This window comes from Oncorhynchus masou, chromosome 25, assembly GCF_036934945.1.
Source record: "Oncorhynchus masou masou isolate Uvic2021 chromosome 25, UVic_Omas_1.1, whole genome shotgun sequence".
NCBI lineage: Eukaryota > Metazoa > Chordata > Actinopteri > Salmoniformes > Salmonidae > Oncorhynchus > Oncorhynchus masou.
In genome coordinates, this window is record NC_088236.1 from 27,863,429 (window position 1) to 27,985,324 (window position 121,896).

The 121,896-nt window shown below is 44.6% G+C and overlaps 2 protein-coding genes across 6 annotated transcripts; one reads left to right on the forward strand and one right to left on the reverse strand.

The window, feature by feature from the left end:
• The first annotated feature begins 14,441 nt into the window (after positions 1–14,441).
• On the forward strand, positions 14,442–112,427 carry LOC135514034 (EMI domain-containing protein 1-like). 5 transcript variants are annotated; one of them, XM_064937171.1, is made up of 18 exons: positions 14,442–14,933; positions 15,105–15,301; positions 34,267–34,380; positions 34,534–34,637; positions 83,106–83,171; positions 84,519–84,629; positions 84,869–84,930; positions 85,214–85,346; positions 91,016–91,060; positions 91,170–91,259; positions 97,112–97,228; positions 102,058–102,147; positions 103,421–103,473; positions 103,620–103,682; positions 103,794–103,838; positions 104,151–104,195; positions 107,352–107,442; positions 110,825–112,427. In XM_064937171.1, the coding sequence occupies exons 2-18, from the start codon at positions 15,114–15,116 to the stop codon at positions 110,962–110,964; spliced, it is 1,557 nt and encodes a 518-aa protein (XP_064793243.1). In that variant the 5' UTR covers positions 14,442–14,933; positions 15,105–15,113; the 3' UTR covers positions 110,965–112,427. The 5 variants fall into 5 exon arrangements, with proteins under 5 accessions (XP_064793243.1, XP_064793242.1, XP_064793245.1 ...); XM_064937170.1 differs by having other exon boundaries at positions 14,445–15,301; XM_064937172.1 differs by lacking the exon at positions 107,352–107,442 and adding an exon at positions 107,087–107,171 and having other exon boundaries at positions 14,473–15,301.
• Positions 111,749–116,791, reverse strand: rhbdd3 (rhomboid domain containing 3). Its single transcript, XM_064937176.1, has 5 exons — positions 116,181–116,791; positions 115,699–116,082; positions 115,461–115,587; positions 115,040–115,285; positions 111,749–112,783 (listed from the first exon to the last, which is right to left on the reverse strand). The coding sequence occupies exons 1-5, from the start codon at positions 116,341–116,343 to the stop codon at positions 112,615–112,617; spliced, it is 1,089 nt and encodes a 362-aa protein (XP_064793248.1). The 5' UTR covers positions 116,344–116,791; the 3' UTR covers positions 111,749–112,614.
• Positions 116,792–121,896: the final 5,105 nt, after the last annotated feature.

Here is a 121,896-nt window from a genome sequence, read left to right on the forward strand (position 1 = left end):
GAAATAAAAGATCCCAGAAATGTGCCTTCTGCAAATAAAGCTTATTTCTGTAACATGTTGTGTTGGTTTACATCTCTGTTAGTGAGCTTTTCTCCTTTGCCAAGATAATCCATCCACCTGACAGGTGTGGCATATCAAAAAGCTGATTAAACAGCGTGATCATTGCACAAGTGCACCTTGTGCTGAGGGTCACTCTAATGTGCAGTTTTGTCACACAACACAATGCCACAGATGTCTTAAGTTTTGAGGGAGCGTGCAATAACATGCTGACTGCAGGAATGTCCACCAGAGTTGTTGCCAGAGAATTTAATGTTCTGTTCTCTACTATTTGTCTCCTTCAACGTTTTAGCGAATTTGGAAGTACTGGGCTCACAACCACAGACCACGTGTATGGCGTTGTGTGGGCGAGTGGTTTGCTTATGTCAACGTTGTGAACAGAGTAACCCCATGGTGGCGGTGGGGTTATGGTATGGGCAGGAATAAGCTACAGATAACAAACACAATTGCATTTTAGCGATGGCAATTTTAATGCACAGAAATACTGTAAGGAGATCCTGAGGCCCATTTTTTTATTGTATCTGTGACCAACAGATGCATATCTGTATTCCCAGTCAAGTGAAATTCATTGATTGATTAGGGCCTAATGAATTTATTTCAATTGACTTATTTCCTCATATGAACTGTAACTTAGTAAAATCTTTGAAATTGTTGCATGTTGTGTTTTATATTTTTGTTCAGTATATACAGTGCATTTGGAAAGTATTCAGACTCCTTGACTTTTTCCACATTTTGTTACGTTACAGCCTTATTCTAAACTTGATTAAATTAATATTTTCCTTGTCAATCTACACACAATACACCATAATGACAAAGTGAAAACAGATTTTGGGAAGTTTTTGCAAAATTATTTTTAAAAATCAAAAAACAGAAATACCTTATTTACATACACTACCGTTCAAAAGTTTGGGGTCACTTAGAAATGTCCTTGTTTTTGAAAGAAAAGCACATTTTTTGTACATTAAAATAACATCAAATTGATCAGAAATACAGTGTAGACATTGTTAATGTTGTAAATGACTGTTGTAGCTGGAAACGGCTGATCAAAATATCTACGGAATATCTACATAGGCGTACAGAGGCCCATTATCAGCAAACATCACTCCTGTGTTCCAATGGCACTTTGTGTTATCTAATCCAAATGTGTAATTTTAAAAGGCTAATTGATCATTAGAAAACCCTTTTGCAATTATTTTAGCTCAGCTGAAAACTGTTGTTCTGATTAAAGAAGCAATAAAACTGGCCTTCTTTAGACAATTTGAGTATCTGGAGCATCAGTATTTGTAGGTTTGATTAGAGGCTCAAAATGGCCAGAAACAAATAACTTTCTTCTGAAACTCGTCAGTCTATTCTTGTTCTGACAAATCAAGGCTATTCCATGCGAGAAATTGCCAAGAAACTGAAGATCTCGTACAATGATTTGTACTACTCCCTTCACAGAACAGCGCAAACGGTCTCTAACCAGAATAGAAAGAGGAGTGGGAGGCCCCGGTGCACAAGTGAGCAAGAGGACAAGTACATTAGAGTGTCTAGTTTGAGAAACAGATGCCTCACAAGTCCTCAACTGGCAGCTTCTTTAAATAGTACAATCAAAACACCAGTCTCAACGTCAACAGTGAAGAGGCGACTCCGGGATGCTGGCCTTCTAAGCAGAGTTCCTCTGTCCAGTATCTGTGTTCTTTTGCCCATCTTAATCTTTTCTTTTTATTGGCCAGTCTGAGATATGGCTTTTTCTTTGCAATTCTGCCAATTCACCAATCAGACCTCTATGGTAGAGTGGCCAGACGGAAGCCACTTCTCAGTAAAAGGCACATGACAGGCCACTTGGAGTTTGCCAAAAGGCACCTAAAGAACTCTCAGATCATGAGAAACAAGATTCTCTGGTCTGATGAAACCAAGATTGAACTCTTTGGCCTGAATGCCAAGCGTCAAATCTGGAGGAAACCTGACACTATCCCTACAGTGAAGCATGGTGGTGGCAGCATCAAATCAAATCAAAATGTATTTGTCACATACACATGGTTAGCAGATGTTAATGCGAGTGTAGCGAAATGCTTGTGCTTCTAGTTCCGACCATGCAGTAATATCTAACAAGTAATCTAACAATTTCACAACAAGCACCTTATACCCACAAGTCTAAAGGAATGAATAAGTATATGTACATAAAAATATATATGGATGAGCGATGCCGAATGTCATAGGAAAGATGCAGTAGATGGTATAGAGTACAGGATATACATATGAGTGTAGGGTATGTAAGCATCATATAAAGTGGCATAGTTTTATGTGACTAGTAATACATCCAATTTTTATTACATCCTTATTACATCAAATTTTTCATTATTAAAGTGGCTAGAGATTGAGTCAGTATGTTGGCAGCACCCACTCAATGTTAGTGATGGCTGTTTAATAGTCTGATGGTCTTGAGATAGAAGCTGTTTTTCAGTTTCTCGGTCCCAGCTTTGATGCACCTGTACTGCCCTCGCCTTCTGGGTGATAGCAGGGTAAACAGGCAGTGGCTCGGGTGGTTGTTGTCCTTGATGATCTTTTTGGCCTTCCTGTGACATCGGGTGGTGTAGGTGTCCTGGAGAGCAGGTAGTTTGCCCCCGGTGATGCGTTGTGCAGACCTCACTGTCCTCTGGAGAGCCTTACGGTTGTGGGTGGAGCAGTTGCTGTACCAGGCGGGGATACAGTCCGACAGGATGCTCTCGTTTGTGCATCTGTAAAGGTTTGTGAGTGCTTTTGGCGACAAGCCAAATTTCTTCAGCCTCCTGAGGTTGAAGAGGCACTGTTGCGCCTTCTTCATCACGCTGTCTGTGTGGGTGGACCATTTCAGTTTGTCTATGATGTGTACGCCGAGGAACTTAAAACTTTCCACCTTCTCCATTACTGTCCCCTTGATGTGGATAGGGGGGTGCTCCCTCTGCTGTTTCCTAAAGTCCACGAGCATCTCCTTTGTTTTGTTAACGTTGAGTGTGAGGCTATTTTTCTGACACCACACTCCGAGAGCCCTCACCTCCTCGCTGTAGGCCGTCTCATCGTTGTTGGTAATCAAGCCTACCACTGTAGTGTCGTCTACACGCAGTCATGGGTGAACAGCGAGTACAGGAGAGGGCTGAGAACGCACCCTTGTGGGACCCCAGTGTTAAGGATCAGCGGGGTGGAGATGTTGTTTCCTACCCTCACCACCTGGGGGCGTCCGTCAGGAAGTCCAGGACCCAGTTGCACAGTGCGGGGTCGAGACCCAGGGTCCCAAGCATAATGAAGAGTTTGGAGGGTACTATGGTGTTGAATGCTGAGCTGTAGTCGATGAACAGCATTCTCACATAGGTATTCCTCTTGTCCAGATGGGTTTGGGCAGTGTGCAGTGTGATTGTGATTGCGTCGTCTGTGGACCTATTGGGGCGGTAAGCAAATTGGAGTGGGTGTCAAGTAGGGTGGAGGTGATATGATCCTTGACTAGTCTCTCAAAGCACTTCAAGATGACGGAGGTGAGTGCTATGTGGCGATAGTCATTCAGCTCAGTTACCTTAGCTTTCTTGGGAACTGGAACAATGGTGGCCATCTTGAAGCATGTGGGAACAGCAGACTGGGATAAGGATAGATTGAATATGTCCGTAAACACACCAGCCAGCTGGTCTGTGCATGCTCTGGGGACACGGCTGGGGATGCTGTCTGGGCTGGCAGCCTTGCGAGGGTTAAGACGTTTAAATGCTTTACTCACGTTGGCTGCGGTGAAAGAGAGCCCGCAGGTTTTGGTAGCGGGCTGTGTCGTTGTCACTATATTGTCCTCAAAGCGAGCAAAGAAGTTGTTTAGTTTGCCTGGGAGCAGGACATTGTGGTCCGCGACAGGGCTGGTTTTCTTTTTGTAGTCCTTGATTGACTGTAGACCCTGCCACATACCTCTCGTGTCTGAGCCGTTGAATTGAGAATCTACTTTGTCTCTATACTGATGCTTAGCTTGTTTGATTGCCTTGCGGAGTGAATAGCTACACTGTTTGTATTCGGTCATGTTTCCAGTCACCTTGCCCTGATTAAAAGCAGTGGTTCTCACTTTCAGTTGCACTAATAAACTCGCTCACCGAATCAGCGTATTCATCAATGTTATTGAACGAAGACTATGCGGAACATATCCCAGTCCACGTGATCGAAGCAATCTTGAAGCGTGGAATCAGATTTGTCGGACCAGCGTTGACCAGCGTTGACAGTCGTCTCAAATAAAACTTTGAAGGACCTCGGCGTTACTCTGGACCCTGTTCTCTCTTTTGACGAACATATCAAGACTGTTTCAAGGACAGCTTTTTTCCATCTACGTAACATTACAAAAATCAGAATCTTTCTGTCCAAAAATGATGCAGAAAAATGTATCCATGCTTTTGTTACTTCTAAGTTAGACTACTGCAATGCTCTACTTTCCGGCTACCTGGATAAAGCACTAAATAAACTTCAGTTAGTGCTAAATACGGCTGCTAGAATCCTGACTAGAACCAAAAAATGTGATCATATTACTCCAGTGCTAGCCTCCCGACACTGGCTTCCTGTCAAGGCAAGGGCTGATTTCAAGGTTTTACTGCTAACCTACAAAGCATTACATGGGCTTGCTCCTACCTATCTCTCTGATTTGGTCCTGCCGCACATACCTACATGTACGCTACGGACACAAGACACAGGCCTCCTAATTGTCCCTAGAATTTCTAAGCAAACAGCTGGAGGCAGGGCTTTCTCCTATAGAACTCCATTTTTATGGAATGGTCTGCCTGTGAGAGACGCAAACTCGGTCTCAACCTTTAAGTCTTTACTGAAGACTCATCTCTTCAGTGGGTCATGTGTGAAGGTGAACGGAAAGGCTCTGGAGCAACGAACCCGCCCTTGCTGTCTCTGCCTGGCCGGTCCCCCTCTTTCCACTGTGATTCTCTGCCTCTAACCCTATTACAGGGGCTGAGTCACTGGCTTACTGGTGTTCTTTCATGCTGTCCCTAGGAGGGGTGCGTCACTTGAGTGGGTTGACTCACTGATGTGAACTTCCTGTCTGGGTTGGCGCCCCCCCTTGGGTTGTGCCATGGAGGAGATCTTTGTGGGCTATACTCGGCCTTGTCTCTCGATGGTAAGTTGGTGGTTGAAGATATCCCTCTAGTGGTGTGGGGGCTGTGCTTTGGCAAAGTGGGTGGGGTTATATCCTTCCTGTTTGGCCCTGTCCGGGGGTATCATCGGATGGGGCCACAGTGTCTCCTGACCCCTCCTGTCTCAGCCTCCAGTATTTATGCTGCAGTAGTTTATGTGTCGGGGGGCTAAGGTCAGTTTGTTATATCTGGAGTACTTCTCCTGTCTTATCCGGTGTCCTGTGTGAATTTAAGTATGTTCTCTAATTCTCTTTTTCTCTCTTTCTTTCTCTCTCTCGGAGGACCTGAGCCCTAGGACCATGCCTCGGGACTACCTGGCATGATGACTCCTTGCTGTCCCCAGTCCACCTGGCCATGCTGCTGCTCCAGTTTCAACTTTTCTGCCTGCGGCTATGGAATCCTGACCTGTTCACCGGACGTGCTACCTGTCCCGGACCTATTATTTGACCATGCTGGTCATTTATGAACATTTGAACATCTTGGCCATGTTCTGTTATAATCTCCATCCGGCACAGCCAGAAGAGGACTGGCCACCCCTCATAGCCTGGTTCCTCTCTAGGTTTCTTCCTAGGTTTTGGCCTTTCTAGGGAGTTTTTCCTAGCCACCGTGCTTCAACACCTGCATTGCTTGCTGTTTGGGGTTTTAGGCTGGGTTTCTGTACAGCACTTTGAGATATCAGCTGATGTAAGAAGGGCTATATAAATACATTTGATTTGATTTGAGTCTGAATACTTTCCAAATGCACTGTATGCTGTAGGTAGAGAACATTGAACCGCACAAGGCTATGACAATAAATACATTTTGACAAAATAGATAGAACCTTATAGTCCCCAGCTCTCGAATTGTCCCCCATCTGGACTTGGCATAATTAAACAGCACCGTCAGATGTCAGAACTTCATTGTGTGTCCAGTCTGGATCCTTGTCTTTGTGTCAGTGCTGACCTGCCCCTGTCACTGCTCTGTAGGAGATCCTTGAGGAGTACATTGAGAACAAGTCCAGAATGAACCTGGTTCTGTTTGATGACGCCGTGGAGCACCTGACCATGTGGAGGACAAAGCCAAGGATATCGAGGAGCAGAACAAGGTGATTGCTGTGGGGAAGAAGGATGCTGACTTGCTGAGAGCTCATTGGCTGAGGCCCTGGCTGCCTGCCCTGGGCCGCCTGTGCCACCCCCCGCTCCCTAGTTCTGTGTTCCACAAGTTCAACACAGGCTGAATTCCAAATGGCACCCTGTTCCCTATGGTGCACTACTTTAGACTGTACACTATACAGGGAATAGAGTGTCATTTGGGAGGCACCCATAATGTACTGGTGACCCTCATATCAGATAGCCGGGCCCGGAGTCTGCAGTCTCGTCCTGATGAAGTGTTACGTTGTCATCTGGCCTGTTCCCCGGCTCTTCGTCCTCAGGAAAATAGGAAAATTGTGTCATAGGAAAATTACAGATGATTTGGGGAAATGTCTGATGTTGATTAATGGAATAAGTTGCTCAGTGGCTTTAACTTACACAAAGCATAGTAGACCTCCAGGAGCAGGACTAAACTGAACTAAACACACATGGTACAGACCCCTAACTTCCTAGATAGAGGAGGCAGCTGTGGTTAGACACAAATGAATAAAAACATATTATAATTAAACACAAATCAAATGCATGTCACTCCCACACTTTAAAAACATTAACTGGAGATCTGTTTTGTTTTTATGCCATCTGTTGAAGGAGGATGTAAGTACGAACCTAGTGTGACCTATGCTTTTTTCCGTTATCCTTATCCTAATTAGTTAAAAACTCCATTTCAACAGTGCTCCAAAGAACATAAATCCTGTTTTACAGAACCTGCATTGTTGTGTTCCTTGGGGGGTGTAGGATTTGCAAATCCTATTCATTGTACACTTAAATGATGGATAAAAACAAAACAAATATTTTCTGGTTTAGATCGTTTTCCTGCTTGACTCCTTTAAAGCTGGAATCCATGCTTGGTGAAACTGCCACGTCCGTTTGGGATATTATAACAACCTATTATAACAACAAAGAAGTTACTCCCAAGTGGTGCAGAGGTCTAAGTCACTGCATCTCGGTGCAAGAGGTGTCACTACAGTCCCTGGTTCGAATCCAGGCTGTATCACATCCGGCCATGATTGGGATTCTCATAGGGTGTCGTCCAGGTTTGGCCAGGGTAGGCTGTCATTGTAAATAAGAATTTGTTCTTAACTGACTTGCCAGGTTAAATATTATTATTATTTTTTAATTCTTCAAACAATGAACAGTGTTTTTCCCCTCAGACATCATTGCTTACGCAATAGAACAGCAGAGTATGTACTGTGATTTTTTTTTACCATGATGCCGTACTTTCCTCTCCTCCATTTCATCAGCAAAACAAAATACTAACAAATGTGCTGTGGCGAAACAGTGGCACTGTTTTACCTTATCCAAATTGCCTTAGAGCTCTATTCATGTCCATTGATTGTTGTTTTTCTGTCTCTCTAGTTGTGCTTCTGTTTACTCGTCTGGCACGCCACCGCTGTGCAAATCGTTTGGCAAGCCACCCAAGTAAGTCCAGGTGGTGTGTGAGTGCATCCTGGTTATGCGAGGCCAGGAGATCAGCTGGAAGTCAGCCAAGAGCATGATGGAAATGTACTGGGATGCCATCAACACCAGCCAGGTCAAGACTGTCAGAGGTAGGTCACTTCTGTTCTGTGCTGTTCACACCAAACAGGACAACAATAGGTCTAACAAAATCCACATTGCAACTTTATCATGAGCCATAAAATAGCAAATATATCATTTTACATTAGTCTGACATATGTTCACTCTATTCGCCATGTGTTTCCCTTGGCCAAGCTTCTTGGAGAACCTCAACACCAGCTTTGAAGAAATGCAGACTATCAGTAAGGCTGGTTCTGGGATGTTCAAGTTTGTGGAGGCTGTCATGAGCTACTGTGACGTCGCCAGGGAGATCAAGCCCAAGAGAGAGAAGGTAACATGACCCAGGCAATATGATCGAGATAGTATAAACAGTGTACATTACTTTGACCGGCATTGGGGACCTTCCATAGTTATGAATCTCTTCTGTTTACGTAGGCATAACACTAGCTTGCACATGGCCCATGGCAGTTATATGGCACCAGCCAATGAGAATTAGCAGTGTTGTGTTAGTTAGTGGTTTTTCACTCCCCCTGGCTGTCTGTTGCAGGTGAGGTGCCCAGAGAAGAACGTCTTCCAGAGCAAGCGTGAGCTGGAGCGTATTCAGAACCATCCATAGGGAGCTGGGGGCGCTAGGGGACAAGTACAATACTGCCATGGGGAGATGCAGTTGCTGCACAAAGAGGCTGAGGTCATGTAGAGGAGGCTGATTCGCTGCTGACAAACTCATCTCAGGCCTAGGCTCAGAGAACAAGTGGAGTGGATATATTCACACACAGAGAAGACAGCATGGCTTACAGACAGTTGAAAGGCTGAGGACCATGTTGATATGTTCCATTTTCTGACTACCTTTTCTGTATCTTCCAGCCCTTCCACTTCTTCCACAACAAGGAGATGGACTACAAGGTCCCTCCTGACGGGCCCAAGGAAAATGATGTTGGTCAGTGGATTAAGTTCATCACTGATCTGATATGCAGACGTCAAATGTAGCTTTTTACACACGAGCTCTGCTGCACGACCATTGTTGTTATTAACTTGTCATCATCTTCCATGTTCTCTGATTGACTTGTTATGTGTCACTGGGGAGACTGAGACCCTGCCACTGGCCAACACTACAGAGGCTCATGATCTCATACGTTCTTTCTAACACACATCTCATAGAATATGCAATGAGGGTACAAAGCATTAGCAACACCTCTTTCCATGACACAGACTGACCAGGTGAATCCAGGTGAATCCCTTATTGATGTCACTTGTTAAATCCACTTCAATCAATGTAGATGAAAGGGAGGAGGCATATTAAAGAAAGATTTTAAACCTTTAGATAATTGAGACATGGATTGTGTATGTGTGCCATTTAGAGGGTAAATGGCCAAGACAAAATATTGTGCCTTTGAACAGGGTATAGTAGTAGGTGCCAGGCACACTGGTTTGAGTGTGTCAATAACTACAACGCTGCTGGGTTTTTCACGCTCAACAGTTTCCTGTGTGTATCAAGAATGGTCCATCACCTAAAGAGCATCCAGCCAACTTTGCACAACTGTGAGAAGTATTGGAGTCAACATGGGCCACCATCCCTTGTAGAGTCCATGCCCCAACGAATTAAGGCTGTTCTAAGAGCGAAAATGGGTGCAACTCAATATTAGGAAGGTGTTTGGTAGAGTCAATGTATATTTTTAAAAGTTGCACTGTCTCAGTATCAAAGCAGCCATGAATATGCACGTCTCGTCATAAACAGATACAAACACTGTGTATACAGTATGTGCATGCATGTTGTGTATGTACTGTGTGTGTAGTTATGTTGTACTGAATGGTTCTTCCTTCCAGGTGGATGAAGTGGAGGCCCAATGGGATGTGGTTATCTGGATTGCAGGTCCCAGAGTCCTACCTGACTGCTCTGGTTCAGGCCACCTGCAGGAGGAACAGCTAGACTGCTCCACACTCTACACACAGGTCACCCAGTACAGCACTGAGGAGGAGGTCAACGTGAGAATCCTTTAACAGACACACACACACACACACACTGTCACGCCCTGGCCATAGAGAGGCTTTTATTCTCTATTTTCGTTAGGCCAGGGTGTGACTAGGGTGGGCATTCTATGTTCATTTTTTATGTTTTGTATTTCTTTGTTGTTTGGCCGGGTGTGGTTCTGATTAGAGAATTTTGTTCTCCAGGTACATAACCCAATTTAATTATATTACTCAGTCTGCAAACCAGAATTTGTAAGATCCTGGTCGAATGAAACAGACGGAGGCCCAGCTACAATAGATAGTCAAAAAGGTTTATTCACGGGAACGTCCTAAAGTCAGGAATACAAAACAATTCATTTTATACTGACTTCCCACACATTCACACAACCACACACACATACACACACACACACACACACACGCACACACACACACACACACACTACCCAGCCGCCAGAGATTAGTGACCTTGTCCTTGAGACATACTCCCTTGTTCTTCTCCCAAATCTCTAGTCAGGTCAGCACCAAACTCAGACAGTCTGTGTTTATAATACCATAAAGACATATTGTCTTTACCCTAATTCTGACTGGACTACACATTTATTGATTATGATGTTATACATTCTAATCACTTCCATACAATTATATGTTTCAGGGCAGAATATTCTAATCATTTAATTAACCGATAATTCTCACCTAACAGGTTCTCAATCAGAGGCAGCTGTCTATCGTTGTCTCTGATTGAGAACCCACATGGGTTTTGTGGATAGTTGCACCAGACAGAACTGTTTCGGTTTCATTTAGTCTCTTGCGAGTTGGTCCTGAAGTGTTGGGCTGGAGAAGACACCACATCACACTGAGTGAGGAATGGCGGCACTCAGTGGGCTCCCCAGAGTAACACGGCGGGTTGTTGATCTTGGAAGTGGGCGGCGAGGTGGAGTTGGTGAACCTGTCTTGTGAGGGTTGGACGGCCAGGGTCTCAACGGCATGTCGAGCAGCAGACAATTCAAATCTCGACGGCGGAGTGAAAAGGGTCCGGTTTTAACAGAAAACAGAGTTCTTGTTTTTGTTAATCAGTGTTCAAGTAATAAAGATGAACACGTACCACGCTGCGCTTTGGTCCACTCCTTCCAACAGCCGTTACACACACAGTGATGCTTTGATACTGAGGGTGCTGTTTGTGTTCCCCCAGGCTGCTTTGTGTCAGGCCTGTATCTGGAGGGAGCAGACTGGGACAGAGAGAGGGGTTGTCTGGTCAGGAGTAAACCCATCCTCAAGGTCATCCCCATAGAGGCACATCACCTCAAACTACAGTTAGGGGGCAGCACCACCTTATCTGTTTAGAATCTGAATATCTGGGATATCTGGCTGAGCTACTGTCCTCTCAAGCTACTGTCCTCCCGAGCTACTGTCCTCTCGAGCTACTGTCCTCTCGAGCTACTGTCCTCTCGAGCTACTGTCCTCTCGAGCTACTGTCCTCTCTAGCTGCTGTCCTCTCTAGCTGCTGTCCTCTCTAGCTGCTGTCCTCTCTAGCTGCTGTCCTCTCTAGCGAATGTCTCTTTTGACATTTTCTAACTGTGTCCATGATGTCAGTGTATATGTCTCTTCGAACACTCGGAGGACTCCAGTGTACACCACGTTCATGAGGAAGAATGTTTTGGGTCTGAGGCTTGTGTTTGAGGCAGATCTCTTCACCACCAAGCACATCCTCCACTGGGTGCTGCTGGGAGTCTGTCTGTGCATCAACGTCGACTGTTTCTGTTTTTGTTTTATATTTATATGTAGATCATTTAAAGACACATTTTAAAGGCTGATTTTATTATATCACTACAACACAAATAAATGTTTTGGAAACTATCACATATCACATTCGATGACATGCTTATAAACATACTATTACATAAATAGAAATCTTTCAGAAAATGGATTACTCCACAGGTGTTCTTATTATCGCTCTAACACTAGGTGGCAGCCCACCCCAGTCCCTGGTCCTCTCAGGGTAGTGTAGTAGAGCCCCACTGCAGAACTCCTGTCTCCAGTCAGTCCTCTGGAGAGGTGCCAGTGGATCTCAGAGCCTCTAACCCGAACCCCTGCTATTTTTAATCTCTGAAGACAGATTTCTCTGTCTGCTTTATTCCTTGTGACATTTCTAACGCCCAGCATCTGTGCTCAGGTCACCCTGACCAACTGACGGGGGAGATAAATCCACAAGGAGAAGAAAGTCTGCTTTGTATTCGTTTTAATTAAAATCTTAACATTATTTCTCCAGGTTATATTTCATTCTCCCTCCTCCTTTTCCCTGACTACATAGATCTGGCGTATTGGGGGAGGAGGCCCTCAATTCTGATTCAGACTGAAGGGAGACGTTTTAAAATAGATATCCCCACAGATTAAATGTAGATTTAGGTCTGAATCTGATCGTACAGGTCAGATGTGTACGTGCTGTCTCCATATGTTTGTACTTGAGTTCTTAGAAACATTTAATTTTTTCATACATAATCCAAAATGTCTCAAAAGGAATTCAGTCAATGTTTAAAGATTAATGGATTATAGCTGTCGCATTGGGAAAACCAGGAGTCTGGAAAATGTGTATCTGAGTGAAACATTGACCAAAGTGCGCACTGTGAAACTTTTCCACAAACTTATCCTAGACCTCCTATATTCTTATCCTTTTTCATTATTTGACTAAGCTCTGGCTATAATCTTTGCCTTTGTTCTCTCCCTTAAAGCTATTCAGAGTGAGCAAATAGACTTTATGATATTGACTAATCTCAGGTAGTGAGGTGAGACAGCAGTCTGGGTCACAGAGGGGCTCCAGGGTGACCATGACATCAACATACAGCACATGTACAGGCAGTTCTGTCTGGAATTAATTGGCTAATTCACCCAGCGCAAGCTCTGTACTGTATAATCCCACGGCAGTGAACAGTGAGCAATGTGACTTTAGTCCTCCTGACAGTGTGGGGCAAAGGTAAGAGAGTGGGAGCCAGGCCAGAGAGCACTCACTGGTTTCACTGGTACGCTGTCATAAAGCAGACAGCAGAGGAGAGGAGCGGAGCAAGAAACACGTTTATTAGCCTACTCAGGAAGGGGGGAGGGCAGTAAAAAGTCTGTGTTGTCACTCCATAGAATAGGGAGTGGGAAAAGTCTACCTTTTAGTATATGTGCACAGCAAATTAGTCAAATGAACTTCAGTAATTCAGCCTTAGAGAGACAATAGGTAAAGGAACTCTTTATGTTTAATTGCACAGTGGAGAGAAGAAAAAAGGGTAGGAAAAAAACCTCAATGAAAACGACTCCCACCTCCCCCTTCAGAGGCCAAGATTATTTTCAGCTGCGAGGGACTGGAGGGATTTACATTAACCCTAAACTCTTCCAGTTCCTTCTTGGCACCGCTCTGCACCGGTCTGCTGCCTTATAATATGCCACCAGTGCCCTGAATCAAAAAATACTGACACTTCACTAGCCCCCCGCTCCCGGGGTGATTGGGAGCAGGTGAGCCTAGGAGAGAGTAGACCAGAGCTCCCACTGCGCTGCGAGGAGAGCCCTGTGCCAGTCCTAAACCATGCCCATCTGTGCCAGGGTGTCTCTGAGTCTGCACCCACCCTGTTACAGCCACAACTACAGACACTACATTAGGGAAGCTTGGCCAGCGGCCACCTAATGTGTGTAAGTGCTAACTAATCGCATCATCACCAATGCAGGAGTGAACCACCACACAGCATAATGTGTGCCCTCAGGAGGACAGGATGCCAAGATGTCTGTCCTGTGTTGTGGTGTAACTGTGTGCTGGTATGAATCATGCTCTTAGATGGCCTCTCTTCCTATTTGGCGTCATGCCTGCCTGCAGTGGTGAACGCTACTGTGCTGCCCATTGGGAGACCTGAGAAGTGTAGTCACTCTGACCACAGATATAGATTACTGGTTTCCAGGCTGCCAGGTGTTTAGCTTGGAGCCGTCCCACAGCCCTGTGGTTAGTGGCTGTTTGGACAGAAACCCTCCAAGTTCTACCTCCACTGGATACGGGAAAGAGGTTACAGAGAGCTAACCTCCCCTGCTGTCTGGCTCTGTCTGCCTGGACCATGCCCAAACATTGGTGTTTGCCCGCACGGGCTGCTGAGTTATGATGCCAATGGCAACCACATAGCTCAAGGCTGGACAAAGGCCAAGATTAGGTGGGAGGAAGAAGGATACAGAGAAAAGCGAGAACAAATAGCATGTCTCTAAAAGGGTTGGGGTCAATTTAATTTCAATTCCAGTCAATTCAGGAAGTACGCTGACATTCCAATTCCAGTTAAAGTCAATGCTTTTCAATTAGGAAAATGTGTAATTGGAATTTGGTTTACTTTCTGAATTGACTGGAATTTAAATGGAATTGACCCCAACCCCGGTCAATATAAACCAGATGACACAATGCAAAAGTGTGTCTGGCATGTGGGTCTTTTGTCCTATGGTAAAGGATGCACATTTATATGCCACTCAATGACAATCAATAGCAAAGACTTTAATTTAAGGTCATCAACACCACCATAATATTAAACTACAGTATGTGTATGTATTCATGTTTATTATCATCAGTTTATTATCATCAGAATGCATGATCCTACTCACTTCTTTATTTCACAATCATGTGCACATGAATCCCACGTGTACCATAGTAGATGTTCTAAACTAAATGATTACTTAGGAATATCAGTCACTCCGGGGTAGTTCAGTGTTTCGTGTAATGACGTGATGACAGATGCGTAAAGCGAACCCGTGTTGTTGTAGGCATGCCTTGTCCGCGGTGAAAGGTTGAAACGGGGAATGGGCAGGGTAAAAGACTGCAGGCTCTGCTTTTAAAAGACTCGCGTAGAGTATAAAACTATAGTTTCTTGCTCATTGTGAGACGCTCGACACGAGACAGGCTACATTACGCAAAGACGGGGGGAGGGAGAGTTGATATTGAAAAGAGACTGACCAGTCACAATTCCAAGTTTACTTCGTCTGGTTGCTTCGGAATACTGCTGGTAGATTTGGGCATGTGGGGAACTTTCGGCTAAGTCCGTGATTTTGGTTTTTGTGCGACATCACGGGGTGTCATTGTCACCTTTCTTTTCGTGGCATTTAAAAGGAATCCACTTTATTTTTTGCTATTATAACGGTACGTGTAATTTATATATTTACATTTTATGTATTTGGTTGATGATGGAATGCGCTTCCTCTCGGTGACGCAAAAACCTGGACTTTAAGGCATATAAATATTTCAATCACTAGCTCTGCTTTCCAGTCAGCCTGAGCTTTTTAGGAACTTTTCTGCCTGTGCTTTTTTGAGGCCGCGGAAATGGGAGCGTGTCAACGGGACGTTGTGTCCGCGCTTTGCCGAAAAAGTTTCCGTTGGATTGTGCTGCTGCTGTGGCTGACCTCTGCAGCTCATGCCACCTGGAGGACGGGGCTTTACAAATATTCAGCTGGGACCCAACTCAACAGAGAGTCGTCCGCAGCGTCTCAAACCTCTATTTATCAAAAAAGGTATGGATACATGCATGATCATTTATTGTTGTTTATCTTCTAATTTCGTGTATGAGAGGCTAATTATAACATTTCAGGGGAATGTTGATGATACTGTAAGTAGGCTAGATCATCATAAGGCATAATAAAACAAACGTGTCAAAGTCTCACTCAAAGGTTCTGTGTCCTTGAAGCATCCGTTCAGATGAACTACCTGCTTTAGTTTGCGTACCATTCATAATGCATATTCACAATGTGACACATTCATAGACTGTGCTACATTTAATATCCCTAAATAAATACTCTATCCACAACTCATTTTAGTTGACTAAAATGCTATTATTTATTTTCCGATATACTTATAATTAACCTCCTATTGTTATCAATTCCATCCATCTCCTCAAAGTCCCCTTTTCTGCCTGTTTATACAACCAACAATGCCAGCTTCCCCAGCTCTATCCTATCCATCTAGCAGGTCTCATTGTCTTCTTCACACTGGGTTTTCCTTTTTCCTGTCCAAGCAGCACCCTGTACCATCCTCATTGTCTCTGCGTTCCTGCCTGGCCTGTCCACTGTCGCTCTGGGTGGCCTATTGGCTCCTGTCCTGTGAGAGAAGCGCTGTCTCTAAACTGTGCTCTAGTCTGTCCAGCAGCACTTCTCTCTTCTCTCCAACATCTGCTGCCGCTCAGCTGTCAGGAACCTCCTCACATCTGACCAGGCTCAGTCCTCAGTCCTTTGAGGCTCTTCCACTAAGCCCCATACACATCCTTAACGACAGACACAAACCACAAACTCAACACTCTCATCTGGGGAGTTCTACAATGGGAATGGGTAGTGAATGGACAACACTGGTCTGTTTTATTTTATAATAAAGTGGATCTGCTGAATGAAGGTACTATTTATCATTCTTTGCACAAATATACAAATATTTTGTGTGAACTCATAAGATCTCTGTTTAGTACTCTCTCTGTCAGTGTTTTGTATTTCACCCTTTGTGTGTTCCTCCCCTGTGATCCTCAGAGGTGAGTGTTCCACATGACAGCATGGTTGTTGATGAGGGTGGTTCTGTGAGCAAAGCCGTCAGACTAAACACAGAGGGGGAAAACAACAGCTTCCCTTTAGAACTAGTTTTTCACAGAGACCAGACAGCCAATGTGGATGTGATTAAGTTCCCCATCACACTAATATTTACGCTCTCAGGTTCTGAGTGGTGGGGGGCAGTGGGTGGAGGATCCTCCTGATGGGTGAAGTGTCCCTGGGAAGTGTCCAGATGGTGCAGAGAGATCCTGGTTTTGGTCCGCTGGTGCTGTGTTCACTACCCCACCCTGAGCCTCTCTCTGTCATTCATGTGCCGTGGTTGGTGGACATGTTTACTAAGCACATGCAGCTGCAGCCCTAATGCATCTGGACTTGGAAGAGGTGAAGTTTACAGTTTACTCGGCTGCTGTTTGAAGGTTACTTAGGCTAGTGGGGAAGGGAGGGAGGGCGCATGGAGGGAGGAGAGGGGGTATTCTAGTGAGTCAGCCCTGGTCTGAGGATGGGATCAGTGGGTTTGACATGACATTAGAGGAGCTGCATAACTAATCTCCCTCCACCTGCTGTCTGTCTAGGCTGCTTTATGTAGTCAGGCATGTTTATGGTGTGTGTCAACAAGACCAGTTGGGGGCATTACCATTAGCTCTGTGTAGGACAGAGGGCTGTCCTCTCCGCTCACATGGCCATAGTAGGAGCACTGTAACATTCCTAAAGGCCCAAGTCCTTTGTCCACATACAAGGCATTGAACAATGTATTGACAACAGAGGTACTGAGAGAGATAAAAGTTGATTTCAACAAGGGAAGGGTGGTCAAGAGATAACGAGTATTGGTCAAGAGATAACAATGACTGAAAGAAGTCATACCTACCTAGTGCTAGATTCAGACCAGCAACCAGAACGGCATAAAAAGGAATACAAATAAAGAGAGACCTGGACCAAGACCGTATCATGAACACGTCAGCAGTTGTGTAAAGCACATAAGTAAAAAACTTTAAAGTACTGCTTAAGTCGTTTTTTGGGTTGCTGTACTTTACTTTACTATTTATATTTTTTACAACTTTTACTTCACTACATTCCTAAAGAAAATGATGTACTTTTTACTCCATACATTTTCCCTAACAGCCAAAAGTACTTGTTACATTTTGAATGCTTAACAGGACAGTAAAATAGTCCATTTCACACACTTATCAAGATAACATCCCTGGTCATCTACTGCCTCTGATCTGGCAGATTCACTAAACACAAATGCTTTGTTTATAAATTATATCTGAGTGTTGGAGTGTGCCCCTGGCTATCCATAAATGTAAAAAATTCTTAATATAAGGATTTTTAAATTATTTGTACTGTTTCTTTTACTTTTGATACATAAGTATATTTAAAACAAAATACTTGTTGACCTTTACTCAAGTAGTATTTTACTAGGTGACTTTCACATTTACATGAATCCTTTTCTATTAAGGTATCTCTACTAGTACTCAAGTAGGTCTATTGGGTCCTTTTTCCACCACTGCACATCAGTATCACACAAACAGGTACATGACATACAATCAGACAAAAATGACGTCAATGCAATAAGCAGCACGTCAGTAACGAACATGTACACGACACAAGCCAAAGAATATCAGAGTGCAATACGTCAAGCATCAGAGCTGGCAGAAAATCACATGGCTATTACATTTTTCCAAAATATTTTTAAGTAAACCACTATGCATTCTTATAATAGAGGCATGCTGACTAGTGACAGCCAGTGGCAAGTAGAAACACTAAAGTATTAAAGTAATTACAGTATCAAAAATAATCGTACTAAACAACTATGCTTTCTTACAATAAGGCAATGCAACTAATTACATTGGATAATAACTAGAAACAACTGCATGCCCCAACAACCTGTTCAATAGAAATAGTACCACCTATGCAAATGGAAGGGGTTAACTGTACTTGAGTGAGCTCTTGACTTGTACCATCCCTCTGTTGAGTAGCCAGCCCAATGCAGCAGTTTTTTCAACCATGGCCTTAATGAGGGCTATTGGAGCCAAGCAGAGGGAAGGGTTAAGACAGCAGCTATTTCCTGTGCTGCGTGAGGAGGGGAAGTCATGGTCTGACTGCCAGACAGCCTACTCCCTGTGGGACCTTTAGAACCTGACCCATCACCACCTCCACTCAGCCTCACCACGCATTCTCCTGAACTACCCCCAACAGAGGAGCTGACAGTCACACACACACACACACACACACACACACACACACACACACACACACACACACACACACACACACACACACACACACACACACACACACATCACAGGTGAACTCCAACCTGTTGTCTTGGCCGCAGCTGGGCTGGATGAGAATGGGTCCATTCAGGCTCACTGTGTCAGACTGCTGTGTGATACCCACTTGTCTTCCAAAACCACTTCAAGGCCTCGCTCAGGTACTTTGATGGTGTCTAGGTGTTTTCATTGGGCGTTCACTGACCCAGGACAGGGACGTTTATCCACTATGGAAAGCCCTTTTGCCGGCTCTGCTTGGCCCCCTCCTCTCATTCACCTTGGCCTGACTGGCCCCTGACATGTCCTTTGAACCTGATTGTGCTGCTGGTTCAATAGGTCACCCCTAATGTCCCCAATTAAACTCTCTCATTCAACACCTCCTCTACACCACTGCAGTATTTCAATCCACAGAGCAGTGCCGTGAAGACCATGAAACTCTCTATATTAGTATTACTTATATCATCTTTACTTTTCTTTGGCGTTATCTTTTTCTATTGATCTCTTTTGCGTTTCTCTCTCTCTATTAGTGTGGTTTTCTAAAAGAAAATACCCTTATTATCTAACTCTGTGTTGTATTCTCTGATATCCTTGATAAAAAAAAATCTGTCCTTCTAACTTTCCCTCTAGCTTTGTGCAGAATAATGTATTTACTTTGTCGACAAGATAGTCTAGAAGCTCACTCTCACTCTTTCCAGCTCGTTCTCTCCAGTATCAAAAGTATCAAAAGCTAAAATATACTTAAGTATCTAAAATAAAAGTGAAAATAATTTCAAATTCCTTATATTAAGCAAACCAGACAGCATCATTTTCTTGTTTTTTTATTTATTTACGGATAGCCAGGTGCACGCTCCAACACTCAGACATAATTTACAAATGTGTTTAGTGAGTCCATCAGATAAGAGGCTGCAGGGTTGACCAGGTATGTTCTTTTGATAAGTGTATGAATTAGACCATTATCAATGTCCTGCTAAGTATTTGTGCGTACTTTTGGGTGTAAGGGAAAATGTATGGAATAAATATACATTCATTTATTTAGGAAAGTGTCACGCCCTGGTCTTAGTATTTTTGTGTTTTCTTTATCTATTTGGTCAGGCCAGGGTGTGACATGGGTTTTTGTATGTGGTGTGTTCTGTCTTGGGGTTTTTTCATAGGTATTGGGATTGTAGCTTAGGGGGGTGTTCTAGATGAGTCTATGGCTGTCTGAAGTGGTTCGCAATCAGAGGCAGGTGTTTATCGTTGTCTCTGATTGGGAACCATATTTAGGCAGCCATATTCTTTGAGTGTTTGGTGGGTGATTGTCCTTTTGTTCCTTTTCCTGTCCTTATGTCTGTCGTGTACTAGTTTGCACCAGTATTAGGCTGTTTCAGTTTTCGTTACGTTTATTGTTTTGTAGTGTTTGTGTTTAGTGTGTTTTTTCATTAAACATGAATCTCAATAACCACACCGCATTTTGGTCCGACTCTCCTTCACCTAGAGAAAACCGTTACAGAAAGTAGTAAAAGTAAAAGTTGTCAGAAATATAAATAGAAAGTACAGATACCCCAAAAATCAACTTAAGTAGTACTTTCAAGTATTTTTACTAAAGTATTTTACACCACTGTTAATAAGGCTAGGGGTTCCTCGACAACATCCGCTGAAAAGGCAGAGCGCGAAATTCAAAAATATTGAAGTAAATATTGGTTAATGCAACCGCTGTGTCAGATTTCAAAAAAGCTTTACGAAAAAAGTACACCATGCAATAATCTGAGTACGGTGCTCAGACACAAAAACAAGCCATACAGATACCCGACATGTTGTGGAGTCAACAGAAGTCAGAAATAGCATTATAAATATTCACTTACTTTTGATGATCATCAGAATGCACTCCCAGGAATCCCAGTTCCACAATAAATGTTTGTTTTGTTCGATAAAGTCCATAATTTATGTCCAAATACCTCATGTTAGCGCGTTTAGTTCACAAATCCAAACTCACAAGGCGCGGGCAAGTCCAGGCGAAAGTTCAGACGAAAAGTCCAAAAAGTTACATTACAGGTCGTAGAAACATGTCAAACGATATAATCAATCTTTAGGATGTTTTTAACATAAATCTTCAATAATGTTTCAACCGGAGAATTCCTTTGTCTTTAGAAAGGAAAAGGAACGCACCTACCTCTCACGGGCGCACGCGAGACTGAGCTCATGGCACTCTGCCAGACCTCTTACTCAATCAGCTCTTATTCTCTCCTCCTTCACAGTAGATGCCTGAAACAAGGTTCTAAAGACTGTTGACATCTAGTGGAAGCCTTAGGAAGTGCAATATGACCCCATTTACACTGTATATTTGATAGGCAATGAGTTGAAAACCTACAAACCTCAGATTTCCCACTTACCTGTGCCTTTGGACCCACAGTGCATCCTAATTGGTCCATCCTCTAACACCTTGTCTGTCCTACTGGGGGCTTCCTTTGTGAACTCTATGGTAAAATGACCTCTGCCTCCTTCTCTCCTCCTCCTCTCCTCTCCTCTCGTCTGGCTGTCTGCCAAATCTGTCTATTGTCATTTGTTCTCCACAAGCACTTTTCCCACAGCCAGAAATCTAGAGAAATTCTGTGAGATTTTTTATCATACTAAATTTCATATTTTTTTGCATTCTACCCTCCTCACACAGCATAGGGGTGGAGAAAGAGGGGAAGAAGGGGGGCTGGGATTCTTCAACTCTGTCCCAAATGCAGAGTTATTGAGAGGGAGAGGGACTGAAACAGGAAGCTCAGTGGGGAACGCACCTGGACGTTATTCACCCTAACCTGGCCTTCTTCTGTACTCTGTGAGCCTGCCTACCTCAACTACTTTTTCTTTCTCTTTGCATCTGAGGGCTTGGCTCTGGGGTTGTTCCCCTCTTTATCTCTCTCACTCTCTCTGTTGTTGTTCATCTCTTTCCAATGTCTCTCTTAAAGCTTAAAGTGTTATTACCTAACTGTATATGGTCTTGAAGGAGCCTCCTTGTGTTAACAGTCCCCAGCCACACTGCAGTGAGGGGACAACAGCAGCAAATCTCTTTTTGAAGAGTAGAATATTGTCATCAGCATCACACTCCCCCCTCTATTTTACTGTCTTGGCGAGATCCATCTCCCTTATGGATTTCTATTTTCTTTCTCCTTCTAAACATTGGCTGTGATCTGTTTGAGTGCGCATGGTGCTTTGTGATTTACATGGTTTTGGCCCGGCATCAGGAGTAAAGGAGGGAGGCAGGGAGGGAAGCTGGCAGGAAGGGAGGGAGTGTGGGGTGTTTGCAGAGAGACCTGATACCCACTGTGGGCCTGCCTGCCTGCCTGGTGCCAGTGCCAGTTAAACACAGCCGTGCTGTTGGGTTTCACACCTTGTACCCTTGGGAACAGCTCAACGCTGTAGAAGGTTTGCACTAGAGGTCTTCACGGGTCCAAAAGGTTAGACCTGTTTCGAAATAGATCTGTAGCTTTCCCACCCGACCTAATGTGCATGAATATACTGTATATATTTTTAAACATAGACCCGTTCCAAAAAGGCCCATTGGAAAAACAGACCCAAACAGACACGTGCCGGTTTGGATCCAAGAGAGCAGTATCCACATTGGATGTAGTGATCCTAATATAATAGCCATGTCTAGAAAAAAGTTCCCGAAAACTGGACCTAAAATTGTGTATAAACAATCAAACAAGAGATTTTGCAATGATTCCTATATCGAAGGAATCACTTGAAGCATTTATTAAACTGCTTCTTCCGGTTACTGATAGACATGCATCCATCAGGAAACGGACTTTTAGAACTGCCAAATCCCCATGGATAGATGATGTATTGAAAAACTGTATGGCTGTCACGTGACTAGGGTGACTAGGGTGGGCATTCTAGTTTCTTTATTTCTATGTTGGTGTGGTTCCCAATCAGAGGCAGCTGTCTATCGTTGTCTCTGATTGGGGACATATATAAGTTGTCCTTTTTCGTTTGGGTTTTGTGGGTAGTTATTTTCTGTTAAGAGTCTGCACCTGACAGGACTGTTTCGGTTTTCCCCTCTTTGTTATTTTGTTCGAGTGTTTTTAGTATTACATTTATCATGAACACTTACCACGCTGCGTTTTGGTCCACTCCTTCATACGACGATCGTTACAATGGCTGAGAGGGATGAGGCAAAATAACAAATAAGTCTGTCAGCAGACTGGCAAACACACAGTAAATTGAGAAATCACCTAACTAAACTAAACAAAAATTGAAGAAACTATACTATGGAACAAAAACAAATGATATAAAGAATGATAGTAAAAATCTATGGAGTACTTTAAATGAAATTCTAGGCAAAAAGAGAGCTTGGCTCCATCCTTCATTATATTGATGTATTTTATAAAAAAGTCTTTGATATTACCAAACTAGTAACATTTTTGATGACAAGATTAGTGAACTTAGGTATGACATGTAAACAACAAATGCTATTGTTCATATTTATATAAAGGACCCAATAATGAAAGACAAGCGCTGTAGTTTTAAGTTCCACAAAGTGGGTGTTGAAGAGGTGAAAACGTTGCTGCTGTCTATAAACAAGTACAAACCACCTGGTACCGACACCTGGATGGTAAATTGATATATTTTATAAATATAACGTGACTTAGGTGTATGTACATATGTAGGCTATGTTTGATGTATATTGATATATTTTATAAATGTGTCATGTTTCATGTGGACCCCAGGAAGAGTAGCTGATGCTTTTGCAGTGGCTGATGGGAATCCTTATAAATACCAAATACCCATTAATTATTGATATATTTTGATAAATAAATATCCACAGTTTCTTGTCCTTAAAACCTGCCTAAAACAAATTACAAAAAAATATTTGTTGGGTTTCTATTCAAAACATAGTATATTCATTTTTACTTTCCTAAAACAATAATTGTCCACCTACGGTTCATTCAGAGATTTGATAAATATAGGGCACTACATACAGATAGGCCTATAGGCTTAGGGTTCTCCACTCTACAGTATATTGATATATTTTATAAATATAACGCTTAGGGTTCTCCACTCTACAGTATATTGATATATTTTATAAATATAACGCTTAGGGTTCTCCACTCTACAGTATATTGATATATTTTATAAATATAACGCTTAGGGTTCTCCACTCTACAGTATATTGATATATTTTATAAATATAACGCTTAGGGTTCTCCACTCTACAGTATATTGATATATTTTATAAATATAATGCTTAGGATCTCCACTCTACAGTATATTGATATATTTTATAAATATAATGGGTTCTCCACTCTACAGTATATTGATATATTTTATAAATATAATGCTTAGGATCTCCACTCTACAGTATATTGATATATTTTATAAATATAACGCTTAGGGTTCTCCACTCTACAGTATATTGATATATTTTATAAATATAATGCTTAGGATCTCCACTCTACTCTACAGTATATTGATATATTTTATAAATATAATGCTTAGGGTTCTCCACTCTACAGTATATTGATATATTTTATAAATATAATGCTTAGGGTTCTCCACTCTACAGTATATTGATATATTTTATAAATATAACGCTTAGGGTTCTCCACTCTACAGTATATTGATATATTTTATAAATATAATGCTTAGGGTTCTCCACTCTACAGTATATTGATATATTTTATAAATATAACGCTTAGGCGGCTCTACTCTACAGTATATTGATATATTTTATAAATATAATGCTTAGGGCCACTCTACAGTATATTGATATATTTTATAAATATAACGCTTAGGCGGCTCTACTCTACAGTATATTGATATATTTTATAAATATAATGCTTAGGGTTCTCCACTCTACAGTATATTGATATATTTTATAAATATAACGCTTTAGGGTTCTCCACTCTACAGTATATTGATATATTTTATAAATATAACGCTTAGGTTCTCCATTCTACAGTATATTGATATATTTTATAAATATAACGCTTAGGCCTCTCCACAGATATTGATATATTTTATAAATATAACGCTAGGGCGGCTCTACTCTACAGTATATTGATATATTTTATAAATATAATGCTTAGGCCTCTCCACTCTACAGTATATTGATATATTTTATAAATATAACGCTTAGGGTTCTCCACTCTACAGTATATTGATATATTTTATAAATATAATGCCTAGGCCTCTCCACTCTACAGTATATTTATATATTTTATAAATATAATGCTTAGGCATCTCCACTCTACAGTATATTTATATATATTATAAATATAATGCTTAGGTATCTCCACTCTACAGTGTATTTATATATATTATAAATATAATGCTTAGGCATCTCCACTCTACAGTATATTTATATATTTTATAAATATAATGCTTAGGCCTCTCCACTCTACAGTATATTGATATATTTTATGAATATAATGCTTAGGCCCCTCCACTCTACAGTATATTGATATATTTTATGAATATAATGCTTAGGCCCCTCCACTCTACAGTATATTGATATATTTTATGAATATAATGCTTAGGCCCCTCCACTCTACAGTATATTGATATATTTTATGAATATAATGCTTAGGCCCCTCCACTCTACAGTATATTGATATATTTTATGAATATAATGCTTAGGCCTCTCCACTCTACAGTATATTGATATATTTTATGAATATAATGCTTAGGCCCCTCCACTCTACAGTATATTGATATATTTTATGAATATAATGCTTAGGCCTCTCCACTCTACAGTATATTGATATATTTTATAAATATAATGCTTAGGCCTCTCCACTCTACAGTGTATTGATATATTTTATGAATATAATGCATAGGCCTAGCCCTAGAGAGACCGAGAGAAATATAGACATATGCTGGAGCCATGTTCCTGACACCGACATGCATTTATACTTTTCAGAGAGGCTTCTATTGCTATAGAGATATAGGCGTACAGAAGGATAAGGATAAGCATTATTATTAGAATAAAGTCACAATAACAGCACTTACAGTTGACCGGGGTAGCTCTAGCATGGCAGAAATAATGGGGATCAAGGGAAAAACATAGGGACAAAAAGCACAATGGGGACATCTACTGACCAAAACCCGGAACAACCCTGGCCAAATCCTGACAGAATCCCCCTAGGAACGGCTCCTGACGTTCCTACCAGCTCTCTCAGGGTGGAGGACCCTGAACTGACGAATGAGGTCAGGGTCCAGGATGTCTTTGGCAGGAACCCAGGAGCGCTCCTCAGGACCGTAGCCTTCCCAGTCCACCAGATACTGCCAGGACCGCTGCACCCGGCGGGAATCCAGTATCCGGTGGACGGTATAAGCCGGCTGGCCTCCAATAACACGAGGCGGAGGGGAGGTCTGTCTGCCGGGACAAGGGGAGAAAAAACAACAGGTTTTAACAATGACACATGAAATGTGGGATTAATCTTAAGGGATCTGGGTAAGTGTAGGCGATAAGAAACTGGGTTAACTCTCCTGGCAACCTTGAAGGGACCGATGTATTTTTGGGACAGCTTGCGAGACTCCACCCGTAGAGGTAAGTCTCTTGTGGAAAGCCAGACTCTCTGGCCGGGCAAGGCCCGGGACGGCGACGTCTGTTGGCTTGTTGTTGATACCTCTGTGAGGAACGCATCAGATTAAGACGGGTCTTCCTCCACATAAGCCGACAGCGTCTGACGAACCTCAAGGCTGAAGGCACTCTGACTTCTGCCTCCTGGTCCGGGAACAATGGAGGAGCATAGCCAAACTGACACTGTGCGGGGACATACCAGTGGAGGAGGAGCGCAAGGTGTTGTCAGAGGAAACAATAAAGGATGACCATGTGGACGGGTTGTCACGAGTCATACATCGGAGGGTGGTTTCCAGCTCTTGATTCATCCTCTCTGTTTGGCCGTTGGACTCCGGATGGTACCCTGAAGATAGACTGGCAGAAGCCCCCATGAGTTGGCAGAAGGCCTTCCAAAACCTTGAAACTGGGGACCTCTGTCAGAAACCACATCTTGAGGAATGCCGAAGACTCGGAACACATGATTAATTACCAACTCAGCCGTTTCCTTGGCAGAAGGTAACTTAGTCAGAGGGACACCTGGCCGCCTTTGAAAACCTGTCGATTATGACTAGGATAGTAGTATTGCCATGGGATGGAGGAAGTCCAGTAATAAAGTCCAATGAGATATGGGACCAGGGTCTGTGGGGAACAGGTAAAGGGTGAAGGAGTCCTTGAGGGCGGAGGTGAGAAGATTTGCCCTGGCAGCACACGGGGCAGGCATTGTAAAGTGGCAACGTCTTCTCTTATGGTAGGCCACCAGAACTTACGCTGGATGAACTCCAAGGTGCGACCTACGCCCGGATGACAGGTGAGGCGAGAGGAGTGCCCCCACAGAAGGACCTGAGTCCTCACTGCCTTGGGGACAAACAACCGATTGGCAGGGCCTCCTTTAGGGTCCGGTTCGCTAGCTTGAGCACGTCTCACGCTATCCTCAACTTGCCACGAGATCGGAGCCACAATCTTAGCAGCAGGAAGGACAGGCATGTCCGTGTCATCTCGAATGGCAGGAGCGTAGACTCGGGACAGGGCATCCGGTTTGAGATTCTTCGACCCGGGCACGTGTAACCATATTGATAGGTGAGGATAAACTGGAATCGATTGAAGAAAAGAGACCATCTAGCTTGTCTAGAGTTCAATCGCTTCGCCTGCTGGATATACTCCAGATTTTTGTGGTCCGTAAGCACTTGAAACGGGTGAGAAGCCCCTCGAGCCAGTGTCTCCATTCCTTCAATGCCATCTTAACCGCTAGGAGTTCACGATCCCCCACATCGTAGTTCCTCTCAGTCGGGGTAAGCCGGTGTGAGAAGAAAGCGCACGGATGAAGCTTCTTGTCTTCACCCCTCTGAGACAGGACAGCTCCAACACCAACCTCTGATGCGTCTACCTCCACCACAAATGGTTCATCCGTGAGTCGGTAGTATCAGGATGGGAGCAGAGAGGACGCGCTGCTTGAGTCCTTGGAAGGCCGTCTCAGCTTCTCTTCCCCACAAAAACCTTGCATTGCCACCTTTGGTTAAAGCTGAGAGAGGAGCTGCCACCAAACTGAAGTTCTTGATGAACTTGCGGTAAAAGTTTGTGAAGCCCAGGAAACGCTGAACATCCTTAACGGATTTGGGGGTGGGCCAATCCGCTGCCCCTACCTTCCTAGGGTCCATTTGGACTCGACCGGGTTCCACTACAAATCCCAGGAATTGTACTCGGGATGAATGGAATTCACATTTTTCCGGCTTAACGTACAGATGGCTGTCCAGGAGGCGTTTGAGTACTTGTCTGACATGCTTAGTGTGTTCTTGAAGGAGCTCGAAAAGATGAGGATGTCATCCAAGTAAACGAACACAAATATGTTAAGCATATCCCTAAGCACATCGTTTATGAGCGCTTGGAACACCGCTGGGGCGTTGGTCAGGCCGAAGGGCATCACCAAGTATTCATAGTGACCAGTAGGCGTGTTGAAAGCGGTCTTCCACTCGTCACCAGGTCTGATCCGCACAAGATGGTATGCGTTCCGCAGGTCAAGCTTAGTGAAAACAACTGCTTCCTGGAGCAGCTCGAAGGCTGTGGCCATAAGGGGTAGCGGGTAACGGTTACGGACGGTTATGTCATTGAGTCCCCGGTAGTCGATGCAAGGACGTAATCCACCATCTTTCTTGGCCACAAAGAAAAACCCTGCTCCCGCCGGGAGGTTGATGGACGCATGAGGCCTGCTTCCAGAGAGTCCTTGATGTAGGTATCCATGCAGCTGTTCGGGTGGAGATAGGGAAAAGATCCGACCCCTGGGGGGCAAGTGCCCGGAAACAGGTCGATGGGGCAATCGTAAGATCTATGGGGTGGTATGGTGGCCCTCTGTTTGCTAAACACCAGTTTGAGGTCATGGTAACACTCGGGAACTCGGGTCAGGTCGATGGATTCTAAAGACTCGGGAGTAGAACTCGGGAATTCTGGAAAATACAAGTAGCTTGGCACGTAGGACCCCACTGCTTGATAGTGCCCACAGACCAGTCGATGTGAGGGTTATGGCTGTGAAGCCAGGGGTAAGTCGATCAGATATTTGCTTAATGGAAGTCAGCATCTCCGACAGAAGATGAGAATGTCTAGCCATTAAGGCCTCTTGCTGAACCAGGGCGGCTTCGTGGCGTTGGACAGTCTCCTGGTGGTGGGACAGCGTGGCAAAAAGGTCCTGGGAACTGGCTGCCTTGGGTTCATTTTTGGCTCTGTGTTTCTGTCCCGGTTTCAAACCTGGGTCTCCGGAGTGAGAAACAGTCACTTAACCAACAGCCATTGACAGCAGAACCCAGACGATGAGGCAGACACAGCAGTACTTAAGACGGTGTATTTAATAAAGAAAAAATCCTAAAATACAAAAAATGGCAAATCCAAAAGGTGGTAGGAAAAACATTTCAAAAGAAACTCACCAAAAATAAACTAAAACAAAAACAGAATACCACAAGAACTTCACACAAGAGCACACAGAACACTAGGGCAGGGTGCTAACATACAAACACAGAGCACAGAACTGAGGGAAACAAAGGGTTTAAATACAATCAGGGGAAACAGACACAGGTGCAAATAATAATGGGGATCAAGGGAAAAACATAGGGACAAAAAGCACAATGGGGACATCTACTGACCAAAACCCGGAACAACCCTGGCCAAATCCTGACAGAACTGACTTGTTGGACAGGTGGCATCCTAAGACGGTGCCATGTTGAAAGTCCCTGTGCTCTTCAGTACGGGCCATTCTACTGCCAATGTTTGTCTATGGAGATTGCATGGCTGTGTGCTCGGTTTTATACACCTGTCAGCAACGGGTGTGGCTGAAATAGCCGAATCCACTAATTTGAAGGGATGTCCACATACTTGCTGCACGAAATCTAAGGAAGTCTCTAGATTTACTCGCCTGAAGTAGAATATCTTATGATAAACTGTAGACCACACTATTTGCCAAGAGAGTTTTCATCTATACTTTTCGTGGCTGTCTATTTACCACCACAGATGGATGCTGGCACTAAGACCGCACTCAGTCAGCTGTATAAGGAAATAAGCAAACAGGAAACCACTCACCCAGAGGCGGCGTTCCCAGTGGCCGGAGGCTTTAATACAGGGAAACTTAAATCAGTTTTACCTAATCTCTATCAACATGTTACATGTGCAAAAAGAGGGGGAAAAATTCTAGATTACCTGTACTCCACACACAGAGACACGACCAAAGCTCTCCCTCGGACTCCATTTGGTAAATCTGACCACAATTCTATCCTCCTGATTCCTGCTTACCAGCAAAAATTAAAGCAGAAAGCACCACAGTCTATAAAAAAATGGTCAGATGAAGCAGATGCTAGACTACAGGACTGTTTTGCTATCACAGATTTGAATATGTTCTGGGATTCTTCCGATTGCATTGAGGAGTACACCACATCAGTCACTGGCTTTATCAATAAGTGCATCGAGGACATCATCCTCACAGTGACTGTACGTACCTACCCCAACCAGATGTCATGGATTACAGGCAACATTCACACTGAGCTAAAGGGTAGAGCTGCCGCTTTCAAGATGCTGGACTCTAACCCAGAAGCTTATAAGAAATCCGGCTATGCCCTCCGACGAACCATTAAACAGGCAAAGCACCAATACAGGGCTAAGACTGAATCGTACAACACCGGCTCCGATGCTTGTCTTATGTGGCAGGACTTGCAAACTATTACACACTACAAATGGGAAGCACAGTCGCGAGCTGCCCAGTGACACGAGCCTACCAGACGAGCTAAATCACTTCTATGCTTGCTTCGAGGCAAGCAACACAGAAGCATGCATGAAAGCATCAGCTGTTCAGGACGACTGTGTGATCACGCTCTCCGTAGCCGAAGCCGACGTGAGTAAGACCTTTAAACAGGTCAACATTCACACGGCCGCGAGGTCAGATGGATTACCAGGACGTGTGCTCCGGGCATGTGCTGACCAACTGGCAGGTGTCTTCACTGACATTTTCAACATGACGCAATCTCTGTTGCACTCCACACTGCCCTTTCCCACCTGGACATAAGGAACACCTATGTGAGAGTGCTATTCATTGACTTCAGCTCAGTGTTCAACACCATAGTACCATCAAAGCTCATCACTAAGCTAAGGAACCTAGGACTAAACACCTCCCTCTGCAACTGGATCCTAGACTTCCTGACGGGCCGCCGCCAGGTGGTGAGGGTAGGTAGCAACACATCTGTCACGTTGATCCTAAACACTGGTGCCCCTCAGGGGTGCATGCTTAGTCCCCTCCTGTACTCCCTGTTCACCCATGACTGCACGGCCAGGCACGGCTCCAACACCATCATTAAGTTTGCAGACGACACAACAGTGGTAGGCCTGATCACTGACAACGATGAGACAACCTATAGAGAGGAGGTCAGAGACCTGGCCGGGTGGTGCCAGAATAACAACCTATCCCTCAACGTAATCAAGACGAAGGAGATGATTTTGGACTACAGGAAAAGGAGGGCCGAGCATCGCCCCCATTCTCATCGACGGGGCTGTAGTGGAGCAGGTTTAGAGCTTCAAGTTCCTTGGTGTCCACATCAACAACAAACTAGAATGGTCCAAACACACCAAGACAGTCGTGAAGAGGGCACGACAAAGCCTATTCCCCCTCAGGAAACAAAAAATATTTGGCATGGGTCCTCAGATCCTCAAAAGGTTTTACAGCTGCAACATCGAGAGCATCCTGACTGGTTGCATCACTGCCTGGTACGGCAACTGCTCGGCCTCTGACCGCAAGGCACTACAGAGGGTAGTGCGTATGGCCCAGTACATCATTAGGGATAAGCTACCTGCCATCCAGGACCTCTACACCAGGCGGTGTCAGAGGAAGGCCCTAAACATCGTCAAAGACCCCAGCCACCCCAGTCATAGACTGTTCTCTCTACTACCGGATAGCAAGCGGTACCGGAGCGCCAAGTCTAGAACCAAAGGCTTCTCAACAGCTCAACCCCCAAGCCATACGACTCCTGAACAGGTAATCAAATGATTACCCAGACTATTTGCATTGGGTGTGTCCCCAACCCCTCTTTTACGTTGTTGCTACTCTCTGTTTATCATATATGCATAGTCACTTTAACTATACATTCATGTACATACTACCTCAATTAACCCGACTAGACACATTGGCTACCCGGACTATCTGCATTGTGTCCCGCCACCCACCACCCGCCAACCCCTCTTTTACGCTACTGCTACTCTCTCTTTATCATATATGCATTGTCACTTTAACCATACCTACATGTACATACTACCTCAATTGGCCTGACTCTCCAGTGCCCGTATAGAGCCTCGCTACTGTTATATCTTTTTACTGTGGTTTTTTATTTCTTTACTTGTCTATTGTTCACCTAATACCTATTTTAAGTAAGCAAGCATTTCACTGTTTTACCTGCTGTATTCGGCGCACGTGACAAATAAACTTTGATTTGATTTGCATTGGACCTTTAACCCTACCTGACCACAGCTCTGTCGAGACTGAATGGTACTACTGTGTGACTTCACCTGGCTTCGGGAAGGTGGAGGCTCTTACAGTGTTAAATAGGGAAAAGTGACAGCTGTTGTCATGGTCTGTGTCAGGTGGATCAGTGTTTCCCCTAAGATTTTTTTCAGCAGCGGTGGCAGAGTTAGCAGGGGTGGGCGTTTTCCTGGGGCGTATACGTCTCTATAGCTACACAGTAGATGGTGTGCCACTGACTCTGCTTAAAGCATATTGGGACACCTCTGGGTGGATGAATAAGAAGCAAGAGTTTAGCACTGGCATCCAGAAGTATGTTAGTTAGATGAAAAACATGTAAAGAAAGACTTCATTGTTCTGCTTGTGCTAATTCACCATGAAAGAGATCATTGTGTTTGCACAATTACGCATATTAAGTGTGTAGGTGGGAGGAAGACCTGTGCTCACGCATGGCCACTAGTTGCTGCCAACAGTGTCCTGCTGCATCCCACCTCCCCTCGTCTGTCTTCTAACGCCAATAAGGGAGTTGCATTTAGGATTTTATGCCCTTGGAAATTGCTCAAATAGTTCAAACTGGTTCCCTCTATCATTCAGCCCTATTAGGGGCTTGTGTACGGACACCACAGCATGTGTGGATTGTTACTGTGAGCTGTTTTAGGGCTGCTCAGCATCTTATGCCCTTGGCATTGTCCAGCAGTGTACACACACACACAGTCTCACACACATTCAGTACAATCGTTGGTTGAAACATTGTGACTCCAGTGTTACTGCATCACATCTATTCAGCCCAAGCCATATGAGGGTAATCAGGGTATTTGTGCACTTCATTGTTAATAAAAAACTGCTAACACATGTTTCGTGGAATAGCCTCCGTATGTTCCTCATACATTACATTTCTCTAAGTGCCGCTCCATGTTTCCTTGATTTATGGTTGTCGGGATGGGGGATGAGGAAAAAATATGATTTAATCCATTTTAGATTAAGGCTGTAACGTAACAAAATGTGGAAAAAGTGAAGGGTTCTGAATCCTTTCCGAATGCGCTGTAGGACATGTTTAACGACTACCATGGAGAGGTTTTCCCCTTTACTTCTGAGTATTGTTTCCCTTGTTAGCATTTTCTTCCGACCAATAATGCAGTGATTGAAACCATCCCATAGCTCCTCTCCTAATCCGACTCAGATATCTATTCTACACGGCACAGCCCAGGGAAACAGATCTAGTCCTGGTTGACTAACATGGACAAGAGCTGGTCCAGGCTAACTGATACACTACTGCACTGACTCCCTGTTCTTTGTCCTTGGCTGCATATGGTTCAAAAGCGGTCCGAAAACCAAGAGTGGTGAGAGCTTCATAAGTAGTGAGAGTAAGTATACAAAGCCTTTATAGAGACTATATAAAAACTTGAGGTAAATGTGTATAACTTATTCTTAAAAGACAAGCTTTGACTAATGAGGGCTTCAGCATCTGATGTTGACCTGTGACCTCTGGGTAAGCTGTTTTCCTGGCAGGTCATCCCACTCCCAGCCTTTCCAGCTGTGCAAAGCAATTCCTGATAACGTATTACGAAAGGAGTCGTCTTGGAAAAGGAGTGGGCCTATGACCTACTATTAGCCTGTGTTTGAAAACTCACTCTATTCTCTGTGTGAGACCCTGCCCCCTCTGGTCCCCCTCAGTGACTCTGCCTCTTCTGAGACCCAGGTGGGAAAAAGCCAGCGGATGTGTATTGATAGGGGAAAGACCGCAATATAAACACAGCCTACAATGCACTCCCTCAAGTGTCATGGCTGATTGAACTCATGTAAACACCATAAGGACTTTGAAAAGAAAGAGGGCCGAGAATGAGAAAAGAGATTCAAATCCCAGAGTAGACGGCTTACGGAGTGCGAGGGCAAGGCTAATTTCCCTTTATGTGTCTGTGTGTGTCTGTGTGTGTGTGTTTGAGAGAGAGAGAGATTGCAGGGTGTGTGTGTTTTTATCAGATAATGATATGACCACCTGTGGCTTGTATTTTTTTTTTGTACAGGTGTGGAGCCAATAGTGTGTTTCTCTTACCCTTTGTCTTGTTGAATTTGAGTATGCATGCTAAACCTGCTCTGTGTCCTACTTTATCCCTCCCTCTCTCTCCCTCTCTTTCTTTCTTTCTCTCTCTTCCTCTTTCCTCTCTTTCAGGAACTGGTGTCCCCATACGGTCACTAAGACGGTGACTTGCCAGGTGCAGAATGGGACAACCCTGCAGCGTGTCTACCAGACATGTCGCTGGCCACAGGGATGCACAGGGGGCAGGTGAGTCTGGGACCTCTTATCCAAAACACTGCATGTCAAAACCTCACCAAACACACCCGACATCTACACCTTGATGAATGAGCCACAAGATCAGAGGAACTGTTTTCTCCTTACACTGTTTGTGATGTTGGCCTGTGTGTGTGTGTTCCCCAGCTACCGGACAGTGGTCAGACCCTCCTATAAGGTGGTGTACCGTACCATCAACTCTCTGGAGTGGAAGTGCTGTCCAGGCTACAGCGGCACGGCCTGTGAAGAAGGTAAGAGGGCAACAGAGGTCAGCATCTTCTGGAATTTATGCACTTACATATTTCTCTGTTCTTCTCCAGCTGAGCACATCTCTGTACTTCTCTGTACATCTCTGTACTTCTCTGTACATCTCTGTACTTCTCTGTACTTCTCGGTACAACTCTGTACTTCTCTGTACATCTCTGTACATATCTGTACTTCTCTGTACATCTCTGTACTTCTCTGTACATCTCTGTACTTCTCTGTACACCTCTGTACTTCTCTGTACTTCTCTGTACATCTCTGTACTTCTCTGTACTTCTCTGTACATCTCTGTACTTCTCTGTGCATCTCTGTACATCTCTGTATTTCTCTGTATTTCTCTGTACTTCTCTGTACATCTCTGTATTTCTCTGTACATCTCTGTACTTCTCTGTAAATCTCTGTACTTCTCTAGTTTCTGGTCCCTGTAGTGCCTTTCTCTCCTCTCTCTGCATCCCCCCTCAATGCTCACAACTGAAAACACATGAATGTGAACAGAACAATGAGGACATGAGATTTTGGTGCGAGGAGAGAGAGAGACCAGAGGAGGTGAGGGTGATTAAGGGCTGAGGTAGTGAATCCTATGCATGTGATATGTAGTCCTGGAGCCTGGTTCTGACGCAGCTCTGCGCGGGGGCCAGCCCCTCAGCCATGTTGTGGTCGGAGAAACCATGAAGACCAGACGGCTGCCAGGACTGCCTTAGCTCTCCCCCACTTCCTCCTTCTTTCCACACTCTCACTTCGCCTTCTCACTCTCTCTCGTTTGGTTCACTTTCTCACTCTCAAGTTTGATATCTCTCTCATTTCTTTCTTTTTTTGTCATCCCTTTCTTCATGTCTGTAAGTTATCTTTTCTCACTTATCTCAAGTTCAATAATGTATCTTTGTCTTCGTTCCATTCCCCATTTCAACATATCTCTCTATCTCTATTTTCCTCTGTGTTATCCAGTATCCCCAGTTCCTCACTGTTAGCCTCTTAGGGGTTCCTCAAAACGAATAAATGAGTAACATGGATAAACACTAGGATATCCCTCTGTTTGCCTGCATATCAATACACTCACTCGCCAATGGTCTAGAGAAACCTCACATCAGCATTTTAGGGCAGAGCCAACAGCTTCCAGTTTATTAATCTTTTAGGTTTTTTTAAGTGTCCAACTTGACTGCTATTGAATTGCATAAGGTCAATTATTTTGTATGGTTTTGCATTTTATGGTCCATCTGCAAGTATGGTTTCATCCCCTTAAAATACCAACACTCTGTTATTGCTATTCTGATCCTTTCAACTCCAGTAACTCCCACACATACACTTCTCCTCACACCACTCACCCAGAACAGAGCCTAATAATTTCCCTTGGCGCTGGCTGGCCCCCTGTCTGGTGTAGAGGGTGGAGTGACTGTTTGCCCCAGGACCCAGGGCTGATTACAATAACCCTTTACTGTGATAAAACGTTGAGTTCTCAGTGGTGTTGACATGGGACTACTGTTTCCCTCACCAGCCAGCCCACTCCTCCCAGGTGAGCTAACAGTCTCTCTAGGGGGCTCACAGGGGCCCACTACCTGCTGAAGGGTGCTTTAATAGGGCCTCATTTGGGAGAAATTACCCCACTTTTCCCACCAGCAACCCCTTTACACATGTGCCTAGGGCTGTGGTGGTCACGAAATATAGTCAGCTGGTGATTGTCAAGCAAATAACTGTCGGTCTCACAGTAATTGACCGTTAATTAACATAAACACATTTAGCATCTCCTGGCTTCCACACAGTGGCCTACAAGCCACTGATGAAGACCTTTGGAACATCTACATTTTGAAAAGTCTAATAAATCCATATAATATAGCGGCTTTCTTCCTGGGAAAGTGAGGCGGACCAAAACGCAGCGTGGTTATAGTTCATGGTTCTTTAATAAGAGACACTTAACATGAACTACAAAATGTGAAAACCCGAAACAGTCCCGTGTGACACAACCAATGACACAGGAAACAATCCCCCACAAAATATCCAAAGAACATGGCTGCCTAAATATGGCTCCCAATCAGAGACAACGATAAACACCTGCCTCTGATTGAGAACCAATCCAGGCAACCATAGACTTACCTTGACACCTAAAAGAACACAACCCCATAAATCTGCAAAAAACCCTAGACAAGACAAAACACATAAATCACCCATGTCACACCCTGGCCTAACCAAAATAATAAAGAAAACAAAGATAACTAAGGCCAGGGTGTGACAATAGCCTACACCTTCACAATAAATCCATTCTTTATTTTAGACAGGTCAAAAGAAGCATGATATGAAGAAAATGTAGTCTATTTCAGAAGAACAAAATAGCATACTCTGAGATGTCCTTATGTTAGGTCCTGATCTGGCTAAGCCAAATGGCTTTGGGCTATACTAGTTAATTTAGCAGACAAGATTTGCTTAGAATCTCGTGGCATTATTTGATATTATTTTATAGTTAGAAGAATACAATTGAACAAAGCTGAATAAGATATCAAGGATATTTTCTCCAAAAGATTTGAGGGAGTGCGCACATGCAGCTATTCTGGGTTGAGCAGTTAACGAAGATATACGTACTCCTATATGCTTCATTTTGAGTTATTAATGTAATTTTAGTTGTTTTACATACGTTGGGCTATATGTTTTGATTTTCAATACACTGTAATGCTGCGTGATGCGACTCTAATGATTATTTGAAAAAAGTTGCTTGAAGGGCATGTGCTCTGCTTTGTTTTTTTTGCGCAGGCTGTACACACTCAGTCTCTCATTCACAATTTGGCAAGCACTTGATAATGCCTCGGATTTCACAGCGGCATTCCCTATGTGTGGATGTAATGCACCCTACAAAAATCCATGCTTTTTTAAGGCCAATGGCTGTGGTTCCCTTGGCCCGGAGTGCTGCATTGTGCCCTTCTCCCTGAACCTTATCAAAAATATAGCCCTACACTCTACATGAGGTGTGCCACTATGATTAGAAAAAGTTGCAAAAAAAGGCATTGTTTCTTTTGCTGGGCATCATTCATTCTAGATTCAATCTTGTCTTTACACTAAATAATATATGTGTGAAATTTGTTTTGATTTAGAATGGACCATTATCATGCACCTGTCTTGAATGCCCTCTATGCACTTAAATAGCGAATGGAGGATGCTTTTCCCATGGTTTATTTTCTTGCCAGCCAGGTAGCCTGTATTCCTGTTGTAAAGATATGCAATGTGCTTAATATTAGGAAAGTTGAGAAATAAAAATAGTAGGCCTAGCCTATAGAAAGCTGATGGGAGCCTCCTCTTTTTAGTAGAGGCCATCCCTCTGTTTTCTTGTACAATTGCATAACCTACAGAAATGTTGCACAACATGAGGTCATGGGCTCTCATGAAGTGTTTGAATCGATTACATTTGCATTGATGACAGAGTTATTAGAAGGACAATATAGTGCTGAGCACCAGGCAGTTAGCAAGATTGGTAGGCTATTAATAACCATCAGCAGCATCAGAGCTTGGAGAAGCCTAATTACCGTGACTGCCTTCATGAGTCGTGACAGCCGGTGTGGCGGTAACATGGTCACCGCAACTGCCCTACATGTGCCTACACATGTTGACACAAGGTGTACCGGTGGAGGCTCCTCAGAGGACGAAGGAGAGGACCATCTTCAGTGAATTTCATAAAAACACAATTTTTAAAACATTGAAAAAGTTATACTTTTTAGATAAAACTATACTAAATAGAATCACGTCACCAAATAATTGATTAAAACACACTATTTGGCAATGAACGTCTACAGTAGCCTCAACAGCACCATGGTGTAGCCGGAGGACAACTAGCTTCCGTCCTGCTCTGGGTACATTGCCTCAATACAAAACCTAGAAGGCTCATGGTTCTCACCCCATTCCATAGACTTACACAGTAATTATGACAACTTCCAGAGGTGGTCTTGCATCATGAATATGTTGTCCACCCAATCAAAGGATCAGAGAATTAATATAGTACTGAAAGCATAAGCTACAGCTAGCTAGCACTGCAGTGCAGTGCATACAATGTGGTAAGTAGTTGATTCAAAGAGAGAGAAAGACAAAAGTTGAACAGTTTTGAACAAATCCATTTCTTCCAAAATGAAGGAGAAGCAAGTGAAAGACAGATACATCATTTATTTTTTTACTTTCAGTTTCACTTACTTAGCTAGCAAATGGAGCTAGCTTGTTTAACCTACTCAAACACCCTGCTCAAAAATAAGGATGCTATATTAGCTAGCTGGCGATGACTATCCAACAAAACACGAGAACTCTTCAAAATCAAGGTAAGCTTTTGGTTTTACTAATTTATTGCTACCGGGGCCTGCCTGTGTAAGAGCTAAACTGCTTACTGCCTGTAGACTGCAACGTTACTGTAATGTCTATTAGCTATGTTGACTATGACGTTACTTTAGGTAATATGGTGACAACGATGTAGGCTGTGTGTAGTGGTTATGATATGGTTTGGCTTGGAAAGTTTTTTTCGCCTGGTCACATACAGCTGATGTGTTGTGCATTGAAGTCTACAAGTGAAGGGACAAGGTGATAGGAGGAGAGAAGGAATACAACTCTGCTATGAAAGTGAACTGTGAAATGTGATCAGAGGTGTTTTCATTCTGCCGATTCTGTTGAAAAGAGTTTCTTAAACGGAAGCAAACGGAACAAAACAGGGATAAACGTACCGACATTTGTCGAATAGAAACTCTCGTTTGCAACTGTTGGACTACACCTTATATCAGCTAGATGCAGGCAAGACTGTGCAAGGCTGTGTTTAATGTGTCACTGTCTGTTCATGTGTCACTGTCTTTTACCTTAAATGTATCTCTCGACCTGTGTGCACCTACTTTGTAAACTTTCATTCATAGGCTAGGTTGTAGCAACCTCGTGATGACTATAGGGACATTTTTAGTATCATGTAGTAGCCTACACCTCTCGCTGTTACATTGAACTAGGTGAATGGGATATGAATGACAGTCATCCAATATGCTATAAATATAGGCCATTCTCATGAAAAAATACATCTTAAATGTCACTGACCACCACTGAATTGTACATATGTCAGAAGCCCTCTGATACAGCGTATGAGACACTCAAAAACTCCCACACACGCATGGACAGACTACCGAGATACACACACACAGACAACACACACACACACACACACACACACACACACACACACACACACACACACACACACACACACACACACACACACACACACACACACACACACACACACACACACACACACACACACTGTCAAAAGACCTAGAATTATCCAGTTAAGTAGTACTAGAGGGCCATGGAGGGGGGTTGTCTGGGGGGGTTGAGACAGGGACAGGGATGCTGAGATTAGACACTTATGAGAGCGCCGTTCCGGGTGTCTCAGATCACAAGCAGCGCTGAGTGGAAGTGTCAGCTCCTATTCAGAGAGCCCTACTATGCAGCGGGTGGATAGCATCCAGGACCGCCGCCGGGACTGTGTAGGAGAGGCCCCTGCACCCAACCTGATACCCCTCCTCTCAGCCCCCTCTTCAACTACCGTAAGGACAAATAAAAACCAGCGACACTGGATGACTGGAGATGGGACAGCACATGCACAAATTGTTGCCCTAGTGTTGCCAAGGGAAGTTAGTGCAGCATTCTCAGTTGATGCAGCATTCGAGTGCGAGGTCAAAGATGAGCTGTGTGTGACGTTGTTGTGATTGTTAGGCTCTAGCTTTGCGGATACATGGCCTAGAGAATGTATTTGTGTGTTTTTGACACATAACATAGATGTATGTTATTAATTATTCGTTGAAGTGGACATACGGGATATATCTTTGGTCTGAAGTTGAACTAATGTGATGTCCTGTTCTCTTGATCTATGACCCATTCAAAGTTCCAGTGAAGAGTAGTCTTAGGTTTTCCCCCCTTCCTTCCATCTACACACTCCCTCTGCTGCCTGTCTGCTGTCTGCCTCTCACAGACTGTGGAAAATGTGCATGATCCTTTGATTTACATTACCTCCCCTAACTTCTCTGTACTGTACCACTACCCTGACTGACCCCACTCCCAGGGCTGGTCTGCATTACTGCAGCCATCACCACAGCAGACAGGCCAGCTGCAAACTGGGACTGGGACTGGGATTCTCACTGGGAGGGTGAGAGTTAAGGTGAGACTGAATGATGACAATCCTCCTCACTCAGGAAAGCCAGAGTGGTGAGGGCGCTGTAATCGTAGCGTTGATTGTTGAGGGTTGTTTTCACTTTTGTTCCTTCACTCACTTAACTGAGTTCTTTCCCTTAAATGCGTGTACTCTCTGACCTTGTTAGGTGCTTTGGAGTTTGGTCCCCTGCCTATTGTCAGAGTGGCTGACTAGGGTCCAGTCTGTCTGGTGTGTCTGACCTAGAGATAACACGTCTCTGTTTTAGTTTAGAACCTCTTGAATTGTCTCCCCCAGTCCCAATGGCCCGGGTGCAGAGTGCCCAGACCCAGGATGAGTGAGTGAATACTATTGGATGGGTTCAAGTCACTCAAGTCACTCCAATCAGAGGATCCCGTGGGATCTGTGGCCCGTTGGCTCCACCACATCCAGCCCATGGGCTCCAAAAACAAAACATTACATCACACACAGGCTGATAACAGACAAACCCACTGAGTCAGAGAGAGTCTATGTGGAGTAAGATAACACTGTATTAAGACAGCCACCCCTCATATTTCTCTCTGTTTCTCAGGCCCCCAACCAAATCTCAAGCTTTGGCTGAAATTCCAAACCAGTGGTGTAATTACCTCATCGTAATTGTTTTCTATGAGGTTGGGGAGATATTGTCTTACTGCTGGACCTGCAACACAATGGTCTTTATCTCTGATTGAGCTTGAAAAAACATCTAAGTATTTGCAGATGGAGGCACTTTTATAAACTGCCAGAGAACATGGATATAATGTATGCCTGGATCGCATCACCCTTCCAAGCAACACAACTCTTGTTTTCACTTGGGATATCCCAAGTTACAATACATCAAATAACGCTATCAAAATTATACCCCATTTTATTACAACAGAATATCAAACATATTCTGTATTCCTTATATTTGATTATGACATTGGAGTTCATGGTTGACTTCAGGAAGTATAGAAGGGAACATACCCCGATCCACATCAATGGGACTATAGTAGAGAGAGTCACGAGTTTTAAATTGTTCGCCGTCCACATCACCGAGGACTTTCATGGACCAACATCACCACCTCCCCTGTCAAGGCGCAACAGCGTCTCTACTTCCTATGGCGGCTGAAGAAATATGGCATTCTGCCCCGGGTCCTCTCAAAATACTATGGCTGCATCATCGAGAGCGTCCTGACCGGTTGCATCACAGCCTGGTACGGGACTTGCTCTGTCCACGAAAACAAGACCCTCCAGCGGGTGGTGAAGACGGATCTGGTCTCGTGGTGAAGACGGCCTAGTACACCCCTGGGATCGTGCTTCCACCCATCCAGGAAACGGTGCCCGAAGAAGGCCGCAGCATCATCAGGGACCCCACACCCCAGCCACAAGCTGTTCACTTCTTTACCATTGGGCAGAAAGTATTGGAGGTCTGATACCAACAGGCTCAGAGACAGTTTCTATCTACAAGCCATCAGACTGCTGAACACTTGAACTGGACTGACCACCTGCTCTGATTCTCCGCATCTTAGCACACATCACAGCTGCTGCTACCAGACTCTTATTTTACTGCTCAATTTATACTCTTGCCCCCCATCCCCTCTTCTCCAATACACCTGTAAATATTGGACTTTAAATTGTGCCTTCCTGTATTATACTGATGCTAAAATGTTTATTCTATACTACTGCCATTTACTTTATGTTAGTATTCTTATGTTTTACTATTTCGTATTGTTGAGAAGGAACCTGCAAGTAAGCATTTTGTTGGACGATGTACACCATGCGTATCCCGTACATACAACTAATAAACCTTGGAACTTGTAATGGAGGTCATAGTCTCCCTGGCATATACCCTGTGATAGTATTCCTGTCTCCCTGGCATATACCCTGTGATAGTATTCCTGTCTCCCTGGCATATACCCTGTGATAGTATTCCTGTCTCCCTGGCATATACCCTGTGATAGTATTCCTGTCTCCCTGGCATATACGCTGTGATAGTATTCCTGTCTCCCTGGCATATACCCTGTGATAGTATTCCTGTCTCCCTGGCATATACCCTGTGATAGTATTCCTGTCTCCCTGGCATATACCCTGTGATAGTATTCCTGTCTCCCTGGCATATACGCTGTGATAGTATTCCTGTCTCCCTGGCATATACCCTGTGATAGTATTCCTGTCTCCCTGGCATATACCCTGTGATAGTATTCCTGTCTCCCTGGCATATACCCTGTGATAGTATTCCTGTCTCCCTGGCATATACGCTGTGATAGTATTCCTGTCTCCCTGGCATATACCCTGTGATAGTATTCCTGTCTCCCTGGCATATACCCTGTGATAGTATTCCTGTCTCCCTGGCATATACCCTGTGATAGTATTCCTGTCTCCCTGGCATATACGCTGTGATAGTATTCCTGTCTCCCTGGCATATACCCTGTGATAGTATTCCTGTCTCCCTCAGGTCAGGTGTGTTAGTTGGCCTCCTGCCCGTTTCCCCTGCTGTGACTGAGTTATGTGAGGATAGAGTGTGAGAAAGAGAGGATGACAATGGGAGGTTCCAGTTGATATCACAGACTGAACATGATTTATAAAGACAGACACGTGAAACAACACAACACCGGGCAGCTTACCTCAGGAGGGGGCCGCAGGCAGCACATTGAGACATTAGGGAGGCAGTGGAGGCTGCTGAGACACATACTAATGTCTGGAAATGAGTTAATGGAATAGCATCAAACACATGGAACCCATGTGTTTGACATATTTGATACCAGGAGCTCCAGCCATTACCAGGAGCTCCAGCCATAACCAACCTCCTGTAAAGGGAGGAGGTTTTGCTGAATTAGTGCGGCTGAAAAAGCCCCATCAAGCCATGTTTCTCAGCCAAGCGGAGGCTGCGGTTTCTGGGCTGCAATTACGGCGTGGCCGAGAGGCAGAGGCTCGGCATATTTAATAAGCCGCAAAAATGTAATCTGTGTTTTCACAGCTCAGCTCGGCTTATCAGAGGCCTACACTCTAAGCCCCTCACTTTAAACATCGCTGGGCTGCAGCTTGCCATTAGCAAGGGGAGTGTGAGAGTACGTGGGGGCTGGTGTGTTCAGGGTGTGTGTGTGTGTGTGAGCGTGCGTGCGTGCGTGTGTGCCTGCGTGCGTGTGTGCGTATGTATACATAAGTGTATATGTGTGGGTGGGAGAGCGAGGTGTTGAGCATTTGTATGATGAAGGATGCAGCTGTTAAGCGTGATTAGCCATTTTAATGACTGTAGTTTTTAGTAGCTGTAAGTGGAAAGACCCCAGTGTGAGGTCACGGGTGTGGGAGCCGCACAAGACCAGTTCCTCTCTCTCTGAGTGCTGACCACTCCCACTCCTCTTGGATCACACAAAGGAACACTGTCAAAAACAACATATTATGACCCAACATAAAGCCACCACTTTCCAGAGCTGTCTCTGAAGTGGCCCTTCTCTCTCCTCTCAACCACCCCCCTGGTCCCACAGTCGCCTTGTTTGCATTAAACACCCAAACACACTCACACATACACATACACATACACCCAAACACACATACGCATACACATACACATACACATACACCCAAACACACTCACACATACACATACACATACACCCAAACACACTCACACATACACCCAAACACACTCACACTCACACATACACATACACCCAAACACACTAACACCTACACATACACCCAAACACACTCACACATTCACCCAAACACACTCACACTCACACATACACATACACCCAAACACACTCACACTCACACATACACATACACCCAAACACACTCACACATACACATACACATACACCCAAACACACTCACACATACACATACACCCAAACACACTCACACATACACATACACATACACCCAAACACACTCACACATACACATACACCCAAACACACTCACACATACACATACACCCAAACACACTCACACATACACATACACCCAAACACACTAACACATACACATACACCCAAACACACTCACACATTCACCCAAACACACTCACACTCACACATACACATACACCCAAACACATTAACACATACACATACACCCAAACACACTCACACTCACACATACACATACACCCAAACACACTCACACATACACATACACATACACCCAAACACACTCACACATACACATACACCCAAACACACTCACACATACACATACACATACACATACACATACACCCAAACACACTCACACATACACATACACCCAAACACACTCACACATACACATACACCCAAACACACTCACACATACACATACACCCAAACACACTCACACATACACATACACCCAAACACACTCACACATACACATACACCCAAACACACTCACACATACACCCAAACACACTCACACATACACATACACCCAAACACACTCACACATACACATACACGCAAACACACTCACACATACACATATACCCAAACACACTCACACATACACACTGATTTATTTAGAAGGAAACGTAGACACACACGTCACGAATTACACACATATGCACTTTCAGATGCACACACATACTCCTGCACGTACACGAACACACACTCACCGTCAGCCACAAAACACTATTAGCACAGACACACATAGCCATGAAGGAATCCTATACATCCACACAGACAGGCATGCTCCCAGTCATATGCAGACAGGCCTGTGCTGCGGAGATTCATGGCTGTGTAAATGGCAAGCGACAGCAGCACAAGTGCTGAGCCCAAATTGGAAGCAGCTGAAGCCAGGCAAGGCAAGGGGAGGAGAGCAAAGGGTCCCAGATGAGATTAGAGACGAGAGAGTCCAGCCCCTGGCACCTCGCTTCTCCACTCAGAGGGGATTAGTCATCCATTACCATACGACACCAGCCGAATTATTAGTGGGACCAGCCATCAATTAACTAAAGCAAACAGGGGAAAGGAAGCTATTTTTCTCTCTCTGTCTGTTTTCCACGCTACTCTGTTGTTGTGTGTTTGTGCTCATTTTTTTAAGATGGAAATGGTAAAGAGTTGTTTTAGATTATTTCAAAGTATATCTTAGAGGAAACCAACTATTGCCACAGATCAGATGAAGGTTGAGGTTCCCTGTGCTGCAGGTCAGTTTATTTATGGTTTCCCTGGAGTCCCTGGAGTCCCAAGGCATCATGGATTATTGAAAATCATGCTTCTTCTTCTGGGGAAATGGACCCAGCAGGCAGAGATAGAACTGTGTGCATGCCTGCCCTCTCCACCACTCATTCACACACACACACACACACACACACACACACACACACACACACACACACACACACACACACACACACACACACACACACACACACACACACACACACACACACACACACACACACACACACACTCCTGCCCTAGCCCAATGGCAGCCACTATGCGCTCCTCTGTACCCAATAAATGAGAGGCATTACCTCTTACCCTGCAGTTTAACATGACCTGTGTGCTGCTGTATGAGTGACCCACAAGCAAAGGACTATCAATGAAAATGCGCAGAAAGGAGGAGAGGCGGGAGGAGAGTGGGGGAACAAACATAAATTGGGTTTAAACATCTAAAAGCCGTCAGATATCCTATTCTTTTTGTTTTGGGTCAGTGCTGCTAATGACCTCACCCTGATCTCCCTGTGTTAGCCACAGTTCTCAGGAGAAGCTTGTGGTGTAAAGAAGGTCAGCCATGGTGTGGAATTGTGCTGCAGCCCTCGACTGTCTCTGCTCTACTGAGTGATGTCATCAGAGGTGCACTAGGTCTGTCTGATGTCCCGCACCCCCTCATAGTCTAAACCTATTACCTTTACTGTAGCTTTGATGGATTATGACAAGGCCGTGAGGTATATTTCTAAATGTTTTGACATCGTTGAGGCTGAGACAATGGCAGCATTAATGGGACTGGCCTGTGCTCTCAGGGTGCTGGTGGTAATGTGCTGTACATCCCTGATGAGTTCACCTAGCCCAGCGCTGGCTCCCAATGGGATTGCCCTCTCTTCGTCTGTGGATCTCTTTCACGGAAGGACCTCCACTCATTCCCTCAAGTTGGGGTGGCGCACAATTGGCACAGCATCGTCCGGGTTAGGGTTTTGCCAGGGTAGGCCGTCATTGTAAATACGAATATGTTCTTAACTGACTTGCCTAGTTAAATAAATTAAACCTAAACTATCTTTTCTCTTTTCTCAATCTATCTTCTACCTCTCTCCTTACCTTACCCTGTCAGTCTCTCCACTCACTTCATCTCTCCTGTCTTCTTGCATCCTCATTCCTCGCCTCTCCTCTTTCCTCTTATCCTTTCGTCTGTTCCTCTCTTATCTCTACTTCTCTCTTCCCTCTCGCTGTGCAGTGCGTCAGTCCTGGCTGCCTCTCAATCCTCCACACTGCCAACTCTCTCTCTCTGACTGATCCCTTTATTATTTTATTACAGCCCTGGACAGCTGCAGATATTAATCCAAATTAAATCGAATTATGCCCATCCCTCCTCCTCTCCTCTTTCCTCCCTCCCTCCTGCAGTTGTCCAGATGCTGCAAAGCAAAATATTTAGTATGAAACCAGCATGGAAATTATGCTAGCAGTTGCTATGCTGGTGCTGTGTATCATAGTGTATATGCAGTATCTGTTTGAGGTTTTGCATACTCCCAGAAGCCTTAATTGTCTGATTGCACATTCGTCATCTTTACATGAGTTCATAAACATATACGACGCCACATGAAAGGGACTCAAAGAATTGTGGTCCAATTGGTGTGGGTTGAGAAAGCAGCTATCTAAACCAAACCATGCCTCCCACTACACTCCCCTATCCCAAACCACAGACAGACAGACAACCACAACAAAGCATTGGGCTGCGGTGGATGGATGGGTGGTGTTGTCATTTATGACCCCTCATTTCAAGGATAATTTCAGGGACCTCCCAAAACCCATCGTCTTGCTGTTCCTCTAAAACCCAGTCCTTCAAACCAAACTGGATAAATAGGTAGACTCAGGTTGCAGTCACATTGCTATCCCCACTCTGCCCTTTGTGAACACTATTTACTGTTCCTCTCCTCTCGCCTGCGTATGTGGTGGAGTGAGGTGGTGCTGAGTCAAAAAGAGAGAGGTTTGGTGATGTTAGTGATTCATTATGGGTTGGAGCTGGAGAAGGGGTTTTGGATGAGCTGCACTTGCACACAGGCTAATTAGAGACAAGCCTGGTTCTGTGAGCAGCAACCAGAGACTACAAAGGACAATAATTCCCTCTGGCCTCTGTGGAACCAATCGCCTTGACTGGGGGAAAATGACTTCACCTCATAGGCTGGAACAGGGAACAGTGGAAGGTATAGGAGTGTCTCTAACGATCCGATTACTGGAATACAGTATGAGGCCAAATTAGGGGTGTGAACGTTTAAACGTTTAAATGAAGTTGGGATCCTTAAAGCTGCAATATGTAACTTTCTGGGCGACCTGACCAAATTCACATAGAAATCAGTGGAGGCTGGTCAGGGAAGAACGACATATTAATGGCTGGTATGGAGTAAATGGAATGGTATCAAAAACATTGTTTTCATTTGTTTGATACCATTCCATTTACTCTATTCCATCCAGTAAACTCCATTCCATCCATTATTATGAGCCGTCCTCCCAAGTCTAAGAAGTGGTAGATATGCTCTAATGGCGATATTTCTATGCTTCTTGTGCTTAAGTTTTGTTTTTTGCATCTTTTACTTTCGGTTTTGTTCACCAGCTTCAAACAGCTGAAAATATAATGCTTTTTTTAATGGAAACTCTATTTCACAGAGGTTTAGATGGTACAATGATTCTCTACACTATACTTGCTTGTTTTGTCACATAAACTGAAATTAGGTGAACTATTCACATTTTTGAAACCAGGAAATGGCGATTTCTGCATAGGGCATCTTTAACGTTAAGAAAACTCCCTAGCCGACAATATGCTGTAAAGGCCTGGGTAAAGTTGTGTAATTTCAATAAAACAGAGAGGAAGAGCTAAACTAAGCTACTTTGGTGACTCACTCTCCCTCGCGCTGGCTCGCCTGCTTTGGCTCGCCTGCTTTTGCTCTTCGCCAATGATTGCAAGTGTGTATTCAGTCTTCAGTCTGTTGCGTGTAAAATATATTCTCATATTAATTGATGTTAGGCCCTGCTTTACTGAAATGGCAAGATACAGCATTCCATTGTGAGATACAGCTTATGATTGCCGATAGATAGCCCTAATGCACGTTTCTGACTGTCTGCCTTGTGGCCGACCTGCTTATACTGTGCCCCTCACCTCTCTTTCCATCCCTCGCAAGCTCGCTATGAAAATATGTGGGTTCTCGGAAATATGGCAACTAATCAGTGTTAGGGTTAGAATTAATCTTAGGGTTAGGGTTCGTACGTAGAGTTAGTTTTAGAGTTAATGTTAGGGTTAGGGGATAGGGAAAATAGGATTTTGAATGTGACTGAATTGTGTGTCCCCACAAGGTTAGTTATACAAGACTGTGTGTGTGTGTGTTGTCAGGCCCTGGCTGTGAGCTCAGTGTGAATGAGTGAGAGGATCATAAACACCTGAGGAGGCAGGAACACACAGCTCTCTCATTAGGCTGTATTATGTTCCTGACCAGAGTGGAGCGGGGGAGTCCACTGTTGGCTCTGCATGGCCGTGGAAGGCAGGCGGGGGTCCAACCATAACACAGGGCCATTAACCCATTCTGGATGAGTCCCAGAGGGTGGCAGGGCAGGGCAGGCGGAATGCAGGCCTGGGATTGGAGGTTCGGGGGTACGACCTCTTGTTAATGATCTCACCCTGCAGAGACTCTCTGGCCAATAAGTTCTCACAGTTTCACTTCAGAATTAGACGTTCATCCATGTTTCTCAAACGTCAAATTTCTAAGTTGTCCCAAACGTCGAAATTCAAAGTGTTTTTAAGGTTAAGTTTAGGCATTAACTCGGTAATCTTAAGGTAAGGGTCAAAAACAACTGTCACACTCTGACCATAGAGAGCCCTCGTTTCTCTATGGTGTTTAGGTCAGACTAGGGGGGTGTTCTAGTCATTTATTTTCTATGTGGCTGGTTTGTATGGTTCCCAATTAGAGGCAGCTGGTAATCGTTGCCTCTAATTGGGGATCATATTTAGGAAGCCCTTTCTCCCACCTGCTTTGTGGGATATTGTTTTGAGAGAGTGCATGTAGCACTTCAGTACGGCATGGTCGTTGTTTGTTTCTTGGTTTGTTTAAGTTTCACAAAAATAAAGATGTGGAACTCCAATCCCGCTGCGCCTTGGTCCGTCTCTCCACACAACCGTGTCAACAACTTTCTATGGCTGGATTCAAACTTGCAACCTTTTGCACCAGAGGCAGATTCTATGCTTACACCCATCCACAACACCCTAGCAAAACTGAAACCTACTTGAAGGTAACAGCGCTCACTGTTGCCCCTAGTGGCTGGTTTCCATGTCAACTCCTGACGTCGTCAGACACGGATGGGTGTCGAATACTGACTTGTATCACGGGTGACCTGGCTGTTCTGACGTATCACGGGTGACCTGGCTGCTCTGACGTATCATGGGCACACTGCTCTGACGTATCACGGGTGACCTGGCTGCTCTGACGTATCACGGGTGACCTAGCTGCTATGACGTATCACGGGTGACCTGGCTGCTCTGACGTATCACGGGCACACTGCTCTGACGTATCACGGGTGACCTGGCTGCTCTGACGTATCACGGGTGACCAGGCTGCTCTGACGTATCACGGGTGACCTGGCTGCTCTGACGTATCACGGGTGACCTGGCTGCTCTGACGTATCACGGGTGACCTGGCTGCTCTGACGTATCACGGGCACACTGCTCTGACGTATCACGGGTGACCTGGCTGCTCTGACGTATCACGGGCACACTGCTCTGACGTATCACGGGTGACCTGGCTGCTCTGACGTATCACGAGCACACTGCTCTGACGTATCACGGGCACACTGCTCTGACGTATCACGGGTGACCAGGCTGCTCTGACGTATCACGGGTGACCTGGCTGCTCTGACGTATCACGGGTGACCAGGCTGCTCTGACGTATCACGGGTGACCTGGCTGCTCTGACGTATCACGGGCACACTGCTCTGACGTATCACGGGTGACCTGGCTGCTCTGACGTATCACGGGCACACTGCTCTGACGTATCACGGGCACACTGCTCTGACGTATCACGGGTGACCTGGCTGCTCTGACGTATCACGGGTGACCAGGCTGCTCTGACGTATCACGGGCGACCAGGCTGCTCTGACGTATCACGGGTGACCTGGCTGCTCTGACGTATCACGGGCACACTGCTCTGACGTATCACGGGCACACTGCTCTGACGTATCACGGGTACACTGCTCTGACGTATCACGGGTGACTTGGCTGCTCTGACGTATCACGGGTGACCAGGCTGCTCTGACGTATCACGGGTGACCTGGCTGCTCTGACGTATCACGGGTGACCTGGCTGCTCTGACATATCACGGGCACACTGCTCTGACGTATCACGGGTACACTGCTCTGACGTATCACGGGCACACTGCTCTGACGTATCACGGGTGACTTGGCTGCTCTGACGTATCACGGGTGACCAGGCTGCTCTGACGTATCACGGGTGACCTGGCTGCTCTGACGTATCACGGGTGACCTGGCTGCTCTGACGTATCACGGGTGACCAGGCTGCTCTGACGTATCACGGGTGACCTGGCTGCTCTGACGTATCACGGGTGACCTGGCTGCTCTGACGTATCACGGGTGACCATGCTGCTCTCACGGGTGACCATGCTGCTCCCTCCATTCTGGGCTTGAAGGAGAGAATATATGTGCGTGTGTGTGTGTGTGTGGATACATGAGTGTGTGGTTTGTGTATGTGTGTGTGGGTGTGTGTGTGTGCATATGTGGATGCGCGTGTGCATGTGTAAGGACAGTATGATGGAGTCCAGAGGACTCTGAGGTGTGACAGTGAAGGAGTCAGGACAGAGGAGATATGAGCTCTTTCTTAAATGATGCATGTCTTACACGCTCTATTAACGCAGGGTAAACCCTGCAGAGGGAAACGCTCCTCTGTCTGGTGTGTGTGTGTGTGTGTGTGTGTGTGTGTGTGTGTGTGTGTGTGTGTGTGTGTGTGTGTGTGTGTGTGTGTGTGTGTGTGTGTGTGTGTGTGTGTGTGAGAGAGAGAGAGAGACAGAGAGGGAGAGAGAGAGATAGATAGAGGCAGATAGAGAGAGAGGCAGAGAGATAGGGAGAGGCAGAGAAGCAGAGAGAGAGATAGAGAGAGATAGATTAAGTCTAGACATAGTATAGTCTCAGTGCTACTGGGTGGGAGCAGAGCAGGGCCTCCCATCACAGCCCTGTCTAGCTGCTGCTGTCGTTGTAGTGAGGCAGGGAGAAGGGTGGCTGTATTATTTATGTTGGCTCACCTCCATGTTGTCTGTCTGAAGGGTTCACCTGACAGGGACTGCACTATCTGGGTCTGAGAGACAATGGGACGGTCAGTCAAATAACTGCTTATTCTGGAGATAGATACCTGCCTCTCACCTAATGAATTAAATGATATAATGCCCTGGTTCTCAATCATGCATTCATGCAAAACTAAGTATCTGAGTATCATCAGACTGTACACAAATCTCTCTCTGTCTTAGTCTCCTTAAAGATTATTATTCCTTCCTGGAAATAAATCCTTCATTACATCCTATTTAGAAATTAACTGAAACCTTATTCCCAGCTAATGCGTTTTGTATGAAACCTCCACTTTGGCAGTGTAAATCTAGCTGCTGGTGTAAACAGAGACACATTCAGACTGTGTTACTGAAGCTGTAGCCAGATGGGTTCAGAGACTGTTGAGAAGTGCTGAAAGTCCAAGCTCAGTTTAGATCCTCCTCTCATCTCTCTCCTCTTCTCTTTCTCCCTCTCTCTCAGAAAGGTAAGAATCTATTCACCCCAGTTGTAGATGGAGAGAGAGAGGAGCTATTTTGGCAAACTGTAATTCCTTTCTCCTGACTGTACCTGACAGAACAGAAACCTGACCCACTCCTAACAGTACAGCAGGTTTCATAGAGCTGCGGTGTTCCGTAGTGTTCCATAGAGCTCCATAGTGTTCCATTGTGTTCAATATAGCTCCATAGTGTTCCATAAAGCTCTATAGTGTTCCTTTGTGTTCAATATAGATCTATAGTGTGCCATAGTGTTCCATAGTGTTCCATAGAGCTCTATAGTGGTCCTTTGTGTTCAATATAGATCTATAGTGTTCCATGGTGCTCTATAGTGTTCCTTTGTGTTCAATATAGATCTATAGTGTTCCATAGAGCTACATAGTGTTCCATAGTGTTCCTTAGAGCTGCATATTGTTCCATTGTGTTCAATATAGATCTATAGTGTTCCATAGAGCTCCATAGTGTTCCTTAGAGGTGCATAGTGTTCCATTGTGTTCAATATAGATCTATAGTGTTCCATAGAGCTCATTAGAGTTCCATAGTGTTCCATAGAGCTCTATAGTGGTCCTTTGTGTTCAATATAGATCTATAGTGTTCCATAGAGCTCATTAGTGTTCCATAGTGTTCCATAGAGCTCTATAGTGTTCATTTGTATTCAATATAGATCTATAATGTTCCATAGTGTTCCATAGAGCTCTATAGTGGTCCTTTGTGTTCAATATAGATCTATAGCATTCCATAGTGTTCCATAGAGCTCTATAGGGTTCCTTAGTGTTCAATATAGATCTATAGTGTGCCATAGTGTCCCATAGTGTTCCTTAGAGCTCCACAGTGTTTCATTGTGTTCAATATAGATCTATAGTGTTCCATAGAGCTCCATAGTGTTCCTTAGAGGTGCATAGTGTTCCATTGTGTTCAATATAGATCTATAGTGTTCCATAGAGCTCTATAGTGTTCATTTGTGTTCAATATAGATCTATAGTGTTCCATAGTGTTCCATAGAGTTCTATAGTGTTCCTTTGTGTTCAATATATATCTATAGTGTGCCATAGTGTTCCATAGTGTTCCTTAGAGCTCCCCAGTGTTCCATTGTGTTCTATATAGATCTATAGTGTTCCATAGAGCTCATTAGAGTTCCATAGAGCTCTTAAATGTTCATTTGTGTTCAAGATAGAGCTCCATAGTGTTCCATAGTGTTCCTTAGAGCTCCATAGTGTTCCATTGTGTTCAATATAGATCTATAGTGTTCCATAGAACTCCATAGTGTTCCATAGAGCTTCATAGTGTTCCATAGTGTTCCTTAGAGCTCCATGGTGTTCCTTTGTGTTCAAAATAGATCTATAGTGTTGCTATGGAAGCAGCCAAGGAGCCTGAGGGTTCTATCACAACATGCACCCTCGCCCCCCTTTCCACCCTCATCCACCCACAGAAATATGGTAAAATGCTTTAGTGCTGAAATTGCTGTAAATTACTTTAGCATCTCATCTCACCACCATGTGATGTCATTTATAATTACAAATATTTTATAAAGATTTTAAATTAAATACTTTTTACGACGGCTTTGTGTAAAGACCATTTTAATATAGATGGGAGTATAATGACTTTAAAATACTTATTTTAACATGATTGTCCTAAAATGTCACTTGTGATTTTTACAGATTTCATGAGTAGTTTAACAGGCTGCTGATAAAACATAGATAGTCTGCTAAGTCAAGGACCTTGTTCTTATTAAACTCTACCAAATATATCAAAACATTTTATACTCTCTGAAAAAGGACTTAGGAACTTCAGTTCAATTATACCTTCATAAACCCATTAAGTCCCAACAAAGAGTTGAAGATGGAGAAGGAGAAAGGGAAAGACAGGATGAGTGTGTGGACTCTTCACTAGTCTTCTTCCTCTTCCCACTGTTGTATCGTTTAGATTAGAGTTACTGTCCAACGGTTTGTATGACAGCTGGATCCACTATCACCCCATCACTCAAAGCTACGCTCACCATGTAGACACATACTCACACACTCTCACTTATCCACATCCACACACCCTGTCCTGCTTACAGTACCAAACATACGCTGTCACATTCTCTCACTCAGAGACACATGAACACACACACACACTCTCTCTGTCTGTACCTGGATGCCACTATGTTTGATTGATGTTTCTTGTCTCACCAGTTCCTGGGCCAGGAGTCAGTGTGAGAGACAGTATACTATATATCCATTCTGCTTTACTACATTACACTGCCATACGCCTAAGGACCTAGGTCTCTCCCAGCCAAGACCTCTGGGCCTCCTCCAGAACACAACACACACTGCCAGACACATCAGGAGGACACACACACACACAGAGGAGAGATACAGTGGAGCAGACAGAGAACGTTATGGCTGGATGTTTTATAAAGTCTCTGTACGTGTGTCAAAGCACTGCGTCTGGCTGAGTGAAGAGTGCTAGTCTCTGGAGCGTGGAGCTGAGCTGGGCAGGTTTCCATTGTGACAGCTTAGAGGGACTGGGACCACTCCAATAAATCACACCGACCCCAGTAACCATGGGGGGTCCTGCCTGCACATGATTTAGACCTTATAAACAGTTACAGTTAGCAGCCAGAAAACACTACTTTAACTGCAAGTCTCTAATAACTCGTAAATGCAGGAGATTTTCTCTGGTGACCATGTTTGCGTCCAATAAAACCAGGTAATGAAATTATACCCAGTCCCCTACTCTTATACCCAGTCCCCTACTCTTATACCCAGTCCCCTACTCTTATACCCAGTCCCCTACTCTTATACCCAGTCCCCTACTCTTATACCCAGTCCCCTACTCTTATACCCAGTCCCCTACTCTTATACCCAGTCCCCTACTCTTATACCCAGTCCCCTACTCTACTAGATATCAATGATTTGATAATATTACACCATGTTCCAATTTGTTAGTGTTTCTTTATTATGTCCCCCCCCCCTGCTACATGAAAGCATATGGCTAACATCAATAGGTCATTCACATTGGTTCACCCTTCCACCAAGGCTGATGTGTGTGGGAGGGAATGTGGTACTTAGTGGTTAAGGGCTTAGAGTGGGGGAGCATGTGTTCTTTTGAACCAGTGTGCTGAGATAAGGGCCCCGTCCCACACGTATTCCCCTGCTGGGCCCCTGAGGGTGAGCTGACCCATGTTGACCCTGAGTTGTGATCAAACAGACCCTGTTTTATTAGCTGACGAGAGAACAGCTTTCCACAGATGGATGGCTCTGGATAGATATATTCATTATTTCCCTTCGTTGTCGTTTTCTCTACAGTAAAGCCAGTGATAGTGCTATTTTTTGTTCATTTTCCGTTTAGATCTGCCTCCTCTATTGTCCCTCTCTCCTGATCTTCTAATCCTCTTCCACAATCCTGCATAGGAACCTCCGCTCTGTGCGTGCGTGTGTGCGTTCATGGCGCACGCGTTTGAGTGTGTGTCCTTTATCCCTGCATGTCTTCACATACACAGCTCTGTCTGACGCCATGTTGTGTTAATGTGCTTTTCAGAGATAAGATAAGACCCTCATCATTCTGCCTGCTGGGAAAAGGAGGGAACAAGAATGGGGCAAAGACACCATGAATAGAATCCTCCCGCATTCTCTCTCTTACTCCTGTGCTTCTTTCACTCTCATTCAGTTTCCCTGCCTCAATTTCTCTCTGTCTCTTCCTGTGGTTGACGTGTAGTGTTGAGGTGGTCCAGTGTATTGAGAGAGCAGGCATGTGTCTCCGTCATGCTGTTATTGAACCCCAGCCTCAGCTGTATTGTTGCCTGGCGCTTGGGCTGAGAATGAATGTCAGAGGAAGGCTAGATCACTTTATCACTGCAGCAGGTCAGGCTGATAGATGGAAGGGAGTTGGAAGAAGAGAGAGAGAGGAGAGAGCAGAGAGAGAGAGAGAGAGAGAGAGAGAGAGAGACAGCAAGAGGGAAAGGGAGAGAGAGGGAGAGAGAGAGAGAAGGGGAGAGAGCAGCCGTCTCTATGGGCCTCTCTCGGTGTCCTCTACTGGCCTTGGTGTATTTCAGCCAAGACGCTGAGAAAGCCCAAACCCCCACGTCTGCTATAAGACTCTGAGAGCACTCATCACACGCTTAATAAATTCGACCTTTAAAATAAACAACTCCCCCTTTTAGCCACAGTAAAACAATAATGACAGGGAGGGGTGCATGCGACGAGGGCATTTTGTGTGTGTGTGTGTGTGTGTGTGTGTGTGTGTGTGTGTGTGTGTGTGTGTGTGTGTGTGTGTGTGTGTGTGTGTGTGTGTGTGTGTGTGTGTGTGTGTGTGTGTGTGTGTGTGTGTGTGTGTTGGTGTGACTGGTGAAATTTTACTGGTGGCTACACCTTGTTTTATTCACATTTACATTTTAGTCATTTAGCAGACGCTCTTGTGCAGAGTGACTTACAGTCCGTAGGCAACCACCGTGATCTTGTAGTGGATGCGAGCTTCGACTGGAAGCCAGTGCAGTGTGCGGAGGAGTGGGGTGACATGGGAGAACTTGGGAAGGTTGAAAACCTATGCTTCTAGGATGCAGAGCAGCTTAGTTAGGCATCTAGACACACACACACACACACACGCATGCACACACACTGCTCTGGCACTTTTATCTCCAGTTACTTAAGTGTCTACATTGCAGTCTGCCACTGAGTAAACACTAATTTGGACACTTAACTCTGAGAAAGGCCCCATGTTGAACCAAGTAGCCATCCCCAGTCCTCTCTCCTGATCCACTGGCCCCTGCTGACCCCTTCTCCCCCAGCACTTCTCTCCCTCCCCAGCCCTGCTCTCTCCTCAGCCCTGATATCTCCCCAGCCCTGCTCTCTCCTCAGCCCTGATATCTCCCCAGCCCTGCTCTCTCCCCAGCCTTGCTCTCTCCCCCAGCACTTCTCTCCCTCCCCAGCCCTGCTCTCTCCTCAGCCCTGATATCTCCCCAGCCCTGCTCTCACCCCCAGCCCTGCTCTCACCCCCAGCTCTGCTCTCTCCCCAGCCTTGCTCTCTTCCCAGCCTTGCTCTCTTCCCAGCCTTGCTCTCTCCCCAGCCCTGCTCTCTCCCCCAGCCCTGCTCTCTCCCCAGCCCTGCTCTCTCCCCAGCCTTGCTCTCTTCCCAGCCTTGCTCTCTCCCCAGCCTTGCTCTCTCCCCAGCCCTGCTCTCTCCCCCAGCCCTGCTCTCTCCCCAGCCCTGCTCTCTCCCCAGCCCTGCTCTCTCCCCCAGCCCTGCTCTCTCCCCAGCCTTGCTCTCTCCCCAGCCCTGCTCCATCCCCAGCCCTACTCTCTCCCCAGCCCTACTCTCTCTCCAGCCCTGCTCTCTCCCCAGCCCTGTTCTATCCCCAGCCCTGCTCTCTCCCCAGCCCTGCTCTCTCCCCAGCCCTGCTCCATCCCCAGCCCTACTCTCTCCCCAGCCCTGCTCTCTCCCCAGCCCTGCTCTCTCCCCAGCCCTGCTCTCTCCCCAGCCCTGTTCTATCCCCAGCCCTGCTCTCTCCCCAGCCCTGCTCCATCCCTTCCTCTGTCATGTTTTGGATGCCTGTCCTCCCCTTATCATCCCTTTGTGCTCTACACAGAGCATGCACACTTATCTCCAATGGTGCAAAACACAAACAGCTTGCGGGCCAGAGGGCTCTCTCTATTTCTGTCTGTCATGGAAATCAGATGAGAGACAGACCCATGTGCCTCTCTAACACTGTTCAGGAGAGGGGGGCTGGGGTGGCTGGTTCAGATCGGGATGAGATAAAAGGTGTAGATGCATAGATCTGTAGCACAAAGGACCAGTGTGGAGATTAAATGAGATGAGAGGGCTTCCATCTGGGCTGATATCAGTGAGACAACAGCAGCACACACAGAGAAATAAGATAACACTATACAACCATCCACACACACACATTCTCAGTATTTGTCTTGGCTTACCCATTCATTAAATGCCAGGGAGGGGGAGTTGTGCCAGCTCCTGCCTGCCCGCCTGCCTGCCCGTCTGCCTGGTCGCGCTCACCTGGAGCTGAATGCTCAGGTCCTTTAAAGGTAAATTAACTGCTATTAATTCTTCTCACAAAGCCATTGGATTTAGTTCAACTAGCAGAGTTACACTTATGAAATAACATATGTATTTATCTTATTACAATAGTCTTGTTACATTTATTCAGTGCCCACATGTTACCCACCAAAACAGCAGAATGTGTTGTGATTATTATCAAAGTGTGTTCTGCACAGACCTCCCAGTCTATTGTATGGTTCATTTGTGTCCATATGCCAATGTGCCAACTATTTGAATGACTCCTATTATCTCTCCAATCTGTTTGTTGTCTTAGAGCAAGTGGGTGTGTGGGTGTGTTCGTGCACTCATGCGTGGGCGTGTGTGTGTGTTGAAGTCTGTCACATTGTTGTGCTATATTTAGGTTGAGGTAGAGATGCACCGAATATCTAAGGCTATACGTGGATAATCCATTGAAATTCCTGCACACAAAGAACAAGGTTGTGAATGTGTGTGTGTGCTTGTGTGTGGGTGTTTTCCCTCTGTGTGTGTGTGTGTGCGCGCATGTGGATACACTGAACTGCCATGTATCATGTGTTGGTGAAGGGGGCCTGTAGGCGCAGTAGAAGCAGGTTTATTTCCAGAGTGTGCCCAGGGGGGCCTCATAAAGCTATGCTAATCTTCCTCTTGTTTATCTCCATGTGTTCCTGGCCAGAGGGAAGAGAGACAGACAGAGTGCTAGGATCTCTGCCAACTCCACCTCTAGTTGAGCTGCTTCACTTCCTGACTTTTACACTGTCTATTTTGATGATAAAGACTTGTCATTGCAGAACAGAGGAAAACCCTTAGACATACTATTGAGAAATCTGCTCTTTCTCTCTCTGTGTCCCTCTGAGAGTACCTGAGTAAAGGTCTAAAGAACATGTCAAACTCATTTTTATTTATTTATTTAACCTTTTTCAACTAGGCAAGTCAGTTAAGAACAAATTCTTATTTACAATGACGGCTTACCCCAGCCAAACCTGGGCAACGCTGGGCCAATTGTGCGCTGCCCTAGGGGACTCCCAATCATGGCCGGATGTGATTCAGCCTGGATTCGAACCAGGAACTGTAGTGATACCTGAGATGAGATGCAGTGCCTTAGACCGCTGTGCCACCAGGGAACAATTCCACGGAGTGTCTGCTGGTTTTTGCTCCAACTTTGTACTTGATTGATGAATTAAGGTCATTAATGAGTAAGGAACTCCCCACACCTGGTTGTCTAGGTCTCAATTGAAAGGAAAAAACAAAAACCAGCAGACACTTGGCCCTCCGTGGAATGAGTTTGACACCCCTGGTCTAAAGTAATGCCCTTCTATGACAGTGGTTCACAACTGTTTTTTCCTCGGGACCCAAATTGAACCAGGTTGTCTCAGTGGCGATCCAATATTTATGTGCCAAAATGCAATCTGGAAAACTATGTTTAATGCTATATTGATAGTACATGTACCAATTATATGACAAGGGAACAACACCTTTTTCATTGTCAATCATTCCATTTTGCCCATATTCTTGATGAAGAATTTTAAGCTCACTGGTTTGAGACCACAAAATCAATAAAATCTGCTAAATTGCGCTGCTAATAACTCTATATTGAAAATACATTGATTGAAGAAAAATAGTTGAGATTATATAAAAAATATACAGATCTGGAAAACATTGAGACCACTGCAAAATGATCCGTTTCTCTGGTTTTAACATTTTTGTTTTATTCTATAAACTTTTGACAACATTTCTCCCAAATTCCAAATAAAAATATTGTCATTAAGAGCATTTATTTGCAGAAAATGACAACTGATCAAAATAACAAAAAAGATGCAGTGTTGTCAGACCTAGAATAATGCAAAGAAAATAAACACAATACTAATGTTTTAACTTAGGAAGAGTTCAGAAATCAATATTTAGTGGAATAACCCTGATTTTTAATCACAGCTTTCATTCATGAAATTTGGTGGCGGATCGGTGATGATTTGGTGATGCTTCAGCAAGCCTGGTATCGGGCAGATTTGTCTTTGTGAAGGCCGCATGAATCAAGCCACGTAGAAAACTCGCTGTTGACGTTGAGACAGGTGTTTTACGGGTACTATTTAATTAAGCTGCCAGTTGAGGACTTGTGAGCCGTCTATTTTGCGAACTAGACACTCTAATGTACTTGTCCTCTTGCTCAGTTGTGCACCGGGGCCTCCCAATCCTCTTTCTACTCTGGTTAGAGTCAGCTTGCTCTTATAATCTCTACCCGGCACAACCAGAAGAGGACTGGCCACCCCTCAGAGCCTGGTTCCTCTCTAGGTTTCTTCCTAGATTCCTGTCTTTCTAGGGACTTTTTCCCTAGCCAACATGCTTCTACATCTACATTGCTTGCTGTTTGGGTTTTAAGGTAGGTTTCTGTCTAAGTTGAAAATAAAAGAGAGACGCACACTCTAGGAGCTCAGATGCAATAATTTAATTACCAACGTTTAATTTATTTACCAAATCTAAATGATTTCTTTATTCAGAAGAACGGTATGGGATCCCCCATGGCTCCTAACTATGCTAATTTGTATGTGGGTTACATGGAGAAACAGTCTATTTTCAATCCTCTCAAAAATGCTTTCTTGCCTCACATCATTATTTGGAAACGGTATGTTGATGATATTTGTGTTCTGTGGAGGGGTGATGCAAAACAGCTCCAGGCGTTTCATGCTTTTCTTAACTCCTGTTCTGAGCATCTGAGATTTACTATGCAATCTGATACACGTCAAATCAGTTTTCTTGATCTTCTGATCTTGTGTGAAGATAATGTTCTATACACTGATCTTTACAGGAAGCCTACTGATCGTAACAGTTTGTTGAGGGCTGATAGTTGTCACCCACTTCCCTTGAAAAATAGTTTGCCCTACAGCCAATTCTGTCGAATCAAAAGAATTTGCAAAAAACAATCAGATTTCGACAGAAATATGGCTGAGACGCAGACAGTTCAAGGAGAGGGGCTACAAGAATGATCAGATGAATATTACCATTGAAAAAATTCAAAACAAAACGAGACATGACCTTTTTCAAGGTCAGTCTCGCAGAAAGACGCATTCTTGCGCTCTAACTACCCGCTATTCAAAGTGCTCTGAACAAATTAAGGGAATTGTTCACAAACATTGGCACATCCTAAAATCCGATGATAGTCTCGGTAATATGTTTTCGGACCTTCCCTTGGTCGTATTCTCGCGGGGCAGAAATCTCAGAGACCAATTGGTAAACTCTGATTTACCACCCCAAGATATTCCTAAACAACGTCTATTTGTGCCCCTACTGGATGGAAATTACAAATGTAATGGCTGTGCTCAATGCAATGACACTTAGAAATGTAGATCCTTCAAACACCCACAAACAGGGAAATCGATCCCAATCAAAGGCGTTATTACGTGCTCCACTAAGGCAGTTATTTATCTTATAACTTGTCCTTGTGGTAAAAAAAATATGTGGGTAAAACAAAGCGTGAATTAAAAGTACGTATCTCAGAGCATCGTAGCACCATTAGGTGTAAAAACTTGACTTATCCGGTTGTGGCCCACTTCTTGGAGGCAGGCCACTCGATCTCGTCTCTGCGTTATATTGGCATCGAACATGTCACCCTCCCTTGGAGAGGGGGTGACCTTGATAATTTATTGTTAAAACGAGAGGCTGCCTGGATCTTTAATTTAAAGACCCTTGCTCCCTTCGGTCTCAACGTAGACTTTGATCTGAACTCATTCTTGTGATTATTGTGACTTTGCCATTGTAATTGTTTGTAAGCTTGTGTAGTCAAATTAATCTATGATTGTATGTTATCCATTTGTTTGTATGCTGTTCTTTGTGTGACATTTTAATGTTTGATTATTAACCAATGATATTAGGCGACTCTTGGCCATGATTACAGACACCTGTGTATTTTGACACTATATAAACGAGTCATCCCACAGTGTTTGTGATTATACCCTGATGAAGACAGCTTGGCTGGTAATTAAATTATTGCATCTGAGCTCCTAGAGTGTGCGGCTCTCTTTTATTTTCAAGTTTTCTACTCCGCTAGCCAGCACCTCGTCTTAATAGGTGTGCGTTACTTTTTCTTCTAGGTTTCTGCATAAGCACATTGTGACATCTGTTGATGTAAAAAAAAGCTATAAAAATAAATGTAATTGATTGATTGATCGATTTAAAGAATTCTAGATCAAAATCAAAATAATTTCTCATTTGTGTTCCTTGTTTGTGTAACCTCCAGTAACGGAGGTCTAGAATAATTTATTGTGTAAACCCAGACCCAGGGCCAATCTGTCAGTCATCACAGCTGAGGTTAGCAGTGACACGAATTAGGTCAGATTTGACCCCCACCGGGTGCGTGTGACCTGTGTTAGTGTCTCAGGTTTTTGCCGTGGTGTCAGGTTTCCTTGTCCCCCTGTCAGTCTCAGGTGAGTATTGGCTCAGTGTTCCTCACACCACCACCCTGGAGGCCACAGCCCAATCCGCTTTGATCCCGCCCCACTGCCTCTGGAAGTAAATGGGTTCTAATCCCCAGAGAGCCCTATAAAACGCAGAGGAATGCCTGGCACACAGGAGACCATTCAAGCAGGGATTTCACAGAAAGCAGCTCAGTCTCATGCGACAATTACCCCGCTGTGTGTGCGTGTCCGTGTGTACGTGCATGCGTGTGTCCGTGCATACATGTATATACTGAAGAAAAATATAAATGCAACATTTTTAAATATTTTACTGAGTTACCATTCACATGACCGGAACTCCAGTCTGAGGCACTGTATCTCAATGCTAGAGGCGTCACTACAGACCCTTCTTCGATTCCTGTAACAATTGTCTTCCTCTTCTGATGAGGAATAGGATGGATCAGACCAAAGTGCAGCGTGGTACGTATTCATAATAATTTTAATAAAGATGAATACTGAACAAAAACAACAACCCGACAAACGAACAGTTCTGTAAGGTGCAACAAAAACACTAAACAGAAAATAACTACCCACAACCCATAGTGGGAGAACAGGCTGCCTAAGTATGGTTCTCAATCAGAGACAACGATTGCCAGCTGCCTCTGATTGGGAACCATACCAGGCCAAACACATAGAAATAGAAAACATAGAACACAAAACATAGAATGCCAACCCCAACTCACGCCCTGACCAAACTAAAATAGAGACATAAAAAAGGAACGAAGGTCACGACGTGACAATTCCAGGCTGTATCACAACCAGCATTGATTGGGAGTCCCATAAGGCGGCGCATAATTGGCCCAGCGTGGTCGGGGTTTGGTCGGGGTAGGCCGTCATTTTAAATAAGAATTTGTTCTTAACTGACTTGCCTAGTTATATAAAGGTTAAATTAATTCATAAAAAAATATAGAAGGAAATCAGTCAATTGAAATAAATTCATTAGGCTCTAATCTATGGATTTCACATGACTGGGAATACAGATCTTTTGGTCACAGATACCTTTAAAGAAGGTAGGGGCGTGGATCACAAAACCAGTCAGTATCTGGTGTGACCACCTCATGAAGTGCGACACATCTCTTTCGCATACAGTTGATCAGGCTGTTGATTGTGGCCTGTGGAATGTTATTCTTCTCCTCTTCAATGGCTGTGTGAAGATGCTGGATATTGGCGGGAAATGGAACACGCTGTAGTACACGTCGATCCAGAACATGATGAGTATGCAGGCCATGGAAGAACTGGGACATGTGTACAGATCGTTGTGAAATGGGGCTGTGCATTATCACGCTGAAACATGAGGTGATTGCGGTGGCTGAATGGCACGACAACGGGCCTCAGCATCTCATCACTGTATATCTGTGCATTATCACACTGAAACATGAGGTGATGGCGGTGGCTGAATGGCACGACAACGGGCCTCAGCATCTCATCACTGTATATCTGTGCATTATCACGCTGAAACATGAGGTGATGGCGGCGGCTGAATGGCACGACAACGGACCTCAGCATCTCATAACTGTATATCTGTGCATTATCACGCTGAAACATGAGGTGATGGCGGCGGCTGAATGGCACGACAACGGGCCTCAGCATCTCATCACTGTATATCTGTGCATTATCACGCTGAAACATGAGGTGATGGCGGCGGCTGAATGGCACGACAACGGGCCTCAGCATCTCATCACTGTATATCTGTGCATTATCACGCTGAAACATGAGGTGATGGCGGCGGCTGAATGGCACGACAACGGGCCTCAGCATCTCATCACTGTATATCTGTGCATTATCACGCTGAAACATGAGGTGATGGCGGCGGCTGAATGGCACGACAACGGGCCTCAGCATCTCATCACTGTATATCTGTGCATTATCACGCTGAAACATGAGGTGATGGCGGCGGCTGAATGGCACGACAACGGGCCTCAGCATCTCATCACTGTATATCTGTGCATTCAAGTTGCCATCGATAAAATGTAATTGTGTTCATTGTCCGTAGCTTATGCCTGCCCATAACATAACCCCACCACCACCATGGGGCACTCTGTTCACAATGTTGACATCAGCGAACCACTCGACCCACACAACGCCATACACGTGGTCTGCGATTGTGAGGCCAGTTGGACGTACTGCAAAATTCTCTGGCAACAGCTCTGGTGGACATTTGTCCAGTTCGCATTCCTTTTGCGCACTCCCTTAAAACATGAGACATCTGTGGCATTGTTCTGTGTGACAAAACTGCACATTTTAGAGTGGCCTTTTATTGTCATGTTGCGTTTATATTTATGCTCAGTATATGAGTGCCAGTACCAGATCACTGTGCAGGGGTATGAGGTTTTTGAGGTATATATGTACATGAAGGCAGGGTAAAGTGACTAGGCATCAGGATAATAAAAAGGGTTTTGTGTGAGACTGTCAGTGAAGTGAGTGTGTATATCACGGTTTCCCAACTGTCGGGCCAGATTTGGCACGCAGATGGTTTTATTTGGCCCCCCAAGTTTCCTGAGCAAAAAATCAGCTCTAAGTGATTTTAATTTTGGAAATCTGTTCCAAAAATATTCCTATGCATAATATACCATATATATTTCGAAAGTGTTCCAAGGGATACTGGCCCATGTTGACTCCAATGGTTCCCACAGTGGTGTCAAGTTGGCTGGATGTCCTTTGGGTGGTGGATATTTATCAGTGGAGGCTGCTGGTTTCAATGTGGTTGATACCATTCCATTGACTCCATTCCATCCATTATTATACATACACTGAGTGTACAAAACATCTTTCAATGACAAACTGACCAGGTGAATCCAGGTTAAGCTATTATCCCTTATTGATCAATCAGTGTAGATGAAGGGGAGCAGACAGGTTCACAAAGGATTTTTAAGCTTTGAAACAATTGAGACATGCATTGTACATGTGTGTCATTCAGATGGTGAATGGGCAAGACATGAGATTTAAGAGATTTAAGTGCCTTTGAACAGGGCATGGTAACCGGTGCCAGGCACACTGGTTTGTGTCAAGAACTGCAATGCTGCTCGGTTAATCACGATCAACAGTTTCACATGTGTATCAAGAGTGGTCCACCACCCAAAGTGGCACAGCGGTCTAAGGCACTGCATCTCAGTGCTAGAGGCAGCACTACAGACCCTGGTTCGATCCCAGGCTGTATCACAACCGGCCGTGATCAGGAGTCCCATAGGGCGGTGCACAACTAGTCCAGCGTCATCCGGGTTAGGGGAAGGTTTAGCCGAGGTTGACCGTTATTGTGAATAAGAATTTGTTCTAAATTGTTCTTAACTGACTTGTCTAGTTAAATAAAGGTTAAATAAATAATAAATAAAAGGGACATTCAGCCAACTTGACAACTGTAGGAAGTATTGGAGTCAACCCTTTCGACACCTTGCAGAGTCCATACCCCGACGAATTGAGGCTTTTCTGAGAGCAAAGGATGTGTAGTCCTGTGAATGTGCACGGTCTTGTGAGTGTACATAGTCAGTGCAAGATATGATTCATGCAGATAGTCTGGGTAACCATTTCATTAACTATTTAGCGTTCTTATTGCTATTTATCAGTCTTCTGGCTTGAGAGTAGAAGCTGTCTCAGAGCCTGTTGGTCTGAGAGCCGATGCTCCGGAGTCGTGTGCCGGACGGGGGCAGAGGGAACAGTCTATCTCTTGGGTGGCTGGAGTAAATTTTTCGGGCCTGACACCGCCTGATATAGAAGTCCTGAATGCCCTCTTTACGACTGTGCAGATGTGTTGTGGACCATGTTATGTCCCTAGTGATGTGGACGCCATGGGCTCCACTACAGCCCTGTGGATGTGGATGGGGGTGTGCTCTCCCCTCTTTGTCCTGTAACCCACCATCAGCTCCTGCTATTCTTCATATTATCTAGTGGAAGAGACATACTGTTCTTTTAGATGTAGCTATTCCTTCCTGCGTTTTTATGCACTAAGGTTTTACAGTCGGCCCAAATCGACTGTGACGTTTTTATATTTGAAGAATATATAGGCTATCTAAATCAAGGCCTCTGAGACCCAGCTATCTGTCCGCTGTAGTCTGTGTCTCTGTGAGTCAGGACCACAACAAAGATCTTCTACTGTTAACATAATTACTGGCTGCCTTACTGCCTGGCTGGCTGGCCCACAGACACTGTAACCATCCAGTCTTCCATGTCTGTCTTCCATAGCCACAACCTCTGCTAGGAAACCAGAGGACCTAGAGTGCAGAGTTGTATACATAGATGGACCATAAGTGCTATTGTACATGTCAGTGTGGTGCCATCTCTGCCTGAATACTTGGGAGACTTATACATCAGCATTATGTCTGGAACTACTGATGCACAGCTCTGAATTTACAATAACACAATGAATATAAACCAGGAAGTACTGTGTACCTAGCACTCTTTCCGGGCACTCTTCCTCTGCTCTGTACAAGTGTAACGGCTTTCCTCTTCCTCTTCTGAGGAGGAGTAGCAAGGATCGGACCAATACGCAGCGTGGTAAATGTTCATCTTAGTTTTTTTAATAAGCATGATGAACACTGAACAAAACAATAAACAACCACGTGAAAAAAACAAACCGAAACAGTTCCGTGTGGAACAAAACACTGACACGGAAAATAAGCACCCAAACCAGGCTACCTAAGTATGGTTCTCATACTAGTCCCATTGGAACATTTCAATTACGGCCTATAATGTGGAGGAAGCGAAATGGGCAATTCCCTAAAAGGACCTGAATCTGCTTGGTTCCCTCACCGCGCCTGTCCCTGCTGCTTGGCCCCCCTCAATGTGGCTGTTTCTGCTGATTGGCCCCCCTCATTGTGCCTGTCTCTGCTGCTTGGCCCCAACCTCACCTTGCCTGTCTTGCTTGGCCTCCCTCATTGTGCCTGTCTCCGCTGCTTGGCCCCCCTCGCCGTGCCTGTCCCTGCTGCTTGGCCCCCCTCAATGTGCCTGTCTCCGCTGCTTGGCCTCCCTCAAAGTGCCCGTCTCTGCTGCTTGGCCCCCCTCGCCGTGCCTGTCTCTGCTGCTTGGCCCCCCTCAATGTGCCTGTTTTTGCTGATTGGCCCCCCTCAATGTGCCTGTCCCTGCTGCTTGGCCCCCGCTCGCAGTGCCTGTCACTGCTGCTTGGCCCCCCTCAATGTTCCTGCCCCTGCTGCTTGGCCCCCCTCACCATACCTGTCTCTGCTGCTTAGGCCCCCTTCACCATACCTGTCCCTGCTGCTTGGCCCCCCTCACCATACCTGTCCCCGCTGCTTGGCCCCCCCTCACCATACCTGTCTCTGCTGCTTAGGCCCCCTTCACCATACCTGTCCCTGCTGCTTGGCCCCCCTCTCACCGTGCCTGTCCCTGCTGCTTGGCCCCCCCTCACCGTGCATGTCCCTTCTACTTGGCCCCCCTCACCGTGCATGTCCCTCCTACTTGGCCCCCCTCACCATACCTGTCTCTGCTGCTTGGCCCCCCTCACCCACGCCTGTCACTGTCCCTGGTGCTTGGCCCCCCTCACTGTACCTGTCTCTGCTGCTTGGCCCCCCTCACCACACCTGTCCCTGCTGCTTGGCCCCCTCTCACCGTGCCTGTCTCTGCTGCTTGGCCCCCCCTCAACGCGCCTGTCTCTGCTACTTGGCCCCCCTCACCGCGCCTGTCCCTGGTGCTTGGCCCCCCCCTCACCACACCTGTCTCTGCTGCTTGGCCCCCCTCACGCGCCTGTCCCTGGTGCTATGCCCCCCCTCACCGCGCCTGTCCCTGGTGCTTGGCCCCCCCCTCACCGCGCCTGTCTCTGCTGCTTGGCCCCCTCACCGCGCCTGTCTCTGCTGCTTGGCCCCCCCTCACCGCGCCTGTCCCTGCTGCTTGGCCCCCCTCACGCGCCTGTCCCTGGTGCTTGGCCCCCCCCCTCACGCGCCTGTCCCTAGTGCTTGGCCCCCCCTCACGCGCCTGTCCCTGGTGCTTGGCCCCCCTCACCGCACCTGTCTCTGCTGCTTGGTCCCCCCTCACCGCGCCTGTTATTTAACCTTTATTTAACTAGGTAAGTCAGTTATTAAGAACAAATTGAAAATACAAAAGACCCCCTGCAGAGGGGATGGGGGCCTGGGATTAAAAATATATATATAATATATATAAAACACACATATCTACAAGAGAGACAACACTACATAGAGAGAACTAAGACAACAACATAGCAAGACAGAAACACAACATAACAACAACATGGTAGCAGTAAGGAAGGTTTATGGTTTGCTTTTGGAGCAGAATATCACAGAAAGGGGAGTTGGAATAGCTACGTCTGGCAACCGCCGCCTGGCTTGGGGAGCCGTGCAGTCACTCTCATATAGTCAGTCAATGCATTAAAGCAAAACCTTTGTTTTTCATTGCCATGGATACAGTTGCGCTGTTGTCATAGGGGGCTCTTGATTTTTGCTGGTTATTTAGGTGGGTGGTGACGGGTGGGGAAGCTGGAAATGTTTTAAGCCTTTTATTAATAAGCCTTGCCCTCATCTGCTCTCACGGACAGATCAGCTCTCTCTGTCTGGAAAACACAGTGCTATGGGCTGATGGAGCAACACCAGGCCCCAGAGCTATAACAAGTGATCTGGGTTTTACTGTGGCATATAAACTATGTGTGTTGGAGTCGGCTTGTCCTTCAAACATTTAGGCCACAGCGTTTACTCCCACAGAACCTTCTGTATATAGCATTAGACATGGGGCAGGATGTTTAGCTGCATGGCTGGACTGGGCTGCTTTATGCTTGGCTGGCGTTGTGGGCAGAGTGGGCTCATTTGACTGTGTCCCAAATGGCACCCTATTCCCTATTTAGTGCACTAATGTTGGTCAAAAGTAGTGCATTACATAGGGGCCCTGGTCAAAGTAGTATACTAAATAGGGAATAGAGTGTCATTTGGGACTGTCACCCCCCAGGGTAATGAGCAAGGCCAGAGTACAGGGTTCACTGGCCAAGAATTCCCCCAGCGTCATGTTGTTGCAGGGTGTCTTTGTGCAGAAAACCAAAGTGTGTAAAATAGCCCTCATCTCTGTTCTTACCTGGGTTTAAGATCAGTGTTCTTACCTGGGGTTAAGATCAGTGTTCTTACCTGGGGTTAAGATCAGGGTTCTTACCTGGGGTTAAGATCAGTGTTCTTACCTGGGGTTAAGATCAGGGTTCTTACCTGGGGTTAAGATCAGTGTTCTTACCTGGGTTTAAGATCAGGGTTCTTACCTGGGTTTAAGATCAGGGTTCTTACCTGGGGTTAAGATCAGTGTTCTTACCTGGGTTTAAGATCAGTGTTCTTACCTGGGGTTAATAAGATCAGTGTTCTTACCTGGGGTTAATAAGATCAGTGTTCTTACCTGGGGTTAAGATCAGTGTTCTTACCTGGGGTTAAGATCAGGGTTCTTACCTGGGGTTAATAAGATCAGTGTTCTTACCTGGGGTTAAGATCAGTGTTCTTACCTGGGGTTAAGATCAGTGTTCTTACCTGGGGTTAATAAGATCAGTGTTCTTACCTGGGGTTAATAAGATCAGTGTTCTTACCTGGGGTTAAGATCAGTGTTCTTACCTGGGGTTAATAAGATCAGTGTTCTTACCTGGGGTTAAGATCAGGGTTCTTACCTGGGGTTTAAGATCAGTGTTCTTACCTGGGGTTAAGATCAGTGTTCTTACCTGGGGTTTAAGATCAGTGTTCTTACCTGGGGTTAAGATCAGTGTTCTTACCTGGGGTTAAGATCAGTGTTCTTACCTGGGGTTAATAAGATCAGTGTTCTTACCTGGGGTTAAGATCAGGGTTTTTACCTGGGGTTAAGATCAGTGTTCTTACCTGGGGTTAATAAGATCAGTGTTCTTACCTGGGGTTAAGATCAGTGTTCTTACCTGGGGTTAAGATCAGTGTTCTTACCTGGGGTTAATAAGATCAGTGTTCTTACCTGGGGTTAAGATCAGGGTTTTTACCTGGGGTTTAAGATCAGTGTTCTTACCTGGGGTTTAAGATCAGTGTTCTTACCTGGGGTTAAGATCAGTGTTCTTACCTGGGGTTAAGATCAGTGTTCTTACCTGGGGTTAATAAGATCAGTGTTCTTACCTGGGGTTAAGATCAGGGTTCTTACCTGGGGTTTAAGATCAGTGTTCTTACCTGGGGTTAAGATCAGTGTTCTTACCTGGGGTTAATAAGATCAGTGTTCTTACCTGGGGTTAAGATCAGGGTTCTTACCTGGGGTTTAAGATCAGTGTTCTTACCTGGGGTTAAGATCAGTGTTCTTACCTGGGGTTTAAGATCAGTGTTCTTACCTGGGGTTAAGATCAGTGTTCTTACCTGGGGTTAAGATCAGTGTTCTTACCTGGGGTTAATAAGATCAGTGTTCTTACCTGGGGTTAAGATCAGGGTTTTTACCTGGGGTTTAAGATCAGTGTTCTTACCTGGGGTTAAGATCAGTGTTCTTACCTGGGGTTAAGATCAGGGTTCTTACCTGGGGTTAAGATCAGTGTTCTTACCTGGGTTTAAGATCAGTGTTCTTACCTGGGGTTAAGATCAGGGTTTTTACCTGGGGTTTAAGATCAGTGTTCTTACCTGGGGTTAAGATCAGTGTTCTTACCTGGGGTTAAGATCAGGGTTCTTACCTGGGGTTAAGATCAGTGTTCTTACCTGGGGTTAAGATCAGGGTTCTTACCTGGGGTTAAGATCAGGGTTCTTACCTGGGGTTAAGATCAGTGTTTTTACCTGGGGTTAAGATCAGGGTTCTTACCTGGGTTTAAGATCAGTGTTCTTACCTGGGGTTAAGATCAGGGTTCTTACCTGGGTTTAAGATCAGGGTTCTTACCTGGGTTTAAGATCAGTGTTCCTACCTGGGTTTAAGATCAGTGTCTTACCTGGGTTTAAGATCAGGGTTCTTAGAATAAAAGCTACAAACTTTCCTTTTCTCACAGTTTTCAAAAATGTTCAAGCCAAGAGTGCAATACACGACATGCCTTTTAAGGCACTTCTAATAACTGTGTGTATATTTACTATGTATTGTCAAATTTAGCTAATCAATTCCTCAGTGGGTGTGATTTTGTTTTAGAATTTATGCATCGTGAGCATGGACTTCATATCTGTTAGGAGTGTGTATTGGAGGTGAAGTCAGGTGCAGGAGAGCAGAGTGTAGTGAACAGGCACACTATTTATTCCGGTCCAAAATGACAGCACAAAGTAACATAAAATGTGCCCGAACACGGAGCATAGACAAAAAGTCGTGCGCGTAACAATATCCACAATTCCAAAATACACGTAACACAAACAATCTTACACAAAGACATGATGGGGAACAGAGGAATAAATACATACGGATTGATTGGGGAATGAAAACCAGGTGTGCAGAGAACAAGACAAAACAAATGGATACATGAAAAATGGAGTGGCGATGGCTAGAAAGCTGGTGACGTCGACCTCCGAACGCCGCTCGAACAAGGAGAGGAGCCGACTTTGGTGGATGTCGTGACAATATCTCATTGCGAAGTATTAATACATAGTAATGTATAGTAATGCACAGGATCGGAGCTGCTCTGTACTTGCTGTGTCCAACCTCAGTGAGCAGGGAAAGGCTGTGGTTATATGTGTCTGTGTATGTGGTTTTATCTGTGGCCATGTATGTGGTTATATCTGTGGCTGTGTCAGTGGTTATATCTGTGGTTACATCTGTGGTTATATCTGTGGCTGTGGCTGTGTCTGTGGTTATATCTGTGGCTGTGTCTGTGGTTATATCTGTGGTTATATCTGTGGTTATATATGTGGCTGTGTCTGTGGTTATATCTGTGGCGGTGTCTATGGTTATATCTGTGGTTATATTTCAGCTCACTGGTCACCATAGCGGCAACATCCGTAGCACGCGCTCCAGCAAGTATTTTTCACTGGTCATCCCCGAAGCCAACTCCTCCTTTGGCCGCCTTTCCTTCCAGTTCTCTGCTGCCAATGACTGGAACAAATTGCAAAAATCACTGAAGCTGGAGTCTTGTATCTCCCTCACTAACTTTAAGCACCAGCTGTCAGAGCAGCTTACCGATCATTGCACCTGTACATAGCCCATCTGTAAATAGCCCACCCAACTACCTCAACCCATTTTGTTATTTATTTTTTTGCTCCTTTGCACCCCAATATCTCTACTTGCACATTCATATTCTGCACATCTATCACTCCAGTGTTTAATTGTTAAATTGTAATTATTTCGCCACTATGGCCTATTTATTGCCTTACCTCCCTAATCTTACTACATTTGCACACACTGTATATAGACTTTTCTATTGTGTCATTGACTGTACGTTTGTTTATCCCATGTGTAATTCTGTGTTGTTGTTCGTGTCACACTGCTTTGCTCTATCTTGGCCAGGTCGCAGTTGTAAATGAGAACTTGTTCTCAACTGGCCTACCTGGTTAAATAAAGGTGAAATATATACATATATCTTTTTTAAATATATATATATATATATCTTTGTCTGTGGTTATATCTGTGGCTGTGTCTGTGGTTATATCTGTGGCTATGGAGATGGTGTGTGTATGGAAGTGAGTAGGCAGGCCGATTCCTGGACCCAGTTATTTTTGGAACACTTGTTTGTTGAGCCGTTTGTGGCTGTGTGTTGGCTGAGAGGACTGGGTTTTAATTGCTGTGCTGTGTCAGAACAAGAAGGGAGGATGTCACAGACAGTCCCTCCCTGTCACTCTAAACACACAACAGAGGATAGTGTGGTTTCACCCAGGCACTGTCAGTAGTACAATGCTCCTGGTTTTAAGGGTCTCCCTGGTGACCATTAAAGGGGAATGAGGGGAGGGGAGGAGGAGGGAAGGGAGGAGGAGGGAGGGGAGGAGGAGGAGGGAGGGAATGCTAAGACACATCACAGGACAATACTCTTCTTGGGTTCAGAGAGAGAGAGAGACATTTCCTCAGTGAAAACAATGTACTGAGCAAATGTCACATTGGCGTTTTACTAAATTATCGTACAACAAACTGCATATTCATCCTGCACACCCTAATTTGACAAACAAACAAACCAAAACAAAGGCAAAATCTTGTCATGCTTTGTTGATTTCCAAAAAGATTTTGACTCAATTTGCCATGAGGGTCTGCTATACAAATTGATGGAAAGCGGTGTTGGTGGGAAAACATACAACATTATAAATCCATGTACACAAACAACAACTGTGAGACAGGGATGCAGCTTCAGCCCCACCCTCTTCAACGTATATATCAACGAATTGGCAAATTAGAACTAGAACAGGCTGCAGCACCCGGCCTCACCCTACTACAATCTGAAGTCAAATGTCTACTGTTTGCTGATGATCTGGTGCTTCTGTCCTTGTCCAAGGAAGGCCTATAGCAGCACCTAGATCTTCTGCACAGATTAATTCAGACCTGGGCCCTGATAGTAAATCTCAGTAAGACAAAAATAATGGTGTTCCAAAAAAGGTCCAGTTGCCAGGACCACTAATACAAATTCCATGTAGACACCGTTGCCATAGAGCAGAATAAAATGATACATACTTCGGCCTAAACATCAGCACCACGGATAACTTTCACATGGCTGTGAATGATCTGAGAGACAAGGAGAGACAATTCAACATCCCAATTAGGATCTGGCTAAAAATACTTGAATCAGTAATAGAACCCATTATCCTTTATGGCTGCGAGGTCTGAGGTCTGGTCACCAACCAAGAATTCACAAAATGGGACAAACCAAATTGAGACTCTACATGTAGAATTCTGCAAAAACATCCTCAAATATCAAAAATATATCACAATCCAGAAAAGAGCCATTAAATTCTACAACCACCTAAAAGGAGGCAATTCCCAAACCTTCCATTACAAACCCATCATCTACAGAGAGATTAACCTAGAAAAGAGTCCCCTAAGCAAGCTGGTCCTGGGGCTCTGTTCACAAACACTAACAGACCCCACAGAGCCCCAGGAGAGCAACAGCAACACAAGCAGACCCAACCAAGTCATGAGAAGACAAAAAGATAATTACTTGACACATTGGATAGAATTTACCAAAGAGCAAACTGGAATGCTATTTGGCCCTAAATAGAGAGTACACAGTGGCAGAATATCTGACCACTGTGACTGACCCAAAATTAAGGAAAGCTTTGACTACAGACTCAATGAGAATAGCCTTGCTATTGAGAGAGGCCATTGTAGGCAGACCTGGTTCTCAAGAGAAGACAGGCTATGTGCACACTGCTCACAAAATGTATGAACATATTAGAGATACATATTTCCCTCAGATTACAAAGACCCACAAAGAATTTGAAAACAAATCCAATTTTGATAAATTCCCATATGAATTGGGTGAAATATCATAATGTGTCATCACAGCAGCAAGATTTGTGACCTTTTGCCACAAGAAAAGGGCAACAACAAACACCATTGTAAATACAACCCATAATTATGTTTATTTATTTTCCCTTTCGTACTTTTACAATTTGCACATTGTTATAACACTGTACATAGCCATAATATGCCATTTTAAATCTCTCTATTCCTCTGAAACTTTTGTGAGTGTAATGTTACTGTTAATTTTTTAAATTGTTGATTTAACATATGTGTCCTATGCCAATATATCTTTTTGAATTTAATTGACAGAGGAGGGAGAGGGTGATGAGGGAGGCGTCTGCATGCAGGTCAGCTGGGGTCACGAGACGGGGGCATGAAAGGAAGGAGATTTTATAGTTTTCCAATGTTTTTGTGTCTGTCTTAATAAAAAGTGATGTTGGGATTCGGTAACGTCAGCCTTTGCCTCACGTATTTATTGGACATCTGTTACTTTCAAGCGGAGGAAATGTTTAAAAAGCGTAGAGCGAATTTGTGGTGCAGCCCATCCCAACCGCACACCGTCTCAAACGCAGCATGCTTCATTTCCCCAGATGTGCCTGCTGCTAATGTTTGCCACTTTACACAGACCACAGCGTTGTTTGTTTTCACGGCACCAAGATAATTGTTTCCATTGTGCCGTACACTAACAATCCCTATGTTTTGGGGGATGAAGGGGAGAGCATTGTCTTATTATGTTTCTACTTTTAAACTCCGCTTTTTTAAACCATGTTTAGCCTTGCATTTTCACATCTGTTTGTTGGAATATAGGATTTCAGAATAGTTTTATTTCCTGTGGCTTGCTCTATGAACACACCCAGTTGTTGTTGTTGTGGGCATCCAGACATCATGTTGGTGAGATGAAACTTACTGAGAGGACTGACAGAATGCTGAAGCAGATAAGAGAAAAAAAGAAAGGGATATTTTGGAGAGAGAAATAAAGTGGTCAGGCAGCAAGAGACGGAGGTACTGTAGTTAGTTACTCAAAGGTCAGAGGGGAAGTGAGGGGAGAGAGAGATTATGAAACAGCTCATGGTTTCTGTATTCACTATTATAGTCATTATTATTTATGAGAGCGCCTTGGAGCGATTCTCAGCAGTGAAAACTGTCAGGGGGGGCCAGAGGACTGCACTCCAGTGTAGGTAACCACAGACCAGGCAGTTGGGAAATAATAACCAGAGGGTCAGAGAGGAGTGGAAGGAGAAGTGGGAGGGGAGCGAAATCAAGTTAAAGGCTGTCCATAGCAACCAGTCAGTCGGACAGGGTCCCAGTAGCAGCAGATGTAAATGTTCTAGACTGACAGATGAACAGACAGACAGGCAGGCAGGCAGATAGACACCAGTGCAGCATACAGCCAGGTCAGGCTCTACTCTGTAGTTGTAGACTGCTGCCTGCCAGGGAGAAGGTGGGGGGGGCAACCAGGCTCCACAGAGCCGTCTGGGACCCTGCCCCTGCCATCAGCCTCGCCACAGGTATGGGAGAGAGAGGGAGGGAGAGGGAGAGGGGGCAGGAGAGAGGAAGAGAGAGGGCAGAAGGAGGCGGGAGATTAGAGGTCCGTCTGCGTGCACATCTGGATGGAATAGATGAGCTGACAGGGCTGACAGACCAGCACTACACTACTGTAGGAACTTGTGTGTACGTGCGTGTGCACGGGAGCTTGTGCGCGTGTATGGATGCGTGTGTGTGTTTGTGTGTTTGGCTGTGCTCCATATTATGGGACAGCTTGGGCATGGGCTGCTTTAGGGTTAGTGCCACCCTGCTGAGTCTGTCTGTCTACTCTGTAGAGGCCAGGTGAAGGTAAACTCAGCGATATGACGTAGGTGCATAAAGTAAACAGCATAGTGGGTCAATTTCTGCAACAACTAAGAGTGTTGAAGTGCAAGGCTAAACTCCCCACTGTTTTGGTCCCGTACTAATCTCTCGTGGACAGATTCATGTGTAAATGGGAAGTGACTACTTTTGAAGATTTTTACTTCTGGGTGACCGAGATTAGTCCCGTACCTACCACGCTCTAACAGCATCGAAGTGAACCCATGCACATGCGCAGACACTGTGTGTGACAGTGAAGTCTTGCATCTTACTTATCGCAATTTCTGCAGTGGTACTCGTGGCAATGTAATTTAGCTGAGTCAACCCTTATCATCTTAACTGGAATCAGAACACACAGGTGTGTTCTAGAACAAGAGGAAAGCATTAGAATGAAGTCAGTAACTGCAACCACACAAGTTCCAACACTCCATTGAGTGGCCAGGCAAAGTGTTTGTTAAAGATCCCAGGCAGTCTTAGTCTGTTCTCAGACCCATTAGCGATGGAGTTATGAAGGTCTAGTCTAGTGGAGGGAGGGGGGGGTGTCTGGAGGCCAGGGATCTCCTGTCTGACTGTCTGGTCTGCCAGCCGGCCTGCTGGTGTTGACTGATGAAGTGAGATGTGTCTGTAGGAGGTGAGAGCCCCTCCCTGACCCCCCCCCCCACCACTCCACCCCTCACCTCAGGGTCCTAAAGGCCACGTCTGGTTTCAGTTGCAGTTTGGCTGGCACAACACCTCTGCAGCAGGTCTGCTCACAACAACAGCCTTAGCAGTGTGTGTTTGTGTGTGTAGCCAAATATGTGTGAGTGTCCGTGGAAAGACTCTCTGAGCTTAACCTACCCTTATAGTGAATTCTGGAGATAGTCCATGTTGGCCTAAGGACCCCCCTTCCCCTTCCCCATACAACTGCCCCTAATTACAGAGTCCCACAGGAACCCAGCGGGCACTGCAGTGTGAGAAGAAATTGTGGGCCTCACCACTGCAGGCTGAGGTGGGGGGTCACTGGAGAGTGGCAGTTCATGATGTAGGCCACCCCTCCCTCTCAGCCAATCACCTAATAAAAGCAAAGCCGGAATCCTGGGAAAGCACTATAAACGCTGGGGTGCAAGGGCAGTTTTGGGTTGGCCCACTGAAGATGAGTCTCGGGTTGGTCACAGTGACGATACCATGGTCCCAATGCAATTTGGGAGATGGAAGCCATGTGTGGAGAGAGAGCAAGAGAGAGAGCGAATGAGAGGAGGCAGAGAGACAGAGAGAACTGGAGGAGCATCACCCAAACTTGTTATCATATCCCCTTTTTAGTCACACTAATAAACCAGTGAAACTGCTGGGTCAGAACTCATAGACAAAGGGTAGCCAGCCACTCTGTAAGGAATATTCGCAGGATCATAATTTTGTCTAAGAGGAATGCATCTACAGATGCATCCAAATCTTTGTCCACATGTACCAGTGGTCTTTAGTCTTCATGAAGGCTTCAACAGCAGCGTGACAGATAAAAACTCCCTGGCCTGGCTGGTCAGCAGCACCCGATCACTCTCTGAGCAGACAGAGATGGATCAGATCAGGACGATTCCTCCCCTCCCCAGCCCGGCCCAGCCCTGTGTTGACTGGATGGTCTGTGTCCACAGCTGCTCGCCGCTCCCTCAGACCCCATACCTCCTTCTGGGAACCTCTGGCTCTGAGCTAAACCAGTCTTATGAAACTCAAGCTAAAGGAGGAGGAGGAGAAGGTGTAGCCAGAGCCCCAGTCCCCTCTGACAGAGTTCATTCTCAGGTTCTGACCTGTGCTGTGGTAAAATCACATAGTTTAAATGTACTCCTCGTTGTTGATTAAACTCCATCAAGGCCACCACTGAGACGAGATGTGTGTGAGCTTGCATATAATCACCCTCCCACCATTACAGACCATATGTATTGAGAAACAAAGAGACATTTTAGCCATAGAAATACCTCCAGAAGACAGGCCTTCCAAGCACGAGGGCTGTCTGTCTGCACATGGCTACGTCTTTTGCATATCAAAGAGAGAATAAATAAACAAGGGCAAATAATGAGCTAAGGAGAGGGAGCCTAGAGTGAGTTGGAGCATTAATGGGCTCTGTAAAGAAAAGAAGGAGGAAATGTGCTCTCTGGGCAGGCTAGGCTGGCTGGGCTGGCTGCAGAATGGTCTGGTTTATTTTCACTGGGAAAGTAACACTGGAGGACTGACCTTGGACCATTAAACACACACACACACGCACGCACGCACGCACACACACACACACACACACACACACACACACACACGTTTGTTGTACTATCCTTAAGGGGACCAAAAGATGTATTCCCTACCCCCTAACCTTAACCTTAACCCTTAATGTACACTACCGTTCAAAAGAGTGGGGTCACTTAGAAATGCCCTTGTTTTTGAAAGAAAAGCTTATTTTTTGTCCATTAAAATAACATCAAATTGATCAGCAATACAATGTAGACATTGTTAATGTTGTAAATGACTATTGTAGCTGGAAACTGCTGATTTTGATTGGAATATCTACATAGGCGTACAGAGGCCCATTGTCATCAACCATCACTCCTGTGTTCTCTTTGGCACGTTGTGTTAGCTAATCCAAGTTTATTATTATTATTTATTTATTTTTCACCCCCTTTTTCTCCCCAATTTTCATAGTATCCAATTGGTAGTAGTTACAGTCTTGTCTCATCGCTGCAACTCCCGTACGGACTCAGGAGAGGCAAAGGTCAAGAGCCATGCGTCCTCCGAAACACAACCCAACCAAGCCACACTGCTTCTTGACACAATGCCCATCCAACCCGGAAGCCAGCCGCACCAATGTGTCGGAGGAAACCTCATACAACTGGCGACCGTGTCAGTGTGCACTGCGCATAGCCCGCATCAGGAGTCGCTAGTGCATGATGAGACAAGGACATCCCTGCAGGCCAGACCCTCCCTAACCCAGACGATGCTGGGCCAATTGTGCACCGCCCCTTGGGCCACCCGGTCGCGGCCGGCTGTGACAGAGCTTGGACTCGAACCAGAATCTCTAGTGGTACAGCTAGCACTGCGATGTAGTCCCTTAGATCACTGCGCCACTCGGGAGGCCAAAAGTTTATAATTTTAAAAGGCTAATTGATCATTAGAAAACACCTTTTGCTTAAAACTGTTGTCCTGATTAAAGAAGCAATAAAACTGGTCTTCTTTAGACTAGTTGAGTGTCTGGAGCATCAGCATTTGTGGGTTCGATTACAGGCTCAAAACTTTCTTCTGAAACTCATCAGTCTATTCTTGTTCTGAGAAATGAAGACTATTCCATGTGAAAATTGCCAAGAAACTGAAGATCTCGTACAACGCTGTGTACTACTCCCTTCACAGAACAGAGCAAACTGGTTCTAATCAGAATAGAAAGAGGAGTGGAGGTCTCGGTGCACAACTGAGCAAGAGGACAAGTACATTGGAGTGTCTAGTTTGAGAAACAGACACCTCACAAGTCCCTATCAATGTCTACACTGTATTTCGGATTCAGTTGATGTTATTTTAATGGAAAAAAATGTGCTTTTCTTTCAAAAACAAGGACATTTCTAAGTGACCCCAAACTTTTGAATGGTAGTGTATATGTATATTTATATTTCAGACTTTTTCTGGATTATGTGTGTATCGTTTTTTTTTTATTGCTAGGTATTACTACATTTCACTACACCTGTGATAACATATGCAAATCTGTGTACACGACCAATGAACATTGATTTAATATGACACACACACACACACACACACACACACACACACACACACACACACACACACACACACACACACACACACACACACACACACACACACACACACACACACACACACACACACACACACACACACACACACACACACACACACAAGCCTGCTGGTTGGTGAGACTTTGTCTCACAGGAAGAGGATGGCTCCCAGCCCCCTCTCCCTGTGACTGTGTGCTGTCAGGGGCCTCCCCCGGACTGCCATGGAGGGCCCTCAGGGGCTGCTTAAAGGGTGTTGGAGGGAGTTATTTTGGTAACTACAGTCACAGAGGGGGTAGGCATTATGCTCCTACTGCCAGTACTGACACACACACACGGAACAGAGCAAATGGAATGGCATCAAACACCTGGAAACCATGTGTTTGGTGTATTTAATACTGTTCCAATGATTCCACTCCAGTCATTACCACGAGCCTGTTCTCCCCAATAAAGGTGCAACCAACCTCCTGTGACACACACACTCAGAGCTGTGGATAATTGTATAACACTAATGAGATTTTAATTAACCCTGACACAGCAGTGGTGTGACCTTCACCCCTCTCCTTCTGTCTCCTGAGAGAGTTTCACCAGGCAGGCCAGGCCAGTGGGGAGGAAATGACTTGTCAGTGTTTGTAAACAGTGGAAAACTCCCCCTTGTGCTGTGCTCTGTGTCCTGTCCTCTCCTGTCAGCCACAGAGCCTGGAACCAGACACAGAGCTGATGTGAGGACAACCTCTCCTCTCTCCACAGGGGTCTCTTCTAATGAAGAGCTCTGATTCAAACCTTGATTAGGGCCCAGAGCATCACAGGTCAATGGTCAAATGCACTCAGGCAAGTCTCTCTGACCCCCCCCCCCTTTTAGCCAAGAAAGAGAGAGAGAGAGAGAGAGAGAGAGAGAGAGGGAGAGAGAGAGGGAGAGACCAGTCACAAGCCCCCGACATTGTTACTCTTGGCCCAGATGAATAGATCACACTCAGCACATCCAAATCAACACACACTGCTTCACAGACACTGTCTATGGGAATATAGGGAATAAGTTGACTTGTTATCCTGTGATTTCTCAAACTTGAGACATGGACAGGCAGAGTGAATGAAAGAGAGAGTGAGAGAATGGAAGTTGGGTTGTGTGGGGGATGGTTGTCTGAGTGCCAGAGCCAGCTGAACGTTTCATACAATGTGTTTAAGTGTGGGAGGGTGGATCTTGGCACGTGAATGGTCTATAATCTAAAGAGAAAAGAAGTGCTGTCTGTCGGAAAGGGAGTCTGGGTTAGAGGTGCCTTCAGTGCGTTCTGCAGCAGGGGTATATTATCAATTCCGAGCCTATTTGAAATCGGACACTGTCATCAATATTACCTGGTCTCCATAGGACATCTCCCCTACCATACGCACACACACACACCCTCACATAGACAGGCAGACAGACGGACATGGAGCAGAACGAAGACTGTGTTATTTCCCCACTCGAAGTTCGCCGCTAATTTTGCATTCTTACTGAAATGGAAGATAGGGCTTTTAGCAGTACATCTTTACACATTCCTCAGAACATACCATTGATTTACAGTCTCAGCTCGAACCTTGTTTCATTTCCACATGCGCTAGTAGTAGCCCACTGAGAAAGCCTTTCAACCCAAAACATAGAAAATCAAATCCACAAAGATTGAGGGCAAGTGTCTGGAGCAGGACCCATTTACACTGTTGATTTCCCTTTCTCCTTCTCTCTCTTTATGGGCACTAACTCTTTCTGTTGTGCTCTTCTGTCCTCTTTTGCTTTCTCCCACTGAACTCTGAACAGGACATGAACTCTTTGAACTGTATTTCTGTCTGTGCTGTCACTGACAAGCATCAGTAGCACATAATATATATTACAGTAAGTGTGGCTGACTGTGTGAATGACAGAGAGAGATTGAGTGAGCTCAGGCAGTGTTGGCCAGTGGTTTGCAGTGTGTTTGGCTCCAGCTGACTCTGAGAAGAGGTGTTGGCTGGCGTCTAACGAGGTGCTGAACCCAGACTCTTGTTTGTGTCCGCAGAACCTGGGTCATACAGACACAACAACACTAACACACACAGAGGAGACAGTGTGGAACTCCACAAAGGTCTGCCCATTTAAAACATCCCCAACCCACAGGAACACAAACTCCCACAGATAGAACAGAGCACTCAGAGCTGAAACTGTTTTTATATTCAATCAAATCATACCAACATGAAAGCAGTTTGGCCAAGTGTAGCTTTTGTTGTGTGTGAATTTGATACAATTGCAGTGTACAAATCATTTGATCACTCTTTTGTTGCTGAGAATCTTTCTGCACAGCAGGAAATGCAAACTTGTAGTGTATTCAAGGTATAAAAAGGCTTCTAAAGTTTGTAATTTTCCCTTTAAAATGCCAGACTTGATTAAGAAAAATGTATCCATTAATTATAATCCAAATAATAATTCACATTTCCTGTTGTTGCAGGATTATTTCCTTGCTGTAGCAAACTGTCTCAAATTAAGATCCTACTTCTGTAGGATGTTTACAGTATGCTATTTGGTATTTTATTAGGATCCCCATTAGCTGTTGCTATAGCAGTAGCTACTCTTCCTGGTGTCCTCACAAAATATGAAACATGACATAATACAGAAAATAGACAAGAATAGCTCAAGGACAGAACTAAATAAATTAAAACAAGAACAATATAACTGAAAGGTTCTGTACTGACTCAATAGTGACTCAATTCAGTAGCACTAGACTATGAGTTATACACTCATATCAGTACATACATACACATCAAATAATTAGTTTAAATAGGGGAGAGGAGTTGAAGTGCTGTTTTTCAAAGCCAGGTTTGCTGTTCACTTGAGCAATCTGAGATGGAATGGAGTTCCATGCAATCATGGCTCTATGGATGGGATACAGGACAGAGATAAAAGTCACGCCTGCTCTAGCATTATCACCCCTCTTTCTATCCATTCCTCCATCCGTCCATCCCTCTCCCTTGTGTTCCTCACCTGCTAGCCCACCCTGACAGTGGTGTTGGTGAGGTCACCTGGTAGAGAGAAGCTCCCTGTCTCCTTGCAGTCACAGGACGCTAGATAGTTTTTGTCCAGGGCTTTCAGAGCAGAACTCTCTCATGCAGTCCAACTAGCCTGCCACTGTGCTTCATCATAATCAGAATGACAAATCATGTGAATAAAAATAATGGAATAAAAAATGAATACTGAATTGACAAGGGAATATTGGCACCACTGAGCATTCTGAAATTGAGTGAAAATACTTTGTGGGAGGGTTGGTATTTTCTTGTTGATGTGGACTGATTGTGCTGTTGTCTGGAAGCCTCACTGCTTATAAGGGCCATTTGCATGACTGACTTAGTGCATCATAACGGAATGACGACTGTATGAACTCACTGTGTGGTCTACTGAAATGACTCATCTTCAACCTCCCCTTCCTTTTCTGCTACAGAGTCAGGAAACCAGCTGGTGGCTCAGGAGGCGGTGAGGAAGCCGTCCACTCTCCGCCGACCTCTTGCCTCTGCCCGCACAGAAGCAGGAACAGGAGAGCAGCTCTCCACCAGTAAGAACCAGGACCCTAACACTCTCTCATACTGTACTATGACACCTGGAACCATATTTCTCTTTTAAATATCATCAGATTCAGAACACCTGGGATCCAATTTATCTCCTTTACAATGTTTAGCTTTAACACTCAGGCCCCATGTTTCTCATATTCATTGGAGTACATTTTTGGAAGTGCTTTTTGCAGATATCGATACTTGTCCACGTATAGTATTTTTTTCTTTGTCTGTTCTCCAGATTGCCTCAACTGTAGTCGATTCACAGCCCTGACAGACAGACTCCGCTCACTGGAGGAAAAGGTACAGTCATGGACTCCTCTACTGAAAACTGTGCTGCAGCGAGAGGCTACAGTCTCTGATCATGAGTCCATTTGAAAGGCATTGGCATTTCTCTCTCATAGATGAAAACACACATGCACACTACAATAAATTGTAAAGTATTTTATCTGTATTGTCTTTTTCGTTATGTGTCGGAACCCAGTAAGACTAGCTGTCGGCACTGGTGTCGGATAATGGGGATCCTAATGAAAATGTAAATTAAAACATCTCTTCAAATTTCTCTCTTTCCTATTTTATCCAATAGGTCCAAGTGCTGTCCTCTCCTGCCTCCACTTCTCACCGCCACCTACAGGGTGAAGAAGGAACGGCACCGGAGTCTTACTCACAGACAGGGGCTCCACAAACCAAAGGAGCCCCTGGCGAGCAGGGATCCGTAGGTACGTACAAGTCTCCTATACACATGTATGGGCAGGTTTTTAGGAACAACCATGTATTCCTACAGATTTCAGTGAAGCGGGTTATGTTTGATAATTTCTTAGAAAATCACTCTGCACGGCTCTCTTCGTGTGCTGTAATTCGTTCTCCATTGCATCTCAAACAGCTCTCCTCCCCCATATCATATTTCTTCTGTCGCTAAAAGAGAGACGTGCACACGCACGCACGCACGCACGCACGCACGCACGCACACACACACACACACACACACACACACACACACACACACACACACACACACACACACACACACACACACACACACACACACACACACACACACACACACACACACACACACACACACACACACACACACACAGACACTAATTTCCAGTTGTCTGCACTGCTCTCTTTCAGGGTTCTGTTGTGTGGAAAGTGAACACTTCAGGGCATGAAAGCCCTCTCCTTCCCTGGAGCTCAGCCCAGCGTTGGCTGCAGCTAGAAAGATAGAGTGTTCTGCTGGTGCACTTTCAAAAGGCTTTTCAATAGTGTATCAACTTCCATCCAATTACATTCAAATCTGTTTTAGCCAAAGGCTCTCTCAGGTTAAGATCCTCACTGGCCTTCTGAGGCCTGTAGAAGAATGTAAATGCACCATTATGTTTGTCCTGCCACACAGACAATGTTTGTGGGTCAGTCTTAGTAGTTTTGAGAGAGAGAGAAATTATCTGCTCCATGTATACAGTACCAGTCAAAAGTTCTGACACACATACTCATTCAAGGGTTTTTCTTTATTTTACAATTTCTACATTATATAATCATAGTGAAGACATCAAAACTATGAAATAACACATATGGGATCATGTAGTAACCAAAATAGTGTTAAATATATTTAAATTTGAGATTCTTCAAAGTAGCCACCCTTTGCTTTGATGACAGCTTTGCACACTCTTGGCATTCTCTAAACCAGCTTCACCCGGATTGCTTTTTCAACAGTCTTGAAGGAGATCCCACATATGCTGAGTACTTGTTGGCTGCTTTTCCTTCATTCTGCGGTCCAAACTCATCCCAAACCATCTCAATTGGGTGATTGTGGAGGCCAGGTCATCTGATGCAGCACTCCATCACTTTCCATCTTGGTCAAATAGCCCTTACAGGGCCTGGAGATGTGTTGGGTTATTGTCGTGTTGAAAAACAAATGATAGTCCCACTAAGCACAAACCAGATGAGATGGTGTATCTCTGCAGCATGCTGTGGTAGCCATGTTGGTGCTTTGAAATCTAAGTAAATAACTGACAGTGTCACCAGCAAAGCACCTCCACACCAGCACACATCCTCCTCTATGCTTCACAGAGTCAACCACACATGCAGATATTATTCGTTCACCTATTCTGCCTCTCACAAAGACCCAGCGGTTGGAACCAAAAATCTCAAATTGGGACTCATCAGACCGAAGAACAGATTTCCACCAGTCCATTGCTCATGTTTCTTGGCCCAAGCAAGTCTCTTCTTATTATTATTGGTGACCTTTATTTTTTGTATATATTTAACCTTTATTCAACTAAGCAAGCCAGATAATTTACAATGATGTCCTCCCCCTGCCAAACCCGGACGACGCTGGGCCACTTGTGCACTGCCCTATAGGACTCCCAATCACGGCTGGATGTGATACGGCCTGGATTCAAACCAGGGACTATAGTGTCGCCTCTTGCACTATGATGCAGTGCCTTAGACCACTGCGCCACTTGGGAGCCCTTTGGTAGTGGTTTCTTTGCAGCAACTCGACCATGCAGGCCTAATTCACTCAGTCTCCCCTGAAAAGTTGATGTTGAGATGTGTCTGTTACTTGAACTCCGTGAAGCATTTATTTGGGCTGCAATTTCTGAGGCTGGTAACTCTAATGAACTTATCCTCTGCAGCAGAGGTAACTCTGGGTAATCCTTTCCTGTGGCAGTCCTCATGAGAGACAGTTTCATCATAGCGCTTGATGCATTTTGCAACTTTTTTTTTAGCAAGATGGCGCCGATAGAGATGGTCGGCTCACTTCGAGTCCTTAGGCTGACACAAAACAACAGCGCCGCAGAAGGGGCAGATGGAGCGGCCTCCTGGTCAGGATCCGTAGACATGCACATCGCCTACGGCTCCCAAGTATACTACTCACCAATGTCCAGTCTCTTGACAACAAGGTTGATGAAATTCGAGCAAGGGTTGCCTTCCAGAGAGACATCAGAGATTGTAACATTCTCTGTTTCATGGAAACATGGCTCTCTCTGGATATGTTGTTGCTTCATGATTAACGACTCATGGTGTAATCATAACAACATACAGGAACTCAAGTCATTCTGCTCACCCGACCTAGAATTTCTTACAACCAAATGCCGGTCATATTACCTCCCACGAGAATTCTCGTCAGGTATCGTCATAGCTGTGTACATTGCCCCTCAAGCAGACACCAAGATGAACCTCAAGGAACTCCACTGGATTCTATGTAAACTGGAAACCATATATCCTGAGGCTGCATTTATTGTTGCTGGGGATTTTAACAAAGTAAATCTGAGAGCAAGGCTATCTAAATTCTATCAGTATATTAATTGCACTACGCCCGGGGTAATACACTCGATCACTGCTACTCTAACTTCCGCGATGCATACAAATACCTCCCCCAGCCTCTCTTCGGCAAATCCGACTACAACTCCATCTTGCTCCTACTGTCTTATATGCAGAAACTCAAACAGGATGTACTAGAACCATTCAACGCTGGTCTGACCAATCAGAATCCACGCTTCAAGATTGTTTTGATCACGTGGACTGGGATATGTTCCGGTTAGCCTCAGAGAACAACATCGATCTATACGCTGACTCGGTGAGTGAGTTTATAAAGAATGCATTGGAGATGTTGTACCCACTGTGACTATTACACCTACCCTAACCAGAATCCGTGGATGGATGGCGGCATCAGCGCAAAACTGAAAGCGCGAACCACCGCATTTAACCATGGAAAGAGGTCTGGGAATATGGCTGAATATAAACAATATAGTTATTCCCTCCGCAAGGCAATCAAACAAGCGAAATGCCGGTACAGGGACAAAGTGGAGTCGGAATCCAACGGCTCAGACACGAGACGTATGTGGCAGGGTCTACAGGAAATCACGGACTACGAAAAGAAAACCAGCCACGTCACGGACACCGACGTCACGCTTCCAGATAAAGTAAACACCTTCTTTGCCCGCTTCGAGGATAATCCAGTGCCACCGTCGCGGCTCGCTAACAAGGACTGCGCCCACCCCTCTCTCCTTCTCTGTGGCTGATGTGAGTAAAACATTTAAACGTGTGAACCCTCGCAAGACTGCTGGCCCAGACGGCATCCTTAGCCGTGTCCTCAGAGCATGCGCAGACCAGTTGGCTGGTGTGTTTACAGACATATTCAATCGCTCTCTATCCCAGTCTGCTGTCCCCACATTTTTCAAGATGACCACCATTGTTCCTGTACCCAAGTAGGCAAAGATAACTGAACTAAATGACTACCGCCCTGTAGCACTCACTTCTGTCATCATGAAGTGCTTTGGGAGACTAATCAAGGATCATATCACCTCCACCGTACCGGCCACCCTAGACCCACTTCAATTTGCCTATCGCCCCAATAGGTCCACAGACAATGCAATCGCCATCACACTGCACACTGCCCTATCCCATCTGGACAAGAGGAATACCTATGTAAGAATGCTGTTAATTGACTACAGCTCAGCATTCAACACCAGAGTACCCTCCAAGCTCATCATCAAGCTGGAGACCCTGGGTCTCAACCCCACCCTGTGCAATTGGGTCCTGGGCTTTCTGGCGGGCCGCCCCCAGGTGGTGAAGGTAGGAAACAACATCTCCACTTCGCTGACCCTCAACACTGGAGCCTCACAAGGGTGCGTGCTCAGCCCCCTCCTGTACTCCCTGTTCACCCACGACTGCGTGGCCATGCACGCCTCCAACTCAATCATCAAGTTTGCAGATGACACAACAGTAGTGGGCTTGATTACCAACAATGACGAGACAGCCTACAGGGAGGAGGTGAGGGCACTCAGAGTGTGCTGTCAGGAAAATAACCTCTCACTCAACATCAACAAAACAAAGGAGATGATCGTGGACTTCAGGAAACAGCAGAGGGAGCACCCCCCCTATCCACATCGAAGCGATAGCACTGGAGATGGTGGACAGTTTTAAGTTAATTGGCGTACACATCACAGACAAACTTAAATAGTCCACCCACACAGACAGTGTGATGAAGAAGGTGCAACAACACCTCTTCAACCTCAGGAGGCTGAAGAAATTTGGCTTGTCACCCAAAACTCAGACAAACTTTTACAGATGCACAATCGAGAGCATCCTTCCAGGCTGTATCACAGCACGGCAACTGCACTGCCCTCAACCGCAAGGCTCTCCAGAGGGTAGTGTGGTCTGCACAACACATCACCGGGGGCAAACTACCTGCCCTCCATGACACCTACAGCACCCGATGTCACAGGAAGGCCAAAAAGACAACAACCACCTGAGCCACTGCCTGTTCGCACCGTTACCATCCCACTAGTCACTTTAGACAATGCCACTTTAAATAATGCCACTTCAATAATGTTTACATATCTTACATTACTCATATGATATGTATATACTCTATTGCACCTTGCCTATGCCGGCTCGGCCATCGCCCATCCATATATCTATATACTGTATACATATTCTCATTCACCCCTTTAGATTTGTGTGTATTAGGCAGTTGTTGGGAAATTGTTAGATTACTTGTTAGATATTACTGCACTGTTGGAACTAGTGGCACAAGCATCTCGCTACACTCACATTAACATCTTCTAACCATGTGTATGTGACCAATAATATTTGAGTTGATTTGATTTGAAGAAGTAATTTCTCTTTGCTTATTTGAGTTGTTCTTGCTGTAATATGGACTTGGTCTTTTACCAAATAGGTCTATATTCTGTATACCTCCCCCTACCCTGTCACAACTCAACGGATAGCCTCAAATGCATTAGGAAGGGGAAGGAAATCCACAAATTAACTTTAAACAAGGCACCCCTGTTAATTGAAATGCATTCCAGGTGACTACCTCATGAAGCTGGTTGAGAGAATGCCAAGAGTGTGCAAAGCTGTCATCAAGGCAAAGGGTGGCTACTTTGAAGAATCTCAAATATAAAATATATTTTGATTTGTTTAACGCTTTTTAGGGTTACGACATGATTCCATGTGTTATTTCATAGTTTTGATCTATTCAGAAAACCGTAAAAACAAATGAAAATCCCTTCAAACTTTTGAATGGTACTGTATGTTTTGAGTTTCACTACAATATTGGAGCTTTAATTTCGCAGAATCTGCTGCCCTGTGTGGGACTCTTGGGTTTTAGTCTCCCATGACTAGCTAAGGGGTTTGTTCCTCTCTGGCACCTCTGTGGCCCTAATTAACATCTCAGTGCTTAGTCTTTCAGCCAGTATATCTAATCCAGTCCACGGCTCAGCTGCTCTGCCACCTCCATCTGGTAACCCTTCACCTCAGGAATCGCTCAACTTCTAGTCCATTTTTCCACACAAGGCAATTGAACCCCTTAATCTCCCTCTTTCCTTGGGCCCTTGTCTGCTCTCTGACACCTGTCTATTTATTCCCAAACACACAGGTCCACAGGGCGATAGAGGCAGAGACGGTACCCCTGGACAAGATGGTAGGTTTGACGTGTCAAGTCAGTCATTGCTTTGTAACACAAACTCTTATTTGTGGCTGTATCAGTATGGCTCAATGGTTACTAGTGTCTGTCCACTGTCTTTGCTCAGGGAAGCTAGGGTCTCGGGGACTGCCAGGCCCCAGTGGCCCCAGGGGCGAGGCTGGGATGAGAGGCCCTTCTGGGACCCCAGGACTAGTGGGTAAGATACTTATTGTAACTAAACAATGACAGAGTGTATGATTTATAACAACCACTGATTTCACTGTACAATTGTGTAAACCTCCAAATGTGTGACAGTTATTCCTTTTGGCTGAAATATGATAATAACAGACTGTACTCAGTAGATGTTTGTTTCATGAATAACAGATAAATTCCAGATTTCCAGTTGATTAAGCAGGGTGCACCGATGTCAAACAAACGCTTCTTGTTTTACAAGACAATGACACCGTTTGTCAATAAATACGCTTGTGGTAAAGATGGTGAATATCAGTGTAGGGACAGGGGGATTGCGTGTGTACCCACCCACTTAACCCATTGTCTCCAAGACAACTATGACAGTACTCTCTGTCTGCCAGGGCAGACAAGAACCCGGAGTGTATGTCACTACCTGTTGACTTAAGGCCTGAAACAATTGTGGAAAAAAGATCTCAACAAATTGCATCATGACATCCTGCATCAGAGTGTTTGTCTTTCTGTGAAACCACTCTGCCATTCCACAAAGCCATGTGTAGTCCATAAAAAACACAGCAGTTCCTCTGCGGACAACATGGTGATAACTTACAGACTTTTCAACCATAAGACTTACTAAATACAAAGTTCGCTGATTCAGCATGGTTTCCAGCAGCCCGCCAAAAATATTTCTCTTCAGACTACACAAAACTCCCCTATGGCTCGCAATACTCGCTGTTGTTCCTGCCTCCTGACTAACCAGATTCGATTCGTTCAGCAACATAAAGAAAGGCATAAATCTGTTGCTTATATTCGAGGGTAAATGGTTACGGACAAATAATAAATAACAGTCCGAAAACAAGAAATCCCTAGGCATTCCTGAGCAGCTATGAGTTTAATGACAATAAAATACATAGTAATATAAGTTTGTCATACATGTGCTCCTGTAAGTTGCTCTCGATAAGAGCGTCTGCTAAATTACTCAAATGTAAAAGTAAAATGTTGGAGCTGGTGGCTGTGGTTCTGGTTCCTCTCTGTATGGAACAAGCAGACAGTGTACCCCTCCCTCTCTGAGGGACATATGACCCCTGCTCTCTGCCTGCTGCTGCTTGGTAGAAATTAGATGTAGAGCAAAAGTTAAGCTACAAACCCACTTTTTGAGAAACACCATGTGAATCCAATCTGAAATGAACATGAGCTATGTGTATAAGTCCTGTCTCCTTATGTCTTCCATATGTCTGCGGTGTTATTGTTGTCCCCCATGATGAAATCGGGGAGGGAACTGTGGATCTGTCTCCATCCGTACGTACATTCGTTTGTACATTTGTTCGTACGTTAGTCACATGCGATATCTCAGACAGCACTGGGCTGATTTTGACTAAACTTGGGTGAAGGATGTGTCTTGCCATAGAGATCCGGGCATTTACAAAATTGCACTGATTGGCCCAAGGTGGGAGCTGTAGTAATTCACAGAAATGTGTTAGTCACAAGCTGCATCAGTTGTGGACGACCTGTTTATTGTTGCCTTGTTTATAGGGTTTCTATTACAAACAATTTGCTCCCCTATATGCTGAATTCTTTCTGTACATTGCACATACTAGAAATGATAACATTGACAAAAATGTGTTTGATGTTACTGAAACCCTGAGCCTTATGAGAGCATGTTTGGTAGCAAGAGTTTAGGAGGAAGGGAAATGAATGATCTCAGCAGTGGTGTAAAAGTGGTTCAGACAGATTCATAAAGAGTCAAGGGGAGACTGTTGTCACACTCAGGGACTTCCGCAGGGAGGGAAGCAGTGTGAGGTTGGAGTTCGGGTTAAGGTGTGTGGAGCCGTGAGCCGCACTGATGTATTTTGGGTTGTTTTTCCCTGAATCAGCGCAAAGACAGGACATGTGTTTCCTGTACAGAAGAACTACGATTTCCTTACACGCACACACACACGCACGCACGCACGCACACACACACACACACACACACACACACACACACACACACACACACACACACACACACACACACACACACACACACACACACACACACACACACACACACACACACACACACACACACACACACACACACAATTTTACTCCCACCTTGACACTGTAGCCCACAGCTGCTCCAGGGCCCCATTATCCTGCTGGAAAAATAAAGCCTAGTTTGCCTTAACGGCATGTTAACACACAGACTCTGGAGATGGAGCCACTTTGACTACCCAGCTGTGCCACTGTGCTGCTGACCATGGGTTATGGTCCTTCAGGTGGAATTGAGTGTGTGCAGAACCACAACACAGCCAGTCTTTGCTGCAATGTTTACCAAAGCAAAGTGAAAATGAATCAGCGAGGTGTCAAATCCAATTAGAGCTGTAATAACAAATTACAAATGACCCTCTTCTATGCCAAGTTATTCATAGTTGATAATACAATCAAAGATAGCTGTTGTCAGTTGTATCATCCTCCAGAGCATTATTCAGGTTCACAAGGCAAAGAGATAGGAGATAGAGGGTGTGTGTGTGTGTGTGTGTGTGTGTGTGTGTGTGTGTGTGTGTGTGTGTGTGTGTGTGTGTGTGTGTGTGTGTGTGTGTGTGTGTGTGTGTGTGTGTGTGTGTGTGTGTGTGTGTGTGTGTGTGTGTGTGTGTGTGTGTGTGTGTGTGTGTGTGCAAAGCATTACCTCAAGAAAGTGCAAACAATGAGGTCAGATGTTGTTGTGGTGGGGAGGTGAGGCACTTTGTTTGGGTTTGTGGATGGAGCAGGCCAATCCAGCTGGGCCACAGGGACAAGTCACATCTCAGCTTTTCTTTCTCACCTTTTTTCAACAAAAGGAGAAACCGATGTGGGAGGGAGGGAGAAACACTTTCACGAGCTGGCTTGTTGGGACTGGTAATGCACACATACACAACCGTGAGCACTCTCACACTCCGGCTCATGCAGATGCAGGCAGTATTTAATTTATTGCGCACCAGTGCCGCTAATATGCTCCAACATTTAATAGTGTTTATTTGAGTTTTCCCAGGTCCTCCTTTGAGCTCCCACACAGCCATTAAGAGCCTGTTAATTAAAGCTGAACAGCAGTCAGTCGCTCAGCCCGCTCTCTCCTCTCCTTGCTTGCTGCTGATGTTAACCACCAAGCACCGAAACCTAATACACCATGCATCGCTCACTTCCTCTCTCCCTTCACATTCTCTACTATACATCTATACAGCCCTGTACCCTACCAATTTGTCTAGGTTCACCAGGGCTCCCCTGCCATTGTGCGGCATGCCAGGAAAGGCAACACAGGGTGAAACCTCTTCATCATGGGTTCACCTATCTGGTGCCCTTTGAAATGATGAAAATACTCAATGAAAAATCTAATGATATAACAAAAGATAATAAAAGTTTCTCTCCGGACACCGGGCACTTTCCCCACTGCACTAAAAACTGAAGAAACTTCTGAAGAAAAGTCATCTAGATTCTTCAGCTCTTAACAATTTTCGGCCAAAATACTTTCCATTTTTAAGCAAAATTCTGGAGAAATTGGTTTTCATACAGCTAAATAATTTTGAAAGTGCCAACCGTATCTTTTTTAATTCCAATCTGCTTTTTGTAGTTGTTGTGCCCACCACAGCACAGCCTTAGTTAAAGTGGTAAATTATCTAAGAGTCAACACAGATGCCAAACAGCTCTCTGTCCTTGTGGATTTAAGTGCTGCATTCGACAGTGTTGACCATGGTGTCCTTCTGGACAGACTGGAGGGGTGGGTTGGCCTCTGGTCCAGCTCTAAATGGGTTTAGAACCTATTTAACCGGCAAGAGTTTTTTGTAACCGTTGGTGAAGATAACTCAGAGAAAATGCATATCACATTTTCACAAGGTTCCGATTTTGGATGCGGTACTGCTCAGTTTACATATGTTAACCCTTGGCAGCCTTGTAAGAAAGCACAGCATATCATGACTCAGGATATGACCCAGATGCAGACACAGGTTGCGGATAGTACAGTACTCAATCATTTATTATAACACGGGGCAAAGGGCAGGTCGAGGACAGGCAGAGGTTCGTAATCAGGTCAGAGTCAGGCAGGTACAGGACGACAGGCAGGCTCGGGGTCACAGCAAGCAAAATGGTCAGAATTGGGAAAACTAGGAAACAAACACTTGAGAAACAGGAAACCGGGAAAGCATGCTGGTAAGACCTGACAAGACAAGAAGAACTGGCAACAGACAAACAGAAAACACAGGTATAAATGCTCAAGGGATAATGGGGGAGATAGGTGGCACCTTGAGGTGGGTGGAGACAAGCACAAAGACAGGTGAAACCGATCAGGGTGTGACACAGCATTGATTTTCACTACTATGCAGACGATACAAAACCAGAGGATTTTAACTCCACGGATAAATTATTAGACTGTATTAGTGATTTAAATAATTGGATGGCTCACAACCTCCTCCAGCTAAATCAAGACATGACGGGAGTACTTATTGTTGGATCCAAAGCACAGAGAGAGAATCTGGCTGCACATTTTAATTCACGGGCAATAAAGATAAAACAGCAGGTAAAAAACTTAGGTGTCATTTTTGATTCTGAACTCAATTTTGAATCACACGTGACCAATATAGCTTTTTACCACCTGAGGAACATTGCCAAGGTGCTGTCATTTCTCTCTCAGGCGGATACAGAGACTCATCCATGCTTTTATTACAAGCAGGCTTGACTACTGTAATGCTCTCCGGTCTGGTCTACCCAAGAAAGCCATTGGTCAACTGCAAAACATACAGAATGCTGCAGTGTGGGTACTGACCAAGACCAGACGGAGAGGACACATTACATTGGTTTTAAGGTCTCTGCACTGGCTGCCTGTGAGTTTTAGAATTCATTTTAAGATAATTCTATTGGTTTTTAAATCAATCAACGATCGTGCACCCAAGTACATGTCAGACATGCTCTTAAGTTATGTACCCAGTGGGTCCTCAGGTCATCTGGCACTGGCCTTTTAAAGCCTAGGACCAAGAGGCATGGAGAGACAGCCTTTAGTTACTATGCCCCCAGCCTCTGGAACAGCCTGCCAGAGAACCTGAGGGGGACCAAGAGGTATGGAGAGACAGCCTTTAGTTACTATGCCACCAGCCTCTGGAACAGCCTGCCAGAGAACCTGAGGGGGACCAAGAGGTATGGAGAGACAGCCTTTAGTTACTATGCCCCCAGCCTCTGGAACAGCCTGCCAGAGAACCTGATGGGGACCAAGAGGTATGGAGAGACAGCCTTTAGTTACTATGCCACCAGCTTCTGGAACAGCCTGCCAGAGAACCTGAGGGGGACCAAGAGGCATGGAGAGACAGCCTTTAGTTACTATGCCCCCAGCCTCTGGAACAGCCTGCCAGAGAACCTGATGGGGACCAAGAGGTATGGCAGCCTTTAGTTACTATGCCACCAGCCTCTGGAACAGCCTGCCAGAGAACCTGAGGGGGACCAAGAGGCATGGAGAGACAGCCTTTAGTTACTATGCCCCCAGCCTCTGGAACAGCCTGCCAGAGAACCTGAGGGGAACAGCCTGCCAGAGAACCTGAGGGGGACCAAGAGGCATGGAGAGACAGCCTTTAGTTACTATGCCCCCAGCCTCTGGAACAGCCTGCCAGAGAACCTGAGGGGGCCGAAACTGTGGACATATTCAAAAGACATTTTAAAACACACCTTTTTAGCTTTGCTTTTCCTTAGGGTGCTTTTTAGTCTTATTCAGTTTTTATTGGTATTCTTAATTTTTTAACCCTAAAGCTTGATTTGATTTGAATGCTGTCCCAATGTTGATTCTTGCTTTTGTCATGGAGTTCTTTCCTACCCTTTCCATTGTTGTCATGCCAATGCTGTCCCTCAGTGAAACAGTGCGGTGTATCTCCCCTCCCCCAGGACCCAAAGGTCCATCAGGTCTCCCAGGAGAGAGGGGTCTAGCTGGGCTTCCTGGCCCTCCTGGACCCCCTGGAGTCCCGGCCCCAGCCAGCGCCCGCATCCCAGAGCCAGACCGGGGTAAGAGAGGCACCACTATACCCTACAGACATATCCATCACCGCACACACTCAATTAACAGTTGTGTTATGGAACACTCAAAGAATTTGTTTATAAATATGATCTTGGTGGGGCAAAATATTATTTTTATATTTCATGCATGGGCTACTAACAGCTTATTACACAACATACACTGATTATTACTTTCTTAGCTACAGTATACATATCTCCCTGGCATGTTACATCATTCATGCAACAGCATACAATACATTTTTGGACTCACCTTGTTGTGCTGTGCTCACTTGAACAGGAAGGTGGGGCGGCAGTTCTTCGTGGGGCACATTTTGTCATCAAACTTTGTCATCAAAGTTATTCTCTGGATTTATTATATTTTCAAGACAACTCGGATCTCTGAAAAAGGTCCAATCATGATGACGTCAGTGATCTTCAGGTTGGAGCTCTAGAAAGAAGCCCAAGTTCCCGACTTGGAGTTCTGAGTTGGATGACCGTTCAAAACATATTTTCCCAGTAGGAGATCGTTCCCAGTTGTCTTGAACTCACGGAAGTCAGATTTCCCTGTTCTGAGTTTCCAGTTGTTTTGACCGCGGCAGAAGTCATGCTGGATTGACGTCATGGCCAATGTTGAATGTTTATCCTTTTAAGCTTGGAAAAGAGACCCTTAAACCCAGACTTGGGACCACACACCCACTCCACTGAATAGCAGGCTAGTGATTGCTTTGCAATGCTTGCAGTTAGCCACTGATTCCTTCAAAATCACTCATTGTTGAATTTGCGATTTCCAACATGTTGTGTCATGTCCAATGGCCGATGAGCACCAATACGTTTTATCTATAATTTCTCTTACATTATTTCTCTTCATATGACAATGATTAAAAAGGATTTGCCAGTAGATTGTCAACTAGATTCATGATAAAGACAAGTAGATTCCTAGCTAAGATTTTGAAAGATGTCGACATGATCAGTCCAAAGCTGCTGTAGATATATGATGATTTGACATTTTATCTGTGGCCAATGACCTTGAGCCTTATAGGATGGGCACTTCTAATGTAACTCTATGGCAGCGCCCAAGGGGCTTGCATTTTCGAGCTCTACCCTTAGATTTGGTGGTAACGTATTGTCCCCATGACTGACAGAACACTGAGCCAATAACGGCACAACTAGAGAACATTACCAACCCCTACGGTCCATTTTTTCCACTGGCTACCCCACCACAACAGAAAGCACAGAGCTAGGCTGAAACACCTGCATTTTGGAGCTGCCTTACTCAAGAAAGACAGAAAGATACAACGTTTGTATGCAGCTTAATTAACTTTTTTTTTTACATTGTTTGCCCACTGATATGTTACACATATTAATGCCAAAATAACATGCAAAACAGGCATGCCCCACCTGCCCTGAATGACAGGTAGCTACTGTCCATGGGTAGGCCAATGTGCTTGCCTTACAGCCCTAAGTGCTCCATACCACCATCGCTCATGCCCATCTGGGTACAATTTTCCATTCAGTGGGTATGTGTGAATATGGTAGACCATTCTAGTGCAGCTCATGAGTTTTCACACCCCAGTATTATGGACTTGGAGATGTCCCAGAGAAAAAAAACGGATGTATAGTCAGCCCGTCAGACAACCACCCTCACCCCTCCCCTTCTCACAATAGGTGGTCTTTTTCTGGGCCAAACTGGAGGAAGTGACCTCAGTCCACACATAATCAATTCCAAAATGCTTGGAGCTGCAGACAGTAGTTTTCGTGAGAGGTGTGGGCTGAGGATTCTATCTTACTTAGATCTTTAAATAGGTGATACTGTTTATTACCACTGAGAATCAACATGTTCCCAATGTCTATTACATTACATAGAGTCATGATGAGCATCTATTTGAGTTAGAAGGGAGGGAGGGGGAGGGAGGGAGGGAGGGAGGGAGGGAGGGAGGGAGGGAGGGAGGGAGGGAGGGAGGGAGGGAGGGAGGGAGGGAGGGAGGGAGGGGGAGGGAGGGAGGGAGGGAGGGAGGGAGGGGGAGGGAGGGAGGGAGGGAGGGAGGGAGGGAGGGAGGGAGGGAGGGGGAGGGAGGGAGGGAGGGAGGGAGGGAGGGAGGGAGGGAGGGAGGGAGGGAGGGAGGGAGGGAGGGAGGGAGGGAGGGAGGGAGGGAGGGAGGGAGGGAGGGAGGGAGGGAGGGAAACTGAAGAAGAAACAGAGATAATGGCAAAGGGAATAAAAGTAAGGATATTAGAAAGAGACAAATGTATGCAATGTGTTTTAACGGACGCTCCCTCTCCCTCTCACCTGTCATGTGTGCCTGCCAAAGGCCTGAGAGGAAGGTGATGGCTTGACCCAAACGTCACATGCTGGGATAAGGACCTGTCCGCCGCTGATGTCACTCAGCCACTTCCAGATGTGGAGTTGAACCAGCTTAAGGGTTGGAGCCCAGGCAGTGAGAAGGGATGAGGACTGAGAGGAGGAAATGTGTTGAACAGTGGAGCCCAGGCAGTGAGAAGGGATGAGGACTGAGAGGAGGAAATGTGTTGAACAGTGGAGCCCAGGCAGTGAGAAGGGATGAGGACTGAGAGGAGGAAATGTGTTGAACAGTGGAGCCCAGGCAGTGAGAAGGGATGAGGACTGAGAGTAGGAAGCGTGTTGAACAGTGGAGCCCAGGCAGTGAGAAGGGATGAGGACTGAGAGGAGGAAATGTGTTGAACAGTGGAGCCCAGGCAGTGAGAAGGGATGAGGACTGAGAGGAGGAAATGTGTTGAACAGTGGAGCCCAGGCAGTGAGAAGGGATGAGGACTGAGAGGAGGAAATGTGTTGAACAGTGGAGCCCAGGCAGTGAGAAGGGATGAGGACTGAGAGGAGGAAATGTGTTGAACAGTGGAGCCCAGGCAGTGAGAAGGGATGAGGACTGAGAGTAGGAAATGTGTTGAACAGTGGAGCCCAGGCAGTGAGAAGGGATGAGGACTGAGAGGAGGAAATGTGTTGAACAGTGGAGCCCAGGCAGTGAGAAGGGATGAGGACTGAGAGGAGGAAATGTGTTGAACAGTGGAGCCCAGGCAGTGAGAAGGGATGAGGACTGAGAGGAGGAAATGTGTTGAACAGTGGAGCCCAGGCAGTGAGAAGGGATGAGGACTGAGAGGAGGAAATGTGTTGAACAGTGGAGCCCAGGCAGTGAGAAGGGATGAGGACTGAGAGGAGGAAATGTGTTGAACAGTGGAGCCCAGGCAGTGAGAAGGGATGAGGACTAAGAGTAGGGAGCGTGTTGAACAGTGGAGCCCAGGCAGTGAGAAGGGATGAGGACTGAGAGTAGGAAGCGTGTTGAACAGTGGAGCCCAGGCAGTGAGAAGGGATGAGGACTGAGAGTAGGAAGCGTGTTGAACAGTGGAGCCCAGGCAGTGAGAAGGGATGAGGACTGAGATTAGGAAATGTGTTCAACAGTGGAGCCCAGGCAGTGAGAAGGGATGAGGACTGAGAGGAGGAAATGTGTTGAACAGTGGAGCCCAGGCAGTGAGAAGGGATGAGGACTGAGAGTAGGAAGCGTGTTGAACAGTGGAGCCCAGGCAGTGAGAAGGGATGAGGACTGAGAGTAGGAAATGTGGTCAACAGTGGAGCCCAGGCAGTGAGAAGGGATGAGGACTGAGAGTAGGAAATGTGTTGAACAGTGGAGCCCAGGCAGTGAGAGGGAATGAGGACTGAGAGTAGGAAATGTGTTGAACAGTGGAGCCCAGGCAGTGAGAAGGGATGAGGACTGAGAGGAGGAAATGTGTTGAACGGTGAACAGATGTGTAGGTTGACAGAAGAATTCTAGCTGTGGGTAACTTAAGGTTGGCATTGAGAATTCTGAGACTGTGAACTGTTTCTTTCACATCAAAGTGAAAGCAGGAGATGCAGGGGTTATGTGCTAGGCTTCCTTTGGAAAACCCTGGCTTATTGGCTGTCCCGTCTGGATCTGGAGGCTGGAATCTCCTGCAGCAGAATTGGACTGAACCCTCCAACTTTAAGCTGGGACAGGGTCACAGGTAGAGAAGAGGAGGATAAGGGGATGTAGGAACCCAGCCATCTTAGAATATCATATGTATTACATTGTAGAACACTGTGGGGTTGGAAAGTACATGGACAGAGACTCACTATCAGAGAGGGTGTTGAAGTACAGGAGCTGGAGATGAAGATAAAATCATGTTTCAATAGAGACAGACAGGCAGGTGAACGGACAAGCAGACAGGTAGGCAGGCAGACAGACAGACAGACACCTCTTTTCCTGGGCTATTGTTAGGAGGGTTATGTGGGGCTGGAACAGGGATCAGAGTCAGTCTGGCAGCTGGAGGATGTGTCTCGTTGACAGTCCTTCCCCTCACTGTGGTACTCCATCAGCACAGTGCTACCTGTCAGCCTGAGGCAACCCTTTAAAACCACACACTTCCACCTATCACTGGACATTTCCTACCCCTCTCCCTCTCTCTTTCCCTACAGATAGATATAGGTCAGCTCAGAAGTGCTCTGTCAGCACAATGTCAATGGAGGTGACACAAATCTTTCTTAATAAATACTGTACCATGTGTACCTGTAGGACATGAAGTACACATACAAATGAGTGCAAACAATGTGATAATTATGATTTTCAGCCATATATATATATATATATATATATATATATATATATATATATATATATATATATTACATTTACCTTTATGAAATATGGACAGTGTAAAGGTTTGATACTTTATGGTGCTGAAAGAAGCCTGAACATTTGTGCGAGAACATCGCCCCCTGTAGGTAATTTTCAGGTATGTGGTTCAGCCCTCATTTGTCCTTTTTATTAACCACTCAATCTTCTGTATTCTAGGTCAGGGCAAGGAGCTGCTCCTCTCCAACACCTTCCCTGACCCACGAGGGATGCCTGTCCAAGGCCCACAAGGCCCTGCTGGACCTGCTGGTCAGTATGTCTGTTTTTCTCTCCTGGTCACTAGCCACTAGCCAGTAACATATTGGTTTCATTATCCTGTCAGTGTAGTGATTAAATTGAGTATTAATTTGGGTTAATACTCAAAAGTCTCCGTTCTCTGTCAGATTCACTGAAACACAACTCCCCTGTCCTCAACTCTTACTGAAACACAACTCCCCTGTCCTCAACTCTCACTGAAACACAACTCCCCTGTCCTCAACTCTTACTGAAACACAACTCCCCTGTCCTCAACTCTCACTGAAACACAACTCCCCTGTCCTCAACTCTCACTGAAACACAACTCCCCTGTCCTCAACTCTTACTGAAACACAACTCCCCTGTCCTCAACTCTCACTGAAACACAACTCCCCTGTCCTCAACTCTCACTGAAACACAACTCCCCTGTCCTCAACTCTCACTGAAACACAACTCCCCTGTCCTCAACTCTTACTGAAACACAACTCCCCTGTCCTCAACTCTCACTGAAACACAACTCCCCTGTCCTCAACTCTTACTGAAACACAACTCCCCTGTCCTCAACTCTCACTGAAACACAACTCCCCTGTCCTCAACTCTCATCTGGAGATGCCTGACTTCCTCTTTAGAGGAAGTTGAATTTGCTCCCAGTCTCTCAAATGTTGGATTGATTTGTTGTTTGCCTGTCCCTCTTGCCTCCGTTTGCATCAACAGTGTTCCATCAAATCATGTGTCAAGATGAGCCTTTCCCATTCTCATTTTTAAAGTGAACTGTGAGTGAGTTTCGGCCAGCTCCTATTATTGATCGGATTTTGGATAAGACTTATCCAGCATCACTTCTATCATGACCAAACAAGGAAGATTTAAGAGTGTTTATTATAACATTATAACAAGCATGTCCATATTTGTAATGGTTTGCCAAGGCCAGTAATTCTATACACACCTAGGGTGGGGGTAAGAATAGAAAGACAATGTGGACACAGTTGTTAGTATTCATCTGAGATTTCTGGATATTTTCTTACTTTGTTTATAGTGGTTTATGTCATAGTCCAAATACCCTTGCATAATCTGATTGTCTTAACCCTGCATCTGTTCCTCAACACACATGTAACATGAAACCCTTTCCTATCGTTCATCCATAATTCATCATTTTTTCCTCCTTTATTTTGTCTCTCTTTTCATTCTCAATTTGCCTTGTGTGTCTGAGAAGAACCTATCTTGGCCTATAAAGGCAAACTGACAGAAAGGCTGCCTATTACGTTGATGCTCACAGTCCTTATGTATACAGGTCCTCCAGGCCCCAAAGGCCCCGTGGGACCCCCTGGCCCAGCAGGACAGAACGTAAGATTTTGCCTTAGGACTATAGTGGGCAGTGTGTAATGGTGCAATGGAAATAATAATCATATGAGTGAGATTAGATCCACTTACTGTCCACTTTAACAAATGTGTATGTGTCTGTTTGAACCTTTTCACCTGTCTCTCTACAGGGGAAGTCGGGTGCCCCCGGGTTACAGGGCCCGGTGGGGCCAAAAGGAGAACGTGGGGAGAGAGTGAGTACCATGCACAGGCCAGGGCCCAACCACACCTAATTTTCCTCCCCATTCTTTCCATCACCTAGATAGAGAGACAAAACTCCCTCTAACTTGCCTCTGGCTTCCTAGGGTCCTCTGGGTTATCCAGGAGAGAGAGGTTTCAGAGGAGAGCCGGTAAGCCACCTACTTCCTGTCTAGCTGTGGCCCTAATGAGTGTGGCAAAAACCAACACGTCGCACCTGATTACACCATGGTCAACTATACAAACCAGTGATCTCACAAACTTGGAGAATGGGTTTTACTGCTGCTTTTTCATCAAAAGAAAGGGAGATACCTAGTCAGTTGTACAACTGAATGCATTCAACTGAAATGTGTCTTCCGCATTTAACCCAACCCCTCATAGTCAGTACTTTCATGCCAGTGATAACTACTTATAACTAGTTATCACTAGTGTGCCACTACTCTTGACTCAATGTTTCTATACAGGGAGTAGCAGGAGCCAAGGGAGAGCCAGGACAGAAAGGCCTGCCGGTAAGACCACCAGAGATGGGGCCGTAGCTCACCCTGTGCCTCACTGACTCTCACTGGGCTGTATAGGACCAGGAGCCAGGAGGGGAAATAGTGGCCCTTTCCCAATGTCTTTCCTTGATTCCTTGTGTCTTCTATCCTTGCGTCCTTCTCAAAACTCATAGGAGGAGAATGTCTAAGGGGAGGAACCTTGGGTCTTCTCCTCCAATGGGGTTTGATAAGGATGCGAGGAAAGAGGATGCCAGCAATTGAGAAAAACACATTGAGAAGTAGTCAATTTCCCCACTGTATGCTGTGTAGACAATTATTCTGTCTGTCTAATCACTTATTTTCCTTTGCCTCTATCTCATTTTACAAGAACAATCTAAATGTAAGGGATTTATGAACCAAGTCACCGCTTGGTCCTTTTTATGATCCATGTCCAATCACCACATTTACATATTTATTATTTTTATCAACTTTACTTTCCACTTATCTATATTGTTATTGGTGTTGTTCTGCAAATCGTCCTGCACTTGTTTTAAAAAGTACTCAATTACCCATAGTATGTCAGTTTGCGGCATGTGGGATTGTGGTTTTTGTTGTTTGTGTGGGTTCTGTTATGATGATGTGATTATTGTGTTTTTTTGGTCCTCGGGGTGTGCTGTGGGGTGCTGCCCCTTGTTGAAAACACTGTCCTACTCCTGTCTGACCCTAAAGCTGCCTGACTCCCTCTGCAAGCTACTGTCTCCATGGTTACCTTTCACAGTCACATTCTGAGCATCTGATGTTGGCATATACACACACACACACACACACACACACACACACACCTGCTGTTCCTACATCACGCATACTATTTGCTGATTGAGGTAAAGAAAATAGAATCTATAAGAATCTGTTGAGTGTCATGTAATACAGCATTGTAATGAGGATCAATATTTGGTCATGCCATGCTTTTACAAACACTTCTACCAATGATATAAATGATTCCAAGGATGACATGTTCATATGTCAAGTCAACTTGTGTACAGCACATACTGTTTATACATTGTATAAATTAACGTTGGTATGTGTGGAATGTATATGCCAAATCACTCCATATAGAGTTATTGTGGGAACCGTGGTGGTGGGTTAGTGCTGGGTGGACTGGGGTTGGAGATGTGAGTGGATACAGCTATCCTCCAGTGTCCCACAATGCATGGCTGCATGGTCCCATCCTTAGTTACTGCACTGTTTGCCATGTATCTCTTGCTTGCCAAACTCATATGTAAACGCTATAACTTAGTGTAACAATTCATCAATAACACAGGAACCAGGCAAGGTCACTCTAAATTGTATCTCAAACCAAAAATATATTTCTTATCTCCTCAATGGTCTCACAATAGCCCCGTTATCCTTTCAGCTCTAATCTGCTCCTCATCAATCAACCATGACTCAGAGGATCTTGTTATTGTGGAATCGTACAAACTGGACAAACACAAACACACTGGACATTAGTCTTTGATATGATTTATTGATATAGCTTAATGAAATCTTGCCTTTTGTTCCATAGAGGTTTGTCCTTTGCTCGTTAATCAGTTTATTTCTCCACCCAAGAGAAAAATACTCAGGCATCCATACTAACGTCATATTGTGCATGCATTCTTTATCAACTGTCACTGACATGATTGCTTTTGTCTGTTTTCTTTCTGTTTATTTTTTTCAATGTTTCATATTTATTTATTAGGGGTTGACTCATAAAGCCAGTGGGTCTTTCTTGACAAGTAGATATTGATCTGTTTCTCATTTTAAACAGACTCAATAAAAATAGTAAAGGTTTACTGGCTTTATTTGGTGAGCATGTTTAATACAGTGAGTGATGGATGGGCAGCTATTGTGAACTCAGCTCTAATAACCGTTATGTAGATACAGTATACTGAGACTTCAGAAGGTTATTTTCAACCTTTTTAGAAAATCCCTCTGAAATGCAACAGAAACTTGCCTGGCTGAATAGCTGCTCATCTTGATCAAGTCCAGAAGGAATGCAGATGGCATGGTCAAACCTGAAGCCCTGGACCGTCTCCTCCACTTCTGTTATGTCAACAACATGGGAATGTCCTGTGATGTGCATGCTGTTTTTGCACAGCATGGCAAAGATTGGCCTGGTATGGCAGCATGGCCAGAGATTGAGGGAGACAGAGAGATACAGGGGAGGGATAAGGTACAGATGTAGGATCTTAATTTGATCACTATTTTGTGGCTGAGAATCTTCCTGCACAGCAGGAAATGCAAACTTAGTGTATTCAAGGTTTAAAAAGGCTTCTAAAGTTTGTAATTTCCACTTTAAAATGTCAGACTTGATTTGCCCTAACGGAAAATGTATCAATCACTACAAAAAATGTTCATTCACATAATAATTCACACATTTCCTGTTGCTGAAGGAAAATGTTTCCCTGCTGTAACAAAGTGTCTCAAATTGTCAGGTCAACTCCCGCTCCACCTCTCTGGCACTCGTTGTCATCAGTTTATTCATTATTACACACACCTGCCACCATCGTTTCGCGCACCTGCGCCTCATGACACTAACCTAGACTCCATCACCTGTCTGATTACCTCCCCTATATTTGTCACTCCCTTTGGTTCTTTCCCTAGGCGCTATTGATCCTGTGTTATGTCTGTACGCTACTCGTGTTTCTTGTTTTGTTCCATGTTCGTTTATTTATTAAATTCACTCCCGGTACTTACTCTCGATTAGTAGCGTACACGTTACACAAATGAAGATCCTACATCTGTAAATGGTGCGGGGTGGGTGCGTGGACTGGTTTTAACCTTCTAACTGCTGTATTAGTTTGATAGAGAAAATTACTTGCACCTTGGCGAGCAATTTGTTTGGCTTGTGCTCCTTACCTTGACGGCTGTATCTATCTTCACAGGGGGACGGGATACATCAGATCAGAGAAGCGCTGAAGATCTTAGCTGAGAGGGTTTTAATCCTCGAGACTATGATCGGTATTCATGGTGAGTAGGAGGCCTGAGGAAGCAGGGTCAGCTTTAGGCAGGGGTCAGACGAGGCTGGGTGTCACCCCACCCTCCACTCCTGGACAGTGGGTATGGCCAGAGGCAGACAGCCCCAGGACCAGGCCTGGTGTGTCCACTCCCCACCCCTCACCCAGTCCCCTTGTCACTGTTCTCTGATAGGACATTAGTTTCAAGATGTTCCAAGACTTGCAGGCAGACCTGGAGCTTCTGGCTCGCAGGGTGACGCTGCTGGAGGCTATCATCTGGCCAGGTAACGCTGGTAACCATCCTCACCTCCAGGTCACACTAGTACATTATTTACTGCATTAGGCTTGCAAGAACCATATGAAAAATATATATTTTATGTCTGTTTTGATTTAAGAGTTGTTTGTGTAACTGGACTCGCATTAGTGGGCACCTACTAGTACAATCTTATTAATTCACTAAATAGCTGATGTAACTCAAAGATTTAGACTTGTCAAGATCACTTTCATAGTTAGGCACATCATAATGATGGATACAGTGCATTCTGAAAGTATTCAGACACCTTGACTTTTTCAAACTGTTGTTACATTACAGCTTTACTCTAAAATTGAAAAACAAATCCTCATCAATCTATACCCATACCTCACAATGACAAAGCAAAAACAAGTTTAGTAATGTTTGCAAATTTATTAAAAATAAAAAACATTTACATAAGTATTCAGACCCTTTCCTCAGTACTTTGAAGCACCTTTGGCAGTGATTACCTGCTCGAGTCGTCTTGGGTATTATGCTACAAGCTTGGCACACCTGTATTTGGGGAGTTTCTCCCATTCTTCTCTGCAGATCCTTTCAAGCTCTATCAGGTTGGATTGGGAGTGTCGCTGCACAGCTATTTTCAGGTCTCTACAGAGATGTTCGATTGAGCACCGGCTGGGCCACCCAAGGGCATTCAAAGACTTGTCCCAAAGCCACTCCTGTGTTGTCTTGGCTGCATGCTTAGGGTCATTGTCCTGTTGGAAGGTGAGCCTTCGTCCCGGTCTGAGGTCCTAAGTGCTCTGGAGCAGGTTTTCATCAAGGGTCTCTCTGTACTTTGCTCCGTTTATCTTTCCCTTGATCCTGCCTAGTTTCACAGTCCCTGCCGCTGAAAAACATCCCCACAGCATGATACTGCTGCCACCATGCTTCAGCGTCGGGTCGGTGCCAGGTTTCCTCCAGGCATGACACTTGGCATTCAAGCCAAAGAGTTCAATCTTGATTTCATCAGATCAGAGAATCTTGTTTCTCATGGTCTGAGAGTCTTTAGGTGACTTTTGGCAAACTCCAAGCGGGCTGTTATGTGCCTTTTACTGAGGAGTGGCTTCCGTCTGCCCACTCTACTATTAAGGCCTGATTAGTGGAGTACTGCAGAGGTGGTTGTCCTTCTGGAAGTGTCTCCCATCTCCACAGAGGAACTCTGGATCTCTGTCAAGGTGACCATCGGTTCTTGGTCACCTCCCTGACCAAGGCCCTTCTCCTTGATTGCTCAGTTTGGCCTGAGCGGCCAGCTCTAGGAAGAGTCTTTGTTGTTCCAAACTTATTCCATTTTAAGAATGATGGAGGCCACTGTGTTCTTGGGGACCTTCAATGCTGCAGAATTTTTTCGGTAAACCCTCCCCAGATCTGTGACTCAACACAATCCTGTCTCAGAGCTCTACGAACAATTCCTTCAACCTCATGGCTTGGTTTTTGCCCTGACATGCACTGTCAACTGTGGGACGTTATATAGACTGGTGTGTCCCTTTCCAAATCATGTCCAATCAATTGAATTTACTACAGGTGGACTCCAATCAAGTTGTAGAAACATCAAGGATAATCAATGGAAACAGGATGCACCTGAGCTCAATTTCATAGCAAAATGTATGTAAATAAGGTTTTTATGTTTTATACATTTGCAAACATTTCTAAACCTATTTTCGCTTTGTCATTATGGGGTATCTGCGTAGCCTGAGGAGAAAATGTATTTAATCAATTTTAGAATAGGGCTGTAATGTAACAAAATGTGGAAAAAGTCAAGGTCTCAATACTTTCCAAATGCACTGTATGGCAACATCATATAAACTCAGCAAAAAAAGAAACGTCCCTTTTTCAGGACCCTGTCCTTCAAATATAATTCGTAAAAATCCAAATAACTTCACAAATCTTCATTGTAAAGGGTTTAAACAATGTTTCCCATGCGTGTTCAATGAACCATAAACAACTAATGAACATGCAACTGTGGAACAGTCGTTAAGACACGAACAGCTTACAGACGGTAGGCAATTAAGGTCACCATTATGAAAACTTAGGCATTTCTACTGACTGGAAAAACACCAAAAGAAAGATGCCTTGGGTCCCTGCTCATCTGCATGAATGTGCCTTAGGCATGCTGCAAGGAGGCATGAGGACTGCAGATGTGGCCAGGGCAATAAATTGCAATGTCCATACTGTGAGACGCCTAAGACAGCACTACAGGGAGACAGGACGGACAGTTGATCGTCCTCGCAGAGGCAGACCACATGTAAAAACATCTGCACAGGATCGGTACATCCGAACATCACACCTGCGAGACAGGTACAGGATGGAAACAACAACTGCCCGAGTTACACCAGGAATGAAAGTACAATCCCTCCATCAGTGATCAGACTGTCCGCAATAGGCTGAGAGAGGCTGGACTGAGGGCTGGTAGGCCTGTTGTAAGGCAGGTCCTCACCAGACATCACCGGCAACAACGTCACTTATGGGCACAAACCCACCGTCGCTGGACCAGACAGGAGTGGCAAAAAGTGCTCTTCACTGACGAGTCGCGGTTTTGTCTCACCAGGGGTGATGGTCGGATTTGCATTTATCGTCGAAGGAATGAGCGTTACACTGAGGCCTGTACTCTGGAGCGGGATCGATTTGGAGGTGGAGGGTCTGTCATGGTCTGGGGCGTTGTGTCACAGCATCATTGGACTGAGCTTGTTGTCTTTGCAGGCATTCTCAACTCTGTGCATTACAGGGAAGACATCCTCCTCCCTCATGTGGTACCCTTCCTGCAGGCTCAACCTGACATGACCCTCCAGCATGACAATGCCACCAGCCATACTATTCGTTCTATGCGTGATTTCCTGCAAGACAGGAATGTCAGTGTTCTGCCATGGCCAGCGAAGAGCCTGGATCTCAATCCCATTGAGCACGTCTGGGACCTGTTGGATCGGAGGGTGAGGGCTAGGGCCATTCCGCCCAGAAATGTCCGGGACTCGCAGGTGCTTTGGTGGGTGTGGGGTAACATTTCACAGGAAGAACTGGCAAATCTGGTGCAATCCATGAGGAGGAGATGCACTGCAGGACTTAATGCAGATGGTGGCCAACCAGATATTGACTGTTACTTTTGATTTTGACCCCCCCTTTGTTCAGGGACACATTATTCCATTTCTGTTAGTCTCATGTCTGTGGAACTTGTTCAGTTTATGTCTCAGTTGTTGAATCTTATGTTCATACAAATATTTACACAAGTTTGCTGAAAATAAACACAGTTGACAGTGATAGGACATTTCTTTTTTTGCTGAGTTTAAATGCTTTATCATATGTAATAATGTGCTCTATTAACTATTTATGTCTCATATGTATGCATAGAGTAGCATGGCCCCAACTCTTTGTTTCTTCAACAGAGCCTGATCTAGGGTCCGGAGATGGTCAATACGGGACTGCGTCCCCAGGTGGTTTCTACAGGGATAAGCGAGCAGGAGCCGAACCCTATCGGCTCGTCTCCCCTCCTCTGTCCTCAGACACCAAGGTTCAGGGGAAGTAGCATTGTTCCCTGCTGCATCTCTGAGGATCACAGGCTGGGTTTAACTACCCCCTCCCTTAGGTCTCTCTGGCACTCTACTGATCCAGACCTTATCTGATACCCTCTGTGGACTGTACCATCAGACGAAAGGTGGGGGACACCTCAGGGAAGCTCCACTGGTGCTCCGGAGTCTGCCCACTTCCATTGGGAACCAGTACCAACCACCTTTACCCCAACATACACCTCCTCGTAGACCCATGGCTCCCCCTGTGTCCCATCCCTGTTCCCCCTGTGTCCCACCAATGTGGCTACAGCTAGGAAATATTTCAAGAAAATATCCTATAGACCCCTGGAAAACATGCAAACATTAAAAAGCTTGATATGTTAAATGGTGCTCAATCATCTGAAAACAATTCTGGACTATAAGGGTCATTGCAGGATAGTATAAATTGTGGCAAATTAAAGGAGGAATTAAGTGTAAAAGAAAAGACTGGCTCTGAGAATTTGTTTGGACTGTAACAATGTTGGGAATCTGTGGTTTACTTATTTAAATATATTGAGCATGTACAGACTAGACTGCAAGGCACACGTACACAAAAATAACTTCCTCTTATATTTCTTTTTTTTTGTTTCTATAATATTGTGTTACTCCTTGCTATGTAGTGCACTATAAAGATGAAGACATGGCACACCTTTCCTATTAAGATGTCAGTTAGTAGTACCATGTTATGGAAAGCATTGCTTATCAGTGCACAGAATTTGTCTTGGTGTCTGATAACCATCCCTTTAAATCAAACAAATCCAACAAGAAATTTAATGTATTTATTTTATTCACATTTTATTGGAGATTTGTTGGTGCACAAAAAAATGCAGTTATGTGTTTCTACACTCTTAGACAGTATTTGTTCTCAATGGCAGTGCTGGACTACAAAACTCATACCCATATAGCTAAGTATCTCCTTTACCAAAACTGATATGTGATCAAATTCCTGCATTTATTTCAAACCCCAAACTGCAGCTCCTGCATAAACGGGCAGTAGTTCACTTATTTTAAACCCACAAGCTAAAGCAATGACATCTCTAAGAACCCCCATTCATGGGACAGGTGTATCTTTCTCCTACAACAGCTTCAGTCCTACGCACACACACAACACAGTAGTACAGGACCTGTTGATGCAACTTGAATACATTTTTGTGTAACTTTGTACCACTATTACATTCTTATACTTAGACTGATTTCTCTGTCACAGTAAAAAAAAACTTATTCTTTGATAATTTGTTTCTTTATCTTATAATACAAATTTTGTGAATTATTTAAAAAAAGATAAATAGAAGCTTATTGTTTTGTATGCTGATATACAGTATGTAACATCATATGTATTTTCCATTTTGGGCATATTTGATATTGCTTGCTAATGTGTTATTGTGCTAAAATAATCTTCTAGATGGTTTTTATAATAAATAATTGTTTTGCTTTTTTAACAGGCCAATTGTTATTTTTTTCATAATGACATTAATTTGGGTACTCATCTTTTCCTTTTAGCCCACAAGGTACATTCAGCTCAGCAAAGTTCAGCTCAGCAAAACTCAACAAAATATCAATATCATCATGCTAAATCACACCTTCTGTTCCAAGGTCCAGTTGGTCACCATGTGCTGATCTGACAGGCCTCAGGTATTTCTTGGTGGCAGGGGGATCTTCCCTTTGGATGTCATCACAGCCTCCTCCCCAACTCTGTCATCAATGAGCAGGGAGATGGCACCATCTAGCTGTCGAGTTGCAGCCAGTGCCACCACAGCTTTATCTGTAGGAAACCCCATCTTCTCCAGTTGCTGAAGCCTGAGAGGGGAAAATAATGTAAAAAATAAATAAATACATATACCGTACCAGTCAAAAGTTAACACACCTACTCATTCAAGGGTTTTTCTTTATTTTTACTATTTTCTACATTGTAGAATAATAGTAAAGCCATCAAAATGATTAAATAACACATCTGGAATCATGTAGTTACCAAAGAATGTTAAACAAATATCTTATATTTTTGATTATTCAAAATACCCACCCTTTGTCTTGACAGTTTTGCACACTCTTGGCATTCTCTCAATTAACAGATGTGCCTTGTTAAACATTTATTTGTGGAATTTCTTTCCTTCTTAATGCATTTGACCCAATCAGTTGTGTTGTGACAAGGAAGGGGGGTATACAGAAGATAGCCCTATTTGGACCATATTATGGCAAGAACAGCTCAAATAAGCAAAGAGAAATGACAGTCCATCATTACTTTAAGACATGAAGGTCAGTCAACCCAGAACATTTCAAGAACTATGAACGTTTCTTCAAGTGCAGTCACAATAACCATCAAGCGCTATGATGAAATTGGCTCTCATGAGGACCGCCACAGGAAAGGAAGACCCAGAGCTACCTCTGCTGCAGAGGATAAGTTCATTAGAGTTACCAGCCTCAGAAATCGGCACCTCAGATTGCAACCCAAACTAATTCTTCACAGAGTTCAAGTAACAGACACATCTCAACATCAACTGTTCAGAGGAGACTGCGTGAATCAGGCCTTCATGGTCGAATTGCTGCAAAGAAACCACTACTAAAGGACACCAATGAGAGGAAGAGACTGATTGGGTGAAGAAACACAAGCAATGGACATCTGTCCTCAGGCTGATGAGTCCAAATTTTAGATTTTTAGTTCCAACTGCTGTGTCTTTGTGAGACGCAGAGTAGGTGAACGGATGAACTCAGCATGTGATTCCTACTGTGAAGCATGGAGGAGGTGGTGTGATGGTGCTTTGCTGGTGACACTGTCTGTGATTTATTTAGAATTCAAGGCACACATAACCACCATGGCTACCACAGCATTCTGGCATCCCATCTAGTTTGCGCTTAGTGGTACTATCATTTGTTTCTCAACAGGACAATGATCCAAAACACACCTCCAGGCTGTATAGGCTCTATTTAACCAATAAAGAGACTGATGGAGTAAGGCATCAGATGACCTGGCCTCCACAATCACCCAACCTCAAACCAATTGAGATGGTTTGGGATGAGTTGGACCGCAGAGTGAAGGAAAAGCAGCCAACAAGTACTCAGCATATGTGGGAACTCCTTCAAGACTGTTGGAAAAGCATTCCAGGTGAAGCTGGTTGTGAGAATACCAAGTGTGCAAAGCTGTCATCAAGGCAAAGGGTGGCTACTTTGAAGAATCACAAATATAAAATATATGTTTTTAAAAATTTTGGTTACTACATGATTCCATATGAGTTATTTCATAGTTTTAATGTCTTCACTATTATTTCTGTAGAAAATAGTTTTAAAAAATATAGAAAAACCCTTGAATGAGTATGTGTGTCCAAACTTTAGACTGGTACTGTATGTTTTGCTCAGAATGTATTTTCTTTGATGATACATTTGATCACAGCTTGCATTTGGCCAGAATCAAAGTTAAGCATTATATGACAAATTACAAAAATGATTCTTAAAAAAATATAGTACATACACTGAGTGTACAAAACATTGCTCTTTATGCCTCTCGAGTGGCACGGAAGTCTAAGGCACTACATCGCATTGCTTGAGGCGTCACCACAGACCCGGGTTCAATCCCAGGCTGTGTTGGGAGACCCATGAGGTCCCAGGCTGTGTTGCAGCCGGCCGGGAGACCCATGCTCATGGGAGACCCATGAGGCGGCGCACAATTGTCCCAGCGTCGTCCAGGTTAGGGAAGGGTTATGATAAGTGCCTTTGAAAGGATTATGATAGTAGGTGACAGGCAAACCGGTTTGAGTGTGTCAAGAACTAACACTGCTGGGTTTTTCACGCTCAACAGTTTCCCATGTGCATCAAGAATGGTCATCCAGCCAACTTGACACAACTGTGTGAAGCATTGGAATCATCATGGGCCAACATCCCTGTGGAATGCTTTCAACACCTTGTAGAGTCCATGCCCTGACAAATTGAAGCTGTTCTGTGGGCAAAAGGTTGTGCAGCTCAATATTAGGAATGTGTTCCTAATGTTTTGTACACTCAGTGTATAGGCTGCCACAAATGTGATCTTCTATACTAGTAAATGTCAGAGTAAACCTGACTGACCTCAGAAAGGATACTGAGGACTTTGGCACCTCAACTTTGGTCCCTGGTTCCTCAGGAGCATCCTGTAAGGAGGCCAATATCCCCGCCCTCAGCATCTGCTCCTCCAATAACTGGGCCTCTGACACTGCTGCAGACCCGTCCAGCAGCCAATGAGGAACAGACGCTAACCAAGGCTGTGGGTTCACGGGTGGAAAGTCCTCCATGGGGGATCTGTTAGAGGGAGCTACCTGAGGGAATGGCCCAGATCTGTAACAAACAAAGTCTCATTGTTTCATTTCACTTTGTCCTGCATTCACTGTACAACTCTGCACATGTGACTATTAAATTCTCTCATCTCACTCATGCCACCAACTCCATTCCCAGAATAGGTAGTAGTAAATCAGACTTCAACAAGCTACTGTAACTCATGAGTTGTTCTCACCTCTGTGAGGTGTTATAGGTGGGAAGCCTTAGCCTGGAGTAGTAAGGAACATAGGCCCAATCAGGGAGGAAGTTAAAAATCCCTATATTCTCTATTTTCTGCAAAACCCCAATAAAGGATGGACGATCTTTAAACAAAGTTAAGGTACATAATCACAGAATGTAAAATATATGTCAGAGACAATGGGGTCAAAAACACTTTCCAATAATTTGTTGTATTTTTTGGCAGAGAAGGATACAGTTGTGTCCTATCAGTATGGCACAGAAGTGGAGCAGGCCCGGTGTGCTTGGAAGCAACACCAAATTGAGGAGTAAGAGAAGCCAGGGCAGGAACCAAACTGGTACACATCTGAGCAGCTTCCTTTGGGTCACCTGACGACACTGGGCTGTAAACAGAGCCAGTTGAGTGGCAGAGGAACCACAAACACGACTAGCCTCATCCCCACTGATGAAGAGTAGGATGGCATACAGTGGAGGCAGGAGAGCTATAGAGAGGAGTGAGAGGGCAAGAAAAGCCACTGTGCCCCAGCGTCGCTCCTGGCATGGTCCAAGCAACAGCAGGAGAATTGCGTTGTAGAGAAGAGAGGGCAGCTCCTCATGACTAAAGGCATAGAGTGACAGATCTGTGTGCGAGAGAGGGAAGTTTCATTTCTATTTTCTATTCAGGGGTAACAAATCAAATTCCATACCTGCTTTACTCTGTGTCTGGCAGATTACCTACCTCGGCACCCTGGGTACTGTCCACCTGGGCCTAAACTCAGACTGGCTGGAATACCACCAAGCCACATCAGCCCCATCAGAGTTAACAGAAACGTTGTTCCAAGAAAGAATCCCGGACGATTCGAGCCAAACCAAAACCATATTGAGCAAATGCGGTCAACCATTGTAGCGGACTTACTAGTGCTCGTCGTAGAAGCACTGTAGTAAGCTCTCTAATCAAACACTTTCCCCATTCAAACGATATTCAGGACACACGAAGTTCTAATATGTTTTATGTCCAATAAAGACAATGGCACATATTTGACTTGAATATTTCTAAATATGACAACGCCATCTTCGCTTTATAACTGAAAAATATTCGCTTCATTAACTGACTGACAATATTCAAAATAAGATTGCACGACGTATCAGAAAGCGAGCATGATAGCAGCGAGAGGATTCCTACTTGTCCAAGTGTGTTTGTCCAAGGGTCGAAAGATGTACAATAAGTGTAAGATACTTCAATGACATTCAGTATTTCGTTTTTCGTGTTAAAATTCATAAAACATGAACACTCAAGTATTTCCCGAGCCGATAGAAAATGTGCCACTTTGCAATGTATCAACACTTCCTGTTTACGTTCTTGGACGAGTTCATTCACGACTACCTTAACGTAAAACCTCCTATTAAATCGATTTATTATCATTGACTATATGCGGAAAATATTTGTGGGGTGTTTCTGTAATTATTTGATTCATGAAATGTTTCTGCACCCTGATTTTGTAAATGTGTTGGTACCCACTGAAATATGGTGTATGCCAGAGACAGATTGTACCATATCTCAGTGGATTACCACAGCCACAAAGTCTTACCCCCCTTATTTCTACAATGTATTTGATTAAAATCAGATTTCCATCCTAGCCCTAGCCACACTGCTAAAAGTATGCCTAACCTTAAATTAAGGGGGAAAAAGTTTTCGTTTTCATGAATTTGTTTCGATATAGACCATGTTGACTTTGTGACTGTGGTAACTAGTGAAAACTAGTGAAAACCAAGTGAAAACCTTCTAGTCGGACTTAAAAATAAAAACGATTCGTTCAGTCATTCCTATGGGGAAAATGAATTGGGAAAGAATCGGTTGGGTTGCAAAGTAGGATTTTGGCATAAACGCCGAAAATAAGTTCTGAGGTTAACACAGGTTTAGGATATATTGGATATAGGGTATCTATGCAGTGCCTAGCTCCACTCATATTCCACAAGCGCTCTCTTTTGATGATTTCTGTAACCGTAATAGCCTTGGTTTCATGCATGTTAACATTAGAAGCCTCTTCCCTAAGTTTGTTTTATTCACTGCTTTAGCACACTCTGCCATCCCGGATGTTCTAGCCGTGTCTGAATCCTGGTTTAGGAAGACCACCAAAAATTCTGAACTACAACATTTTCACACAAGATATAACGGCCAAAGGGGGCGGTGTTGCAATCTACTGCAAAGATAGCCTGCAGAGTTCTGTCCTACTATCCAGGTCTGTATCCAAACAATTTGAACTTCTACTTTTAAAAATCCACCTCTCTAAAAACAAGTCTCTCACCGTTGCCGCCTGCTATAAACCACCCTCTGCCCCCAGCTGTGCTCTGGACACCATATGTGAACTGATTGCCCCCCATCTATCTTCAGAGCTCGTGCTGCTAGGCAACCTAAACTGGAACATGCTTAGCACCCCAGCCATCCTACAATCTAAGCTTGATGCCCTCAATCTCACACAAATTATCAATGAACCTACCAGGTACCACCCCAAAGCCGTAAACACGGGAACCCTCATAGATATCATCCTAACCAACTTGCCCTCTAAATACAACTCTGCTGTTTTCAAACAAGATCTCAGCGATCACTGCCTCATTGCCTGCATCCGTAATGGGTCAGTGGTCAAACGACCTCCACTCATCACTGTCAAACGCTCCCTGAAACACTTCAGCGAGCAGGTCTTTCTAATCGACCTGGCTGGGGTATCCTGGAAGGATATTGATCTCATCCCGTCAGTAGAGGATGCCTGGTTATTTAAAAAAAATGCTTTCCAAAAGATTGTAAAGCAGCTGCAGTCATCCCCCTCTTCAAAGGGGGGGACAGTCTTGACCCAAACTGCTACAGACCTATATCTATCCTACCCTGCCTTTCTAAGGTATTCGAAAGCCAAGTCAACAAACAGATTACCGACCATTTTGAATCCCACCATACCTTCTCCGCTATGCCATCTGGTTTCAGAGCTGGTCATGGGTGCACCTCAGCCACGCTCAAGGTCCTAAACAATATCTTAACCTCCATCGATAAGAAACAATACTGTGCAGCCGTATTCATTGATCTGGCCAAGGCTTTCGACTCTGTCAATCACCACATCCTCATCGGCAGACTCAATAGCCTTGGTTTCTCAAATGATTGCCTCGCCTGGTTCACCAACTACTTCTCTGATAGGGCCTCTGTCAGTCTCTATGGGGGTGCCACAGGGTTCAATTCCTGGACCGACTCTCTTCTCTGTATACATCAATGATGTCGCTCTTGCTGCTGGTGAGTCTCTGATCCACCTCTACGCAGACGATACCATTCTGTATACTTCTGGCCCTTCTTTGGACACTTGTTAACAACCCTCCAGATGAGCTTCAATACCATACAACTCTCCTTCCATGGCCTCCAACTGCTCTTAAATACAAGTAAAACTAAATGCATGCTCTTCAACCGATCCCTGCCTGCACCTGCCCGCCCGCCCAACATCACTACTCTGGACGGTTCTGACTTAGAATATGTGGACAACTAAAAATACCTAGGTGTCTGGTTAGACTGTAAACTCTCCTTCCAGACTCACATCAAACATCTCCAATCCAAAGATAAATCTAGAATTGGCTTCCTATTTCGCAACAAAGCATCCTTCACTCATGCTGCCAAACATACCCTTGTAAAACTGACCATCCTACCGATCCTCGACTTCGGCGATGTCATTTACGAAATAGCCTCCAATACCGTACTCAATAAATTAGATGCAGTCTATCACAGTGCATTCCGTTTTGTCACCAAAGCCCCATATACTACCCACCACTGCGACCTGTATGGTCTCGTTGGCTGGCCCTCGCTTCATACTCGTTGCCAAACCCACTGGCTCCAGGTCAACTACAAGACCCTGCTAGGTAAAGTCCCCCCTTATCTCAGCTCGCTGGTCACCATAGCAGCACCCACCTGTAGCATGCGCTCCAGCAGGTATATCATTTTGGTCACCCCCAAAACCAATTCTTCCTTTGGCCACCTCTCCTTCCAGTTCTCTGCTGCCAATGACTGGAACGAACTACAAAAATCTCTGAAATTGGAAACACTTATCTCCCTCACTAGCTTTAAACACCAGCTGTCAGAGCAGCTCACAGATTACGACACCTGTACATAGCCCATCTATAATTTAGCCCAAACCACTACCCCCTACTGTATTTATTTATTTATTTAGCTCCTTTGCACCCCGATATTTCTATCTCTACTTTGCACATTCTTCCACTGCAAATCTACAATTCCAGTGTTTTACTTGATATTTTGTATTTACTTTGCCGCCATGGCCTTTTTTTACCTTTACCTCTCTTATCTCACCTCATTTGCTCACATTGTATATAGACTTATTTTTCTACTGTATTATTGACTGTATGTTTGTTAATTCCATGTGTAACTCTGTGTTGTTGTATGTGTCCAACTGCTTTGCTTTATCTTGGCCAGGTCGCAATTGTAAATGAGAACTTGTTCTCAACTTGCCTACCTGGTTAAATAAAGGTGAAATAAAATAAATAAAATCTTATACGTTTTGTTCTATGAGATAATATCAGTCAGTTAACAATACCTTTATGAATTATGAAGCCTTTATGTGCATTTTTTTTTAAACTAAAAATCACACCACAATTCACAAAAAGTTAAGTTTGCTGTAAAAGTTTCTAACATAAAACTAAATGTAGGGTGAGTATTGGTTAAGAGGGACACTTAAACTTTGTAAAGAATAGCTTTGAATGTGTACAATAACACAGCCACCAATCAATGCCTGTATGTTTGTAAGGAAGATTGTGATATTATTATTATTTAAATTTTTCGTAATACAAAAATCAACAACTTACATTGCTACATCAAACATGTCAAACAAAACACAGGTATTAATAACAAGAAAATACAAAAACATTTTTTTAAATGTATAAAAAAAAAATCTCATTTATGATTCAGGAAGATGTTATTCTTGTTATTATTCACAAGGGATAATGTCTTAACAAGATTATTAAAATATATATATATATGTGTAATTTTGGTATAGAATTCTGAAATGTTGTTTGTATATAAAGTATTTGGCAACAAGAATTGTAAAAATTCACAATAATTTCAATGGTCTTGTTATCATTGCAGTAGTAACATATTATATCCTTCATGTCAAAAACATGGGTAGTGTTCATAATGGTAAATAAGTATTCTGCAAGGTTTTCCCCAAATACTGACACAAATGTACATTCGCGGAACAAGTGACTCAGATTCTCACTTTCTTTTTTTAACAGATAATGCAGATATCATCAATACCCACATATTTGGACAACATAGATTACATGGATCTATCATATGTAGAATTTTAAAGTGTACTTCCTGAAATTTGTTTGGTATACAATATTTGTAGGAAGTATACGAAAAGAAAAGGGTTCACAATTGATGTGACGTCATCACTGTGGGCGTGGTATCCCGTGAAAAGACACGTCTTTCTATAAGGTACTGAGGTAAATAATGTTAAGGTTATACAAAACGAACAAAGGATATTCAGTGCATCATTACAAGATATTTGTAATGGGATATAATTGTAAATCAAAATGACTGTAAGTGTTTTTTTTACTACTCTCACTTTTTTAGAATATTTACATTTTGAGAGTGTCCCAGTATGCCAATAGCCTAAAGTTACTGTCAAACTGGGACAGCCTGTTGCTGTCAAACTGGAACACTCCCCTGGGCAATTTTAATGCAGAAATTTTTTGGGGGGAATTATTGAATAAATGTTCTCTTAACAGAAATCCATTTTCTAAATAGGATAAAATGTTAAATTTCATATTCCTAAAATCTGCAATCAGCTAACTTGCTAGATAGAAAAAGCTAGCACAGCTGCATTTTACTCACCAACATATTACCTCACCAACATAAAAAATTAAAACTAGCTATATTCCTAACTTGTACCCCCGCACTTTGACTAAGTACTGTTACCCCCTGTATATAGAGTCATTATTGTTATTTTAATTTGTTACTTTTTGTATTTTAAAGTTTTACTAGTTTACTTAGTAAATATTTTCTTAACTCTTATTTTCATTAAAACTGCATTTTAGGTTAAGGGCTTGTAAGTAAACATTTCACAGTAAGGTCTACACCTGTTGTATTCGGCGCATGTGACAAATACATTTAGATTGTATATGATTTTGGTTGATTTTGCTGTATTTGACTCTGGTGACAATAAAACAGTCATTGAAATTGTTGAGGGGTAAGGTGTTTCTGGTTTCATTCTACAAAATGTCCATTAGAGTGTATTATTGAGAATGTTGAGCTGATAGGCCAAGATTGAGTTAATTTTGTTTTATTTAAAAGCTATATAATTACATATAGGCTACATCATATAATTATAATCAATTATGATCATCATAATAATAATAATAATGATAATAATACATGATGATTCTTAATGTTCCACCAAAATACATAAAGA

What these genes read in the sequence shown, in the direction of transcription:
- rhbdd3 (XM_064937176.1), bottom strand. Translation starts at nt 116,343, where the DNA reads ATGGTTGACCGCATTTGCTCAATATGGTTTTGGTTTGGCTCGAATCGT. An exon ending in ACCTATAACACCTCACAGAG is followed by an intron (nt 115,286 to 115,460) that starts GTGAGAACAACT and finishes TGTTTGTTACAG; the next exon opens with ATCTGGGCCATTCCCTCAGG. An exon ending in TCCTCAGTATCCTTTCTGAG is followed by an intron (nt 112,784 to 115,039) that starts GTCAGTCAGGTT and finishes TTCCCCTCTCAG; the next exon opens with GCTTCAGCAACTGGAGAAGA.
- LOC135514034 (XM_064937171.1), top strand. Translation starts at nt 15,114, where the DNA reads ATGGGAGCGTGTCAACGGGACGTTGTGTCCGCGCTTTGCCGAAAAAGT. An exon ending in TCCGCTCACTGGAGGAAAAG is followed by an intron (nt 84,931 to 85,213) that starts GTACAGTCATGG and finishes TTTATCCAATAG; the next exon opens with GTCCAAGTGCTGTCCTCTCC. An exon ending in GAGGTTTCAGAGGAGAGCCG is followed by an intron (nt 103,839 to 104,150) that starts GTAAGCCACCTA and finishes GTTTCTATACAG; the next exon opens with GGAGTAGCAGGAGCCAAGGG.